This window comes from Melospiza georgiana, chromosome Z (genome assembly GCF_028018845.1).
Source record: "Melospiza georgiana isolate bMelGeo1 chromosome Z, bMelGeo1.pri, whole genome shotgun sequence".
In the NCBI taxonomy this organism is placed as follows: Eukaryota; Metazoa; Chordata; class Aves; order Passeriformes; family Passerellidae; genus Melospiza; species Melospiza georgiana.
The window spans coordinates 18,796,977-18,915,280 of NC_080465.1; the positions used below are offsets into that span (position 1 = coordinate 18,796,977).

General features: G+C 48.7%; 4 protein-coding genes and 1 long non-coding RNA gene across 6 annotated transcripts; 3 read left to right on the top strand and 2 right to left on the bottom strand.

Moving 5' to 3' along the window:
- Positions 1–15,309: 15,309 nt before the first annotated feature.
- Positions 15,310–42,419, bottom strand: B4GALT1 (beta-1,4-galactosyltransferase 1). Its single transcript, XM_058043333.1, has 6 exons — positions 42,149–42,419; positions 29,498–29,733; positions 22,339–22,526; positions 20,789–20,911; positions 19,180–19,284; positions 15,310–18,600 (listed from the first exon to the last, which is right to left on the bottom strand). Exons 1-6 carry the CDS (start codon positions 42,417–42,419, stop codon positions 18,465–18,467), a joined length of 1,059 nt encoding a protein of 352 aa, XP_057899316.1. The 3' UTR covers positions 15,310–18,464.
- A 13,180-nt stretch (positions 42,420–55,599) lies between these two features.
- SPINK4 (serine peptidase inhibitor Kazal type 4) lies at positions 55,600–58,298 on the top strand. Of its 2 annotated transcripts, XM_058043341.1 has the most exons (5): positions 55,612–55,700; positions 56,683–56,717; positions 57,025–57,137; positions 57,852–57,939; positions 58,033–58,298. In XM_058043341.1, the coding sequence occupies exons 1-4, from the start codon at positions 55,634–55,636 to the stop codon at positions 57,904–57,906; spliced, it is 270 nt and encodes an 89-aa protein (XP_057899324.1). In that variant the 5' UTR covers positions 55,612–55,633; the 3' UTR covers positions 57,907–57,939; positions 58,033–58,298. The 2 variants fall into 2 exon arrangements, with proteins under 2 accessions (XP_057899322.1, XP_057899324.1); XM_058043339.1 differs by lacking the exon at positions 58,033–58,298 and having other exon boundaries at positions 55,600–55,700; positions 57,852–58,018.
- Positions 58,299–64,904: 6,606 nt separating this feature from the next.
- Positions 64,905–69,829, top strand: HEMGN (hemogen). The gene is made up of 4 exons (XM_058043338.1): positions 64,905–65,031; positions 67,376–67,469; positions 67,882–68,162; positions 69,273–69,829. The coding sequence occupies exons 1-4, from the start codon at positions 64,950–64,952 to the stop codon at positions 69,380–69,382; spliced, it is 567 nt and encodes a 188-aa protein (XP_057899321.1). The 5' UTR covers positions 64,905–64,949; the 3' UTR covers positions 69,383–69,829.
- Positions 69,830–80,993: 11,164 nt separating this feature from the next.
- Positions 80,994–82,010, bottom strand: FOXE1 (forkhead box E1). Its single transcript, XM_058044614.1, has one exon. It carries the CDS (start codon positions 82,008–82,010, stop codon positions 81,132–81,134), a length of 879 nt encoding a protein of 292 aa, XP_057900597.1. The 3' UTR covers positions 80,994–81,131.
- Positions 82,011–82,448: 438 nt separating this feature from the next.
- Positions 82,449–117,514, top strand: LOC131096287 (uncharacterized). Its single transcript, XR_009115972.1, has 2 exons — positions 82,449–82,588; positions 117,071–117,514. It is a non-coding gene; the product is annotated as an uncharacterized LOC131096287 (long non-coding RNA).
- Positions 117,515–118,304: the final 790 nt, after the last annotated feature.

The window sequence follows — 118,304 nt, forward strand, 5'->3', positions numbered from 1 at the left end:
AGGGGATGGAAGACAGGGTTCCTTGGTATTGTAATAAGAGCCCTGGTATGAAGTTTTTTTTTCTGTTGGTAATTATTCTTAGCTCAAAAATGCCAGAATGATGAAGGTTTTTCTTCTTTGGACTCTTTTGTCTAGTGTGTTCACATTACCATAGATGGAATACTTTGGAGAAGCTATAATATTTCAGTTTAATCAGGTCCAGGCACAAATTTTGGACCAACTGCTCATACAGCAGAGCATCAGCAACATCTGTCTCCCCTCTGCTCACAGATAGAAGGGGACTCAAGAGCTACCCAGGCATGACAGGAAGATTTGCTTATACAAGAACCATCTTCCCTTTTCTCCTCTTCAGTCTTCCTCTTGTTCTCCCAAATGCAAATCGGTAACGCTGATTATTAACACCAGGTCTGAAAAACATTTCTGTGTTTAAATGTGAGGACAGATGGGTGTTTGGTTTGAGGGATATTAGCCAACCAGGAATGCATAATCAGCACAGTAATTAACTACAGTCAACACATCCAACGGCTTAGGCATCCCGGGTCAGGATTCCTAGGACTGAGAGACCTAAGAAGTAGTAGAGCGGAGGAGGAGTCAGCTTCCCGAGGGGAATGGAACTCTGGTGAGCTGGGTAGAGCGGTTTGCCCAGGGGCATGGCTGGAACTAAGGAGATGTGGCAGGAAGAAATACTCGTGGTAGCTAAGCAGGTCAGGAGGGGCTGTGCTGGGTCTCTGTCCCCGCGTGGGTCTGGTGCCTGAGCTGGACCTGTGGTGGGATACAGGCGTGGAGAGTGCTGCCCGGGGATGGCCCAGCTTGGTCACACCAACAGGAGACAACCCCAAAGTGAAGGGCCAGACTGCTCTCCTCCGACCGTCATTCTGGAAGCGAAGCAGAAAACCGCGTATGGGGGGCTTCACCCCGAGCGGCCCCTGCGCATCGCCCGTGCTTCCAGGCGGGACGCAGCGCCTCCAGGAGCCAACGGGAAGCGGCGGCAGGTGCGGGATGCGTTCAGTCTTCCCGAAAGGCTGCACCTGAGCTTAATTGTATTTGGGAAGTACCCAGGTTACTTTTTCACAGCCTCAACAATTGGAGTGATGTTTATATTTCCTTTTCTCTCTCCCTGCACCCTCACATTTGCAGATGATTCACAGGCCCCTGGCCAGAGGCAGTTAAGACTAAATCAATTAGGTGTTAATGATCTACCTGCAGGCTGGACTTTCGCAGCCGCTGTGAACTAATTCTCTTTCTTGGTCGCATCCCCAAACGGTGAAACGTTATGTCATCTGACATCAGCTGTTGTCCCTCGTTTGTCTCTCTGGGGAAGGCACCAGGCTAAATCATGAGATCCTCTCTCCTGATAAGTTTGCTGTGGCTGGTACCTTCAGCATCCACCAGAGAACAGTCACTGTGTAGGACTGTTAACCCTGCATCTTCGTAGTGTTAAAGTAGCATGAGCGATTTATGCTGGGACATCGCAGTATCATAGAATGGTTTGGGTTGGAAGCAAACTGAAAGATAAGTCCTGCCGTGGCTCTCCCCATCCCGGCCCCACCAAGGCAGGAACGTCTTCCTCTAGACCTCACTGGTCAGAGCTCCATGCAGCCTGGCACTGAACACTTCCAGAGCTGGGGTATCCAGAGCCTCTCTGAGCAACCTATTCCAATGCCTCACCACCCTCACAGTAAATAAATTATTCCTGATATCTAGCCTGAATCTGCCTTCTTTCAGTTTAAAGCCATTTCCCCTTGTCTTATCGCTATGTGCTCTTGTAAAAAGAGCAGCTCTCTCCAGCTCTCTTGTAGCCCCTTTAGGTACTGGAAGGCAGCTACAAGGTCACCTCAGAGCCTTCTCCTCTTCAGGCAGAACACCCTAACTTGCTTGGACTGTCCTCATAGCAGAAATTCTCCATCCCTCTGATCATCTTGGTGGTCTGCTCTGGACTCACTGCAGCAGTTCCATGTCCTCCCTGTGCTGGGAGCCCAGAGCTGGATGCAGGTTCCAGGTGGGCTCTCCCCAGAGCAGAGCAGAGGGGCAGAATCCCCTCCCTGCCCTGCTGCCCACGCTGCTCTGGATGCAGCCCAGGACACGTTTGGCTCTCTGGGCTGGGAGTGCCCATGGCTGGCTCATGTCCAGCCTCTCACCCACCAGCACCCCTAAGTCTTTTTCCTTGGCTTCAGTCATGGCAGAGGGAGGAAGGGTGCTGGGTCTTGTGCAAGTTACAGTTCTGAATTTAGGGAATCTTCCATGGAACATATCGTCCAGAAACTTAGACAACCAGCCAGCTCATACTAGCAGGCAGTCAGAAGAATAAACCAGAAGGGAGGACTGAAATGCTCTTAAAACATCCTCTACTCAAAGCAGGCTAACCCCAATGTCAGGTCTAGTTGTTCTGAGTCTTTTCAATTTATGTTTGTGGTATGTCCAAGACCAGAGACCCTACCAGCCCTCTGGTACTTGTCTGCATCTCTTCTGCAGGGAAGCAACTTTTTCTTGCACCCAAACAGCAGTTTCTCTGTGCCAAGTCTTTGCCCAAAGGATGGTAAAGTAAACACATGCCTTTGCCACACACATCCTCTTCCTTGGGCACACGGGGACAGCAGTGAGAAGTGAGGCCACAAGCACTGTCTGCCCACTGGGAAGGAGTCCTGGGGCAGGGAGGCGTCTGTGACTCAGAATGCATGGGGAAGCAGCAAGGAATCCCAGCACTGTAGTCTGTAGTGGGGCTGGAGCTGAAACAGAAAAGGCACTTCCTGAAGTTGAGACCAGCCTTGTTTGCCCTCCTGCTGTGCCTCTCCACCCAGGGCTGGTGGGAGAGATGGTGCAAGGACAGGGCTTTCTCACTGTCTCCCACGGGCAGCAGTGCCACAGTGAGTCTCTCCCTGCAGTTTCAGCTGCTGCCAGTGTGTTGGAGATGTGCCTTCCAGGCAGGGGTTTGGCCCATAGCTGACTTTTACACTGGGTTTTAAGGGGTTGGTTTGCAGAAGGGAGTGTGATGGCATTTCAGGCATGATGACTATGGTTTCCATAGCAGCCTGAAGGCCTGAGTCAGCATCGCCCTGCTGCTCTGACTGGAAAGATTTGTTCCAGGCGTGGCACATGAAAACACAACAGTGGAGCAGACAAGGGTAGTGTGTATAAGGTTTGAGCTACCTTGAGGGCAGGAAATATACCAAAGAGAGGACCAAATCAGTTTTTCTCACAGCTAAATATGGGGATCCCTTTTGAAGAGTGGGGGTTGCTTGTGCCCACCTGAAGGGTGAGTGCTCTCTTTAGCATGAAGCTTCTTTCAGCTTCTTCCAAGCATATCTGCTTGTGCTCTTGCCATGTGCTGGCCTGGGCTGTGCAAGTGTGCGAAATGCTGTGTCCAGATATGCACTGGCTCAAACTTCTTGGATGGCAGGAGAGCTGAAGCATGGTTCTCTCTTATCCCTCTTATCGCAAACACAGAGATAACTGTGTTTGTCTTTGCAGCTGCAATTTGAGAGCAGGAGTCACCAGTGTGAAGAAATAGCAAGAACCACTTTGAGCTCAGAGCTCTTTGTAGCCCATTGCAACTCAGGACATGCACTGAGCAGGGACCTGCAAATTATCATTACCACCAGCAGTGCAAAACTCTGCCTTCTGCATCCATGGGAGTCAGAGGGCATAAAACTCTCAGACAGTTCACCATAAGCCCTGGCCTCTGATCATCTGCTTTTAATGCGAATGTCAAGAGAAAGTCTGTCTGGAAAGGCAAGACTTCATCCGTCATGCACCCATCCATGTTGGGCCCCTGGCCAGGGTATGCCCCCTGGTGAGTATCCTCAGCACTCACTCTGCAGGGTGTAAGAAAAGATTCGGTGGCTCTGCTCAGGATGGCCAAAAGAAAGCCAATTAGAAATAGAGAGATAATTCCCCCTTCCTGGACTGGGAAAAGACATAAATAGTCATTTGAGTACTGTCAACCTTTTCTGGCATTCAAGATAAGGTTCAATCTTACATGAGCTGCAAAATATTTTTTCTTCTGATGGGGCATTCTTCTAATGAATGTGTGAACAGATTCAAATTACCAGCTCACTGTGTCCCCCTGTACAACAGACCAGTGACAAATGGCACTGCAAGGATGTGGGAAAACCCCCCAGTGTTTCTTTAAGTGCTCTATTTTGAGACCAGTAAGCGCTGAGTAAACAGTAGTGTGCTGGGAGCAAGCTGTGCTTGAAACATGAAACTCCTCTGAGAAAGGTCATTTGCTTCCTTTGGGTGCATCACAGGATTGCTAGCAGGAACCAGCTCTAACTACTCACAATGTGGAAAAACCTGTCCCATGTCGATCCCTCAGGGCTCATGTCCATCCCCAACCCGCTGCTGCCCTTTTTGGCTGTGTGTTCCCTGTCCCTCTCCACTGTAAATAAGTTGGCACCTCCTCCTAATGGACTCTTGCCTGGTTTCACACCTCCTGTGTCCAAAGGTGTGTCCGGATTTTGAACTCCTGTAACCTGTGAGCAGTCTCCTTGCCCCATCTGCCACGGAGAATGTCTGTCCAAAGCAGTAACAGAACCTGCCCTTGGGTCCAGAACAGCCCAAGCTCCACTTCTGAATACAGCCACAGCTCCCAGGACTCATCAACTGCCTCACAATGTGCTTGTTAATCTGTGTGTGCAGTGAAGTGAATTAGCATTAGTGAAGCTAATTTATTGCTTGGAGGTTGCCAAAACAAATGTTGCAACTCAGGCTTTCTCTGCCATAGGATTTTGGTGTACAGGATTGTATTGGTTCTCTTCTACACATTGACTCACAGGACTAACACTCCTATAATGGGGTTTTGACCTCCAAAACTACCCAGATTTGCCTGGACCTGTGGCACCTCCGTACCCCAGCAGTCTTATTCTTTGTCCTGTGCTCCAGTGCAAGATATCTCTGCTGCCTTTTTTATATACAAGGACCTTGCAGAAGTGGATGTATGAACAGAGACATACACAGTCCTCAGGATGGTGTTTTGCCAGGTACAATAGGCCCAGGGTAAGATACACAGAGATGTTGCTCCATACACAATGTGGACCCACAGCACAGCCCTGTGTTTGGGCAGGAGAGAGGGAGTGTGGGTATGGTCAAAGGTTTTCAGCTTCTGATCCAGCTCCATGCTACCTGGCTTTTTGGGCGCTCTGCAGGCTGTTTCCCATCTCTTTTTACTCACCCTTTTGGGTCAATCTGCAGGACAAAGGACTTGCTCTCTTGCTTTAAGGATCTTTCATGTGGATGAAGTGCCTCTTTCTGGTTGAAACAGAAATCCACTGCGAACTGGCAGCAGTAACAGCTTTGTAGCAGGTAGATTTTGGGGGTCCCCACAGCAGTGTCTCCAGGTGGTCTAACTTGCAGACATCTGCATGGTCTTTGCTGGCATCAGGTGTGCACTCACTGCGTGTGCATAGCAACAGTCCTAGCTTTCCCTCCTTCAGCCTGTCCAGGGTCTCACAGGTGAGGATGACTTCTGTGTGTGTGCTGCATCATGGCACTGTCCTGTGCATCAGCACATTCTGTACCTTCTGCTCCCCAGAAACATGTCAGATAAGCCCCTGATCTGTGGCACTGACCTGCTTTCTAATCAAGTGAGCTATTGCTGACATCAGGCTCAGGTTAAGAGCACATCTGCTCAGTTCAGTGCCAGCAGCCCTTTTCCCTACTGAGTCCTCTTTGGGTCAGGATGTTCTCTGTATGCTTGGTTTGCAGCTGTCTCTTGAGGGGACCAACCAGCATCCAGGGTTGAAAAGCATACACCTATGCCACGGTCCCTTTCCCTGCCTTGAATTTTGACTTTCCAGAGTGCAGTTTTCAGCCCAAAGACAACTCTTCCCACCAGCATACTCAAACACAGGCCAGCAGCCCCCACCCAGCCACCGGGCCATTCTCTGGAACACCTGTGCTCACAGACTCACCTGTGATTGCATGTCTCCTCTCACCCAGTACACATATGAATGCCTTAGTGGGCAAAACATGAAATACCATATGGTGACCACCAGAGAGAGCAAAACATGCCAAAGGGTTTGGCAGCATGACTGCCAGATCCCTGCTGCTGAGCTGCAGAATTTTGGCCATAGGATGTAGTTTTCCTTTGGTTTGCATAGTCCTGAAGCTAAGGCAGAGGTTGGTAGCTGGAGCAGCAGGTTTGGAAGGAATGAGCTGCTTTGCTGTGCAGCAAGGTGCTGAATCAGAGTGCCTGTAAGTGATGGGACAACAAAACCAAAAATGACATACTCAGCAGCTGCCAGACTGGGGCATTCCTTTCCCCAGGAGCTCCCATGGGTCAGGCTGGGAGGGCAGCCTGTCACACAGACCCAGGGTAAGTACAACTTCTGACACCAGACTGCTGCTGCATCCTCAAAGATTTCCAGCCTGAAACTGTTGGGGAGAGGAATTTCCAAAACAAGTATTGCTATTCAAGGAATGCAGCAGGGGGAGGGAATAATCACAACAGAGATAAGGAGAAGTTGGTTGATTTGACAACTGTGCAAGTTCCTCTGTCTCCCGGCTTGTTTAGGATGAAACTTCAGCCCACCTCCCTGTGCCCCAGGTGACACAGTGCTGCCTTAGCATCAGCTCTGCTGGTGGGGCTGGGGAGGCAGCTCTGAGGTAGTTGCAGGGAAGGTGAAATACAACTAGAGGGGTCAGGGTAGTAGAGGGGCATCTGTTCCCACTCCACTCTGCAAATGCACCAGCATAGCTCCTCTCCTTTGCAACCATCCACTGGGCTTCCTCTGGCTTTTTGGTCACCAGACTCTTCCAGTAAGAGCACGTGCAGGTTTCAGGCATTTCTGTGGAAAGCCAAGTATCTGTACTGCACTATCACAGGGATTTTGGGGCTTGTCTGCTTTTCTCCCTGTCCTGGACTGTGTTGCTCTCAGCTGCCAAGATTCCCTGTCTCACCACCAATCCCCTCAGGGTCCAGCTCTGTTTAACATTTATCTGGACATGTGGCACTCCTCTGGCGGACTGCTGAAGGCTTTGTGTAAGTGTTCTGCTGGAAAACATCTGGAATCCATGGTCTTGTTCTCTCCTCCCAGGGATAAAGAAAAAGCTGCATTGCTCTTGGCTTGGAGTTTGGGAAGAATATGTTTGCTAAAGCCAGATGTCTGCATCCACATTTGCTGACTCCACACTGGGGCTTTTGCACCTGACGCTTGCAGAGGGACTGTTCTCCCACTGACAGACAGCAAGGGATTTGTCAGAGCCGAGGTCGATATCCCGCCGTTCTTGGGGGCAGATGGGGCAAAGAGACTGTGCACATCTGTAGCTTGGAAAATAAGTGATATGAAAAAATAGGCTCAGTGGCTGGACAACCTGCAGAGGTAAAGATGGACAGACAGTGCTTGGGTAGCTGGATGCAAGGCATTCACCTGGCTGTCCCCAACACACCCGAGTGATGGGGCTCATATGTGCACACAGGAACTAAGGAAATGCCCTGAGTATTGAGACAATACTAGGAATTAATAATTTCAGCCCTTTAAGGTGAAATTATCCACTCAAAGGAATGGCTTCAGATCAGCAGTTCCATCTCGACTCAGAGGTATACTCAGTTTTGTTTGTCCACCCTGTGCCATTTGAGCATACTTCTTACACTGATCGTTTTAACTTACTGCTTTTCCAAACTTGCTCAGCACTTTTATATCTTACACTCGTAAAGATCTAAAATATAAAATGCAGTTGGCATGGAGTCATTCTTTCTGACTCCTGCCAGTGTCCAGCTCTGCAGCCTGAGCCCTGGCTTATAGTCTTGTTGCAGTGCAGAAACACAGAACTTTCCTTTAGAGTTGTCAATGCCTCTTCCCCAGAGATACACCCAGTGTGAAGGAGGAGCACAGCAGAGACTTTATTGACCTGAGGCTAGAGGGTTCTATTACAGCCTTCTCCCTTTTGCTGCTCTGTACCTCTGAATGGGGCTCAGAGACATTCTTTCCCTCTTGGATGTGCAGCACAAGGTTAATTTTTGTAGCACTCTTTGCTCATTTCTGCAGTTCTTTGAATATGCATGGGTCCTTCTTCCTCTGGAAATACAGACAGCAGCCAAGTACTTTGCCTACCAGGGCTGTGCACAGAAGCAAAAGCTGCCTGTTTCTAATGCTGTTACCCACTTTCTTACAGCTGGGGGTTGCATTATCCTTATTAACTGCAGCAAAAGAGCTCATGGTGTTACCCACAGATACACTTCAATATCTCTGCAACACTGTTTTACAAGGCAGGTCTCACATCTCACATTATTTGCCTCCAGTTATGTTTCCGTAATTTACTAAAGCTTATTTCACCAAACTGTAATTTCTTGGTTAGATCCAGAGCTTCCGGGAACAGAGACATCATTTGCTATGCCACCGTGTTTCTGCCATCTGCAAACTTCTTAAAGGTTTTGTAACAGCTACTTTTTGAAAGGTTGCCAGACCATTTTTAAACTCTTGTTTCTTTTGTATAAGGCATGGGTCTTACCAAAGCATCATGTGATATTAAGTAAAAAAATGCTTTGAGGAAATCCTATTATATAACAGAAACACCATTCCCCTTATTGGATTGAAGCAGTAATCCTGTACAGCTTGCCAGCTTGCTTTTTATTCTTTTATGTTGTTGGTGGGTTTTTTTTTTTGTTTGTTTTTTGTTTTTGTTTTTTTTTTTTAGCTTTGATTTGTTTTTTGCTTTAAGGAAGAAAAATAGAAGAAAACAAGTTTATTTGACAGTACTGTGCCTCGTGGGTGACTGTGGTAGCAATCTTCAGCCTCTTTGTTTATCCTGAGTGTCAAACCAACATTTGTATAAGGCGCCAACTGTTCCCTTACCCTTATGTCTTCTGTCTTCAATCTTCATGGAAACCCTATGCTGGTTGTTGTTATTCTGCAAGGAAAACATTGGATGGAGAGTACCTGGGTGCAGGAGCAGCCACAGGGCAGGCAGTCATGGATGGCATCTGCATTAGCTGACTACAGGTTCCAACTGCTTTCCAGACCACTCCAACCCCTGGGATGGTCTCAAATATTTGATAACCTAGGGCAGGATATACCAAAGCCATTACAAAATGCGTTTGGAAGATGAGATGTAAAGCATCCTGATAAAGAGACAAAGAGCAGTGAGTATCTCTTAGTGTTCCCAGAAGAGAAGCAGAGATGAAGAAAATGGAGAGACAAGAGACCACAGTCACCTTCAACTCCTAACAGGTACCAAAATTCAAGACTCAAAAGCAGCACACATTTCCTGAGGTAACAACACAGGAACCGTCATAAGACCTCAGTAGTGAGTGTCCCTTTAACTCTGCATCAGCATTCAGTGTCCTTGGACAAACTGCTTGCACTTTGGGGCTTTCATCCTGGACAGACCACACAGATGCTCTCAGCTTGAAAATCCTTGTGAGTAAGAGGCAACTGGCTTGGTTTCAAAATAAGTATTCCCCCTTCCCATAGGGTCCAACAGTGAGCTTTGCTGTGTTGCTGCAAGATGAGCTTTTGGTCTGAGATTTCTGATTTGGTTTTTTGCCATCTGCTGCTGTCACCTGGGGCTCCACAAGAAGGACATTGCTGCTGCTGGTAACAGTCCCAGCCTTTACACTAAAACAGTGGATGCTCAGCATACCAAGACCCTGTTGTGGCCTGTTATACATGTTGCCAGCTCCTCACGAGTGCCTGGTGTGTGAACTGGCCTGAGATGCCAGGTGTCTCTTGTTTTTAATGTGTGAAGTAAGCACGATAGCAGCAGGGGCCTTGAGAGTTTTGGAACAGGCTAGAAGCAGAGGCTGCAGGACTATAAATAACTCACTGGCACTGTGTTAGGTGTGCAGCCTCAAAAGCTGGGCAAAGCCTGTGTTAAGTGTTCCAAAGAAAAGCAGCAGCTGAGCAATGAGAAACACATCTGAGCAACAGGGTACGGCACCTGCTGCGGTCTGGGAAAGCAACACCTGCCAGTGAGCGCAGGAAAGGGGGTGGAGGACAAGGGCTGGGAACTGCCTAGAACTACTCAGACACTTGAGGAAGTGCCAGGATGCTGAATGTGATGTGATTCTGGGGGCTTCTGTGCCACAGCTGCGGGGCTGTGGACAGCCTTGCTCCATAAATCCCTGCTCTCCTGGGGACCACGTGCAGCTGAGGTTGGAAAGGAGCTTTGGAAATCATCTGGTCCAAGCCCTGAGCTGAAGCAAGGCCACAGAGAGCCAATCACCCAGGACATGTTCAGATGGCATTTGAACATCTCCAAGGATGGATAGTCTCATCGTCTGCCTGGCTGCGGAAGCCTTTTCAGCTGGCAATAGTGGGTGCATGGTGTCATGAGTGCGTCTGAGCCTGGCTTTTTGTGCCCATCTAATGCTACAGTTCTCAATGGGTTTAATACATATGTGTCAATGTGTCTAATCATTATTTTGGGCAGTATTATAATTAGCACCTGTGGGACAGAGCACTCCCTAGCAAAATGCTTCACAGGTGGGCCAGTGGCAGTGGTTAAGGCATGCTGATTTTCAACGCAGCTTATTTTGTAGAGAGCAGGCTCTCAGGCAGAGAGCCACATCAGCCAATCACAGCCTCGCTGCTTGCAGTAGCCAACACTGACTCTGATATTCAGCAGCCCTTTACATGTCAAAGGCCCTCACCACCACTGCAATCAGATGTCATCTTGTCCACCAGAAATTCTCATTGCAGTGGGATCACAACTTGGAGGGCTGCTGAGTAGATCTGAGAAATCCCAGTTTCCATTCCTGTTTCTATATTGTCTGGGAAATCAATGTCAACAACGTGTGCTGAGACCTTGTTTCTCCAGGATTCTTGCTGAGAAGTACCACAATGTTCGTGTAAGTTAGAAGTAATGAAAACACAGTCAATTGCTGACTCTGTAATTGTGTTTTCTAAGGGTATGATGGTGGTTTAGAATGATTACAGCAGGGAAAGATCTCTTGAGGACTCTTGCTCAATTCCTCCACTCAAAGCTAGTGTAAATCTAAATTCATATTTTGTCATCACTCAGGGATTTGTCCAGTCAAAGTGAAAGATATAGTCTTCGTCCTTCTATTGCTTCAGAGACATCCAACTTGTCCCCTTAGCTTTGTGCTTCTTTGTAAGACTCCTGCTTAAACCTGTGTTTGGAAAACCACAGGCAAATGTGAGGCAAATTTCTAGCAGCTGGGTGAGAAAGTAAGTTTTAGAGACACAGGCAGAAAGTCAGTGTTTTCCACCTGAGATGAGCAAGACTTGGCCATTCTGCAGAACATCAGATGTTATCTACCTGAACTTGTGCAAAGAGTTTGACACGGTCTCACATGACATCTCTCAAAACTGGAGAGACATGGATGCCCCAGTCCTGGAAGTGCTCAGAGTCAGGCCGGATGGGGCTTTGAGCAATCTGCTCTAGGGGAAGGTGTCCCTGCCCATGCCAGGGAAGTTACAACTAGATGGTCTTTAAAGGTCTCTTTCAACCCCAGCCATTCTGTGCTTCTGTGACATTCTGAGGCTGCCCCTGTGGACTTGTTTCACCAACACGCCCCACATCACCTGTGCCACTGATGTCCTACACAGCCTTTGCACTTCCTTGTGTCAAGCACATCCCCAGGCACTGATGACTGATGAGTGGATGCATTAAATTCACGAAAACTCCGGTGCCAGGGCTGACCATACCACTGCCTTCTCTGTAAGAACACATCAGCTTTGTCAGAAAGACAAAGAAATTTGGATCACAAACAGAAGAATGATCTCTTTTCCCTTCAATACAGATTTTTTCCAGTCCTGGTCTCTTCTCTGGCACATCTCACTCTTCCTTGGGTGAATGTATCTGAGAGTATTTCTGGAAATGGGGAGAACAGTTATGCTGCAGAGACATCTTCTCCCACATTGCTGGAACACATTCTGCTCTGGAGTGCTATGACCTCAGGCCCCAGACCCCTTCATCGGTGGTGATCTTCTCTATGAAGACTTGTCAACACATTTCCCTTAGAGGGGTCACTAAATCCCACGGGAGAGAGATAAGTGGCTATGATTTTTTTTTCCCATTAAAAAAAAGAATTGTTTCTGTTCCAGTTGTATTTTGGAAAGAAAACTGAGGCATTTGCTAGGTGGGGTGTTGCTGGAGGGATGGCTTTTCAAACTCTTTTTCACACAGGAATCTACCAATGTTTTGCATTTTTTGACTAAGTTGTTTCTCTCCCTCTTGAGGGAAAGTTGGAGGATGTAAAAAAACCCATGGTCAGTGAGCTCTTAATGTGACTTTTTGCGTGCCAACACTCTGCAGCACCTCCACATGCTCCCAGACATGGGCTTAACAGGTTTGCCAGCTCTGGATGAGTTGGACACAACCTTAGAAAGTTTCACAGCTCCTCCCTTTCTCTCCTGCAGCATGGCAGATGGTCACAGAGTAAACACCTTGCCAAGTTCTGATTACTAAAATATGGTGTAAAGCTGGTTTGGAAAGCACAGGCAGCCATGCAACTCCCTGCTCTTTCCTTGGAAGTGCTCTGCAGCTTCTCCAGGCTTGTTGGCGTTGTCCATGACCTTAGTGCAGTGTCCCTTCACACAGGGACGGCACTCCTGCTGCTCTGCTGGCTCTGGCTTGGAGCTCCTGAGGGCTGGTTTACTGCAGTTTGGTTTATTGCAGCTGCTGGTTTATTACAGCCCAGGGACCACTGATCAACCCTTGAAACCTCCCAAGGTGTCCCCTCGGTATGCTGTCCCAGGACTGCATCAACCTCCTTGGGAAGGGTTTTTTCAGAGTGCTCATCCTTAATAGCCCAAGCCTTCCCTTCTGCAGGAAAATTGGGAATTTCACTGGAAGTCCTGCTTGACTAAAAAGATAATTTATTTTAGCAAAATAATGAAAACAAACAAACAAACAACAAACACCAACAAAAACAACAACAAAGCAGCATGTGAGAATGGGAAATATGATAGCAAAAGAATGTAGTAAACATTGCTTGCTTGTGTACTTAGAGGTGGTATTGAGCATGGCCAAATTCCACCCACAACTCAGACTAGAAAGGATCATTAAAGGTAGTACAACACGATCCTGCAGGTGTTCTAGAAATTGGGGGAAATGCACAGCCACTGGCAGATGGAGGAAGCACTGTGGTACTGGGCAATATGGAAAAAACCACAATGATCAATGGACTTTGTACAATCTTCAGAGGTAAAGCCAGGTCCCAGATCTCTCCATTCACCAGCTTGGGTTTGGAAGTAGGTGGGAAGACCAAACGTGAGGCTTAAGGACTGCTTAAAGAATAGAATAGATGACACTAACCCACATGAGTTATCATTTCATGTCAATAAAACTGCTGTCAGCCATGGTGGAATATCATGGCAAGTGGGAAAAGGCTGAATGAAAAACCTAATATGATGCCCACCTTTAGGGAGGGCAAGGAGAAAGATACCTGAAACAACAGTAGAACCTCCATTCTTGTGTAGTAATTACAAAATGTAATTACAAAATTATTACAAGCAATATATATTTCCATCCTTGGAAAAATCATGGAACACGAATTCTTCGAAATAATTTTCATGCATGTGAGAGGCAAGAAAGTAATCAGGAAAAAGTCTACTGGTCCAACCTTTGGATTTAACTCAAACCCCTTATTTTCCCTACTCAGCTCATCATTGCAAGGTCTAGTGCAGACTTGGGAAGTCAAGTCTCCACTGATCTCTACAGAGATTTTTGTGCAGTCATCTTCCTTGCTGGTAGTTATATTTAGAGCAGTGGATCGATAAGGCAAACAGGCTCCAGGAGTGGGGTTGCTGCCTTGGGTTGACAGAAAATATAAGTGTCATATGAGTGCATTGTCCCTGAGTATGTAGACATCCTGCACATTGGATGTAGTCAAATAAGAACAGATCCAGCAATCAGCAGGGCTGTGCTAAGACAAAGCAAGAACAAAGGACAAACACGCCTACTTCAGACTCCTTCCAAGAGGGTGAAAAGGTTTAGCAAACTCCAGCTTAGAACTTTCCTTCCTTTTAACAACAGCTTCTTTTTTTGTCGTGGGTTTTGGCTCTTTTTTCCCCCTGTGGGCTGGAGAACAGTAAAGTGCAGCAGGGTAAACATGTGGGATAAATGTAAGAAACCTTTGATCCCTCATCCTGGCTCTTGGCAGGCAGGTGGAGCATGAGGTGGAGAAAGCCCTGCTAATGCAGAAAGCAAGCTCTGGAGAAAGCTCTGTGAGCAAATATGGTCTTACAGCAAGAGTCATGGGATCCTTTACCAGCCACAAGCTGATCTGGTCCAGAGAAGCCTTGGTAACTAGTGGGGAGAAGGGTGAAATCCTGGTGACACTTCTCAGCTGCTGCTTTCAGCAAGGGACAAAATTTCCACACATGGTTTCTTCCAGCCACTGAGCCTCACCCATTCAGGGTATAGACAGGAGGAATAGCTCAATAGTCTGAGGGCAGAAGAATTCTCCCCACAGAATACTCCTCCCATCTGCAGGAGGAAGTGGAAGGTTGCTCTTAGACAATTTTTCTGCCTGTAGATGCCAAACTTGGAAGCATAAAAAGGTAACACCCGTGATTCCTTGCAACACTTCAGGGTTTGAGAGTCAACAGAAGATGAAACAGGAACGACCAGGCCTGCTGCAGCACCCCAGTTTGCTGGCAAGTTCCTTGTAGTGATGGTCTGCATTGTCCCCAAAGCCCTAAAAGGCACTTGTGAAGGGACAAAGCAGGCAGAGGCAGGCACTGCTCTCTTCCAGGTCCCTCAGTCAATATGGTCTTCAGAGCATGCCTGCAAACAACTGCAGGAGCTTGGGGCTGTCCTGCCCCCTGTGCCAGCCTGGGCCCAGAGGCTGGTACTTGGCCTCAGCTGGAAACAAGCCTGCCTTTCCCTGGAGAGCACTGGGGACTCATGCCTAGCCTTAGCCACAGTCTGGCCAGAAACATCTCTTCCACAGAAAGTGTTTTTGTGAGAAATTGCCAAGGAACACAGGCAAATGTTTACTTCAGTTTCCCAGGAATTATTCTTCCATTTCCACACTCTAGCCAAACCCACAAGCACTCGGAGCAAGCAGTGGCCTGTTTGCCCACAAGCAGTCACAGCCTGAGTGAGGGTTTGCATCTTCTGCCTGGTTTCAGTATGGATTGCATGCTGTCCCCCTACCCAGATTTAGGAACCACCTTACAGTTTCCTGGTGTCATCTGGGGACTCTTAGGTCTGTGTCTCTAACAGGCAGAAAATTTGCAGCACAGAGAAATTAATTCAGGGAGTAGCCAGAGGGAGGAAAAGTTGGAGAAAGTTGGAGAAAGTTAATGCAAGGAGATTAAGGCACAGCCTAGTCTACCCCATGAGCCAGAAACCCACCAAGACAGAGGGGTAACCCAGAGCAATGCTGCCAAACATTGTAACTGAAAATATTTTTATTTGACATCAACAGTAAAGAAGGCACATTGGATTACATCCCTTGATATATAAATGATAAGAATGCAAAAGCAAAACCATCTACAGGAAACCCAAAGGCAGTCCAGTATACATGTAGCGTCCTGGGGGAAAGCAGCATATCAGGACCCTCCCTCATGCTAACAAGCAGTCAGTCATCCCAAAGAATCCAAGCATTAGCGTTTCCTTTGAAGCTGTTTTTCTGGGTTTCAACCATTAGTTACAATCAATATCACTCTGAATGTTTTCACCAGTAGGGGAGAGTTAAAAACACCACCCATGACAGGACACAGTCGGAATTGGCTTTGGTGCACAATGAGTGTTTGTAGATGTGGCCCCTGAAAATCCCCGGGAGAGAAATTTCATGGCCAGGTCGAGTCACAAGCATTTAATGAGTTTGACTGATACAGAGTTTACACAGAGACAATGAGATCTAGAAATCACAGGTCAGCACCAAAGGGCAATATAAGCTACAAAAAGTGGCATCAGTTCTTTACATGGCTTGTGGCTTTAGCAGTGGAAGAGAAACTATGCAGCAGCTTCTTGCACTACTAGAATGTCTCTGCTGAAAAGGGTTTTCAGGTTTCCTGATTTTCCAGTTTCCATTTCTTCTCTCTTTCAAGGCACATGTTGTAGAAACCTTTGATCCCAACAGCCAGAAACAAGCGCTCATCCCACCTCCATGACATTGAATAATTTCAGCATACAGCCAAACAATGTGTTGTTGCACTAACTTTTTTCTAACCATCAAAGAATCTCACTGCAAGGAATGCTGCCAGCATCTCCCCCACCCAGCTGACAGCAGATAGACATTACAGCTGAAGGTTCCAACTCTGACTTACAAAAGGCTCAGCACAAAATTGAGGTGCTCTCTGCAAAGACATGGCATTTTCAAGTGAAGCCTTGATAAATTTTTGGTTATCTGCTGCTACCTGTAGAAGTGGAGCCCTCCTTTCTAAGGCAGCTTTGAAAAAAAAATTTAAAAACAATTCTCTCCTGTGTCTCCATTACTGCTACAGACTACACCCATGCCAATGTTTTACAGGGAGGCTTTTTTCCTGATTTCTGTAAAACACATCTTCTTGTACTCTCTTGCATCTTTAAGACCTGGAGCCTGATCTGCCATAAGGACTATTGTATTGTTTGGGTTTTTTTTTTTAATATTCAATGATAAGCACAAGGGATAAGCTCTTAACCACAAGCCTCCTTCCTTGCACTTTGCTCCCGCTCCATGCAAGGCCATCTTGCCATAGCTCCCACCATGACTGGAGCAGCAAGTCTAGCCAGAAAGAGCGTTGAACCAAAGGAGGTGAACACTTCTCCAAAGTGAGACTGAAAAGGCATCTAGCAATTAAAGTCCCTCTGCGTCCTGTGAGCCACTGCTGGCCTAAGAAGAAATGCACTGTTCCCTGGCCCCTGCAGGATCCCACCCCTGCAGTGCAAGGGCTCAGCAAAACCTTCAGGTCTCAAAAAATGTGACAAAAAACCAAACTAAACCAAACAAAGGGGAAAAAAAAAAGAAAAAAAAGGCAGTGCTGAAGTTGATCCCCAATACAGCAAGAAGTGTCCCTGATTTTAACAACCTTCAGCACAGGCCAAGGAAGTGCAAATTGCAGTGGTTAGAGCTGGTGGCAAAGTGCTCACCAGAAGGAATTCAGTTCTGAGTTCTGGAAAGAGCTTTAAATCACTTAAACCAGCTCCCTGGGTGTCAGTGCTCGAGGCTTTCACACACGGTGCAGGGAAGGAGAAGCAGGGTCTGTACAGGTGGTGCCCTGGTGCACTGAGAGAAAATGGTACTGCAGAATGTGCACGCCCCTCAAGCCTGAGACAACCAGAAGGGAGGACACACGTTGCAAACAGGCTTTAGACAAAGAAAAATCATTTGGATGTCGGCCCTGCTGTGAATATCTCAGCACCGCAGGAGATTTAATAGACAAATACACAGAGCAAACAAAATACATGGCTTATACATAATGACGCACATGAAAAGCCTACTAGTCTAAAGATAAAGGAGGCTTTGAATCACATCCTATTACGCTGCACCCTACTTTAATCTGGTATTAAATATACTGCTTATGATACACAAATTGCTTTTAAAAGTCATTAAAATGTTACAACAACAAAAGTAATAAAAGATTTCAAGTTTTATGCACAACCTTGCAAGAGAAAATTTTGGTTTTCGGAAGCTTCAGACAATGTTTAAATAGCCTGGTAACTTCCCACCACTACTAACAAGTGTTAGCAAATGTTAAGGCCATAATTTATTTGTGCAATGAAATTAATCTTTATTTCATGGAAAAAAAAACCCCAAAAGACAAATCAACACCACAAACACCACTCTGAACTCCTCCACCCCCCAAAAAAATCCCAGGTGGTGTTGTGCTGAAGCAAATAATCTCTATCATATCCAGAAATAAGGTTATCTGAAGCCAGCAGATTTTAGAGAGGTCATCTGTATAGCTTCCCACCCTGTTTGCCCAAATTCTGGCAAACTGTGTCAACTCACTCAAAGCCTCCTTTGAGACTAAAAGAAATAATGACATTCACTGAATCCAGACTTGATTGTTCAACACCTGCTCTGCACATAGAGGAGATGTTTGTTTTGGTCACTCTGAGAAAAAAGTTGTATTTTGCTGTCTCCATTTAAAAAAAATCTAATGCAAAGCGTAAACTTGGACAATTTTAGCAGCATTTTATAGTCCTTCATAAAGTAAAACCAGGAATGAATTAAAAAGAATGCCTGCACACACCTCATTCAAAATACCAAATATCATGGGCAGTAACTGTTGCTATATCACAGTCATAATCAGAAAATTTTGAGTCCAGCAATTAATTCGACATCAGATTCAACATTCTATGGCAAAGTAACTATTTACAACTCGTATGTACAGCTTCTGGACTTACAAAACAACGGAGAGCTAGAAAGTTGTGTAAAGTCAAGTTTGAAATTTAAAAAAAAATTAAAAAGCACTTGTCCAACCAATTTGGAGACACTTTGGCATGCCAAAAGAGGCCTTTTTTTTTTTTTTGGTTCACTGCAACTCTTTTAAAACCAGCACATATAATGCATCAGTGAGGCCAGATATCCTGGGCAATATAGGCAAGTCTCTGTTGTGTCTCTGATGTTAGCTATTGGGGGAGCCAATATCCACTGTGATCTTTGTGTACAGAGGGTACTTGTCAGTTCTCAACACCTTGTAGGATAGTGTATTTAAGCCATCAGAATTCATGGTCTCCCGTGTGTGAGCAATTCGGTCAAACCTGCAGGAGGGGAAGAAAAAAAAGTGGGGGAGGGGATGGAGACAACAAGGAAAGAAAGGAAAAATGTTTAAACAATCTGATCTTTGCATACCTCTCAGGCAGTGTCGCAGGTGTTTCAAGAAAAACCTGAGTATCCGTGCCATAAACTCCCACATTTGGCCAGCCTGAGCAATGGGCCAATGCATTCCTATGGGGTCAAATTTTAGCTAGAAAGAAGCAGCCAAGCTTTTAAATCACACAGGTCCTTTTCCAGCTCTGCACTAGAGCAGAGGTTTATACCCCAAAGACAAGCTGGAAACAATTGCTCAAAATCTAATTTTCTGCATTTAAGAAATAAAAAAACCAGGAGAGGCCTTTGTGCCACAGTGCAATGTTGGGGAAAAGGTGTATAAACAGATAATAAACTAGGAAGGGGAAGGTGGCGGCTGACAGAGCAGGAGCAGAGAGCTCAGTCAGCAAGGAGATGGCTGCAGCCTTTCCGCACTGGACCTTTGTGCCCGGCAAAGGGAAGGCCAAGCAGCTGGAGCAGCAAGGGCAGGAGGCACCCCTAAACCTGCTGTGGGGAAGGGTGAGACACACCTCTCGGGGTTGGGTTCGTTCTTCCTGTCCCGGGAATGCCGGATCATTCTGCACTTCCCAATGACCGCATCCGGACGGGATATCCCCATGCCTTTAAACACCAGCCTGCAGAAAGCGAGTACATTAAACACCCAAAGGATGTGGGATGCTCTGCCACACCTTCCACAAACAACCACTGGTTTTACCTACTGTTTTTTGGTTTCTTTTGAGGGGGATGTTACTAATGCACTCCCAAGCTTGCTGACACAAGGAAGGAAAGCCAGTCCTTCTCCACACAGACACTATCTACCACACAGACTAGAGACCTCCCCCTGCCAACACCAAGATAGCTCACCACACCCTCGCTTACACCTCCATCTCCTCCAAACAACACTCAACACCCACATTAACCCTGGTACAGGTTGTAGACTCGAATTTGAGTGGGAGTCATCTAGTTTTTTAACCCATATGGATGGGAGCCAGAGGAGCACTCATTTCTTGTGAAAGCTGCAGTGTTGGGGGAAACCAAAGTGAATGGTGGTGACACAGCATAAAGGAGACACATGGTCAGAGTCACAGTGGCACCAGCTGGGACCTGCTGGGTGAGGGGCAGCCTGTCTTTGTTTGCATGCTCTCTACAAAGACCTGCTGAGTTTTTCCATAGATATCAGTGATGAAAAATACTTGATTTCTTGTTTGCCTCTCTCTTTTCACTTCTTTGCAGCATCTTCTGTTCCTTAAAACCTGAGTGCCCCAAAAGAAAGGACTGCCACCTTGATATGAATGCCCTACTGGAAAGCTGTCCCTTTCTTCTTTTTTTAAACAGAAGTGCAAAACCTCAGGAAGGTACAAATTTTTTTTAAACACCTTTTCTGAAGCCTAGAAGAGTTCAGAAACCCCAGAGAAAGAGTTCAGAAACCCCAGAGAAAAGATCACAGAGTGGTTTTGATACTGAGAAACATGAAGAAGGCCTCCAAATACAAGGCTGTCATGATGATTTCTCTCAGTGAATGCTGTGGATATGTGAAGCTGAGAGGCAGCACGTTCATCCTTTGCCCTGGTCTTCTCAGCCTGCCCTGTGAGAACACCTTCATCCTCTCCTGCACTTCTGAGCCTTCTCAGCCTCCTTCCAGTCAAACTCACAGCATTATACAGACAGCCTGACAAGTGGAACTCTCCTGGGAACAAGGGGATCTTCTACAAGGCTGCAGACCCAAACAAATCTTGGGTTGCATTGGGCAAGGTTGATCAAAGTCTCATCCACCTTCAGCTGCATGTCCTGAATTCCCTTCTTTGAGCCAGTACTGGGCGACCAGAAGCACACTGCCCCAGCCAGGGCACTGGTGTGGATGCTGTTGGTGAGGGCATAGGGAGAATGAGCAATGGCAGGGGGAGGGGTGTGACTTTGCCAACTAGAGCCCCTCCCCGCTGCACCTTGGGAGCTGAGAAAGGGGGTGCCAGCACCCAGCAGGAACGTGCTCTCACTGAGCCAGCAGGTTGCCCCACACATCACCTTCACCTCCTGCCTGCAGACAGCCCAGGTCCTCCCACACCCAGGTGAGACCAGCAGGGCTGTGCTCATCCCCACCCTGAACACACCCCAGGGTGCCAAGGAGGAAAAATTACTTACCTGTTATAAATGTCATCATCTTCACCACCCCAGCCCCAGTAATTGTTTGGGAACCCATTGATCTTTGTGAACTGCTCTTTGCTTAGGGCAGACACGCCTCCAAAATACTGATTGTAAGGCAACCTGGAAGCAGAGAAAAGAGCACATTAGCGGAGAAGAGGTGTTAGCCAAGGGGCAGCCTGCCTGCCTGAAAAGGGCTTGCTGCTGCCCTTCACCCAGCCCACACCCTGCAAGGCACCTTCCTGCCACAGGAAGCAGCCATGTGTTGTGGAACTCTGGACTCAGCTGAGGGAGAGGGAACTGGTGGGCTCAGTCCCAAATACACCTGAGAGGTATTCTGCAACTGGAAGTAGCTGCAGCCTTTTACCAAGCAGTACACTGTCCTCAAAGGACAGGCTGAAATGCATATCACCTCATGGAAGGTGACATGAATGCCACAGGAGTGGCAAGAGCTCAGACAGACACTGGATATGCCACAGAGCCTTCTCCTTGTGCAGCTCTACTGATCACCTTCACACCCCTCAGTGCCCCAAAACTGAGCTTGCAGCCCAAAACCGAGCTGGCAGTGTGACCTTGCACACAGAAAGCCAACCAGCTCACACCTGAAATGGGACAATTCACCAGGAGACTGGGGACAGACGAAATTCAGACCCAGAGCATAAGGAGAGGGTCCACACAGGGATCACCAGGACATAGTACAGCCTTGTCTTTGCTTTAACAAGCAGAGAAATCCCCAGGGCCATGCATTTCTGTTTTAAGCTTCACCTCTGTGCAAGAAAGAGCTGCAGCTGCTGCAGTGCCAGTGGCAGTGCTGCTTGGAGCAGGGCTTGGGTCTGGAGTGGAGACATTCACAGACCCTGCCAACACCACCACTGCCATAGCCCTTGCACTACTGGCCACCGCAGGGTCATGACCAGTCTTCACTTTATAGATGAGCTTTTAAACTCCTCCTTGAGGATTTGGGACAGGGGAAAAAAAACAAGCAACCAAAACTTAAAGGAAAAGCAAGACACGTTTTGTCCAGAACAGCTTGCTAAACCCAAATATATGCTGCAGGAAGTTTCACTCTGTGCTGCTCTCATGTACCAGGGCAGGTCTCTCAGTGGCATAAAACCAAACAGCCAAAAAATTTTTGTCTTGCTCTTAAAATAGTGTCTGATGCAGTCTTTTTAAAGCTGCACATAATTCTCAGTGTGTGAGAGTGTCTCACTTTTCAGACTGGGTGGAAACACTAGCTGTCTTCCAGCTCCTAGACTGAAACACAAGAAGGGATATGTGGGCATCTGCAAAACGAAGGCTGCTTAGCTCTTCCTCACCCTTTGTTTCACCTTCCAGAAGCTGTGAATTTTAATAAAGTGCTCAGCTGCATTTCTCCATCTTCCTCCCCTGCAGCTACCCGCTCCCTGCAGGGCCCTGCAGGTTAAGACAGCCTTTTGGGAGAGATGCTTTCCCATGCTTTCAGTGGTGGGTGGGGATGTGTAACACTGCGCCTGCCCTGCTAGGCTGGCAGTGCTATTAGGAAACAGATGCTGCTCGAAAAGGCGTCTCACCGAAATCCAAATTTATCCATGGATACGGAGAGGTGTCGTGGCTGGCTGTAGCATTTGTAGGTGTTCCTGTCATCCATTGGGATGAGGTCTACATCACTAAACACAAAGCAATCATAGTCATACTCCTTCAAGGCCTCTGCAAATCCAATATTCAGCAGTTTAGCGCGGTTAAATTCTTCTTCTCCATCCTAATTTAAAAACAAATAAAAACAGTTAAGTGACTTAAATTTGACAGTGGACATCAGCAGTTTCTTACTCGTTGCCAGATGCCAGTGTTGCTGCAGAGGGCTGACACGCCCTGATGACAGACTGAGCTTGAGCCCAAGCACTGCTCTTGCAGCACCCATGGCATGTTTGCAGCAGACCCCAAATGCTGCCTGTGGAACAGTGACACTTGGGTCAGCTGCAAACCATGAAGCAGGAAAAATGGCTGAGGAAGGGCTGGACCCAGCTCAGCTCCCATCTCTTGGCGGGAGCCCCCAAGAGGGCAGGTTTGATCCAATGGTAAGCAGTCCCTATGTTCCACTGCATGCACAGGCATTTAAGGATTGAATTTTCTTATACAGGGCAAGCAGGTGGGGCTTCCTGGAGCAGCAGAGAAAAGCAAAAAGAGGTGAGCTCCTCTGGAAGAAGGGACTCTTGCTGCAGAGAGAAAAACACGGGCAGTGCTTTAACTTACAGGCATGACAAGGACCATGGACCAAAACCCTGCTGTGGCCAGAATTTCAGCACCCTCCTCCTAAGCTCTGCCACAACATGGCTGTGAGACTGTGGCACAGCCACTGCTGAGCAACACCCCAGACCTGATTTGCAAAGCACGAGATGGCACCAGGAGCCAAGGTCTGACGCTTTGCTGCTCACCTCTGACCCTCTGCCAAGCCCTGAGCAGCCATGAAGGCAGAGGAGCAGGCTGCTCCCTGGGCAGCAGGTTTGGCACATGGCTGTGACACAGCCTTGGTTACTGCATGGCAGGCCAGCACGAGCTGCTTGCCCAAAGGGCTGCAGCTGGAGAGGAGGATGTTGCCACTGCTGCGGTGGCACATCGCCTTCCTGGGTGCTCTTCACCCCTGTTCATCTCTCCTGGGGGCTTTCACAGATGGGGAAAATGCAATCAGGAAGGTACTCGCCATGATGGGAAGAACCATCATGAAAAGAGTTGACACTACAGGGCATATTTATCCCAGGGCAAGCACAGCTAATGAAGGGACTGGCAAAAAACAGGGCAGGAAAATCTCTACTTTCCTCCCCAGGTAATGAAGCACCTGAGGAGAACCTGTCTGACCCTTTTCAGGCAAAAACATTTCAAAAGCACATGTGGATTTGAGCACAAGTACAGGCTCACAAATTGCTGAGTACTTTAGCTTTTTAGCTAAAATATCGTACCAAAAACCCAGTAATACTGGTGGTTTGAGAGTAAGAATTTCCAGCTGAAGACCCCACTCTGCAGCAGCTTCAAACCCTGTACAAGGCAACAGAGCAGGTCGAAAGAAACTCATAGGGCATCCCTCAAAGAGACTGAAGGATTTTGCCAGCCTTGAAAGCAAGACTGCCAAATCCATTCCACTTTTACTCCTCCACACTCTCTGAGCAGTGCTAAGACAAAGGACTCCCACACTGTGCAAGCTGTCCCCCTACCCTGCACTACCCACACCCAACATGGGATGCAAACCAAGGATGGATAAAATACTGTGCCCAAGGAGCAGCAGCTTGGAACACCACACTCGTTGTAACAGCTTTATCTGGTTAATAAGCAATCATTTTGGTAACCATTTAATCCAGACTAATTAACAGACTTGCTGCTGAAGACCCAATGCAGGTTCTTGAAACAGCCCCAAGTATATTCCAAATGAAGGTTTTAAAATACAAGTGTCAAACCAGTTTTCAAAAGCATTACTCACCTGCCTTGGGCATAAATGACTTCACAGGGAGGAGTAAGCTTTCATGGAAGAGGATCTGAGCAAATTCTCAGCATCCTCACCCAAAACAAAAGGGTTCACACAACAATAAGGTGGTGGGTGGACGATCATCATCATGCATAAAGCAAGAGCAGTGAAAACTCAAGAACAGAAAATGAAGGCAAGTGGAACAAAGAGGCTGGGGAGAGGAAGCAGCTGAGGTCATGAGATTGGAGGATTTTCTTTCCCCAGCAAAGGCTGCCGCCAGCCCTAGCTGCCCAGCACTCCTCAGGGCCCACGACACCAAACCCAGACTTGGCTCCAAGGTTCTGAGGGGGATTCAACCTGGTGCTGGTGCAAAGTGCAATGTGCTCACACCTCAAAGCAACTGCTGGGGCCTCATTTCATACCCTTTGGCTGCTCTTTTCCTAATGAAATTCAAGGCAAAGGGCACCAATTTTGTTACCAGCAGAGGCTTAGCTGTAATTAACCAGCGCCTTCAGGCAGCCTCTAACTCCTCTGGATGACACATGGGGATAACAGCGCTATAAGGAGCAGTATTTTTAAACCTCTCCCCAAAAAATCTCAAAGCACAGAGAGTTTTGTACCAAGAGCATGCAGGACCCTTCCTGCCACCCCACCCACGGGACCCTGACAGAGCTCACACTGGAGCCCACACTGTGCACGGAGAGGGACAGGACACAGGGCAAACACTTCATGTGGGCATTGCCACTCTCCTCCCCAATGGCCCCAAATGCAGCTTCACAGTCTGGCATCCAAAAGACTAGGAAGAAGGGAATCACAGCCTATACACGAAAACAAAGAACTCTCTCCAAGCCATGTTTTACAAACTTTACAGTGAGCATGTAGCTCATGCAGCAAACTTTGCAAGGCTGTTACCAACTGTGACTGCTTTGAGGCAGGAGGTTACTTTTCTGTCCCAGAAGGTATGTGGGGATTTAACACAGCATATTGGAATAAAAAATAGACAAGAGGTTTTGCTTTTTGCAGTAGCTCTGTTTCTTTACCTAAGGCAACGTGGAAGCACTGGCGTGCTTGCAGTATCTGAGATTCAAATATCTCTCAAAACTCATATGCATGCTTGCAATCTTTGACTGATCTGTGACATTTTGGAAAAACAACCAAACAACAAACCACAGCTGTGAAAACTTCCTTCCAGGTCAGCACAGAGCACAGTACCTGCCGGTGAGCCTTCAGAAAGCAGATAAAGCACTGCTGAAAAAACCTCCATCCCTCACCTCTGCCTAGTGGCTTGTCATCCCATGAATGCTGCTACTTGTCACAAAGAAATGGATGAGTGTGGACTTGCTTGGACAGAAGCATTATCCTGAAGAGCAAGGCAGCACACAGAGGACTGCTAGTTAGACAATGCAGTCAAGCTCTAGACATAGCCTCCATGCTCTCCTAGGCTTTCAGACAGAAAATATGTAATCCAAGCACATTTTTTCTATTTTCTTCTTCTGACAATTTTGTCCCAATGTTCTCTTGTCCTGAAATTTAACCCATGTCTGAGTTCAGTGCTGGTGCCCAGCACCTGCTTCTGGCTCCTGAATTAACTCTCTCTGTCACTCCCAGAACAAATTGCTGCCTCAGTCCTGCAAGGTCTAACACTGACTCCTGCTTGCACCTGGAGGTGAATGATCAGCCTGAGCAGAAGAACACCCAGGCTTTTTTACTTCCCATCCCTTACCTCAGCTGAATCTGGCTTGTTCACCCAGACCTGCCAAAGGAGGCAGGGTTCCTTTTTTTTCAGCGCTAAACAGAAAAAAAATTGGGGTTTTTGGAATCGTTACTCAAACTAAAGAAGTTGCAAACCAGCGAGAAGCCACATGTCCTGACTTTGCTCTGCCTCCCACATCTATGCAGGAGGCAGCTTTGTGATTCCTCCTGCAGACAGCACAGATGAAGTGTGGCTGCACCTCCCTCACCTGAATCCTCAGCTCATCAGATCTCATGGAGGTAATGGTAAGGATGTGTGTTGTATGTTTCTGCACAACGAGGAGAACCGTCACCTCCAGTGGGAGCTTGCTAGCTAATACACTGAGATAGCCTGAACCATGCCTGCCATATCCATGGGCAAGTCCTTCCTCCAGTGGACTTGACCAGGCAGAAACAAATTTCCAGAGCCACAGAGAGATATCAGGAGATATTTTGGTGTTTCTCTGTCACAGGGTGTTTTGAGGCCTCAGCACAATTACACTGGGCAGTGGGAGAGAGCAGCCACAGTCGAAACCTGCCTCCCTTGCCACTGCAAGGGCAAGCAGCAGCTGAGCACAATTCCCTCCTTTGCCCACAAACCTGACACCCCCTGCAAAGTAACACGGGTAAGAGTGATGTCCCAACCACTTCACACACACACACACACCTCTCTGGAAAACTGCTACCAAGACACTACAAATGGCACCAGGGGCCAGTGGAAAATGGTTGAACAACTGCCCAGTTTCCAGGGAATTGGCTAAGTCTTGCCTTTCTCAAACTTCAGTCTGGCTGCATGGGCATTTGCATGGGCTGAACTGCAGGGAGAAGATTAACTTCTAGAGCTGAGCATCTGTCTGGCATTGGCCGCAGGTGTGTGAGGACACGCGGATAAGGGTGGGAGTAAGCAAGGCTGAGGGAGACGCTGCAAATTAGCCACTTGTGGGGCATTGATGGGCCCTGGGCAGAGCGTGCCCAGCCATGTGTCCTCTTCTCAGATTTACCTGAAAAATGCTTCAACACACAGGGTTTGGGTTTTCTAGGGGTGGAGTGTGCAAGGTGAAACACAATACGTTATTTTCCACTGGCTCCCGTTACATACGGAACATTTTACAAACATCATCCCCCTGACTTCAGCCAAGTCCTACTCAGAGGCATTCAGGCACGCAAGAACAGCATGGAGGAAACACAATGGACTCGTGACAGAAACACATTGCGCTGAAAGGAAGAAGTTTGACATTACCAGTGCAGCAGTAGCAGGGCTCAGCGCTCCTCTTTCTTTCTATGAGATGCGGAGCACAGAAGAGCATGTAGGCAGCGTGTAAGAACCAGATCACACAGTAATTCTCCTTGCTTCAGTGATTGCTTTGATATAGACAGGATTAACAATAAAGGTAATATTTCCCCACTAGAAGGAAAAATAAAATAAAAAAAAGGAGGGCAGATGCAAAGGGAAGGACAGACAAGAAAAAGAGAAAAGCAATTGTCAAGACAGCAGAGAAATAAGACTGTTTTCCTACTGTACTTCTGGAAGAATTAATACATTTTCTGTATCTCTCTCTACTCAGTGTTCCCACTCACCCTTGGGAGATGCATCCAGTGGTTTTACTACCACTGACCACTCCACTTCTACACACGGCTTATTAGAGGCATGCAGAAGAAGATTTATTTTACAAATCAAGTAGTCTTACTTGCTAACCTACATCTACTGGATATGGCCAGGACATATATACCCTGTGTACTGCATTTCACTCTCACTCAAACTATGCCCACCCAAGAAAAAGCATTTGCTTCAGAAACTTCTGTGAGAGTTAACTGTAAAGGACACAGCCCTAGTGCTGGAGAACAGGACCACAGAAGAGGAGTAGCCAGCAACACAGGGCAATGCAAGCCAGCATGCACCATCACACAGCAGCAGGGACTCCAACCAGGCTTCAGACACTGCCTGCCCTTAGGGGCCCCAGCCCTGCTTTCCGCACGCTGGAGCACCACGCCAGCTGCACACAACGGGGTGGTTGCTCTCTCACCAGCGATGCCCCCGACCACGTGCAGGCAGCTCTCACAGCTGGCACGACTGCACCTGCCTGGGAAAGCAGCAGCCCCAGCGCAGGGCCGTGCTGGGTGCCACACCACCCTCCTGCTCCTGTGCTCGGAGCAGGGCGGCACCACCTGCACCCCTGGCCAGCAGCTCTGTGGCTCAGCCAGCCCCGCGGCACCAGAGCTCACACGGGCAAGGAAACGCAGCCCGAAGCACAGGGGCTGCCGCTGGCCCTGGGCTGCTGCACCACAGGAGCACCAGCTCTCCTTGCTTTCCACAGCATGGGTTTTCTTACAGGGCTCAATTCTAGGGCACAGCACGCCTGTCTGCATGCTGCAGAGATGCCTTGTGTTCTCAGCAGCGTGGCTGCCAGGCCACAAGCAGTCAGATGCAGACACTGAACCATCTTGGCTACTAGAACTACTTCTAATTCCCCGGAAATCCCTTTTGTCCTGATCTCTGGCACCCTGGAAATGAGCAAAGCAAGAGAAATTGTAGTAACGGAGTATCGGTTTTCTCTCTTGGGATAAGTCTCCCCCTACTTTCAAGTCTGTGATGAAATTCATCGCCTGGGTGACCATTTTAAATATTCATGGTGTTTGATATGCCCAAACACACCAGCTGACCCAAGCAGAAATTTAAGGAGTTAACACTTAAAGAAGCATGTTATTTCATCTCAGTTCTTACTGAGCTGAGAAAACAGGATAAAAATACATATCCAAGAGAGAAACTGCAGTGGAATTGTCCAGAAGGTGGTCTCTGCTGAGGCTCTCAGAATTGCATCTGCCCCTTCACCCTACAGCCTGTACAGACACCTGCACATTTTAAGCCTTTCCAAGGGTGAACAACACTCACTTATCTAAACACCATTATGCTGTAAATTAAGACAGCTTGTTGTGAGTGAAATGTGCATTTTTATGCCTTTCTTTTTTTAAAAGGCAGATTGAAGGCCCCCAGATAGCAAGAAGAAAAAGCCCCAATACCAAAAACTCCAAGAACTTCTCCATGATGGCTTGTTTCTTTTCTATTCCCCTGAAGACAGCCACTTACCTGCCCCACTGCCACAGCTTTGTTTTCTCCATCCTGACTTTGTGCAATAAAGTGAAATCCTACACACTTATGACACATCTACTACCAAACTAGGCATTAATACCAACTTGTCACCTTAAAAATCTCTGCATGCCATTCCTGCAGCAGTTGGGAAAAAAGAACATATGGAAAGAGATAATTAATTGGGTTATGTTATTAGGAATTCTTTCCTCCTCACCAAGTGGTTTCTTTAAGCAGAAACTCTTAGGAGTGAATTGCACCTAAGCAGAAGCAGGGATCTCGAGTTTTCCACCAAAGGCATTGAAGCAAAATTTTTCTTCCTTTTGTTTTTCTTTTTTTAAGCAACCTTATTCCTGCCTGCCAGCCTACTGCTTTTCAAAGAAAAGCAGCCATTCCTCTATTTCAAGGGGCACAGGCACTGTTGTGACAGCTGTGTGAAAGCTTGTCCCCAGCATCTTACCTGGTTGATAACATATACTCCATAATCTAGTTGCTGCCTCTGGAGAATTGGGTGCAGGTAATAGAGCCAGTACTTGAGGTGCTCCTCTCGGTTCCTGAACGGTATGATTATTGCTACCTTCTGAAGTGCTACGCAGTCCTTGGGAGCAAAGCGACCTCCTGCTCTGACCTGTGGGTTTATCCTTGCCACTTCTTCCAGGTTTACAGGCTGGGAGAACTCCACACGCAATGCACCAACTGGAAGAGAGTCATAGCACAAACCAAATTAACACACACAATCTATTTCTCTGAGCATACATCCTTTACACACGTTAGGGTTTTGGTTGGGTTTAGTTTCTAAGAAACAGAGCTTTTGGTCCAAACACAATCCCATCAGTGCTTGGAGGTATTGAAGCTTGAACCATCCATATCCAAAGCAACCTCACACCACCAAGTCAGAGCAAACCCACAAACAATGTGTGCTCTTGGTCACTGACACTGAGAGTGTCCTACAGTCTGTGTGGCCAACCAAGAGCTGTGCTCCCACTGGCACATGCACCACAAAACCAGCCTGAAGTGCTGCCCCCTGGGCTCCCACCTACCTCAGGCAGCCCAAGAGGCAAGCGCTTCAAAAATAGTTCTGCTCTCCTACTGACAAAATCACCTATGGATAGTCACATGCAAAGTGAATAAAATCCCCTTCCTGCTTTTTTTTTTCTTAGAGATATTTTTGGTGTTCTGTAGAAATGCCACTTATTTATTAGAAGTTCTGTAATAGAAATTATAAAAAATCCCCATATCCAGATTTGCATACATGTTGGCAATTCCTGTAGATGGTTTCAAAAGTGGCAACTTTTGAAACCATTGAAACAATGTGTCAAAACCAGGTTAAAAGCGAGAAGTCCAGGTGGCACCAGAGAAACCCTTTCAGAACAGCCAGGCCGGCCGTTCTATTTGCTTCCAGCTGCTCCAGCACCAATGGCATGACTCACCAAGGAAGCCCAAGGAAAGGCCTCTCCTGCTGCCACGTCCTGCTTCCAGCACCAGCCAGTCAACAAACTGCACTTGGCACAAGCTCTGCAGTGGGGGGGTTGCTGAGGGCCCCCTGCATAAGGCATAAATCATCAGCCATAAATACCAGCCTGAGGATCACCTCTTAAGGATTTGGCTGCTGTGCCCTCCCCTGCTCCTCCATTTGGGTGTGTTTGAGTGTCCTGCCTTGCCAGTGCTACTGCCTCACATTTGCTGCAGAGACCCCCAGGTGCCCAAGGTGGGGCACAGCGCCCTGGGGGAGCCCCTTGGCAAGGAGCACAAGTGACTTATGGAGCTCAAAAAGGCGCCGGTCATCACAATCAACCTTGTGCATTCCAAGACATGTGACTACTAAAGAAAAGCAGAAATTGTTCTCCAGACTCATGGCTCATTCCCTAGTTATTTAGAAGAAGCAACTTGGTTGTGCTGCTTCACTAACTGGTGCTCACTCACGCTGGAGAGGACAAGGAGGAGAGTGGCCAGGCTGGCAGAGGTGCTCGGTGCACCTCCAGGGGCAGCAGGGAAGCTTTGCGGCACAGCACCTACGCAGTGGCAGGATGCAAAGGGATCTCCTGATCTCTGCATTTGGCACTGGTTGAACAGGCAAGTTTCCCTCTCACACGAGGAGAAGGCAGTGATTGCTCAGACTCCAGGGGCACTGGGATCAGTCTGCCCACACTCCCAGCAATTCCCAGCTGACACCTGTGCCCAGTTCTGCACCCTCTCTGCCCCGTGATACAAGCTGGGCCCTGTGGATGCTGCCCTGCAGCTGCAGGGCCAGGGCTGAAGCCTCTCTGCTCTGAAGCCTAAATGTGGCTTGCAAGGAGAGCTCAGAAGGTGCTCTGCAGCAGGAGGAAGAGGCAAAAATTGGAGGAACTGGGGCAGGAAGGAACACGCAGTGGAATGACTGGGACTGGGGCTCAGTGGTGCCAGGATCAAGGGCCAGGCACAGCCATTCTCGTGCCTGTGGGACAGGCATCATATCAATGGGGCCAGAGGTGGCAGGAGGGGTGCTTCTGGTGAATTTGGGGGCTGCTTCCACACCACGGTGAGGAGCAGTTTTCCAAAACAGCCTCTGGCCCCAACCCACTTCCCCAGCCGTCCCTGTGCCCATGAGTGTCACCTCCATTAGGAGACTAGCACTCAGAGCTAGGATGCTAGTGCTAATGCTACACTTTCGTGATTTTAAAACAGCAGAGGGCATTGCACTGGGCATGGTTCACCTAACTCGTCACAGCCAGCAAATGGGATTTTGTTGGGCATCTGTGCCCAGGAACTTTATTTTCTCATCCTTCTTGCCCCTGGTTGCCAGGAGCAGGACCCGCTGGGATGCTGCAGGGAGCAGAGGGGCAGAAGCAGCACATCCCCTCACAGGGCCCTGCCAGCCTAGTCCACTGCCAGGCACTGGGTGTGGCTGCTGTCCCACCAAACAAGCCTCTTCCTGTTGGGACAAGCTGGGCTCTGTGTTCCCGGTTACCGGACTCTTCTCCCAGTTGCTGCTCCCAAGAAGTGACTGTGAACCCCATCAGACTGGAGAATGCTTTCTGGTTTAACAAACAAAGGTTCTTTCAACGTCTCGGACTCACTCAGAGTCAGGCAGGAGGAAATGAAAGTCTGCCATTTAGGTGAACTTACAGAGGAAATCTCCCCCTGGTGACTTGTGAGCTCCAGCTGGGCAAGGACAGCCACAAGCATTTGGAACTGCAAACAACATTTTGCTGGCTGGCATCCAGCAGCCCCCCAAGGCGAAACATAGACCACTCATCCTGCCAGCACTCACTCTTGCTTGCCTTACACAGACTGGAACATTGGCAAGGAAAAGATGGGAGCAGAAAGCATATTCACTGCAAAAAACAGCTGCAGAAGGCAGAGATTTAACAGTTTCATAGTCTTGAAAGGCATTGGTGAGAAACGATCTCTACTGCTCCAGCCTCCCGCTTAATGAATCAGTTTTGAGGGCAGCACACCTTCTCACAAATCCTGCCCTAAGGGATGCAGCCAACACCTAGGTCAGTGAGAAGTCCCCAGGCACCAGTGCCATCCATGTGTGGCAAGGCAGGCGCCTCTGAGACAGGCTGGATACAAATCACTCAAGTTAATACATTCACCAAATACAAAACCAGGAAAAAAGCTGAATAGGCTGTTTTGAAATACAGAATGACTAAAACAAACTCCACTTCGTAAAGCCATGTGGCTGACACAAAGCAGCAGCAACATACCACCCACTGCAAACTGACACTTCCATTTCACTTCCCAAGCAGGACAAGGCTAAAGCCAAATCCACAAATGCACAGGCTTTTCAACTGGTTAATAGAATCACAGTTCCAACTACTAATTTTAAATCATTTTCACTGAAATCTGACTACCTGGATAGCAGGCAGCCCTAGGGCTGTTGTTTCCCAGGGATGCTGACTCAGGATGTAATCTGCAATGCCAGGAAAACACGCAAAGTCTGCTGCAAGCGCTGTCCCACCTGTCAAAATGGTGTCCCTATCTATGTTTACTAGGTAAACTTTCCAGCTCGATTCACTCCATCTGAATATTTTCTGATTCTGTTCAAGATGACTGCCTGACACAGGTGTCACTGTATATGGAGTCCCTTCTAAGAACAGACAGGCGTGACAGTGCTGTGTGGACTCGCAACTCTGGTCACCCATGCAGCTCAGCATCTCCAGGCAAATCCTGTTGGGTTCAGCATCACAAAGCTTCAACAGAGCTTCATCAGCCTCCACTGTGTATTTTTAGCAAAAGAAAATCTCAAAAACATAAATAAGCAACTGCAGGAAGCTTGCAAAAGAACACAAAAGCACAGCATCACATCAAAACATTTCAGAGTTTGTAAAAGGAGGCTTTAGCTGGCAGTGGCAGGGTAAGAGAAAGATACACCAAAAGAAAAAGCCAATCCACTCCTGCCCCTCACCTCTGACCCTCAGAAGTATTTCTGCTCACAGGGAAGGTGCACAGGAAAAGCCAGGGGCCATCACAAACTGGAAGCAGCTTCTCACACCAAGCACAAAGTGAGGCTTGCGAAAAGCAGAGGCAGCTCAGTGCTGGAGCCCTAAGAGTCTGTCCCACAGTGCCAGTGATTTCCCCATCCCGACTTCCCAATGGCCATGCCTGCCACAACACCTAAACCTCCTGCCATCTGAGGCTGCCACCACACTGCCCTCGTGGTGCTCATCCTGCTGAGACAAAATGAGAGGATGCTCACACAAGTAGCCCAAAATCCACTCAGCCTGATGTTATAATAAATCTAGAGACTGCTCTAGCCTCCCTAGCCCAAAGGGAGTGATGTAGGGAGGCCCCAAGGAACACTTTCCCAATACTAGAAGTTTTGGGAAAACTCAGGAAGCAATGCCTCGCAGGGCCAGAAGTGTACTCGTGCATCCCTACAGGGGCTGCAAATGGGATGACACCACACTCCATCCAAGAAGGTGGGAACAGGGATACAAAACAGGGCTGCTGCCACAAAGGGCAGCCCTGGGGGACTCAGGCAGGACAGACTGGGGGAACCCTATTCTTCAGGAAGGCAGTGGGAGAAGGAAATAGGAAGGAGGTAAACTAGTCTCTTGGACAGGCCTGAAGAGTGATCCAGCCATCTGAATCACCCTCCAGAGAGCTTCACTGGGAAAACAAGCAAAATCCACCTGTATATTTTAAGCCAGGCATCAACCTCTGACATTTAGTTTAGTGAAAATGAAAGCAAAAACAGACAGCAGCAGTTGGAAAAAGGCTCTCCCCAAACAGAACCAAAAAGAACACTTCCATCACCCTGGCTGAGAGCTGGACATTGCTATCCATCCACTGAGCCATGAGCACGCCCCACTGCCACACTCAGACAATCCTCATGCAAAAGAAAAGCTGGAAAAGAGAGGAAAAAAAACAAACAACCCTCTCTTTTCAGGGCCCCGACAGAAAAGGGAAGGAAGGGCCCGTCAGCCACACCAAGCCTTGGCTGGGAAAAACAACATCAGCTCCACCCCAGACAATGTGAGAGCAAGTTCCCCCACGCCAGGCTGTGAAGCAGGGCTGGACCCCAGCCCCACACGGCAGCTCCAGGGCGGGCAGGCAGCTGCATCCCACAGCTCAGCAAAGCAGTCATTTCCTCTTAAGGTAATTAAAATAATTTCCCATCAGCTAAACTTCAGAGCTGTGGCAGCAGCTTTTCAGATGGCACCAGACAGACTCAAGTCATGGCTCAGGCCCACGACGGGGGACGGGGCAGCCCCCATGTCCCTTGCCCACCTGGGTCTCCCAGGCAGCCATGTCACTGGTCAAAGTGGTCCCTGCCTCTTGCTGCCTCCAGCCATTGCTCCCCTAGGAGAGTTTAAAGAAAAAAACTCCTTGGGTCTTCCTAGAAATATCCTAGTCACAAAAAACCCCAAAAACCTGCCCTCCCAAAGGCTGGTATACATTTCATTTGGCTGATCTACACTTGTGAAGTTGCATACCCCCACAGATGTTAACTATGCCAAGGCAAGGGAAGCCGGCTACATGGGCTCATCTCCTGTCCTGGGCAGGCTTGCACATGGTCTGGCATCTGCAACTATGGACCCCAAAGGAAAAAAGGCTGAAAAAAATGAGGATGCATCACATATGCTGGCAACATTGGGTCCGCCTGATTAACTCAGGAACTACAGCCAGAGAAAAAAATTGTTAACCCAATCCCCAGCACTGACACTGGAATGTGGCATCTTTAGAACAAAATATAAAAAAAGGGAGACAGTCTTGTTGATGGAAGGTACTTCTGGGAGAGAAGCAAAGTCCTCCTTGGTGGCTCAAATCCAGTGCACGCTCACTGAGGCGGCTTTGAACTGTCTGCCTTTGAGCCAGGCAATCTGCATGTCATTAGCTCTTCCCACCCGCCACAAAATTAAATTCCAGGCTCTCTTAACAGCAAACTACAAACAAACAAACACGGATCAGAAAAAGGCTGAGCAGCCATCAGCCACAAACCCCCCACTATGCAGCAGGATGGGATGTGTGGACAGGAGCCCTCCCAGCTCGAGCAGCATCTCGGGCACGTCTCTGCCAGGGCCAGGCCCAAATCTTCAGGCAATCTCCCTTGCCCCATCCCATCCTGCCTGTGGCATGTGCACCTGGATTCCAGCACTGCCCCAGGGCTGGGGTGCACTCCCCAGATAGGTGGGGGAGCACCGGGTGCCAGGTGGGGTGGAGGTGTGTCTGTCTGTCTGTCTGTCTGTCTGTCTGTCTGTCTGAAACTCTGCCAGCGCTTGTGCACCCCAAAAGCATGGGCTGCTGCTGGCATCAGGGAGCACAGGAGGCGAGGACAGCAGGAGGGCATTCCATGCCTGGAGAGATGGCTGCTGCTTCCTTTGCTGCCCTGGAGCACAGAGGTTTGTGGGAACCCATCCCATAAAGGCCTTTACAGGGCCACTTCCAGATTCAGCAGGACAGGTTTGCAGGTAAATTGTCTCTTTGCCCTCAAAGCAAATCCAGAGACACCCCAGGTGGAGCAGGTGACAAAAGCAAATCTCTTTCAAACATGTGCAAAGGCCTGGGGACTGCCCCGAGTTCCTGGCAGTTCAGCAGCAGCTGGAAGCCTGCTGGAAGGGCTGTGCCTGGTCATGCCCCCTGTCATGGCCACTCCTCAGTGAAATCAGCACCTGCACTGTAAATGCAATCCACCCCTGGCTCACCAGGCACCTGTCCTTGCAGGCAGGGGCTGCACAAAAGAAAACACTGATCCAGTGGGGACAGGCTGGGCAACAAGATCTTCTCCAACCCAGAGAAACGGGAGCAAGCTGGACATTGACACTGCTCCCCATCCACATGCCCCAACACCCCAAATCGTTGGTCCCTCACTGCAGTACTGCTATGGACTGGCTGGGTTTGTCCCCAAACCCAAATCCCCCTTGTGCCCTGCAGAGAAGGGTGCGCAGGAGGGAGCGCAGCAGTGGCTGGCTGGAGAGCAGTGTCCACTGGCGAGGAAAGGAGGTGAGCTGTGGAGCCCAGCACCTCCTGCTTGTGTGTGAGGCCATCAGACCTAGAGCACCTCCCTGCTGAGGACTGTGCACCTCCAGCACCCTGCCCTTCGGGGTGGGGAGGGCCCTCCAGACCGGGACAATGCTCCCTATCTGCTGCATGAAGTCAGACTAGCATGCTCCACACCAGAGGAGGAAAGTGAAAGAGCTTAACTGAATTCTGCGTCCAAGTGCAGTTTTGGAAGCTGCAAGTTATCTGTCTCTTTCCAAACACAAACTTGGCCCAATCTCCAAAGAAACTAGCTATTGCTTCAGATCAATGCTGGCAGAGAAACAAGCATGTTATAAAACACTACATGCATGAGACAGAAAACCTTCCTTTTCTCCTTTGTCTGTTGTGCTTTGTCCCTGAAACAGCTGCTCTCCAGCACAGCATAGTACCTTTTTCCAAGCCACTTTGTGAACCTAATTAACACTCCTTGACCTCCACTTCGACCAGATAATACAATGCTAGTGATATTTTCCTCACAGAAGCTGCTCCCTGCCTGCCAAGAAAGCCTGTGCTTCAGAGGTATGATGTGCTCCCTGCCACACAGATAGCTGTGGAGCTGTCGGTGGTGTTGCCAAGATCACACATCTGCTCCCTGCCAAACATCTTAAGCATATTCTTGGGAGATGTTTAACAGTTTCTCAAACCCTCTTTTGAAGCCAAGAAAGCTTAAATTTGAGCAAACTTTTCCACGTGTTATCTCCCCCTGCCCTCTCCATGCTCTTCTCTGAGTCTCTGTTTTACTTTTTCAAAAGAAGGCAGTAGAGGGACACAACACAACCCCAGCTTGTTTCTGTGAGCAATGCAATGCCTCCAGCACCCAGGCAGGCAGGAAGGAGCAGGGACCAGCTATATAAAACAGGTTTTAAAAAGGCAGGTCCAGATGAGAGAGGAAAGGGAGATGCTACATGTAAAGCAAATGTTATCTTCACTGCCTGGTATTGCAAGTGACCCCACAGATTCAGAGGCCTCCAGTCCCTGGGGCAGAAACTCCCCATGGCAAGATGAGAGCCTACGACTGCAGGTGGGCAATGTGACAGATGACCAGGCCCCAGGCATGGCACACCTACCAAATCCCTTCAGCACTGTCAGCACTAGGAGTCACCCTAAAAATTGGTGGGTTTAGCATCTCTTAGGTTTTCACCCTCTTGCCTCAATTTTGTCCTGCAAGGATTCTGACAGCAGAAACACATCTTCTACCTCTGCCTACAAAATGTCCACATATACAGGGCCTCAAACTGTATTATTTATTAATTCCATCTCAGGCAGCACATAACCTCTAAACACTTTTGTAATACAGACCATAAGCATCACTGCTGATTTTACAGGCTCAAAGCATCAGAAACCCCTCATCACTTGTCTTCAGCACCAAGAGTTTAGAGCACCTGCTTGTACTGACTACACAGGCATCAGAAGCAGTGCATTGAAGAAACAGCCTCTGTAATAGGTCCTCTCCTCCCTGAATGACAGCTATCCAAAGGAGTTTTTTCTTTCGATCCTTGTATTTTTTAAAACATGCCTCACTAACATGGAAGTGGGAAGCACCAGTTTATATCCAGAACTCTTTGACATCTTGGAGAAAGAGTTATTTTCCTTGTAAGCCCAAGATACCCAAGCAGAAGGACTTGGGGGTGCTGGTGGGTGAGAGGCTGGACGTGAGCCAGCCATGGGCACTCCCAGCCCAGAGAGCCAAACGTGTCCTGGGCTGCATCCAGAGCAGCGTGGGCAGCAGGGCAGGGAGGGGATTCTGCCCCTCTGCTCTGCTCTGGGGAGAGCCCACCTGGAACCTGCATCCAGCTCTGGGCTCCCAGCACAGGGAGGACATGGAACTGCTGCAGTGAGTCCCGATGATCAGAGGAGTGGAGTACTTTCCCTATGAAGACAGGCTGAGAGAGTTGGGATTGTTCAGCTTGGAGAGGACAAGGCTCTAGGGAGAAAACAAAGCTGGAGAGAGACTTTTGACAAGACAGGGAAAGACACGACAAGGGGCAATGGCTTTTAAGTGCAGCAGGTTTAGATTAGATGCTAGGAATAAATTCTTTACTGTGAGCGTGGTGAGGTACTGGAATGGGTTGCCCAGGGAAGCTTTGAATGCCCCATTTCTGGAAGTGTTTGTTCAAGGCCAAGTTGGATGGTCTCTGAAAGTCCTGGTCTAGGTAAAGGTGTGCATGCCCACACCAGGGGTCAGGATTAAATGATCTTTAAGGTCCTGGAAGGGACCTTAAAGATGCAATGCAATGCAATGCAATGCAATGCAATGCAATGCAATGCAATCCAATCCAATCCAATCCAATCCATGGTATCCCAGGAAAAAGCCATTTTTAAACCTTAGTGAAAATGAGTACATCTCTAGTGGTTTGTCCTTTGGACAATTCACTGGTTCATACATTAATCTACACTTTTGTTTTGTCAATATCCATTTATTACTAGTGTACAGAGTTATCAATTTTCTGATTTTATATCTGGGCATGAAAAGCTATTAAGACAGACATATGACTACAATATTTACCACACTTGGGTGAACTTTCCGAGAAGAAGCTCATGGCAAAAAGGGCAAGAGCATATCTTTTATGTTTGCCATCCCAGCCACACCTGGTGTCTAAATGGGGGTTAGAATTGGCTAAGGAGATAGCTGTTCTCCAAAATAACCTCCATAAATACTTGCACTCACCAGGGCAGGACTTGAAAATTACTTCCCTGAAATATAGGTAAGCCTGTCTATAAAATTCAGCTTTGCAGATTTCTACTGCATTAAAATGAGCTCTTTTGGAAATGGATCTTTCAGCTGAAGAATTTGACCCCTTGTGCATACCCTCCTTAAACCAGCAGGCATGTAACTACCCCAATACCAAAATACCAAAAAAACACATGGAAATGGTAGAAGAAACACATTTGACTGGTTTGAAAGTGCTTAGGCCAACACTACTTTTTGAGAGCAAATTTTTATTAAAAAAACCTCAACCAAAACCAATACCACAATACTGTTCTGCATCTCCTAAGGAATGTAACAATTTGGGGGATGGACACCTGCAGGAAATACCTGGATTTAGTTGCTTTTGGGTTTCTTAGAGAAACCAGAATTTCTCAGAATTCTTGAGATTTTATTGCAGCAAGCACATTCTGCTTCCTAATATCCCATTTAAGATACTCATTAGCATGCAACTCTAAACTGAAGCATAAATCCAAAATGCTTATATTACCTTGTATTAGAGAATTGCATAGTCTTTAAAGGCTTTCAGCTTGAAGCTGAATTATAGTATTACCCCAGTCCTGATTTGTTCTTTTCAATTATAAATAACAGCAAGTGAACCATAAAAGCACATTTAAAATTTGGCAGCTTCTGGTAAGAGATTAAACCTCATTCAGCTAATGCATTTGTTGCAGAGCCAGACAGCAGGGATTGTAAACTACTCTCTAAAGACTGCTAGGAAGAAAACTGTGGGCCTCTGAAATGAGTACCTGGCTATTTTACCATACAAAAAGCCTGAGCAGTTCAGTCACACATATCCTGTGTGAGTCATCACATGCTTCCCAACAGCGACGGGGGAGGGGCAGGCAGGAAATTAAAACCCCAGAATCATGTATGTTACAATAAATGTTGGTTTGTTGAGGAAATGGAGTTTTTGAAGCTACCTGTTGCCATCAGACCCTTTCCCCGTGCTTATGGGAGTACAGGAATCACAGGATGATTCCTGCTTTTTATGTTCATATTGATAAGTGAGTTTTGAGCTCAAAAAGGAGTATTTCTGAGTTCTGGGGGGGGAAATTGCATGTCAGAAGTGTCCACAAAGTGCACACCCTGTATTCTTCACGGCGGCCTTAGAGACACATGAGATGCTGCTCAGGGGAGACTCAGCTCTGAGCAATGTGAGAGGCATGATACAATTGTTTAACAAATGCTGTTTGCTACCAAAACCTGAAAAAAACAGAGAAAAAAAAAAAAAAAAGAACAACAAACAGTTTCTCACCTACATGCTGGCTATAAATCTCGACACCTTGACGGTGCCAGGCTGCATGTGACTGCACCACCCCACAAATACTGAAGTAACACAGCCAGAAAACATTTGCCTGCTCTATTGTAAAGAGCTACTTCTTCCGTGGCCCTGTTGCTCTCTTGACCATCTGTAACCACTGCGAGCAGCCTCATGTGGCCTTTGGCAGATTCAGTGAACGGCACTGAGGATGCTACAAAGATGATTTAAAATATCTTAAATGATCCTTCAGCAACCAACTCCAATAACACTTTGAATCTTGGGGTCACTAAGAGCATTTCTCTAAACTCCAGGCATTTCCAAAGCACATGACTCACTCCTGACAGGATCAGACTAAGTGGAGACCATTCAAAGCAAAGCCATATTCATAAAGGGTTGCCACATCCACTCTCTGAGGACAGGCTTGCACAGCCACTTTCAGCATAAGTGATGTAGGGGAAAAAAGCGAAAGATATGAATAAAAAACAAGAACACAAAACACAGGACAGTTTCTTTTAGTGACCTCAAAACCACCTTCCTAAAATAACAAAACAGTTGTTTGTAATTCAGATGCATTGATCCATAAAGAGCTGACCAGCAAGCACCAAGAGAAACTATCATTTTTTCTGTCGGTTCCGTAAACGGAAAACCACAGGTAGCTCCTCTGAAGTCTCTTCCCCCGCTGTGATCTCTGGTAACAGAGGTACCTATGCTGAAAATGGCACACTTGGCTCAAGGGCTCAAGGGCCCAAGGTGTGGCCAGGCTACTGTCAACCTGGGATGCCAGCAGGCCATGGTAACAGCCCTGCCATCTGCACAAGAGTGTCTGTTCGAGGAGCAGCAGTTACAAGCAACAAGTTGGGTGCGAGAGCCTTCTAAAGGTACCAAAAAAATCTGAAATTCCCCTTGTCCCCAGCTCTGCCTTGTGACAAATCTAGCAGATCAAAACAGCTCCAGCTCATCACATAGTAAACATGAGGCCACCAGCAGGCTGCAAACCCGCCGAGATCCTGCCAGCATGCCGGCACCCAAGCGGTCGTGGAAAAAGGCTATGGGGAGCACAGCTCCAGTGCAGATAAAACACACGCCAGGCTGCCACGTATCACGGTACTGCATCACAGGACCAAATATGTCCAGTGGAAAGCGCCGCTGGGATACATAACAACTGTGCTCATGACCCTGCCTCGGAGCTCGTTTTAAACCCGTGCCGCTCATTCAGCAGGTTCGCGGACAGAGAAAGGCTGCGAAAAGCCTGCACAGCGCAAAAAGCCCTCCTGAGCTCGCATTGCGCAAGAGCAGCATTTTGGGTAGAGTTCCGAGAGGAAATTACCCAACCCCGAGGACAACCAGAAAGAAACCTAGCCGGGCGGGGTGGGAGCGCTTCCCGAGCGCCCAGGGGCTCCGCTCGCCGCCGCCGTGCCCGGGCAGCATCCGCGCCGCGCTCCCCTGCGCACCGGCTCCCCGGGGATTCTCCCACAATCCCCCTCCGCCGCCGGCACACCCGGGAGCGGCGGCGCCACTGTCACAGCGCGCCCGCTCCCCGGGCGAGGCACCCACGGGCACCGGGAGCCGGCGGCGGCCGCCCGCGCCTCCTCCCCGCGGCCCGGGCGGCGTCGGGCACCCGCGGGCGGCGGGCCCCGCCCGTCCCCCCGCAACCCCGCCGGGACGGCACTCACCGAGCAGCGGGGAGGGCTCGGGGCAGGGGCCCGGCGGCGGCTCGGCGGGCGGGGACCGGGCCCGGGCGGCGGGCGGCGACGGGCGGGAGAGCGGCAGCGAGAGGTCGGCGGGCGGCGGGCGGCGCGGCGGCGGCTCGGGGCTGCCCGGCGGCCCCAGGGCGCTGCCCGCCAGGTAGTAGAGCAGCGTGGCCGAGAGGTGGAGGGCACAGAAGGCGACGAGGAGGCGGCAGGCCCGCTGCAGCGAGGTGCCGGGCAGCGACGGCTCCTTCATGCCGCTGCGCTGGCGGGGAGCGCCGCCCGCCCCGCGCCGCACCGCCGACGGGGACCGGGACGGGGCGGGGGCGGCGGCGGCTCCGCCCGCCGGGGGCGGCCCCGAGCCCCGCGCCCCGCCCGCCTCGGCCGGGAGCGCCGGCGGGACCCCCAGCGCCGCCCGGCTCGGGCATCCCCTCCCGCCCCGGCCTCCCGCCCCGCTCCCCGGGCCCGCTCCGGCCGGCCCCTGTGAGCGCAGCCCGCCCTGGCCGGCCCCTGTGAGCGCAGCCCGCCCTGGCTGGCCCTCCTGCACGGTGCCCGCTGTTTGCCAGCTGGACCCGTCGCTGTCGCAGCCCCCAGAAGCGCTCGCCTGTGGCAGAGGGTGTAAGCGGCAGCAGCGACCTGCTGCGGGGCAGCCAGGGCTGTGTTTGTATTCGTGCCCCTTGGAGGGCTACACGCTGTCTTCGCTTTTATCTGCAAAAACTGTAGCTTTTCTGTCAGCTCGGTGGAGCTTGTTTCAGCTCATTTCCTGCATTTAAATCATGACTAGCTTTTTGTTAAATATATCACAACATCCTAGCAGCGCCAGTGGCAGGGTCTTCTGGAGGTCTCCAGTCAAACATCCTGCTTGGAGCATGACTATTGCCGGCAACACGTGAAGTCAGCTACAGTTTTGTCCCACTGAGTCTTGAAAGCTGCCCAGCATGGAAATCTACACCTCTCTGGTGCCCTGTCCCAGAACTGATCCACTTTTCTGAGGAAAGACTTTCCTCACTTCTATCATCAAGCCAGTAGTAGTGCCTGTTGAAGCAGGTCTGGGCACTTCCCAACATCCCTCAAGGTTGGTTACACGTGTTTCTTGTAACTAGCGAGTCCTTGACCCGGGAAAGGAACTGCCTTGATTGTACGGGAAGAAACCTATCCTGTCTTGGCCAGCAGAGATGATGGGTGAGGTATTATAGTATTGTCTTACTGCAGGAGCAGGGGACACAGGGAGACAGTACTAACCTTGCTGTTCCCCATGGCACTGCAGGCATTTCACTCGCAGCTGACTGGAAAGCAATCAGTGGGACACTGGTGACTCACAGGATGACACTGACAGCTGGCCAGGCAAAATCCTGTTCGTGGTCTGGCAGACTTGCATGTACCTGGACTTCAGAGTGCTTCATGTACACCATGCAACACTCAAGTGGTTTTAAAGTGCAATAAATAACTCCTGGTAGTAGCCCTTAATGCTGCCACTCATTTGTTCTCACAAAAGCAGAGTAACTGCAGGGAGAAAGTGAATCTCATTCTTCTCATGGGTAAAAACTACTTTGTAACAACACACACACCCACACACACACCCACCCACACACACACACACCCCCACACACACAGAGCCCCCTGCACGCCTGCGCTGCTCCTGCTATCCTCAGCTCTCATGGATCTGCTGATTTCAGCAGCCTCTGGTGCTGCCTGGTGGGATGCCAGAGTGACGAGAATGAGCTATCCTGCTGCCAAAGTGCATGACCAAAGACATCTGCTTCCTCTTTTCCGTTCACTTAGAAGTTTCTCAGTTCTTCCTGAGACATTCTGCAAGTTAGTCCAGTAATCCCCTTGTGCTTTGTTTAAACCTGATGTTGAGAGCAACATGATGGCAATTCCAGGGTCCATGGTGCTATAACGACACCATCACTGATGGCACTGATATTCTCAGTCAACACTCAAACAAGCATCAGCTAATAATTGCCTTCTTCAATGAGTAAACCTATCTTTCAAAACATTCAGGCTCTTCAGACATCTTTTATGGATCAACTGGTAAAAGGCAACCCACAATGGGAGCCAGCAGAAAATCCATTTTGCAGGACTAGCAGTTCAGTCCAGAGTTTCCATGTTTCTCTACTGTCAGAAATACCTGGACTTGTTCTAGTGAAATTTGTCTTTCCCTTCTTTCAGTTTTGAACTGAGCACTTGTAGGGAAAGTGGTGCATTGTGAACCAGACCTCAGCTGTGACTCAAGGCGCAGTCAGTTCGATCTCCCATGACACTACCATATATGCCATCTTTCAAATTTGTCCAGCAACAGCAAAAGTGACAGCACAGTGTTCAGCAAAAACATCAGAGTTAGGAAATGTCTAACACAATATTCCATGGGTCCACTGTAGCTCCCCACCACGAATGCCTGCTATGTTTTATATGAATCCTATGAAAACATTGTCATTTTTTCCATGGGACCACTGTCTTGCTTGGTCTCAACACGTCTCTGGAAGTAGAGCAAGGCTTTGTGATTAAAGAAGGCCCTGTTGCTGGAAGGGATCATTCACAGTCTGCACCACTCAAGTGTGCAATGATGTGTGAATGGTAAATACAGACTTACAGATCCAAGCAGGTAACTGCACACTATTTTTTACATAGAGGTAAGGTGTCCTAATGAGCCCATGGTGAGGAAATAGAAATATCGGCCTTACAGGAGAAGTAAAAATGAGCACGTGTTTGTGCAAGGTCTGGCTGCTCACACTGCATGCCAGCCCTCTCCAGTTTTCACCATTGCAGTCTACACTCCAGCCCAACCTGTAAGGAGTCCTTGGAGACCTCACTTTTCCAGTCACACCACAGTCCACTCCAACCTCATCATATTGTGATGTTCTTTTTTGGCAAAGTTAATTCTCAGTCTTTTTCTCCCTACAAAAATTACTGCTTGACTATAATACTTTGTTACACATAAATACATCTGTCCATCCATCATGCCTAATGACTTGTAAGTCAGATTCTAATCAAACTTGGCAGTTGGAAGAGATTGTAAACATCTAGAATACCTGCTGGAACAAGCCATCAGGGTGCAACTGAGTGAAAGTTCAATGCTAATGTGGTAGTTAGGTGGTTAGGCATTTGTAGCTAGGCATCAAAGTATGAGGAGGAAGAAGGAAGTTTTATGCCCCATATTCCAGCAAGAAAAGCAAAGTTCTCAAGCAGCATGGCAGAATCCGGGAAAGGATGTGAATATTAATCAGATGGGAGGTTCTCAGTCAGACAGCCCATGTGCTGGGGTCAGTACTTTCGCCAGAGCAGTAGCACCACGTATTTCCATTGGGCAAGCTCTCCTCAGCTGAAGAGCAGTGTGTGGTCACCACCAGCCCTGCAGGGAAGTGTCCACATGAAATGCAGTGCCCCACAGCAAAACACGGCCCATCTGCACGTGTGCTCCTGCAGAGCTGCAGGTGGCTGGGACGGTGGAGGTGCAGTAGCTGTTCTAGCCCTTCTGAGTCAAACCTCACAGGACCCTTTCTGGCCAGGGAGGGCACAGCCCCCAGCAACCCTCCTGTCTGCTTATTCCAAGCTCAGCATGCGTCACGTCAGCTCCTCCAGGAAGAGTGGGAGTTGGGGCTTGTGACTCTGCTCTTCAGCATGGTTGTGGCAGCCCTCAGCATCTATGGGACAAGAGCAGGCCCCACATGTGTGAGCAGACCTGGATGGTGCTAGACTAAAGCCCACAGCCCAGGGTCACTCACAAGAACCAAAAATATGCAGTGCACAGCCCCTGGGATGAGCACGGCTTGGCCAAGAAGGAGGCAAGAGGAGAGGTCAGAAGATATTGCCAGGATTTGGGGCCTGGCTAGATAGAGAGGGGTTTTGTAGAGTGGTGGGTGGCAGCAGAGCTGTGGGTGTGTGGGGTCTGTGCCAGGGTACCCTGGGCTGAAGGTGTCCTCTGCTGGCACTGTGCTCCCGGGCACTGGCAGGGAGCGCAGGCACTGTGCAGCTCCCCAGAGAATCCAGCTCAGCTCTTTCCACAGAAATGCTGCTTCCAGGGATGCCAGCAGGACAGAAACATGCTCCCACTCCAGCAGTGTGGGCTGGGGGGACACGCCCTCGTTGACATCTTTGTTTCTTGGATTTACAGGACCTATTAAAGTGATCTGATAGCTTTCCATAAGGTATAGCTTTCCTTAGTATAAAACCGCAGTAACCCAGATTAATGATATTGGTAATTTGTTCTGTCTTTATTTATTTCAGAGTGTGCTTGCAGCCCAGAAAGCCAATTGCATCCTGAACTGCATAAACAGAATTGTGGCCAACAGGTTGAGGGAGGTGGTTCTGCTCTGCTCTGGTGAGGCTCACCTGGAGTGCTGTGTCCAGCTCTGGGGTCCCCAGAAGCAAGATGTGCACCTGCATAGAGTGTAGTCCCGAGGAGGCCATGGAGAAGATCAGAGGGCTGGAGCACCTCTCTTATGAAGACAGGCTCAGAGTGTTGGGGTTGTTCAGCCTGGAGAAGAGAAGGGTCCAGGGACCAGCCTTTCGATAGTTAAAGGGGGCTTTACAGGAGAGATGGAGGCAGATTTTTTTTTTTTTTTTTTTTTTTTAATAACAGGAAAAGGGACAAGACTATCAAATTGAGTGTAGATTTAGAGTGTTCAGTGAGGGTGGTGAGACATTGTAACAGGCTGCTCAGAGAAGTTGTGGATGCCATATTTGTGAAAGTGCTCAGCTTGTATGGCACTTAGAACAACATGGTCAAGTGAAAGTTCTTCCTCTTCATGCCAGGGGGTTGGACTAGGTAATATTCTAGAGGACCCTTTCAGCCCAAATAGTTCTATGTTTTTTCTTCTGTCGCTCTCTCTGAGGCCTGCAGAAGCCCAGGGCTGTCCCCAGTGTCTTTCCCTGTCCCACTGGCTCCGGGGCAGTGATGTGTGGATGCTGTGTGGCGGGCGGGCAGCATCCCTGCCCGGCACCCGTCAGGCTCATTCCTCTGCTGCAGAGAGAGCCCCGAGGCAGGGCATGGCTCCGGGCTGCCTGCCGGTCACCCTGCTACGGGGACATGAGCCTGAGTGTCACAGCACAGCTCCTGCTCCCGGGATCCCGCTGCTTGCTCCTGTGCGAGCCGGGGAGCTCTTCTGCCTGGGCGCTGGCTTAGAGGGAGGATTGGGAAGGGCTGACTTCATTTGGAGGGACAGGTAGCAGCAAAGGAACAAGCTAAGAGAGGCAGAAAGCTCTGGAGATGTAATTGCAACATCCAGCTGCCTTTTGCTGGGAGCGCAGAGAAGTGAAATCAGGAGCAGCACTGTCTCCATGGGAAAAAGTTTCAGGAGAAACCAGGCCACGAGCTTTGTCTACAATTTGCAATGATCATTACTTGAAATAAAGACATTTGAACAAAGAAACTTGAATCATCTTACAAACCTGGAAGTCCTTTTGCACAGTTTTGCTGCCAGCATTGAACTGTCTTTGTGGGGTGGTTTTGCCCAGTGGGAAAGATCCCAGACAGCCCTGATACAGTGAATGTGGACAAAGACCAGCTCTTAATCCTAATCTCTTTGCCTCCTGAAAGGTGCTGGCTGGTCCTGTCATGGACTGAGAGTGTCCCACAGTTGTGACAGGAAAGACACATGAGCTTGTACCTCCTTACCCAGCCCTACCAGGCTTATTCCCTCTTTCCTCTCAGTTGTATCTGCTCCTGTAAGGTCTGCATCTTAAATACATGGTGCTAAACTGTGTCCTGTGTCTCAGGCCCTATTTTGTGTGCTTGCCTCAGAAGTAAAGTGATGGTAATCTTCTGCATGAGGCATAGAGTCAGTCTTGCCAGAGCAAAAGGAGGTGCCTGCAAAGCTTTGGTTCTGTGTAGATTGAGAAGAACAAGGGACAAAAAATAGCTTCCTGTGCAGAGAAGCTCATGACCAGGCAAAAAGGTATGTTCTGTACATGCAGCTGCATTCATCTCAGTGAAGAAAAACGCTGTTTCTCAGTTACAGTCTTTGACAGCTTTTAATTTGAAAGTTTTCTTTATCTGTTTTGAGGGTTTTGTTGTCATACACAACTTTTTCTAATCACTAGAATAAGGCTAAAGCTTAATGGGCCTTGCCAAAACCTGGCTCCAAAGCCAGCTCACATTTAGTTACTGCTGCACTTTCCCAGTTCCTCGTTCATCTTCTGTTGGTTTGGGTGGTTCCTGCTGAAGTGCCTAACATACAGCCTGATTATTTGTCACAACAATTTAATAAACAAATCACACAAATCCTCTTGTTACAAGGGTACTCAGCCCTTGTGCCTATCAGCAGTGCATTTCTTTTCTATGCACTGCTTTGTCTCCCAGGACAGACAGCAGCAAGAATAACATCTGTCCAGAGGTGCTAGGAGCTGGCTGGACCCTTGGGCAGTGTATTTTCTGGAGGAGAATCTGGGATGGCAGTTGTGCTCAGGTAGGTTTTTTCTCACTGTTGACCTGATTTTACCTGACAGTTCCCAAAGGAAAAGCTTTGCATTAGCATCTGGCTACTTAAAAGTAAACTGCTTTCAGTATTTCTAGTTCTGCTCTGATCTGCCAGTACACTTCTAGATAATCACAGTGTTGCAGTAAAAAACAGAGCTTCCATGAGTTAACAGAGGATATTGCTGTCTCAATGCAAATGAGATATCTCAGAGACTACCAAGTTCTGTCTGCAGCTTTTGAGAGAAATGAAAGCAAATGTTGCAGGAATGTGTTCCAAGAAACAGGATGGCTTTCACCAAGGGTGACTGGTGCCCTTCTGCTCAGTGGTACTTGTTGTGGCTCCCTCCTGGTGTTAATTCATTTATACCCAAGTAGTGAATAGGTCATTTGGAAAAAAATTACACCTGCACAGTAGGTGGGCTCTGAAGTCAGAAGTAGCAGGCAACATCAAGGACACATTTTTGCTCTTAATGTTGATGTGCAAACCTGCATCTTCCTTCTCTGGCAACTAAACTAATGGAGAAGTGCTGAGCAGTTTGTGTGCCTGCACATTCACTGGATAAACAGAACACTAGAGAGGATTTTATTCCCTGTTTTTTCTTCAGAAGGATGCTGTGCCTGCAGATGTGTAGGACAGAGTGGAGACATATGACTGTCAACCAGAGGCATTGTGAAAAGGCATGGCTGGGTGACCCTGCTGTTGAAGATCTATGCAAATGCAGCATCACAGAACAGGATCCCTTCAAAAGGCAAGGAGAAAAAGAAAGACTTCCCCAATTCTCTTACACTAATGCATCCTTGTTGTGTCCCTTATTACATCGATTCTCTCTGGGGTATCTTCAGGGACTTCAGCAACTGGCAGGCTGGGAAGACCAGGTCTCTCTCACAGAAGTCAAGGGGCCACAGAAACTCAGCAAGGGCAGCTGTCACTTTGAAGGGGAGAGCTGGCATATGTACTACCCCTTTTTCTCCAGCATGGTGCTAAATGCAGGCTGATGACAGCATTCCGTCCCACACAAAATGGAATTAGCAACACTGTTCTTAGAAAGTATAAAAATCTGGGGCCCAGTATGGATTAATTCATTCAGAAACAAACTCTGGGGGAAAAGAGACTGAGAAATTTAATTTGGGGGTTTTTTTGGGTTTGTTGTTTTTTGGTTTTTGGTTTTTTTTTTTTTTGTTTTTTTTTTTTTTTTTTTTGTTTTGTTTTTTTTTAAATTACAGTGGGTGTGAGTTCCCAGATAAACAAATAAACAGGACTGAACATCAGTATGGTGGGGACAGCACACCTACTGCTGCTGCCAGCAACCAGGTTATGTGTGTCAGCTCAGAGCAGGAGGGGCAGCACTGCAGCAGCAAGGGAGCCCTGCCTGGCCTGCCCAGTCACACAGCCTCATCCCATCCCTGACACCAGCACTGGGGCTTGCCGGGCCTCGGGCCAAGCATTTACTGGCCAAGAAGGAAATCTGTGGCTTTCTGCTGTTTTATCTGCTGCACTTGGAATTTGGTCACTCAGCCCTCAAGTGCAAGCATGTGGAAAAATGCAGGTCAAGGCCATCCTTAAGCTGCCAAGGAGGTGCAGAGCATTTGCAGACTGTGGGTGCATTCAGAGCATGTCTTGCAGAACAGAGATTTGAACAGGCAGTGGTCAACACAAGGGAGAAGAGAAGTGGGCGCCCATGGATCAGGGCAAGTTGCAGCAACTTCTGCACAGCTATAGCTGTAAGCTGCAACAGGGGAAAAAAAGTGTGCAATGGATACTCCCTTAGGCTGTTGCACTTCTGGGGTCCACTCTAACAGCCTTGCCTGGCAGGAAGCTTTAGTCTTCTCCAGATTGATGCCAGATTTATGGTTCAAACTGCATCTGGTGAGAGTGCCAGCAGTAAGGATTGGTCTGTGTACTCTCAATCTTGTGTTTTCCCAGCTGAGAATGTCACAGGCTAATTCTTCTTTCATAAAAAAAATAATGAACACTACTGACGTACCTGCCTGACATACCACAGTATTTATTCACAGTAATAAAAAGGAAGAAGGTGGCCAAAGACGTATTCTGGATCCTGGAAGTCTGGCAAAATTGCTGGGAAGTGATGATGGCTGGTCCCTTCCCCAGTTACAGACTGAGATTTCAGGGGTCGAGTTTTGGATCCACAATATATCCAAGGGGAAACCTCTGGTGGTCACTTGCACCTCTGGTGCTAATTTTGGGTTTGGGTTTTGATTTGATTTGTTTGGGTTTTGATTGGTTGGTTGGTTTGTTTGGTGGGTTTTTTGGGGGGTTTTTGGTTTTTTTTGTTTTTTTTTTTTTTTAATTCTTTTTCATACAAAAGAGAGCAAATTGCTCCTTTTCTTTCCTACTTGTCTGGAGACCTCAGAGTGGTCAGAAGAACAGAACAGAGACTGTTATTCTCTCTATAAAAGCCCATCTAGATGCAGTGAGTGAGCTAAAGATGAAAATGAGCATGGCACTTGCCCTCCTCTTTTTGCCTTGGCCCATTGTTCAGCAGGAGGGTTGGATGGTGGGCTCTGATTTGGGCTGCACAAGCAAGGCAGCACTCTTCTCTCAGGGCACTGCAGTACTTGTGGGACCCCGCTGTCCGCCCGTATGCCAGAGCCCTGGGAGGAGCAGCAGAGCAGGAGTTAAAATATCGGTATGGGTGCAGAACGTGGGAAGGCCGAGAACAACCATGAAATCCAGGAAAGCCAACAGATAACAACAAGGAAATGGCAGGTGCGGGGTGGAGCGGTGATGACACCAAGGCCACGCGGCGATAAGGCCGCAGGCAGGTGTGGGGCAAGAGCGCTGTGACGCAATGCGGCCTGGCCGGCCGCCACCTGTGCCCACCCACGGGGAGGCTGCAAACACAGCTGCAGCCCCCTCGGAGCGCACAGGTGCGATAAGGGTTTATGGGGTGATGAGCAATCCGGGAGGAGCGCATGGATGTGGGCACCACTGGTGGGGCACAAGTGCAGAGGCAGGGGCAGCGCTGCAAGGGAGCAGGCCTAAGATTGGTTTCAGAATCAAAAGTCTCCTTGCTTGTTGCCGCTGTCTCCAGCAGAGTTTCTGCGTCTTGCTGGTGGTATCACTAGGTCTCCAGCTCCTCAGGCAAACCCAGAGCCTTCACATCTCCCCGTCATATGTCTTGAAGCCTTCCATATCACCACCTTGCTGGTGTAAATACAGGGAGAAAATGCAGAGCCAGCTGGAGCTCCACAGCCAATTCCAATGTGAGGGAAGCAGCCACCAGAAAACCTCCTGCCCCACCTGAGGAAGAATTTCCCCGCCACTTCTTCAAGGTGTAGTAGGCAGGGACTTTCATTAGGAGTTGCAAGCTTGTGCTTGGCAGAAAAGCTTGAAAGGACAAAACAGTTTGCAAGAGGTCATTTATCCTTTGTCATCTCTTAGCATATAATTTTAATCTGCTTTGTGAAGGCATTAGAATTTGAATACCACTGAGGAATGAGGTGGAGGAAGATCAAGCCTTGTATCAGCCAACTGACCTTGGTGCCTCCAGCACAGAGGGGAAGCAGACATTTCCTGTCACCCTCTATCCAAGGGGAGAGATCTGGAGCACACAACGTGTCCCAGCAGCACAGCCCCAGCCTGCTGCTCCTGTGCTGCTTCTGGCATGACCAGAGAACCAGGCCATGCTTGGAATCAGAGGCAGCGGAGATGGCACCAGAGGCATTACAATCAGCATTTGGATGTTTTTCTTGGTAGTAAAAACTTTGGAGAAGACTTTAAAGGCCCAAGATAGCCCTCACCTGGAGCCATGAAGTGTGGGTGGGTGAGCAGTTTGCAGGAGGGGGCTCTGGGTTGCCCACATTGTTGAGTGTTGGCTAGATGTGAATCTAAGGGCATACATCCATGTGTGCTGGAGACCAACAGCTGCTTGTCTCATGGACCCAACCTGCTGGTGGCAGGGTCTTTCAGGGCTCACCCAACAAACCTCGTGCACAGTGAGGCTTGGTCAGGTACCTGTTCTGCTGAGATGGACATGTCCCACGTCTCTGCTGGTTTGGCTTGTACAGCCTTTGGGGTAAGGCTTCTTTCCTGACTCCTGACCTGATCATCTCTAGGCTGCAGTTTGTGACAATTGCTTTTTATTCTGTCATCTGGCACCACCAAAAAGAGATTGGCTACATCAGCTTCCCTTCCAGCAGTTGTAGGCAGCTATCAGATCCCCCTTGGCCTCCCTTGTACTAGACTAAACAAGACTAACAGGACCCCATGTGCCTTGGGAACAACTGCTAATGCAGTTAAATATTTACTTTAGTTGAGGGATTTCCAAAGTGGAATAATAATGAAAGCCAAAGGTAATTGAACTGTGTAAACTCTGTGAAGAGGGAATATAAAACATGTGTGCAGCTGCCTTGGCAGAGTGGAGGAATGACTGTGCAGCGGGAACCCTGAGCTGGTGACGTTGCCACTTCCCAAGTCCTGGTCACAGCCCTGCTGAGTTGCACGAACAGATCTCCAGTAGAAGGATGCCAGCAGCTTCTGGCAGGGCCCATAGCTCTCTGGCCTCAAGGGATGCTCAAGCTGTCCCCTTTTGACTCAGATAGAGAGGGCCGGCAGCATCTTCCTCTGGGGAAAAAACATCCCAAGCACAGTCATAGTCAGATCCTCGGCAAGTGCAAATGTGTGTGCTCCATGCACGTGGATCTCTCCCAGCCTGCTGGTGGTTTCTGTAGGGCACCTGCCCCCTGCTCACCCCTTGCACACATGATGCATCCCATCTGCTCCCATGGGGAAGGCCACTCTCTGTCCCTTCTGGCCCAGATTTCATTTCAGCAAATCTGACCTGAAGGAGTTTTTAGTCAACATTGGTCTTGCACTGACTTTATGACCAGTTGTCCTGTTTTCCATCCTTCACCCTTCACAAACTGATTTTTTTTTTAACCTAAGGAAAGTGGGGACAGATGTAGAAAATAAAGTTTCTGAGAAAGAGAAGATAAGAATGCTCACCCTGACATAAAGCATCCAGTCTTGCAGGCAAAGCAGCTGGAATATTCTAGGGTCATGTTTCTTGTTGAAAAGACAGTGTTACTTGCCACTGAGGATCGTGTCCATCCTCCCTGTCCTCTCCCTGCTCTGTATGCCACCTCTGTGTATATAATCTGGATATCCATGCCCACTGTCCCCTTCCAACACACTGAATCTCATGATAAAGATAATTTTGTTCTGGCAATGTTGGCTCCAGCCAAGGTGGTGAGTGGAGTAAGGTTAGATTAAACCACCTCTGATTATGTGGCTCCTGAGCATAGGCAGTGACTGCAGCTGCAGCTTCCTGCCCCTAGGGAGCTGAATTTTGTACCCTCCAGACCGTCTGCACCCCCAGCCTGTCCCATCCCATCCCATCCCATCCCATCCCATCCCATCCCATCCCATCCCATCCCATCCCATCCCATCCCATCCCATCCCATCCCACCCAGTGACTGTGTGGGCTTGCTGCAGCACAGTGACAGGCCTCTCGTGTTTGGGATCCTGACCAGTGCATCAGGCAGCTGAGTATCCACCTGGCTGGGTCTCATGAGACAATGCCACAGTGCCACCACTCTAATCAGCCTGAATTTCCTGGCTTTTCTATGTCTAGTCTCACAACTCAAGGGCAGATACCTGTCCCATACGAAGAACAGCAGCTGCAAGGGTGAAGGGATGCTTTAGATGAGGTGAAATCAGAAGTAGCTGGCTGGGATAAGCAGAGAAGAGCAGCATTGCCCAACCCTGATGTGTTGGTTTTGCACGGCCTGGTTTTTGATAGTGGAGGACCACAGAGGTGGCTTCTGTGAGAAGGGCCTGGAAACTTCCATCATGTCCAGCAAAGCCAATTCCTGATGGCTCTGAGGATGGACATGCCACTGGACATTGGCCAAGGCTGGGCCAACTAGAGAGGTTGGTAATGCCTCTGTGATTACAGATTTAATAAGAAAATCAAAACAAAGTGGGGCATGCAGTGTTAATTCCAGCCAGAGAAGAAGGGAGGTGAGAACCTGTGAGGGAAGCAGCATGCAGACACCAGGGTCAGTGGAGAAGGAGGGGCAGGAGCTGCTCCAGGCACTGGAGCTGAGATTCCCGTGCAGGCCGTGGTGCAGCCCATGGTGAAGCAGCTGTGCCCCTGCAGCCCATGGGGATTCACAGGGATGCAGAGATCCACACACAGCCCATGGAGGTGCCCATGCTGGAGCAGGTGATGCCTGGAGGGGGCTGTGATCCTGTGGGAGACCCATGGAGAGAGGAGTCCTGGCCCCAGGCTGGAGCAGCCTGTCCCTGGAGGACAGCACCCTGTGGAAGAGTGACCAACGTTGCAGCAGTTTTGGGAGCACTGTCAGTCTGTGGGAGGGACTCACATTACAGCAGTTTTGGGGGGACTGCTTCTTGTGAGACTGGAGCCATGCTGGAGAAGTTCATAGAGAACTATCTTCCATGGGAAGGGACCCCACAGTCTCACAGGGGATGGGCTCCTCTCCCTGTGCAGCAGAAGACCTCAGGTGATGAACTGACCAAAACCCCTGTGCCCTGTCTCCCTCACTGTCAGTGGGAAGGAGGGAAGAGTTGTGGATAAAGAAAGGTTTTTTTAAGGGCTTATTTTACTTCTCTTTTCTTCCTGATTTTGTTAGCAATAAATTCACTTTGTACCTCTAAGGCAAGCCTCTTTTGCCCTTGAAGTGTTTTCTGCCATCCTTATTCCAACTCATGAAGCCTTCATGAAATTTTTCTCTCCTCTGGCTGCAGCAGGGAAGGGTGAGTGAGTGATTTGTGTGGCTGCCTGGCGTTGGGCCAGTGTCAAACCACAGCACCTGACTACAGTAAAAAGGGATTGTAAAGCAGCCTCCGATCCTGCCACCTGAAGCTGATGAGTAGGAAGCTTCAGGGGACAGCTTATCTTATGTTGAGAGTGCCTAAGTGATCCCTTAGGGTGTACAGTCCAGCTGCTCCCAGCAGGAACAAAACAGTGCTTTTCCCAGTGTTCCTGAGATAAGGCTGTGCCCTCCTCTATAAAGGCAGCCACGAGCAGAGCGAGGTGCGTGAGCAGGTCCTGCCTGAGCTGGCCATGTCTGGGAGAGAGCTGCTGCTGCTGCTGCTGGCGGCAGCAATGGCGACTCTGGTCGCTGCCGGAGGTAAATCTAAATCTGCTCTGCTGCTGGAGGCTGGCTCATGGGCCATGGGGTGGGAATGACAGATGGATAATGGGACGGAGGGGAATGCATGATAGGGCAGAAAGACCCAGAAATTCTGGTTTGGAGAGGAGGTGAGGTTAGGGCAAACAAACAGTGGCAGCATGGTGAGGAAGAGGGATTGGAGCGAATACGCCGTGCCTTCGTTTTTAGCAGTTTGTGTCAAGGGTTACAGGCTGGTTCATCAAATGTATTGCACTTGGGAGCGACCTGGGAGAGTCCACAGCTGCTGCAGTTCCTGCCTCCATGCAAACTGGCAAGGCTCTGCAAGAACAGTATGTGCTCAGCATATTTACGAGGGAAGCACCTGTTTATAGGCACTGGGAAGCCTTTGCTACCTATGTGCAGGTAGAGCTGGTGCTGGAGCTGCCTGTGTGTGAGCCTTCATGCTCCCAGGACATTTGTGCACTGCACAGGTGGGCTGTGAACTGTTGCTACTGCTCTGTTTGCCCACCAAAAAGGAACCCACCAAATGCTGCTCTCCCTAGAGGCGGCAGTTGTCCAGCTGTGCAATATCACCAAGCCTCATCCCTCTGAGGATACCCCATGCCACATGCTGCATTGCATGGTTTCCCATTTCCTGAGCTGTGTTGGATGCTCCTTGGAGGTTCTGACCCAGAAACTGGGAGAGAGGGCTGTTGGGAGAGGGTTTAGGGGGTGGGAACAGCCATTCACAGCTTTGTCCCAGCCAGCTCAGCTGTGGATGCAGGCAGTGTACTGTGCTGCTGTCAGGGGAGGGGTGGGAGTGGCATGCAGCAGCAAAGTGATTCTCCCTCATGAAACCCACAGAACTGATTCAGTCCTGAATGGGCTCTGCACAACACTGCCTTCCTTTTGGTTGGGATGTGATCCTCTGTCAATCTCTTGTGCTTCTGCCATCAGGCATGGGTAAATGCCACGCTCATGGGTCTCTGCTCTCTTTCAGGGGCAGAGCTGAATGAAGGGGCTGGCCTGAGAAGGGTAAGAGGCTTCTGGTTTTCTTTGTTCATGGCTTGAGCTGGGCATGCTTGGTGTGCCTGGGAGAAAGACTGTTCCCAGAGATCATCCCCAGCTTCATGGCAACTGGTGTTCCAGCATCAAACCCACACCAAAGCCCAGGCCAAGGGTCCCACTGAGGGATTCAGCAGCCGCTGCTCCTCTGTGGACACGCACTACTCTGACAGAGGGAACCAGTTTGCCAGTGGCACTTGGTCCTGCCTGAGTGTTCTGGGGGAAAGAAATGGGTGCTGCTGGCACTGAAATGTGTGCTGTGTTTTCTCCTTTCCAGCCGGTGTGTGAAGACCTGGCTAACCTGCAGGCCTGCCCCCTCTTGTACTTGCCCATCTGTGGGACCGATGGTAATACCTATGCCAATGAATGCCAGCTCTGCGTGGAAAAAATGTAAGCTCATGCCCTTGGCAGGGACCTCCTGGGTCTAATTTTGGCTGCCTGAAACTAGGTGCTTGTGAAGTACAGCCATCCAGGCTCCCCAGAGCCTGGGAAAAGCCACGGCAGGCTGCACTTGCGTGGCAAATAACAAACCGTGTGCTGGGCCGCAGGAGGAGAGGGTTGGCCAGCTCGTCAAGCAAAGCTGCAAGGAAGAGCAGAGGAGCTGTACCCAGCCAGGCTGAGGAAGGGAGTGGCTGGGGGGATCCAGCAGCAGCCTACAGTCGCAGATGGGATGGAGCCTCAGTTGTCTTGGTGCAGGCAGTAAAACAGGAGACAACAGCCACAAACAGCAGCGCCAAGAGGGTGAAAATTTGACACAGGCACCAGGTCCAATTGGTGGTGCACTACAGGGGTGTGAGGGGGGGTCTCCATTCTTGGGGATGGTGGTTGGTGCTCAGATAGAGCCATGGCCACAACAACCTCGTGCTAGGGACAGCCCTGCTGTGAGCAGGTCAAGCTGCAGATGCAGCACCAGTACCACAGGCCCTGGGAGGGCACATTCATGAGCCAGGATGTTGCAGTCATCTCAGCTCTTTAGACAGGAAAATGAGTAGGTCAATTTTGTAATAGTCAGCTCCATTCCATTTGATGGAATGCAGCCAAAGTATGACTCATGGAATGGTGTTTTATTTTGATCTCTTACTCTTTTTTCCTATATTACTCTAGGAGAACCAGGCAAGACATCCAGATTTTGAAAGACGGGCAATGTCAAGATACCTGAGCTTTCTGATAACTTTTCTGAGCCTAAAAACAGGTGATTAATTGATCCTGTGTGCTCTGTGCGAATTGCACACTTAAGCTAGCTATGGTGAATAATAAAATCACATGCACAATCTTATTTCAACAGCACTTTTTTTATGCATGGCTGGAGGAAAACAGCATAAGCCAGTTCCCACCAAGAGCTACCAAAAGTGCACAGTCTAAACAATAATTTCAAATCCACATAACAAATTGGGATGCTCTGCACAGAGTATTATCTCACCCACACTCCTGCAAGAAAGGCCATGGGGGAGAAGCAAGAAATGCAGCTGTCCTGATGAAGAAGATGCTGAACAAGCACAGTGTTTTCTCTGTAGGAGTCAATTTAGTGAAGGGAAAATAAAGTTTCTCTGGCATGGGAGAAGATGACTCCATGGCTCCCTAGTAAACTGTTTCACTGGTTCCAGAGTTGATGTAAATTGAAAATAGTAACATCTGCACTTCTCATATTAGATGTTATTCTGCTTTTTATCTAAGGCCTTTCATAGAGCATTCAGCTCAGATAATGCATGGAAGCATGGAAAGAGACTGAGCGGAGATGGTGAACACCAGGGATCCCAGACATCTGCTCCAGCACTTGAGAAAAACCCCAAACTGAAGAATTTTCAGTTGCAGGTAGCTCCTGGTGTCAGAGCTATCATCTTTGAGATTGTGGCAGGGCTCAGTCCCACCAAGGTAATAGTGTCAGTGTGAATCAGCAGGCCTTGGGGCCTCCTCTGCTCTTTCATCTCCCACTTCTAGCACATGGGCACACACAACACCTGCAACAAGGCCATACAACTTGGGCAGGCAAGGGCCCCCTTTGCTCACAGTGGCAGAGATCAGAGGGCTGATGCAGGGCTTGCCTCCTGAGGTCATTTCAGTCCCGCACAAGATGTTGTGTTTGTACAGAATTACCAGCTGAGATTTTTGACCAGCTTTGAAGAGTGCTTCAGGGTGAGTTGAAACCTTCCAAGGACAGGTCGGTGCTCACCCACAGGAGGTCTTGTTGCTCTGACTTGCTGCTATACTAGTATCCCATACAGTTCTCATTTGCAGGCATCTAATAGGAGTCTGAGGTCTACCCTGGGGTTAAGTGAGCTCCCCAAAGTCAGTGGCCATCCTTGGAGTCTGGGAGATGTGCCAGTGTCTGCTATGACTATTGTGCTTGGTCAGCTGGAATTCACCCTCTCACCCAGTTCTGCACCTTGCTGGAGCCACCAGGTGGGACACCCAAAGCACCACAACGCACAACAAAGCCATTGCTGACAGATTTAATGCTGCAGCTGGAAATAGTATTGAGGAGCATAAACCAGCTGTGCTCAGTCAGATGGATGGTATCCACTATTTTCTGTCCCAGAGGCAGCTGCTGTCATCAAAATCTTTATTCTCCTTAGAAAGTTCTCTCCCAGGCTGAAAAGTTCTAGCCTCACTAATTGTTCAGGGTTGTCCAGAGCTTTGATTTTCCCTGTTTTCCTTTCCTGAATCCTTTCTATTTCTGCAGAGGAGGGGACACGTGTCCATGGCTGGTGCTATTACCTGGTCATTTGTCCCAAGGCTCTGCAAGGCTGTTTGTCCCCTTCCAGTCCCCAAATAACATGGAAGAGGTGGTCTGGCTGTGTACTCCTCTCTGTGTTGCCAATTCTTCTCTGCAGATCTTGCTGTCTGTCCCCTCTGCACCCTAGGGAAAGGCTTTGGTAGGGCCAAAACGCATCCACAGTGAGCAGCACAAATCTATCGCTCACTTCTGTCCTGAGGTTTTCTGCTCCTGCTGCTGCCAACTCAGCCACAGGTAGGATTTATTTGGGCAACTCTATGCCAGTTTTCTGCCAGGGCTGAGGGAAGGTTATGCCCAGCTTAGCATAACTGGGGCTCATTCTCCCCTGGGGTGGGTAAGTGTTCACCAGGGTCTCAGCTCCGTGCCGTGGCTTGAGCTGCACCCGCAGAGTGGCTGCAGCCCAAGAGCATGTGTGCTGTGTATGCCCTGAGAGCCATGACTATTTATGTGCAGAGGCTAGGAAAAAACAACATAGACCATCCAGAAGCTCTTCTGAAGAGGGAAACCACATGCCTCCAGCACAAAGTGGAGTGTTTATTCAGAAATTGCAGGACTAAAGTACAGACTAATAGGCCAGACCTGCAAGGTCAGAACATGGGCAGCCACAGGATGGGGTCAGTGTTGACTCTACACACAGCAAATTCAGAGGTACTTGTCCTCCCCAGGGGCTTGTGGATTTGGCTGTTTATTTCACATGGCTCAAAAGCAAGTGGCAGACCAAGGGAAAGGTGAAGGCAGTGATTGAACACTGCCACAGACCTCAGGGCCTGTGCAAAACCAGCCTGGTGCAGAGAGCCTGACTCTAAAGCCCAACAGATCTTTGCCTGCCAAGGCCAGGTGAGACTCAGGAGGCAGCTGGTGGGCAGCAAGATGCCAGCAATGCCCTGAGCTGTGCCAGAGAGTGTGCATATGAATTTGCACTTTTGCATACACTTTTCCCATTCAATTTATCTGTCTGTTTCTCATCTTCTCATGTTTCAGTCAAGGCAGGGAAAGAAAGGGATTATCTTCTTTCACAGGCACCATAGTTTGTCACACAGATCAATGAGTAGCCCACAGTGTTCCCAGAGCAGTGTGCTGCAAACAGGCAAGTTTCCTCAAGTCAGGGAGTGAAGGAAAAGCCTGCTTCTCTGTCATTGTCCTGTGAGACAAAACTGGAAGAAGTGTCCTGACACCCTGTAAGAGTGGCAGCAGCACAGCTCCCCCAGCTGCCCATGTTGATCAGGGCTGCATCCGTGACTGCAGGGAGGGCTGTGTAGGTCTCTGGACAGTCCTTTGCAGTAGCCTTGCCAGATAGGGGGAACAGATACCCTTGAGGCTCACGAAGACCTTTGACCTACACATAGATCCAAAGCCTGGTGTGGTGTCTACGGTGAAAGAAGTCCAGCCAATGGCAGGATCCAGCCCTAGGAGTCCCTTGGACAAAACTTTCCCAGGACATTTGTGTGCTGAAAGCTGTGTGGTGGCATGGTGAGATGTACCCAGGGTTGGTGATGTTCCCCTACTGAGCAGCTCCAATGGCATTTGAGGAGTCTGTGACACTGGACATGCTCAGGTTGCTGAACACTCAGCTGATGTCTTCCAGGGGGGGCCTCAGGAACTGAGGAGGCTGGACACATCAGCGAAAATGGCCCAGGGCTAGCTGAACTGAAATGTGGAGAGAAAGGGGAGGGAAGCAGCACTTGGCACACTGTAAAGCATCTACTGCAGCAGTTCATGTAGCCAAGACTGGCCACAAAATGCAACCCACTTGCACAAATATCCCTGCAGCAAAGGGAGTGCAGCTTTGGCCACAGCTCAGCCCCTCTACTTCAGAGCACAAACAACTTGAAAGTAGGTGATGGGGCCTGTAATTTCCTCATTGCCAACCATTACCAAAGTTTTCTGTGAGATACGGAAATTGCTCCCTTGGCATTTAAAGAAATTTACACTCGAGAGACAAGTGTCTTCCAGAGATTTCCCTCCTGAGAGATGCAAGTGCCAGCTCTGTAAGATTCTGAAGTCCATCTATTCCATTAAACACCTCTGAAGAACCTTGGGGCACAGTGACTCTTTCTTTCACAAATGCTCCCTTCAAAAAATGGAGAGACAAAATGGAGGAACAGTCACCAGGACTGGCTCTGCAGTGCCTTATGGCAAAGTTTTGCTGAGTCAAGAGTCACTTATCAGCCCTCACCAGGCTTTGGGGTGACTACGTAGATGGTTGGTGTGAGAAGCAGAGTTAGCCACAGCCTGAGCACGCACCCAGCTCCTGTGGAGCACTGAAACACACAGGGATTTCCACCCTTCCTTCCATGCTTCACACCACCTGCAGGCAGCCCAGAATATAGAGTCATAGAATCATTTAAGACCATGGAATTTGACCATTAACTGCCATGTCGTGCAGGAAACCATGTCCCTGAGCACCATACCTACACATCTTTTAAATACCTCCAGGAACAGTGACTCCACCACTGCCCTGGGCAGCCTGACATCCAACCTAAACCTACCCCAGAGCAATTTGAGGTAATTTCCTCTCATCCTATTGCTTGTTACGTGGGAGAAGAGATGGACTCCAGCAATCTACAATCTCCTATCAGGAAGCTGTAGAGAACAATAAAGTGTCTCCTCAGGTTCCTTTTCTTCAAGCTCAACACCCTCAGTCACTCCTCAGAGGACTTGTTTTCTAGACTCTTTGCCAGCTTCTTTGCTCTTCTTTGAACATGCTCCAAGCACTTCAGTTTCTCCACCTGGGATGGGGCAGCCCTGGATGTGTGTATAGACTGGGGAATTAGAGGCTAGAGAGTAGCTCTGCGGAAAAGGACCGGGTCAGTGGCAAGTTGAACGTGAGCCAGCAGTGCCCTGGCAGCCAGAAGGGGTGTGCGCCTGTGCTGGGGTGCATCAGGCACAGCATCACAGCCAGGCAAGGGAGGGGATTGTCCTGCTCTGTTCTGCTCTGCTCTGGGGCAGCCTCACCTCCAGTGCTGGGGCAGTTCTTGGTGCAGTTTTGGGTATAAGAAAGACATTGAGCTCTTAGAAAGTTTCAAAGGAGGGCAACAAAGATGGTGAAAGGCCTTGAAGTGAAGCCATATGAGGAGCGGCTGAGGTCACTTGGTCTGTTCAGCCTGGAGGAGACTGAGGGGAGGCCTCACTGCAGTTACAACTTCCTCGTGAGGGGAAGAGGAGCAGCAGGCACTGACCTCTTCACTCTTGTGGCCAGGATCTGATGGAATTGCCTGAAGCTGAGTCAGGGGAGGTTTAGGCTGGATATCAGGAAAAGGTTCTTCACCCAGAGGGTGTTTGGGCACTGAAACGGGCACCCCAAGGAAGTGGTCACAGCACCAAGTGTGTCAGAGTTCAAGAAGTATTTGGACAATGCTCTCAGGCACATGGTGTGATTTTGTGGTGCTCTGAGCAGGAACAAGAGTTGTACTCAATGATCCTGCTGTGTCCTTTCCAGCTTAGCACTGTGTGGTTCTGTAATAATGTCTTTTTTGTAGTGACGGACACAAAAACAGAAACAGTGCTCAAGGCCTGATATGTTTGCCCCTCCAAAAGCAATGCCTTTGCACAGTGAAGTATCCTGCCAGGGTACAGTTCCCAGATGTCTGCATGACCAGGGTGTCTCTAGTGCTTTGCATCTTCAGACAGTGCTGGAACATGGACACCCTCACCAGCTTGGCACACCTTGTCTTCATTTGTGACTGAGCTACAAGAAACTATTCTGTGAATGACTTGGTAGCCTCACATCTCTTTATGCCATCCATGCTCCTGGCCCACCCTCCCATATCAGAGCCTTCCCATATCTCCTCTGCTGCCACCACCCTGTTGCTCCTTTTGGGGCTGTTAGACCTACCCCACCTCTCTGGAGGTACTGTGTAATCTGCAGTGGACACAGGGCACGAGCCCTAGAGTAAAGTGGTAACTCAGGGGATAAGAAGAATGGCAGCAGAGATGGCCACGGACCTCCAAGGTTAGATCTTAAGAAATCTATATGTATGAAGTTTCAAGCTCAGGAGCTTCCAGGAACCTAGAGAGAGATCCTGTTGAGAGTACAGGATGTACACTAAAAATAAAAAAGGCTGGCAAAGATTGGAGGCAGCCAGATCTGCTCATCCCTGAGGAGCTGCTTTACTCAGGGCAATTCCTCAGGCTGCTTGAGGAGGTAGGATCATCCCTGCCTTGTAAGGTAGCTGGGTCGCAGAGGACCTGGGGGTAGACACACTATCGAGTCCTTTACCAACCTTTGAACCACTTCTGAATTCATGGTGGGCAGGGAGGGAAAGGGTTAGGGGCACTAGCACCTAACCAGTGTGTAAGTGGTTGAGTGTCTCATGGAAAAAAGTGCTGATAGCAGCTGAGTGCACTAGAAACTGGCTAAAGAGGTACCTCTGCTCCATCAGAGCTGTTACACACAATATAAGCTTGAGCTTTTCTGTGCTATCCTGGCATAAGAAACTATGAAGGCAGTTTTCAGGAGAGGCCAAGATAACCCCCTCATCTCACATGCACTGATCTAGGGGCCTGGCCATTCCCGCAGAGCAAGGAACAGGTTCTCAGCACTGAAGCCATTGTACCAGGCAGCAGCCTCCCCTTTGCAGGGATGCTGGCCCTGCAGATGACCTTGCAGGAGCCTGCAGGCCAGGCGGGGCTGGGGCTGCAAGGGGCTACCAGCAGCTAAGAACAGCCACTTAAGGAAATCATCCTGTGGGGGCAAGGGAACAGCTGGGTCTTCCCACTGGTTTTACTGGGACTGCCCATTGCCATTCTTGCTTCATCAGTGAAGTGCTTTGTTCATAGTCCTGATCCACCAGGGACTGGACCAAACAATCATTAGGAAGCCCTCAACATGCACAGCCAGGCTGGCATGGATTTATTATTCTGTCTGGATCCCAGGAAGCTGGTGCAGCTCTTGGGCAGTTAACATGACTGTGACAGTCTCCATCCTTAGGGGTTTCCAAAGAATATGGCAACACAGCCATCCTGACCTTGTGAAGCTGCCAGTCCTGCTGTGAAGGGAGCTGGAGGATGTGCCTTCCTACCAGCACTGCAAGCATCCTATGCAAACACCTTCAGACAGCATGTATCCCATTTCTCAAGGGGTCCTTAAGGACTAACAACAGATCCCAGCATCTCACTCTGGAAAGCAGCACTGAGGCAGTGCCACATCCTGCCCTACCATGTCCACTACAAAGGAGAGCTTTTGAGTCACAGTTCAGCAGCAGCAAACTTCCTATCTGACGTGGAATAATTTGCAGTATAAAAGCACTAACATATTTTGCAATCCACACAGTAGATCCTGGACAGAGACTCACACACCTTTCCACTCTGATAAGGAGAATATTATTACCCTCCTAGTGGCCTGGCCAGATAAGAGGTTTGGGGCGGGCAGTCTGCATTTTTTTCAAGCTCTCATTATGCTGCACCAGTATCTCCAGATGCTGTTTCCAGGGAACTAAGCTGCTTTCTAATTAAAACTGCAAAGAACGATGGAGAGTTTAGGCAAAGACCACGCTTCTTCGGACTCTTCCCTGCCACCCTCTGCAGCCTGTGAGGAGTATGCTGTGCCAGGTAAGATGACAACATTCCTAACTTGAGTTTTTGGAGAGAGGAGAGCATGATTTTTGTTACCGAGTGTTTCTCAGAAAAGGAACTAATAATTATTAGTCTATGCTTGGGGGTAGAGGATGCACATTTAACTGCAAATGCGTGTCTTTTTACATGTTATGTTCCAGATCCCAAAGCACATATAAAGGCTTTTCAACTAAAATCCTTCAGAGAGCATCAGTAGATTGTCTCTTTGCAGACTGGCAGTACTGCCTCATTGTTTTTATAGCTTGATTTTCTTTTCTCTTTTCATTTAATTTCTGTTTCTTTGTGCCCTCTAGTAAATATTTTTTCATCAGGATGCATATGTTTTACTGTGGTCTCCCCTGCTTAGTGCTGGCAGGTGACAGCTTTGGAGCTGTTGTGGGAGTGCTTTCTTGGACCAGTTAGAAGTGAATTAGGGATGTTTTCTTAGAATGGACTGGGAAGGAGATGGAATGCAAGCAGCTAAAATTGCTTTTACAGCTCACAAGACATTTTGAAAGGAAAATAAAATTACCTTGGCTGCAGATGGGATGTGCAAGGGATTATGTACTTCAGTAGCTGAACCGAGGCCCTGTGCAGATCCTGCTACTGCAACTTGTAACCTCATCTTCCCAGGGAGTTTACTGCCTTTTTCTAAGTGGATGGCAGAGTCATCTCCTGCTGGCTGAGCCCTACTGTCTCTGTTACTGCCTCGTATCAGGGAACAACCTCCCACTTGTCTTGGAGTTATTCTCAGCTTCCCTGGACAGTGTTCTGGGCAGTCAGATGTAATTTTAATGCTGACTCTGCTTTGGTGAGGACATTGAAGCATAGACCAACATAAATACTCTCCAAGATAAATTTCTGTAAGATTATTATTAATTATCAGACGTGTCTTGTGTAAAAACCTACTTTGGGCAGAGACTGGCTCCTGCTGTCAGTTTTGCATTGTCCTGTCCTGGACTACAGGACAGGACAATGCAATGCCAGTTTTACTGGCATTTAATAAATACTTGGCATTTAATAAAAGACCTGTATTCCCAGCTCAGCCTCAGAAGTCTTTCTCACCTTGACAATTTTACCATCTGATCAAGAGAATGACAAAATGACAATTTTTCACTGATTTCACTACTTTAGTGTGAGCCAAGGCTTTTTGTTAAAGGAGCTGGATCCAATTACATCTGGAAGGAGGAGGTCATAGTATTGCTTTTCCACTTGTGTGGGTTTTGTTGAAACTATGATAATCATTTCTTTTGTGATCTCTTCAGTGTACCTTTGGGAAGAATTCCCTCTCTCTCAAGGCCTCAGGGCAGTAGTGTTGCTCCCTGTGTCTCTTGGAACTGGGGAGCATGCTGCTTGATTGGAGACAAGTTTTTACTACCACAGCTTAGAGTCTACACTAGAAATCATCAGGGATTGCTGTCTTTTAGGACAAAAAGACATGGAGAAGTGAATTTCAGACCATTTTTTAGGCTGGTCTTTGCCTCAGGAAGCCATTTGGAGCCCTTTGCAACCAGTGAAATGGACACTGCTTACCTTGGCCAAGGAAGGTGTGGTGATCTGGGATCTGGGGAGTGCTCCTCTCTGCTACTGGCTGTATGCAACCTGCATATCCTGCCCAAATGATAAGGCCAGCATTGGAGCTTTCTCAAATCAGTTGGTCTTTCTTAGGCCCTGCCATGGTCTTCCTCACAGCTGCAGACCAGCTTGGGGCTGTTTGTGCGGTGTTTGGGACAGTTTTCTCAACCCCAGCAGGGTATACTAGCCCTGCCTTGGTCTCTGGTTGCATCACCATCTCCCCACGAGGTCTCAGCCCAATGCACGGGAGCATCTGTGTGGGTAAGGCTGTGCCCTCTGGCTCATCCTTGCCCCCACAGAGCTGCTCCTGTTTTGAAGGATTGTCTGTTCTGTGGGTCAAGGCTTTCTTCTAGATTTTTAGATAAACATCTTAATTTCTGTGGTGGCCAGTTCCAGCTGTGTGGAAAAAAGTGTAACAATGGAGAAAACATGAAGAATTATCTTGCAGTCTGTACTGATGCCTGATCAAAGGCACCACGCCCCAGGTCCCTTCAGTATGGGAGTAGGTTGTATCCTGTTGGACATGGGTCCCCCAAGGAATTGTACCTGGAAATCTACAGTAATTGTCAGGCTAGGAGCCTGGGAGTTATGGGTGCGGTGTCATCAAATCCTCCCCACTGAGGCTGTGCTGGAAGTACAGTGCTCAAGGAGTTTCATATTAAGATGCCTTTGGGACAAAAAAAAGCTATGGCCTCTTGCCTCAGTGCTCTAGCGCCAGGCAGGGAGGGATCAGAACATCACGTTGGCACTCGCTTTATCCTCGTAGATGTCATCATAACCCGTCGCTTGAGAGACCGGGAGTTGCTCAGGAAAAGAAAAGCAGAAGCCCTGGAGAAAGATTCAGCTCAGTGGGTTATGAGGTAAATCTTGCTTTTTCTGTCATAGTGCTTTTGTGGTGCACTTAATCTGAGCCCAGACATGGCCCAGTCTCTCGATCTTCACCCAAGGACAGAGCCATCAGTCCTCAATGAGGAAAGGTGACATGCAGCCAGTAGCTGCTCAAGGTCTGCACAGGCACTGGGGGGAGAGATGGGTGAGGGATAGCAAGCAAACCTCAATCATAATGTGAGGCTGAGGAAGAATTTGTTGCCCAAGCTCCTGCCCACTGGTGCAGCTGCAGAAGGCTGCTGTGCAGGGCTCGGGAGGGGGACTGAAGAATTGCAGCTTCTGCAGGATGAGCTGGGTCACAATCACAACAGGGGACCCAGCAAACTGCCTTAGGCAGAAGGGAAAGTCCTTTGTTCTATTCATCCCTGTGAAATCCCCTGGCAGAGACTATAAGAACGAACAGCAAAGGAGAGCCAGAAGAGCCAAAAGAGGACGGGGCTGTCAGACAGTGGTCAAGGCTGTCCTGGAGTCAGAGCCAGCAGTGGAGCCCGATCCAGAGGAGAAGGGGGAGCCAGAGCCCTCGGAGCCAGAGCCCTCGGAGCCAGCGCTGCCTGAAGCAGGCTTTCAACAGCAGCCACCCATGCTGCCCATCCAGAACATGGTCGGTGGGCTGCCGTTGGTGGCAGTGGAAGGGGAGCTGGCAGACAGGAGCTCGGACCCTGCTGGTGAGTTGCCGCAGAGCTGTTGCCCCGTGCTGGCCTGGGGGCAGCGCAGCGCTGCCGCCTGAGGACTGTCAGCCAAGGGTGCCCGCCTTACCAACAACAACCCTGCCGCAGCCCCAGGGCATGGGTCCCACCCCACAAAACTGGGGTAGCTCAGAACGGGTGGGGGGATGGTGGGGCTGCAGGGACAGACAGCTCTCTTCGAGTCCAGGGCAGTGATGACAAGCTAGTCAGTCATTGGGATGGGGTTGTGGACCTGGTTCTTTCTAACTCCTTGTCCTAAGAACACTTCTGTGGCTCTGCCAAGAGCCATATTAGCACAGAGGGATATATTTCTGTGAAGATCTCTTCTCTGTGGAGAGAAGATGAGGGTTTTTGTGGTCAGAGCTGGTTGGGGGAGCCAAAGTCAAGACATGCTCTGTCTATCCAGTTTCAGGGATGACACTGGGATGGTGGGAGAGCAAAGTGGGCACTGGGACAAAGAGTGGGAGCCTGCAGGCAACTACATCTTTGAAACCTGCCAGGACTGAGGCATGGAGGGCACTAAGCTGGTCAGAAGGGCAGGCTGGTGTCTGGGCTCAGAAAATGCATTTACAGCTACTGCAGCAGGATTTGCTCCCAGATTTGTCATGGGAAGAGTAGAGTACATTCACTTTAGCAGTTAAGCATGCAGGTTGCTTCAAAAGCAGGAAAACTAAGGTTCTGCTTCAGAGGAGGTGACAATCCTCTGACCCTCAACTATGGTATTTCCAGCAATGTCTCTGCAGGGGGGAAGAAAAGGCCTGTTGATGCAAGGCATGTGGTGCCATCACGCCATGGAAAGCAGCTATTCTGCATCCTGGGCTCTGGGGTGGGTGTCCAGCCTCCAGCCCTGAGGTCTTGAAATGGGCAACCATCAGGGTTGTGGTTATTGCCTCTGGCTTTAAACCCACCAGTGCCTTACCTTCTCCAACTCCCCTCCACAACAGGGAGTGCCCTTGGAAAGCAGGCAATCCACCTAATGCCTTCTCTGGGCAATTGCAGGAGACTGGCCAGGGAGGCTTTAACAAGGGACAGGGGGGCAACAGGGGAGCCCCCCAGTACGAAATGATCTGTCTCTTACATGCCTTGCAGGTGAAGAGGATGTGCTGAAACCAGCAGAAGCAGATATACTAGAAGAGTTCAATACTCCTCTGGAAAACGACCACCAGGATAACGAATACATTCCGCATATTCTGTATTAACTTTCTGATTGTTTGGGGATATTTTTTATTTTTACTCTCACCTCACAAACTTGATAAGTATGGCACAGTGATTTTGAGCAGCTGCTTTCTTGGGAACCATAAAGCCCATACTCTCCTTGTCACTCTGCTTTCTATGCTTCTTCCAGGCTAGAGAGGCAGCCCCTAGGGAGTTGCCTGTGGCTTATGAGCCTCCTGCTCTCTCTGCAAACAGGCTGTTTTGCTTGGGCCCATGGAAGGCTTCACAGTGCTCTGCCACACTACACTTCAGTCGTACAGTCCAGCATCCACCTGTGTTTCTGAAAGTAATTTCTTATTTGCATAGATATGAGTGGCATTGCAAAGCTAACACTCACTGTGATTTTAGCTGGCTGGAGAAGCCCAGCTTGGGCTTTTTACTGCACCCCACAGACCCCACCACCTTTTGTGCTATTATTTTTAGTCTGAAAGTTTTTCTCATTGCCTGTTTTCATCTGCAATAAACATCTTGCTTTCCTAAGGCTGGATATGTTTTTTGGTTTTAATTTCTGGGCAGCTTCACTCTGCCTTGTAAGACAAACAAAAGAGGTTGAAAACAGCTGAGTGCATTGGGCTGGAACTTGGCTGAATTATACACTTTTGTCAGGAAAATGCCATCTGGGACAAAGACAGGAGACACTCTGCACAGTCATTGTCTCCCTGACTCCCCAGTTTCACGCAGGATTTCTCCTGAAGCCAGGAGGTAATGGGGTGCCCTGGGTATCTGCCCTTGTTTTGGGTCTTGCGATCCTTGTTCCTGTGCACAGCAAGGGAAGAGGCTCTCTTACATTCCTGTAATATCCTGACACAACGGATCCTTCTCCTCTTGAGGAGGAAGGGAGGTCATATTGCCATTGTCTGACTTCCCAAGGGCCTGTCTCCCAGAGCACAAGGCTGGCCAGACCCTGCAGGCACCCCTGATTTGGGGGATTCTCTTATGGCTCTGGACACGTTGTTGCTGCTGTCCCAGAGCCCTCGAGGCTCTGTGTCACAGCTTGTGTAAGAGTCTCCAGTGACACGATGGACACCCTTGACGTCCCATCCCTGCTTTGGTGCCAGGGACATCACATGAGGAGCAAGTGCTTGCCAGCTCTTCCACAGCCTCCCTGTGCTGAAGTTCTGACCCCCACAGTTGCACTGCCGGAAGCTCTAAAGCACCTGGTGGGTCCAGAAGCAGAAAGCATTCAGCAGCACCATACCAAAGCAAATCCAGCTCCTTTCCCCCCTCCAGGGCAGCTCCTGGAGGGATGGGTTTCCCTTGTCAGATATCCTGACACTGTTTTGTTCTCCATAGGCATATCCGCTAACTCGAGGTTTTGCTCTCCCCTTGAGCCACTGATACCAGTGGCAGCTGAACAAGATCTCTCAGCTTCTGCCATGAACTACTCAAACCTCACCCACAACCCAAAATATCTAAGGTACAACAAGAGGGCTTTGTGGAAGCCCTGCAGCATGGAAGGAACTTCTGTCTGTGAGGTTTGCTCTTAAACCAAGGCACTGGGGGAAAGCAGCTGAGGCGGCACTGGCCTGAAGTGGAGCCAGAGGCTGGAGGTCATGTTGTGGAGGAGCAACATCACAACACTTGTGCTGGGGCCCTCCTGCAAGTGTGGTGCCCACACCGTGCTGCCGAAAGGCTGGGCAGCGTCTGCTGCCAGGCAGGCCAGGAGACCCTTCCGGCTGCTGGAGCCCCACATGTGCCATGGCAGAGACCCTGTGGCCCTTCCCTGCTCTCCAGTGCCCTTCCCTGCTCTCTAACCCTCTGCAGTAGTGACAGGGAGCAGGAATCAGCCATGCTGCCCACTCCACATCTGCAGACATTTAGATTTTCCTGGCTTCCAAAGCCCTTTAGATTTTGAGGAGAAGAAACTTCTAAGGGGTTTCAGACTCATCTTACAGCTTACATCAATCAAGGAGGGCACAGCACAACCACATTCCACCTTCTCCATTGTGAAGTGGAGCTGTAGGAGGCGGTGAAGATCTGGCAGAGTGAGGTGTCCATGAACATGGGACAACATTCACTCTTGAAACACACGCGGGCAGCAGTGCTTACCCTTGCACTGGGAGGGCTGGGAGAGCTCCCTGAGAGCAGAGGTGCGCAGGAACCAGAGCAAGCACCTCTGTTCATCCCTTTGGAGATGCCTTTGGTGGCTAGGAAGTCCTGGAGTCATTCCAGGTACTGCACACTCTCTCTTAGAGCTGCTCTTACTTTGTCTTCTTTGGCAGACAGTAAAAAAGGTGTGCCTATGCAAACAAGAAAAATCTTATCACAAACTGAACAAGAGAAAGATAAAGCCCTCCTTATCAACACTTTCACTGGCCATGCATTGGTTCTTTCTCTGTTGAGAGGACAGATAACAGAGCTCTTGCTTATACAGACGGGGTTCAGGCATGAGGCTGGACTTGAGGTGGTCCATGTGCACCCCTGAGGTAGGCTCTGCCGCCTGAATGGAGCTGGGGACAGGCTGGCAAGGACAGCTGTATCTGGGACAGGGAGGCTGCTGTTTTGCAGGTGCAACAAGTCACCTTCTCCCTCTCTTCCCTCTTTCCTGAGTCCAAGACAGGTGTCTTTACCTAGGGCCTTGGCAGAGAGTCCAGTAAAGTAATTTTTCATGCTCTGGGTGAAAACTGGATGACAGCTATGGTCTGGGTCTGACATGAAGGGGAAATCATGAAGGGGGGAGGGCAGAGACCTTTAACTGACTGCAGTCTCCTTACTGGCAAAGAGAATGATATGGGTGCAGGGAAATAGCCTCTGAACCATGGGGCCAGCCCAGGGACCCAGGTAAGTGCCTGACACAGTGATCCTTGCTGTGCTGTAAACTGGCAGGGCTGCCTGAGGCTCCTCCAGGATGCTCTGACCTGTTCCTTGTGGCACACCGATGAAGGGGTGTTGTGGTACACGGTGGACACGAGCACTGTAGTTTCTCCTCGCTAGTTAGATTCAGCAGGACATTGGTTAAAGTCAACTGGGCTGCACTGAGCACGCTCCTGTGAGCTTTTCTCAGGGCTACAGGTCCTGACCCCCCTCCTGCAGAGCACGGGAGGCCATCCTGAGTGCTGACAGCCATGACACAAGTGCTAAGGAGAGGAAACCTAACATCATATCCTGGAGAACCAGACTCTCCTCTGTACATGCTGATTACCTTTCAGTATCCTTTCAGGAAATATGCTTCCAGCTCTGTGGGATAAGGGAAGTTTAGTTTGTGCATCCTGGCTTTCCACTGCTCAAATTACTCTTCATATATGGAGCCCCTCACATTTGCTGAAAGTCGGGGGTGATCTGTGGCAGGCTGTTGCTCATGGGTGATGTTTTGAACCAGAAAGATCTTCCTGTCCTTAGGAGAAGTGAAGTTGTAGCTAAGCCTCAGCAGAAAGAAGTTGGCAAGCAACTTAGAGCCAGAAGCCACCACAAGTCAGTGAAAGCCATTCCACCCCATAAGTGCCTGGTCTTACATGATAAGGAAAATTTGCTAATTAATTCACTAATATTGACTTTAAACAGTAAATCCTGGAGACAGCAAATACCCACTCCCTCTCTGGCCACCACTTCCTGCTCAGGGCTTGTTAGCTCTGCTCCTTCCCATCCTGTGTTCACTATTTAAATAAATACTTTTATAATGCTGCCAGGGCCGCCACAGACCGGAGCTGTGTGTCCAGCCAGGCTCATCAGTGCTCCACCACCTGGCCTGACTCTCCTGGTCTGCCAGGAAATCGTGTAACTGTAACTAACTCTGTCTTAGTACCCTTCAGAGAAGATCCCAGTTCCATCTTCTCTATAACCCTCTTTCAGACTGCAAGTTAGACCCCATGCTCACCTGCTCTCCCTGAGAACAATGCTGATTCCTTCAGCCTATCTCCTGTGTCCTGCTCCCTTCCTTGATGTCCTCAGCTGAGCTCCAGTAAAAGAATGACTTTCTTGCACTGGATCCAGTATTCCTGCTGTGGGCTCACATAAGGCAGGGGGAATGGCCACTTGTCCAAGCCTGAAATTCAGTGTATCCAGAGAGACTTGGCATGCAGAGCATAAGCTGTGACTGTCTCCCTCAGACAACCTGAGGTTTTCACTGACAGGACACAAAAAACATGAAGAAACCAGGATATAGCTTGCGTGGAAAACAGTGTGATCTGTGCTTTGCAGCCCTTATAATGATGCTTTTATCAACTCTCTCCGCTACGGACCTCTCCCTGGGAGCTCACGAAAGCGCTAAAATGGAGCTTGGGCGCAGTATGAACCACACGCCCGCGGGCACGGCCGCTGGCTCCGGCTCGGACGGCGGCTGCAGGGGCAGCTCTCGTGTGTGCCTCTGGGGCTGGCCCGGCCCGGCCGGTCCGCGCTGCCAGCGGCGCCCGCCCCGCGCCGAGCGCCCCGCGCGGCCGGCAGTGCCCCCTAGCGGCAGCACCGCAGAGCCGGCGTACACCAGGCCCTCAAAGGGCATCCCTTCTGCCCCCGGATTGCTCACAGACCCGTCCCGCCTGGCTCGGGGCACGCCCAGGGATGGAGCATCCACAGCTTCTCTGGGCAGCCTGTGCCTGTGCCTCACCACCTTCACAGGAATTTCTTCCAAATACCTGATCTAAATCCACTTAGATCAGGTATTTTCTTCACTTTAGTCATTGTCCTTTGTCCCAGCACATGGCTCTTGTCAAAAGTTCCTCTCCAGTTTTCCTGTAGGCCTCCTTTAGATAGTGGAAAGTGCTATGAGGTCTCCCCGAGGTCTTCCTGGATTCAAGTTCAGCTCCTGTTGTGGCAGAGAGGTACTATATCTTATATCCACTTAAGTGGGAAGGCATGAAACCATTTTCCCTGGTTGCTGCAAGAGAACTTTTCTTTTGCCTTTTCTCCAGAAGAGAATGGTGGAGAAAACCTCCATGGAAACAAAATGCAAAAGAAATTACCCAAGAAGGAAAACATTTTTTTTTAAACAAATGTTTCCTGCATAAAGGTTGAAACTCTGAATCATCCCCTGCTTCCTCCATGAAAAATCCACCAACATCAACAATAATAACCAGGCATGGCCTCTCACACCATGACAGAGTGGCACTTCTCACTTAGGCATTTATTCTGTGTGGCCTGATCTGTCTGTAACTCCAGGGCAACATCAGGGTATCAGGGTCCAAGTCTATTGCAGTGGTCAGTTACTCATTGCTGCAGAAATGCAAGCACATTTTATTCAAGTAAAGGCAATTTTTGAGAAAACAAGAAGTACAAAAAAAAAAAAAAACAAAAAACCAAAAAAACCCCAAACCACCAAAACAATTTGAGAACTACTGAAAAAGAATACACGTACAGCAATAAACTCAAGTGTACCCAAAGATGGAGAAGGAAGAAATCATCGCCATCAGTATGCACCTCCTGATGACGGGAAGGAAACCTCTGAGAACATCACGGTCTGCCCGTTGCAGACATCGCCATGCTGATACTCTGTAAGTCTTGCTCCCCCTCTATTTTTGCAGCCACAAACCTGAGAACACAGGAAGAGTGGCTTGGGAGTCACTACTTAATTGGCCAGTTCTAGGGCCAGCACTCCAGTGAGCCTGAAGACAGGCTATGTGTACAAACATACGGCTGCAGAAGTGATACGAGGCCTCAGACAACGTTTGGTAACCCCAGAAGCTGACAACCTGGATTCATGAGCACCTTTTCCCAAGTGGAAGAGGTCAACATGAGATGCAGATGGTGTCCTTGCAAGAGCCAGCCACAGGGATAATTGACTCAGAGTGGTTCATGCACCAAGCTAGCTGGGTCTCAGTGATCGGACCAGGAGCTCTGGCATTGACACTGAACAAAAAAGGTGAAAATTTTTCCTTAATCAATTAGGATCTCTTTGCATAGCTCACATCCAGACAACAGCTTTCCAAATTCTTCGATGGCTGATGAATCTTAGCTCCCTGGCATCGGAGAAGGGATAGCAGTGCACTCAGTAAGCTCTCCTGTGCACACAGTCCACAGTCAATATTCCTGCCTCCTCCCCACAGCCATTTTCAGCCAGAGCATACAGCAGCCCTGCTGACTTCCTGCCATCAGAGGAGGCTAGGATACAGCCTCTTTTCTTCTTAGCCTGTGCAGAAGAGGTGAGAGTTCAGTCTGGCAGCCCCAAGCTGGGCTTCCCTGCCCCTAAGTTTGCCCATGCAAAGAGGGGTTGGATGACTGCACCACATCCAAAAGTAACTCCCAAAAATAACACCAACTTCCAGGTGTAGCACATGCCACCATCTCCCACCTTGACTTCTTGACCTTGGACAGGAGAAGACATACATTTCAACTGGACTGAGTTAAGAAACCAGCTCTGCTGTCTAGAGAGGGCTTCCAACAAATCAGGGCTTCAAGATTACACCAAAACAAGGTTGTGAAGTTGTTCTTTGTGCCAGCATGGGGCCCTGTATTCTTGTACACCAGACTCTGTAAAGTCAGACCCCCATCAGACTTCCTATGCTCACATTAGCTCACTTCCAGGTCCCACATGAGTGGGATGCCCTCTCTGGTCACTGACATGGCAGCTCTAGGTAATGGATACAGCTAAAGTCCAACTCCACCTACACAGACTGCTCTCTAGTTACAACTCACAGAGCTCTGGACTCCCTCCAAGGTACTCCCTGCTGGCAAAATGGCAGGGGCCTCCCCTGCCTACTCTTTCTCACAGATTGGATCCACTTCTTGTCACTTTCAAAGGCAGATAAATTGTACTTGGGAATCCCAAAGCTGTTGAAGAAGACTTTCCTATCTGCTCTTTGGTAACTTGGCAGATTAAACTACCTGTTCCTATCTCAGTCATTGCCGTCCAAGCAGCCTGGGCTGTTGGCAGGGCAACAACTGCAGAATTCACTATCCCCAAACACCCTTAGGAAGCCAGTCACCGCCCTCTCAGCAGAAGGGGCAACATCTGCCATCATCTTGCCCATGTGCAAGCCAGTTCATCATCCTGGAGTGTGGAGTTGCCCCTGAAGGCCTGTTACACTCCCATTAGCCATTGAATCGCTCCCACAGATGTTGCTGTTGCACAAGGTGAGCACAGTGTCAGCCCGCGGCTGCGGGAGCTCCATCTCTGCAGCCAAAAAAAATAACTGGCCTGGGGTGCAGGAGGCAAGACCAAGCATTTCTGGCGCTGCTGCCACAGGACAGGCAACATAATGTTTCCAGCAGTAACATCTCCTCTAGCTGGCCCAGCTCCATGCTGGAGCATCAGAGAGTAATTAATGCCAGCCACAATGCCCGTGCCCATCTCTGAGCTCCTGTTCCTCTCACAGGTAGCAGCCTTCCCTGCCTGACCCTTTTTCTAGCAGAGACACAGGGCTGGGATGGAGCTTCATGCATTGATATATTGGGCATGCTTATGGCCTGACAGGACACCCTCAAAGCAGACTGGTGGCTCAAGGGGTTGTGGAGGTTTGGTACACCACCTGTGGCCTGGCCTTGCTGAGCCATCCCTCCTTTCTCTGATGTCTTCAGCAACCCAGCAGACCAAAAAAAAAACCAAGGTAAAACAGGGTAAAAAGCAATGAGCAGCACATGTCACGCATGTCTCTGTACATCTCCCAGTCTCAGGAGAACAGGGAAGGCTTGAAAGAGTAAACTCAGAGACACTTCATTGCAAACAATGCAAAGATTTATTTCCATTTCAAGTGAAGTAGAAGAGTAAATACAAAAAAAAAAAAAAACCAAAAAATCTCATATACAGAATGTTCTGCTAGGCTGTACAGTCGACTTCTTTCTCAAAGTCCACTCAGGGCCTGACTACACCAGAACTTGGGCAGAAGAGGAACTGAGAGGCTCTGTCCTTTGAGGAATGAACATTTTCAAGGCCCCTCTCTCTTCTATCAGTGCTCACACTTAAGAGTTTCCTACAGGTTTACAATCCAGATTTATTGGACTCTTCTGACAGAAATCAAAAGAGTAATTTAAAACTTAGACTAACTTTGCTAACAGGAAGGCTCTTAGATATTTACAATAAATCAAAAATTTTACAGAAATCAAATTTTTTTCTTATTCTTGGTGCTGCCTGAAAATTGCAAGCAACGTCCCAGACAAAAACACACTGAGATCCACATGTTTAACATATCCCCATGGCACAAGTATACACTGAGATCCAGCTGTCTAACACATCCCCTTGGCATATCCCCATATCCTCACAGAGAGACCCAAGCCCATGGCTCCCCAAGGACACAACAAACATATCTTCCTCTGTCAGTGGCCAGGCAGTCCCGTGTCACATGTGGGCACAGGGGCAGCACATCTCAGTGCCACAAGGCACAGCCTGGACAGACCCACGCCCTTGGCACCTGAGCCTACACGACAGCTCAGGGAGGTTGGAATAGCCACAAAACCACAGCAGTGCTGGTGGGAAGGGATTGCTGCAGTCTCCAGGCGGGAGGTTGGAGCACTGCCAGCACTAGCAAAGGCTGGCTTTGCCTAAAAAAGCTCAAAGCACAGACCCCACACAGATATAGAGTCCCCTGAATGGTCCCAGTAGCTCTTCACAGTTCTGACCAGGGTTTCTAGCTGTTTGTGACCAAAGTTTAAGCAGTTTTTGATCATGTTTCAGGTTCTTAAGGCAGCAAGTTCATCGCTGTACCTGCTGCAAAAAAAAATTACCATCTAGATATGCCCAGTTTCCCTATTTTGTAGGTGTAAAAGATCTGGAGAGCAACAAGAACAAGCATCTAGACCTTCTCTGCAAACAACACACAACTGAACCTACCCAGTCTGTGTTTTCTAAGTCATTAAGATCTGTCAGGCTTGTTCTTCAGACATTGAGTTTTGCTCCCCAAAACTGCCTACAGATGCTGAGTTCAGAAGCATCTTCATCAAAATCATAATCATTGGTGACCTTTTTTTAGACTGAACTCTAAAGTGGCATGAGGGTTGAAGCAGAGAACAAAATGAGAGGAACAAGGGCCAGAGGAGATGAAAGCTCTTCACTCTCGTGACCAATGACAAGATTCATGGAGGCATGGAGGGAGGTTTAGGTTGGATATCACCCCAGACGGTGGCTGAGCACTGAAACAGGCTCTCCAGGGAGCAAGCAACAAGCCTGACAGAGATCAAGAAGCATTTGGACAATACTCTCAGGCACGTGGTGTGGTTCTTGGGGTGTCCTGCACAGGTACAGGGGCTGGGCTTTATGATCCTGATGAGTCCCTTCCAACCCAGCACCGCTATGGTTCTATGAAAATTATCTGGTCCACATTGATAACTGCTTCTACAGGAAGGAAACAAAGGCATTAAAAGGCTGGACAGCTCTTCTCCCAGCTACCCTAAAATGAGCAAGAGGTTGGCATGGCTTGCTGTCAAAGTGACACAGTCCAGTCTTTGCAGGCAATGAAAGCAGAGCCAGCAGCTATCAAAAACGCTAGGAGCTAGCACAGCTAGGTGTACAGATCCTCTTCTAGATGGTGAAAAGAGAGTTGGGAGAGGTGTTAGCACAGCAGCTGAGGAGACCTGCCCCTGGCTGGGACAGCTCTCTCCAGGATGTGCCAGGACCAGGAAGAACAAGGAAGATACAACGTACCTCTTCAGAAAGGCAGGAAGGCAAAAATCTGACTGAGCTCGGCACACCAAAGAGTTGAGTAGTGCTTACACCTGCTGTCTGTGCTTGCCCCGCACTGGCTTCACACATGGAGCAGCCTCCCTGGGTCTGTGTATGGACAACAGCTTCCTGCACTGCCACAGACAGGTCTACACGGACACAGGGCAGTGCTCTCAGGTCACTCTCACCCTCACCACGTGCCATCCCTGGCACTCTGAACCCTTGAGTCCAAAACTCATCTCCTACCTCACAGCCCCGCGGAAGGCAGATGTACAGCTTCTCCTGCCCACCTACTGCAGAGGGCTTTACTCTTCTCCACACCAAGCTGTGCTGTGAGGACACCCAACCACCTTCCTGTTCCCCTCCATTTCTTCTCTCATGTCCCACCTGGATATGTGGACCGCAGCACCCACGGAAAGCAAGAAAGCTGCCTCTACACAGATTTCATCCTGCTGAGGACCTCATCTGAAACACGCAGAGCAGAAGATACAGGTGTCTTCATGGGATCAAAGCCTCCTGGCAGCAAAGCACAGCAGTAGGACAAGAGACAGTAAACAGGAGATGGGAGATGGGACTAGAGAAGTACTAAATGGAGGGTACAAGGAGAAACTTCTCCCCCACAAGGACAAGCGAGGTTGCCCAAAGAGACTGTGCTATCTCCATCCTTGGACGTGATGGAGACTCAACAACATAGGGCTGAGCCTACTGTCTGAGCCATAGCTGACCCTGATTTGGGTAGCAGATTGGAACAGAAATTTCCCAATATCTTTTCCAACCTGAGTTATACTATGTAGTTCTATACCCTTCTCTGGTAAGGAAGACTCCGGTCTATTCTTCCAAAACTCCTGCTGAGGTTCTGGCTGCACTTTCTCGTTTCCTCTCCCCATACAAGGCCTCACCACACTGCAGGATCTTCTCACCAGCCTCCTCCTGGCCCTGGATACACAAGTTCCCCACTCCATGGGAAAAAGAAGATGTATGAGAAGACCAGGGAGCAGGGCTGTGTCGGCTCCCTCTATACCCACAGCCCCAGACACAGCCCTGGGTACACACTCCTGCTCCAGACCCCTTTCCAGGGTGGAAGGAGCTGTTGGGAGGGGTATGCCTGAGTTTCCCCACAGATCTAGTTTCAAGCTTTTGTCTCACAGACATTCCTAATAGTTGTTCCCTCTCCATATCTTTCTTCAGACTCTTTTCCATCCCCACAAAGTTTGAAAGTGGAGCAACTGAAGATGAAAAGGCACTGTATCCTGCCTCTTGTGTTCCAGAAACAGAAGTTTTCTCCTATATATGCCAATTTCTCTAGGCTACAGACAGAGCTGGGCTGATCTTGGGAAGAAAATAATTTAGGCTGTAAGTACCTCTGCAGAGCTCAGGATCAGGTCTCCACTCAAAACAAGTATGTTGGCTATGACTTCAGAGGCAGGTCAGGCTCCATCCAATCAAGCTGGAAAGGTCTCCAAGGGCAGAGGTCCCACAGCCTCCCTGTGTCCCTCTTCCAGCAGCTGGGCATGCTCATGGTAAAATTTTTGTAGTTCCAACCCCACCCCTGCAGCCCAGAGCACAGCACCTCCAAGGATGTCACTTGATGTGTTTTTCTGCAGCCCTGGCATCCAAACCTTCTCCAGACTTGGCCACACTGCTGGTGCAAAGCCTGGGGCTAAAGCAATAGCCATCAGGGACATGCCACCCCATCAGTGCCAGTGCATTCTGCTTTTACAGCTTTGCCTGCACCAGGCCAGGGAATGATTCCTCCTGCCTCCCTCCTTCACCTCACCAACAGAGATTTAATTCTCTTTTAAAAGAATCATGAACAGCGGAGAGACTTTTAAACGTGAAATCTTCCTGGGTAGACCAGAAGGAGCCCGGTTGGGTGTGCTGGGAGGGTGGGAGCCTGGCAGCAAGCTTTGAGCACCTGCTCCAGGAAAGGCTGTAGAAAAAGAAGAGACTGCTTGCCCCATCCAAGCACTTGTCAGTCCCTAGGACTTTACTGCCTAGAGCGGACAGGGCTGGACAGGGCACCCCAAGTCCCCAGGGCTGACTGTGACACTCCTCGCCAGGAAGCCTGGGCAGATGGCAGAATACGTAGGTGCGGCCCAAGGTTCTTCAGCATCTTCCCGGGCAGCGCCGGGAGCAGCCGTGCCGGGTCACCCCCGCACTCCGCCGTCTCTCGGGCTCCGGTCCGCTCTGTCGGGCCTCTCCGGGACAGGTCAGAGCGCCGGGACGAACCTGTCGGGGCCTCCAGGGTAGGTGCCGTGCCGCGGTGCAGGCTCGGCGGCACCCAGCTGCCCTGCGGCACCGTAGGCGGGGGGCAGCGCCGGGTATGGCGCGGGGGAGCGGCGCCCGTAGAGCGGGGCCGGGCCGGGCGGAGAGGCGGGCAGCACGATGCGCCCCGACGGCGCGTACAGCGGCCCGGGGCCCGCGGGCGCGTAGGGCCCGGGAGCGGCGGGCAGCGGGCCGTAGGCGTGGGGCAGGGCGGCGGAGGCGCAGCCCTGCGCGGGGAAGGCGGCGGCGAAGGCGCAGGAGGCGGCGGCGGGTGCCGGGGCCAGGTCGGCGGGGGGCGGCGGGGCGGGCAGCGGGAGGAGGCGGCACGGAGCGGCGGGGCGCTCGGCGAGGAAGGCCGGGTAGGTGGAGAGATCGCTGCGCTTGAAACGCTTTCTGCGGCGGAGGAAGGACCCGCTCTCGAACATGTCGCGGGCGTGAGGGTCCAGCGTCCAGTAGTTGCCCTTGCCGGGGCGGCCGGGCTCCCGGGGCACCTTGACAAAGCAGTCATTGAGGGTGAGGTTGTGGCGGATGCTGTTCTGCCACTTGCGGGGGCTGTCGCGGTAGAAGGGGAAGCGCTCGGTGATGAAGCGGTAGATGCCGCCGAGCGTCAGTCGCCGCTCGGGCGCCTGCCCGATGGCCATGGCGATGAGGGCGATGTAGCTGTAGGGCGGCTTGCCCCGCTCCGCCGGACGCTTGCGGCGCCGCCGCCCGCCCCGCGCCCCCGCCGCCGCCGCCGCCGCCGCCTCTCCCGGCGGCACCGCGTCCGCCTTCAGCGGCGGGGGCGGCGGCGGGGGGCCCGGCGGCAGCCGGCTCTCGGCTGTCATGTGGCCGTCGGAGCGGCTCCGCCCCGGACCGAGCCGAGGGAGCGCAGCGCGGCACGACCGCGGCTTTTATGCGGCGGTGTCCGGCGGCTCCGCGCCCGGGCGGCCGGCACTCCCCCTGCTACGCCCCGCCGCCCGGGAGGCGCGGGCAGGGCCGGGCGTGCCGCCGCTGCCGCCGCAGGTCGGAGCAGCGCCCTGCCCGCACCCCCCTCCCGCCCCTCGCCGCTGGTCCCGGTCCCCAGCACCGTCGCGGCGCCGCGGAGCCGCCGCCGTCGGGAGCGTACAGCTCCGGAGCACCGAGCGAAGCTGGATGTCTCCGGGATCCCGGTGCGGGTGTCCGGGCACGGCATTTAACGCGCCTCTCCGCAGGGCTCGCCGCCGTCGGGGCCGGCGGGCGGGGAGAGGTGGCAGCGATGAGCGGCCGCCGCTGCCGGGAGGGAATGCTGCCGGTGCGCGCCGGACAGTCGTCCCCGGGGAACTTATCCCAGGGAATCCAACGCTTCTTTGCGGAAATCAAGCTGTCGAAACAAATTAGGCTGGAAAAAAAAACAACTGGTGACAGATCTGCGTGCGGAGAGATAGTAAGTGCGGGCTTAGGCTACGCGGTCTGCTTGCCGAGTGCTAAGTAGAATAAGGCACTCAGGTTAGAGCCCTCCTAGCTGGCACCCAGCAGCGATTTGGCCCAGGGCTAGGCTCCCGTGCCCCTGAGCTGACCTGCTTGTCCCTGAGGCTTATGCCACAGGACCAAGATCCAACCAGGAAGGATGCCAGGCTCTCCACAAGCTAGTGCTGGGACATACCTGCCAGCTCCCTCATGTTTGCTCAGATACTTGGGGCTGAGGGTCAAAGCCCAGCCGAGTGTGCCAGCTGGTGAGGAATGCTTGCCCAGGACTTGAACCCCTGTGACACATGCCCTCAGGCGTGGGGACAGCACAGCCTCCTCACCTGCTGGTGTGATGTTCCTTGCAAGCCAGAAAATAAAGGAGATGGCAGGATATCCTAAAGGTGAGAAGGAAAGTGTGTGCAGGTGTGCAGGCACCCGTGTGCATGGCAGGGTGCACGTGCATGGGTACATGGGTGTGCAAGGGCACTGGTGTGGGGGTGAGGATGTGAGTCAGAGCTTCTGGGTGTGCCACTGGTCAAGTTTGGGTCAAGTTTGTGTCAAGTTTGGGTCAAGTTTGTGACAGGTGAGTGTGTGGACAAAAAAATGCCAGGACACGCAGGTTTGTGGTTGGACCCGAGGCTTACATGTGGGCATGTAGGCAAGAAGCAGATATAGGCAGATGTGTGTGCAGAGAGGTGGATATGCACAGGTGTGCAGGTGCTGTGCACGGCTGTATACACCTGATCCTGATCATGTCTTGGTGTCTCCTGCCAGTTCTTCCAGAACCTGAGTGCCCTGCTGAACCTATCTTTGTAGGAAAAGCTTTACCAAAGCCCTCTTGGGCATTACACAAATTATTTTTAAGAGAGAAAGGGGAGGTAAGAGCTGTTTATCCTAGTGAAACGCAGCTTGCTTGGAGGTGTCCAACAGAGTTGTTGAGCTGTTTATCTGCTTGGAGAAAAATCTGGTGTGTGGTCTCTGTGTGTGTATGTGTGTGTGTGTGTGAGAGAATATCCATTTCCATGCAGCAAACAAACCCCAGCCCTACTTTCCAGCTAAATGAGAGACCTGCTTATCTCTGAAGCTTCCCAATAATCTGGGAGATAGCAAAAAGTCCTATGGAGCTAGCAGAATAAACCATGCAGTGGCATATGCTGTGGACCCACATGTGCGTGTAGCGTGTACAGTAGCTGGATGCAGACACTGGGCAGAATTTCAAATCACATGCTGCAGAGTTTGTGTCAAGAGAAAAAAAACCAACCATCCTGTACCAACACCCAAGTTCTTGAATTGCACAGCAGACGAGGGTAGTATTACCCTGTACAAACCAAAACCCATCTCCTTTGGTATGAAGCTGCCTTATCAGTAATGCTCTGCCTTCTGGCTTGTGGGAAGCTGCAGCTGGGAATAGATTTTCGTATCAGATGTTCCAAAAGGCAGCGCTGTAGTTCAGTCACCTCTGGGACTGTGTCTCTCTGTGCCATGCCAATTCCATGCCTCCAGAGGGCAAAGTCAGATCGTGCTTCGCTTTGCACTTGCAGAGGATGGGGAATGAAAGAGGTGTGTGCTGAGGACGGATGGTGTGCTGAACAGCTGCTTTTGCCCTCCCTGCTGGTGTTGAAAATCCTTTCCCAAGTAAGCACTTTCCTTGGCAGAGCCCAAAGCAAACTGAAATGGATACCCAAACAGCATGTGCTGGCTGTTGTCCCTTCTCCTTTCCACATCACACAGCTTAAACTGTCGTGCCAATATTTGGGAGTGAAGTGTTAGTTGTATAACATAGTGCCCTGGAGGCTACTCTCAGTCTGACATTATCATAAAACACTTTAAAGTTTAAAAACACTTTCAAGCCTCTACTTTGGGAGCAGGAGTATGTCTTGTGTTGACCATTGGTGTCTCTTTTGAGTACCAGTTCCCATGAGGAGGGAGCTATGGAGAACATGAAACTCCAACTAACCCTCTTGGGTCTTAGACATCAAATTTCCTCCATCTGTAAGTCAAGTGGTGCCTGTTGCTGGAGCAGAACAGTGGGTGTTGGTCTTTGTGTTTGTGAAGCATTGTTTTTTCTTTTGATTCCATCATGTTGCAGGAGGGACAAGAGTAAGTAAGATAGAAAACACCATAATGAAGTTCATAATACAATAAAAAATGCATGATATCTACATAATATTACGCATACAAAATCTATCACTTGAACTTTCGTTTTATCTCTGCGACAAAGTTTAGAGTTATCATTTTTTCTGTCTAAAGTTTTCAGCTCAGATCCTGCTGACACTAAGGTCATTGATTGTGAGACCACAGCACTGCAGAGTTGTTCCCTGCACAAGGGCTCTGTGCCTTGGCCTCTCAAGAGTGGAGTTTGTTATTACTGGTAGCTGCCAGACGTTTACCCCAACCAAAATCCCACCTGCTTGCATCTCCAAGAGCAATTTCCACCCACGGAAAAAAAATCCAGTTCACTCCCCACACAGTTGCCCTGTTACAAATCACACCTCTGAGCTCCCTCAGGGGTAGACTACAGGAACACCATGCTCTTCCTTAGTCCTATGCTCCTTCCAATTCAGCCAAACAAGGGAAGTGGACACTAAATGGTGTGGACAGCCCCTTCATGCACACTGATAGTTTTGTTTCTACATCAGAATTCCTCTCTGAGGTGAGGAAAAGTTTTGCCTCTGTGTCCCAGGACCTACAGGGCTGTATTTAATGTGCTCCAAGTTAAGGCTCTGGTAAAATCAAAATCCCAGATCATATTGGCTGAATGCCAATGAAGTGAGAGCACATACCCACGGCACAGCCTCCACCCCAAGCTCAGCTGTATCTGTCATGGAATGGCACGTTTGGGGTTTTTACTGGCTGTGTGTTTGGTGCCAGCACCTTGCAGTTGGAAGTGTTGAGAGCATCACAGCCAGTGATGACACTTTGTGACAAGGTGCTTCGCCCTACCTGCAGTTTGTGGTTAAGATCTGAGAGGGGGCTATAAACCTGAACCTTTTGGAATAAGACAGCTGATGTCATGACATCATTCATGCACTTTCAGAGCACATTCCACAAAGAAGTATCCAGAGTGACTGAGCTTAAGATACTTTGCACCTAACTGGAGTTCATGGGAGACAAGAACAAGGAGGTGATTGCATGGATTTTGGAAAGACTTTGTGGCTAGATTGTGGTGTGGGTACCAAGGTGAAACCTCTGAGGGAGAACTGATGTGCAACTGGACATGGAGTATTACCATGTGGCAGAAGAGAGGCTGGTAAACAACATTCTACAAGCGTAGGATTGACAGGGGTAGGACGGTTGGGACAGACGGAGACAAGAGATCTCTGCAGCCAGGTCGTGGAACTTGGGGTTTATTGCAGAGGGTGTGGGTGCAGGGCCCTGCTGGGAGCTGCCAGCCACAGCTCAGAGCAGGCCTGAAAGAAGAGAGGGGTAGAGAGGATGAGAGGGTAAGAGCGTAAAAGCAGAAGAGAGTAAAAGGGGTAAGAGCGTAAAAGGCAACAGCGAAGAGACAAGAGCTAAGAGAGCGAAGTTCCCGTTACAATACAATAAATCATCTTCTGTGTAAAATATTCTAATTCTCACTAACCAATCTAGTACAATATACAAATCCTACAGCATTTCCATACCACCTATAAGAATCACTACATTACCATACTGTGCTACATTTTAAACCCTAAAAATTACTCGTTGGACCCCTTCTGCCAAGCTGGCCGGGTCTGCTCGGACCCTTGGACCTGTCTGCAAGCAGAGGGTCTTGTTCCATCAAAAGGGGATTACTTCTAGCCAGCCACACCATTGTTTTCCAGTTGTTCAGTAACTAAGGGATCTCAAACCTTGCTTTCATTTCAATCTCACTTATAGTTCCTATATTCTCAAAATCTTTTGCCAGAAATCATATTTATAAGGCTTTCCTGTTTCATCTTCCCCAACATACAAGGATACTGCATATTTTCACCAGCTTTTCACTTGCCTTGTCTAGTTTCACTCTCCATCAGTGGCCTGGTTGTTTAGTGCTGTTTTTCCAAATTACTGCAGCTTCTCATCCCTTTGTTGAGTTTTCAATGGGAACTTGTGGCTGCAGGGGGGAAAGAATTTCTTGCTGAGAGAATCACATGGATATTGCCAGTGTCCTGTGGGAGACTTAAGTTAGCTGTTGAGGTCATTCTTCTGTAGACAAAACCAAAACGTCGTGGTGGCTTTAAAATAGGCCGTGTCTCAGGCCAGAAACTGGGGCAAGAGCCATGGGCAGCCTGAGTCTCCATTCCAGCATGGTTCCACTGAGGCAGGGCAGCCAGCATGCTTGCCTGACAGCCCAGCAGCTCTCCTGGCTCTTGCGGGGAAACAGGACCTGCAGCAGGTGAGCTGCCACAGGGGCAGGTGCAGGTGGGCAGGGCAGGCTCTCTCAGAGCAGAATGCCACTTCTGAGCATTCCCTCAGGATGCTGCCCCACTCAGGAATTCGGTGTGAGCAGCGTGATGGCAGGACTGGCCATAGAGCATGGGAGAAGTGCAGGATTGGTGCTCTGGGGTGATGGTGGTGCTGAACTAGAGGGAGTGGCTGACACAGGGAGAGGCAAGGCCCCAGCCTAAAGGGACTAAAGGACCCCAGCCTGAGAGGCAAGGCCCCTCACCACAAATAGAAGCACGAATGGAAAGCTTGGGAAGCCCAGCAAAGGAGAGATGCGAGTGCTGCCCTGGGGCAGCAGTGTCCTGTGTGCTGGTCCCAGACTCCGGGGAATGCTGTGCGTGGGGCTGGACACTGGCCAGGAGTGACTCTTGCAGCAAGTGAGGTGCGCTCCCGTACAGCCTGCCAGGCAAACTGAGGTCTGTGCCAGCACTCCTGAACAGTTAAACATGGAAACTTGCTGTGCACACTGGCAGCGAGAGCCTCGTTCAGCCAAGACATGGAGCCACAAAATGAAGGGATAGAAAACACCACATGTGATGTGGGCAGCAAGGAACGGTGAGGATGCAGCCTGAGCTGGATGGGCCATGACACATTAATTTGTTCTCCTGATGAAGGAGAATTTAGAGTTGGTTTCCAAGAGAATAAGCTGCCCATTCTTGCCTTTGCATCACCAAGATATCACTGGGAGTAGTGCAGATCTGTCAGATGCTTCAAAAAGGAGGAGCTGGCTTTTTTTGGAAACATGCAAAGCAGAGTCAGGCTCTTCTATAAGCTGAAAATCACTTGCTATGCTTTTTGGGTGGTGGTGGTTTTTTGGGGGGGTTGTTTTGGGTTTTTTGTGGTTTTTTTGTTTTTTTTTTGTTTTTTTTTTTTTTTGTGCGCAGATGTTAGGAAGTTTGCATGGCGCTTGCTCCCCTGAAGTCTGTGAATTTCAGCACCTCATGAAAATCATCCGGATGGGTATCTTTGAATAGCCGTCAGACACTGCTGGCATGGAAATAAGCTCTATTTTGCCTATCAAATGCCCTATTTGGGCAGTCATTCAACAGTTTTAAGAGGCTGAATCTCTGGCGGGGTGAACATCTCCTACTCAGTATTTCCCAGGTACTGTGGTGGGACCAGTCTGCTCTGCTGGCTCCCAACAGGTGTCACTGGCATCTGACAGAAAGAAGCTCCTGCTGAGGGCCCACAGGGTCAGAAAGACCCTGAGGCTTGTGCACAGGAAGTGTTACCTGATGACAAATGTTTTTAAGACAAATTACTATTAGCCAGAGTAGTAATTCAGTCCTCTTCACAACTACTAGTGAAACCTGATGCTTGATATCATTACAGCAGTTTAGAGGAAATTATTAGCTGCTTGCTTTGGAAGCTGGGAATTAATTATTTAAGTATAATTATTTAATTAATTGCCATGTTGTGAACAAAATCTATGGCAAATATCCTGCTTTACTTCAATAAGCCATGTGGAAAGAAGTATTATTTCTTTTTTTTTTTTTCTTTGTTGCAGACAGAGCCACATTGTCCTGGAAAATGGCTTTTTCTAACTCACACTTACGCATGGGATAGGGAGGGGACAGGTCATTTTGGCCAAACTGTAGAGTTAAGAGGTAAATTTCCCGGTGCAGGTGAGAGAAATTTCTCAGTGCTCTTTGTTGGCAGTGTTCTTTATGTTGTTTCACCCAAATATGGGTACTTAAAACGGTAACAAATTGCAGAGTCAATGCCCTGTAATTTACTAACCAATTCCTCATCCCAAAACATGCTCTGCGCTGTGGTTCTTGCAGAGCACTCGCTCGTGGTCACAGACCGTGCATCAGCCAAGGAGGAAGATAAAGGGCAGAAAGGCGCTGGTAGATGGGAGCAGTGGGTTAAGACTGGGAGCACATGAAGGAGGGGAAGGAGAAGTACCGTGGAAAAGCAAGGAATGTGGAGAGAAAGGGTTGGGGGTGGAGCTGGAAGGATTTGAGGAGCCTTTGACGGAACACTAGTTGGGAGGTTTGTTTTGTGGAGAGAGTCTTGTACCGGTAGATGGAAAAAAGCTCACTTACGTTTTGTCTTCTCTGGGTCTTGGGCTGGAATCAAATGCTCTCAGCATCACTTTAGTGCAAGCAAAAAAACATGAAAAGTAATGTCACATCTTTCTAGGACTGGTCTACACAGACCACGAAAAGATGCTTTTTTGTTCCTTACTTTTTTCTTTAAACTAAGGTAAATCACTGAATAACCTGTATTACTGAGCATTATTAAACAAAACACTTGTTGCCCTTCCCTGGATACGGCAGCTTTTAGCACGCTTTGCGTGACTCTACTTGATAACAAAAGTAAGCTGTTTCAGTAGGTGGGTTCAGGCACCCAGCCCTTTTGGAGACATTGTGTGCCAAGTTTGTGACTCATCTTCGGGGCTTTCTGGGGAAGCCCTTAGCGACAGAACAGGTCAGAGGCAGAGCTGGGCGGCAAAGACTTCGGGTCAGAGCCTGCAGCAGGGAGCGCAGGCAGAGACAAAGGCACAGCCACGGCGTGGCCCTGCGGCTGGAGGCAAAGCCCCCAGCTTGGAAATAGCTCCCAGTTAAAGCTGAGGAGCCTCTCTGGGCTCTTTCCTGGCCTTGGGCGCAGCCAGGGGGATGCCCAGGCTGGAGAGAGAGAGAGAGAGAGAGAGAGAGAGAGAGTGTGTGTGTGTGTGTGTGTGTGTGTGTGTGTGTGTGTGTGTGTGTGAAGCACTGATCGAGGAAAGAAAAATTGTACTTAAAAAGGCCAAAGAACTGCAGCATTGTGTGCGTGCGTGTGCCCGCGCCGTGCGGAGCGCACCGCTGGACGTGAAACCACGCCTGGCAGTGGGGCGAGCTGTGAGCGCCGCTGCTGCCACGGACGCTTTCAGCTCGCGGGGGCTGATGGCTGGGGATGGGGATCGGTAGGACTCAGTGCTACCCGGCTGTAATTCCATGCCTGAGGCATGTAAATAGTCTTTATTTAGAAAACAAAGTGTAAAGTGGGGATAGTTCGAGTTTATTGGCGCTGGCAGACAAAATCTGAATACTTCTACAAAGAGCCCCTGTTTTTTCCCCCTAGGCCCCTTTGTTCTCATTGCCACTCTCTGACCCTTCAGCAATCACCATGGTAATTACCAAGTAATGCCCTATTTACAAGTACCTTCCGAAATCTGCTGGAGTTTTGCTTGAGCCTGTAACAAAAATGTCTCTCCCCAGATAAGAAAACGGATTATTTCTCAAATTCAAGCTTTTTTTTTTTTTTTTTTTTTTTTTTTTTTTTTTTTTTTAACAAGACCGAAAAGGCGGTGAATAGCTGGCATCCTGGTGAAGTTAACAGATCCGTGGGGATTTACACTAGATGAGCATCTGCCCAGCGTTTGCCTGCGGCAATACCTCTAACCAAAAGTGCGTAGGTCGTGGTAATCTGGAGAGAAAGAAGTGTTTTTAAGTTTTGTGCTGCTAATAAAAATAGGCAAGGCACTGCATGTATTTCCGGGGACAGCAAAAAGTTTCAGAAATCTCTTTCTGACTTTGGACAGTCTGGTCTTGCTTGTTCTATGACCAGTCCGTATTTCTCTCGTGAAGCCTGTGCCACGGGACAGGTTTCCCAAAGAGATGGTGAGATCTCTGTCTGCCAGACTTTTAAAAAATTTACTCAGTCATGGCCTGAACAAGCTGATCTAACTTCGGGTATAACCATACTTGAAATTTTTGTTGGAGAAGAAGCTTTGTCATTTCTGCAGTTCTCTCTGTTCGTGTGGTAAAAACACGATTTCCAGGGGTTTCTGTCAAATCAGCTCAAATCTTATCAATGATACAGAAAAGTGCTTTGAGAACACAAGCGAAGGACTTCTCAGAATGCCAGGTGCCTGAGAGGTTTTCTTTCTTCCGGCTGGCTCTGACAATTTTGCTTAGGCAGTTTGGGTATTCATATGCAAATCACAGATTTGCCGACCGTGCTGGACCATTATCAGAAAACGGATCTTCCAAGTGATTTAACAATCACTTCCAGGATCACTTAATGTTTCGGACCTGGAAAGGGAAGCAGAGTGGGAGCATTTTGAGACTTCTGAGATTCCCTTTCCTTCACTCTGCTGTGAGACAATGCAATATTTGCTCTGTGAGCGTGGCCTGATTTTGGCTGGGATCGAGTTAATTTCTTCAATGGCGGCTAGTATGGGGCTATGTTTTGGATTTGTGCTGAAATAAGTGTTGGTAACACAGGAATGTTTTTGTTTCTGCTGAGCAGGGCCTACACAGAGCCCAAGCCTTTGCTGCTTCTCAGCCACCGGACCGGAGCGGGGGCTGGGGGTGCACACCGGGTTGGGAGGGGATGTAGCCTGGATATCTGATCCCAGCTGACCCAAGGGATATCCCGCAGCGTATGGTGTCATGCTTAGCGTAAAAAGCTGGGGGAAGAAGGAGGAGGTGGGGGAGGTTAGGAGCAATGGCGTTTGTCTGCCCAAGGCCCCGTGAGGCGCGATGGGGCCCTGCTGTCCTGGAGATGGCAACACCTGCCTGCCCGTGGGAAACGGGAATGAATTCCTTGCTTTGCTTTGCTTGTGTGTGTGGCTTTTGCTTTACCTATTAAACAGTCTCTATCTCAGTTTTCTTGGTGTTGCTCTTCCAGTCCTCCCCCCTATCCCACCGGGGGGAGTGAGTGAGCAGCTGCAGGGGACTCGGTTGCAGGCTGGGGTCAATCCACAACAGAGAGTGTCTTTATTACTTTAAAAAACAGAGAACAAGGGAGAGGTGGAAATTTAAATGTGAAAATAATTTTTTAAAATACCGTTTCTTCCTGTAAGAAGTGTTTATTTACACGTGAACACAAGAAAAGGTCTGAGGCAGGGATGGGCTAAGATCTGCTTACAGTAAGCGAGCAGAGGACTCTCTGGTGTGGGCAAGGTGCTGAACACAGAGGGGCAGCCCTGACCTCTGCAGCCAGCAGAAAGAGGGGGCCTCCGCAAGGTACCTCCCCCCTAAAGGCAGGAGATCACAGCCGGGCTCAGTGCGGCCTGCCTGAGCCCGGAGAGAAAACCAGGGCAGTGCACTTCATGGGCAGCACATGGTGCCCCATTCCTTCCTGGGGGCCCTCGCAGGTCGTTCAGGGGACACCGCCTCTGGGAAGTGGAGCAAACCAACATCCCTGCATGGACCACAGCAGCGAGGGGGAATAACCCAAAGGAGGGGGCATTGGTGCATCCCCTTGGCTGGAGCTGCCAGCCCAGTGCTGTCAGCAACGCTGTGCCATGCTGAGGGCTCAGCTCTGCTGGAGGAATGGGGTGGCTCTTGCTGGTTCAGTGCAAATAGCTGAACACTGAAGGTAATTTCTTTCATTCGCTTCTTACACATCCTGAATGGGGCGTGTCTGTTTTTTCTCCTCAGAACTAGTCTGGGCAACACTGAGAGAGGAGTTGAAAAATCGGAGCTAATCCTGCGGGAATGACTCATTCTGGCATAGGATTTGCAAAGCAAGATGAGAAGTTCAGGTAATACAAAGGGAAATGGAGGCTGTAGTAAAACTCTGTGGTTTGGAGAACGACAGTTAAACTGCTACAAAGCCAAAGTTGGAAACCCCCTCCCAACAAATTGCTGAACACAAAACCTTGGCAATGTCTACAGCAAGTCAATATTCAAGCGCACTAGTTGCAGAAACTGAGGCTCTTTCCCATGGGACCTGTAAGTTGGATTGCTAATTACCATGGGTCTGGAAAACAGTTACTATTATTTCATCATTATTTTTAATTAAACATAAATAAAGCAATGGCCATCCTTTTAAAGTTGGACTTTGAAATATTTTCTGCACTTTTTAGCCAGTATTACCCTGGCCAAGTCCAAACAGAGAAACACTGGAATTTTGACAAAGGTTTAAGGTAATTTTCAAACAGATTTCTCTGGCAAGAACACTAGAGTAGTTGGGGTGAAAGCACAAGCCTAGCCAAAATATCTGGGCCCAGGAAGGAAGCTTCGGTTTCTAGAAGGTATAATAGATATAGGAATATTTTTCTCCTGTGTCCTTTCACAAGTCTTTTAATTACATTAGCTTGCTTTTAACTACTTTAGCTTGCTTTCTTCACCTGGTATCTTTGCAGACACATCCACCAGATTGCAGACCAGTAGCTCAAGAGAGCACACCTCCAGAGCGCAGATTAGAGAAAGTAATTATTCCATTATTATTTAAAACATTTCACCTTGTAAAATAAAAACGTTGGTGTGGTTACAGCAAAAAGCTAAAGCATCAGGGAGCCACAGAGGACACTTTCCCATCCCAGCTGTAAGAATCAATCTATAACACAGCTTCTCCCACTTGTTAGTAGAGATATGACACTTGCAGGAGAAGTGCACTTAGATGAAAGTAAAGATTAAGTTTTAAAGGAAGATATTTCTGAAATGCCCAGAACATTAGCAGAAGTGTGGCAGCCTTTCAGTAGAGGGAGGTCCTGATCTACAAGCCAGGGTGGGAGAAAACCAGCTGATCTTTATGGGCAGACCAGCTGAGACCTGCTGGACCCCTGGGTGCTTATGCCTGGCAGGCAGTGAAATGCTGGAGTCCCTGTTGCAACAGCTTGTGTCTTGCTGCTCTTTAGACTTCGCTGTGGGCAGGTCTGAGCTGCAGAGGGGTCTCTGGAAGTAGCACACGGGATCTCTGGAAGCAGAAAATGGGATCTCAAGGCTTGCTGGAGCTGTCAGCCCACCCAGGGCCCGGTGGGGCTGGGCCAGGGCAGCTCAGCTGTGCCTCCTCGGCGGGGCTGGTGCAGCTTGGGGCTGCTGTGCATGCCGGCGCATTCTCCCGAGGATTAGCCCGGCAAGGAATGTGGGGCCGAAGGAATGTCCTCCCGGTGCAACCTGAAACCCTCGGTCTGGTACAGCCTGAAAAACAGGGTGGGTAATGGCAGCTCGGCAGCACCATGACCCCTTGGCTCCGCGGCTGGGGGCCGTGGGAAATAATTTCGGGTGTTAGAACCCGGACTGGAGCAGTGGCCTCGCATGCTGCATGGCTGGGGAGCAAGCAGCTCCCCCAAGAGCAAAGGACCTCAGGTGAGGGCACTGTTGGCAGGCTTGGACTCGTCTCCCAGTACATTCTGCCACTTTCTGTGGCACCTCTGCCCCTACAGAGCAAGCTAGGCAGTGGTTATGGGGAAATGGGTTTTTCTTCAACACTCTGGGCCTTGAGGGTTCTTTACTCTCCCTCTTACACCCAGCTGCTTGGCACAGCTGTCAGTGTAGATGCTGACCCAGCTCTATAGCCACCAGTGCTCTTATCAGTGTGGCATCAGGAGGTGTGTGCTGCTGTGTGCCCTTTCCTACAACACCCTTGGGCAAAGAGGGTGTAACCGGCCAGGAAAGCCATGCTAGATGATGTTACTGTTCTAAAGCCATCTGGCAAATCCAAAATAAAACTCAGTCCACAGATGATGCTCATACCAATTGATTCCTTCATAGAGCTCAGCCTCTCCCCACATTGCTTGCTTCAGAGACAGACCACAGTTGTTTTTCTGGTCCCAAGCCTTCCTCTAGTACCAGGTGTCACACAGCTTGCACAGCAGAGGTGCTGCCTCACCTCTCTGCCAAGTGAGGGGTGTTTCAGCACAGCACGAGTCTCCAGGGCCAGGGCTGGGTGTGGATGTCTCATATCTCGTGCAGCTGCTGTGCACAAAGCTGTTTTCCAATGAGCTCATGGCAGGGTCAGCGCCAGAACTGGGGCAAACGGAGCGTAAAGAGGGTTTGCACCCACATGCTGGCCCCATGCAACCTGCATTTGGAAACTGGGACTTAACTCCTGATCAAATTCCTGCCAGGTTATTGCTCAACCTCCTTGTCCAGGCAGGAGCTGTGTGCGCTAGGTGAAGGCATTTAGCCTCATGCAGCTACACAGCAATATCTCTTCTGGCAGCTGCTGCTTTGGGGTTTTTTCCCTCTCCTTATCTGGAGGGGCTGCCAGACCCTTATGTGATGACTAGGGATACTCTTCTCTTATGGGCACATTCCTGGCAGCGCCTAGCTTTTCCTGTGGCTTACTCAGCAGATAGCTTAATAGTCCTGCTGCATGAAGCAGAGACTTAGGAACTAGTTCAGCATTAAATATGCTGGGACCCTGAAGTTCAGTGCTTCCTTGTACTCCTGTTTGATGTAGCCATAGGAGATCTCTCAGCTGCCCAGCTCCTGTCTGGGAAGCTAAACCAAGGCAAAAGCCCAGCTAATAGTTTAGAGACCCTGGAGATAGAAAACTGCACTGTTGGCCCATGATTTGTGTAAGCCCACCTGCAGTCCTTTTGCACTACAAAGACCTGGGGACAGGTAAACCTGCAGAAGGAGGTAGGAAGGGATAGAAGGAAGGAAGCTCTGAGGGCTCCACAGAAAATCCACAGCAGACTCAGGAAGTGCCATTTCTGTCATGAGTAGATAGAAGTGTGGATCTCCCTTCCTTGAAATACAGACAAAAGCTGTTGCACAGGGCCCCATGTGCTCGGGGATGACCCTGCCCCTTGAGCAGTGAGGCTGGACCATGTGACCCACTGAGACTTCCAACCTGACTCTGTGACTATGGAGTACCAGCCAGCACAGGTGGCCCTGCTGGTGACAGGAGCAGCTGCACTGAGCTGCCCCCTTACATCCGTGGCCCCAGGCACCCTGAGCACTGCCAAAGAGAAGCAGAGGCTGACTCATAGTGATGAGCAGAGCAAAGCCTGATAGGGCTGGGGGCACAGCCACAGAGAGGCTGAAGCAATAGAACAGGATGGCCCCCAGAGGCCTCAGACAGGTCTTCCAGGGCAGATCATTGTTCTTTTGCTCTACCCTCATTCCTTTACTATTAAGAAAATGTTCTGCATCAAAAGCAAGGCATCACCTTCCCTTTTCACCCTATCTTCTCTCCCCTGCAAAGCAACAGAGTAGCAATGGCTGTGGGGTTGCGATGAACATTTTTCCATTTCCCGCATCTTATGTCCCAAATAGCCTGAAACCTGCAGGTTTTCACCCAAAACCCTCAGCCAGTTCCTGGCATTATCCTGAGCACATGTTCCATCTGTTCAGCTCCTGTTTCCTTTCTGTGAACCAGTGATAATGGCTTCCCTTGTCTTACCCCTGGAAGGTCTGGCACATTGGGCAGATACTAGGTAGGAAACATCTGCATCCAGACCTCACCACTGACTCATTACCACTCAGCCCCTTAAAATGTTCCCGCACCATGGACTTTTCTCCCAGAACCTTTCCCAGCCTTCTAGGCATTAAGCCTAAGATGGCACAGTGCCGGAGGAAGACACAGTACTTTCCTAAATGGTGCCTGAGGTTCTTCTCTGTTTTTTTGGTGTTCATCATATTCCATTTCTTTGATTTTTTTTTTTTCCTTAGTTTGTTTTGGAAGCCTAGAGGGCTTTCAGGAGAGGTCACTTAGGGAAAGAGGCCACAGAAAGGCAGACATTTCTCTCTGGTTTTCTTCTGAGTCAGAGTAGGAGGTTTGGAGCAGAAGTTTATGGAAGGACTTGGGATATATGTCTACTGCTCAAATAATTGTCTTGGTCCAGTGATGGAAGCACAGAAAGCTTCTCCCAGGCAGCTATACCCTGTATGATGGTACAGGGCAGGTCTTGGGCAGATGGAAAGCACATTACCACTGTGTGAAATCCTGGGGCTGAGGTGGGGAAGAGCACGTGCCCCCAGTGCTCAGAGCAAGTTCACTGGGGTGCCTGGCCCCTGCAGCCCGCAGGCGTCTCCCCCGACACCTGCAGGAACAAGGACAGGAGGACACTTGAGCTGCCAGGGCTTCTGGCCTTGTGAGTGGCTGGGACCCCACCATGGGCTGCACTGTGTGCTGCTCTGGGCCTGGAGGAGCTCCTGCCTGTTTCTGGCAGGACCTTCAGTCACAGCCGGAATAGCACCGGGCTCTGGGGGTCTCCTGTCAGCCACAGCTGCCCCTGCCAGAAGAGACCCATTGTGCCTGGCTTGCTCAAAGCACTTCTGGAGTTCTGTAAATGAAACCGCCAGTGCATGAAATATGTAAATACTCCTCTGAGCAGTGATGCTGACCCTTGGTCCCTCTTTCTGGCCCACTGATCTTTCGATAGCTTAGCCTTAAAGGAAGGGTCTGACATCACCTCCGTATGCCCTCCCACTAAGATGTAGCCTGGAGGAGCAAGTATTGCTCTGTAAAAGGGGGGGGAAGGTGGGAAAGGGTTGTCCATGGGCAAAGAAGGAGTTGGCATGGGGGGCCCAGTACATGGGGTTTGGGAGTGCTGGGTTTGGGAAGGAGAGTTTTCTCCCTTTGGGAGGCAGAGCAGGAGTACCCTGGCGAGCGGGTTGGTGTCCATGAAATTTCCACTGCAGACACGTTCCTGGAGTTCTCCATTGCCCAGCAGAAGCTGGGTCCACATGTCTGCTCACACCAGAGCCCCTCAGGCACCATGTGCCCCAGCTGCTGCCGGGGAAAATGCCTGGTTTGGGGCTGGGCTGGGCTTTGACAGGGGAATGTATGCACAGATCAGCGCCTGAGCTCCATCCCCTGTTCTCCAGGCTACATTACCAGCAAGCTGCTGAGTAACTTCTGGGTAGCGTGAAACAATATTTCCCAAACCAGCCCTGCCCATGATTCATCAGAAGAACTCTTATCTTCATCATTCAAAAGCTTTTGTCATTTAAATGAAGGAACAACTTCCTGCCGGCTGGATGGGCGATTACCCAACACGAACTGCGGATATTCAAAGGGAAGGGCCTGAGATCCATTAGTTGGCTAAAGGCTATTCTTCAGCCCAAGAGCCAGGATAATCCTAGGTGGGAACATCCACAAAGGGGTCAGCTGTTAAAGGAATTTAAGTGCCTTTACATTGGCATCCAGAGCCCTGCTGGGAAGCTGAACCCTATGGAAGACCTCCCGTGACCTTTTTCACAAGTCTTGGGGGAAGGCTTCTAAATCACTGAGGCACGTCTGAAGGCTTCGCTCTCTGTTTTCTCCATCACTGGGCTTTCAAACAATTGCATCCTTGTCACACATTTGTGAAAGAGAAAGGGGGAGATGAAGAAAGAAATTTCAATAGTCTCAGGGCTTTGCTTACGGCTGTGTTAATGCTGAATAGCACGCGGAGGTGGAAGGGATATCCTGAACAATGTCTGGTCTCCAGGCAGAATCCGTTTCCCATGACAGTGCCTTTCTGAAGCAGGAATGCCAGCATGAAGCAAAACTTGTTAAAGTAGTAAAGAAGAGATCTCTATTGTGTCCTGTGTGACAGAATAATCCTCCCTCAAGAGCAGACTGCTGTCTCTTTCCCTCCCATCTGTGAATTTTGGCTTCAATCAACTTCGTGATTTTTGCAAGGTATAAAATTAAAGTCCTACCCCTTAAAAGCAAACCAGCCAACCTTGCAGGATCTTCCCACAGACATGCCCACAACTGTGACTGTAGTTTTCCTGTACTGATTCTTAAAATGTCTGACTGCATTTACCTGAAATAAGGTTTCCTGTTAGGAGTTGCATTTGATAGGAAGAAACAAACATTTTCAATATCTCCATCCATTCCACTGGTTAAACATAATTTCCCTTTCTCAATGCTTTATTTGCAGGTTATCACTGTGTTTCTCAATTTTCTCCTTTAAATTTCTCCCAAATTTTCTCTTTAAAGCTTTCCTTTCTGAAGTACCTGTGAAAAACAGCAGACAGTTATTTAGACTTACCAAAGCTATCTTGCTCCTGTCTTTCCAGCTCCTTGTGCTTTGTGCTTGCCCCACATTTATGTTCTGTGTTTGTACCCTGGATAGTGTGTCTCATCTTACAGCTCAGCCTCTTAAGGGTTGTATTAATAATTAATCACAAATGTCATCAGTATTGTCAATATAGATATATACAGGAGTTGAATATACCAAATTAAAAGTGAAACAAGGCCTTAGTAGAGAAAGTGGGTTGTTCTTTCCCCCTGCTGTATTTCAAAAAGCTACTGATTGTCATGTCCTTTCCACTTATCTGTGATTCGGCCATCAAAGGAAAATAGGTTGGGTTTTGTGTTTGTTTTTTTTTTCAGTCTGGGAATGGAGAAAATCCTAGTAATGAGTCTGGTATTTGTATTAAACAGTCTTCAGTAGAACAGAGCATCTTTCCAGGTCCGTGACCACAAGGGAAATGATGCACATAGGGGATGCCCAGCTATTGGAATCCGTGCTCACAGCTCAACAGACTTCATAATGGATCCTGGAGACAGGGGTTTTTAATTTCATGGGCCCGAGGTGAGCACAAGCCCTGGACACCAACCATCAAAAAAATGAGTGTCAGTGACAGCCCTGGGACCTGGCTGTGCTGCTGTGCAGTCCCTGCGCAGGAACCACTGGGCAGGCGTGGGGCATGCTTCTGGTGTCCTCACACTCCTGTCTTGTGAGATGGTTAAGGGATCTGTAGCCTGGAATATTTGGAGGGAAATTAACATGTCAAACAAATGCCAGTGTTGGTGGGACCTTCACTTTGTTGGTAAGTGGTACCCAGATTTGGGTGTGGCACTTGAGGCTTAAGTGACTTGTTACAGCCTTTGCACACAAGCAAAACAATTCCTCCTAAATTTCAAAGTTACACATTTCCAAATATGATAACAGCTCTGCACTGTTTATTTAGGGATTTCCTACATTTTTGAAACAGAAGTCCGTCAGCAAGCACTCAGACTATGGATCTTAGTTCATCAGTAATTTAATTATGTAGCCTTAAGATTTGGACTGCCTCTTTTTGAGAGGTATGCTCTAGTTGAAGCAGGTGTGTTTGGTAATCCTGTACCACAGCTGAAACCAGTCCATTTAGCTCCACATAATGTGATACTCGAAACCAGCCCCCTCACTGCGCACAGGAGCACTATCATGCCAGACAAGCAGGGTCCACGCCGCTGCTGCTGGAGTTTCTAGATGCACACTTCAGACTGTAAAGGTATGCTTTGGTGGCTAACCAAATTATTTCTTGAATTTGATCCAAACTGACAAACGGTTTTAATAGAAAAGAGAGGAGTAAAAGTTCCTGAACGTGGAAACAACACATTTTGACATTTTCCAAAGAATTCCTTTGCTTTCTTGTTTCAAGAGAAGCTTTCAGTTTGAAACTGACCCTGAGCTGTTTTCTTTTTTTCTTTTTTTTCTTCTTTTTTTTAATTAGTGAAAAAACTCACAACCCTCTGAAAGGAAGAGGACGGTTTCCTTTTGGTCCAGGTGAAGTGAAATAAGTAGTCTGGCTCACTTGCTGCCCTGCACAGTCAGTAACTTGCCCTCCCTAGACATTTGCATGCTGAAAATCAGTGTTCACAGGAAGAAGAGAGTTCAGGAGAAGCAGGGTGAGATGGGTGCACCATTTCTCTGGTGGACCATTCTAAAAATTGTTCTCTAAATACTTTTTAATTGCCAGTTCCTTCAAGTGTGGAGGGATGCAGTTTCTGATCATAATCCCACCACCATTGTACTGCTGTAACAAGTGGGCTGCTCTGTCTGTAAAGAAGAGCCCACCCATGGCAATTTAGAGCTGCTCAGAGGGGAATACCCACTCCCATGGCTCGCCTGTGGGCTGAAGTGGTTTGAGTCCTTCTTATGCATTTCAGTGAGTCCCCACTCTCCAAAAATTGCTGACAGTAGTGCATCCTCCATGTGTGGGAAGTGTAGCACAACACAGTGTGTTTGCGTAGGTACCAGTCCACTTGTGCTTCCATCAGCTGTAAACTTCACCAGAAACAGCATCTTCTCCTACCTAGATCTTTGGCTACTTTACTTCAGAGCAATGCACCAAGAACAATGTCTGCTGGATCTGTGTCAGGAATAGTCAGAAAAAGAACTTTCCACAGAGTTATTTTTTTATCTGTTACTTGCTTTTTAATCCATGTGACAAGTAGATCACAGATATTCAAGGGATACTTATTAGGCACCTAAAATGAGATTAAGTGGACTGGCAAAGCCAATTGGCTGCTATAATTATCTTCCTCCTGCTTACATTGCACCTTTAGCTGAAATTTGGGCAGGACTGATGAGAAACCAGGATCACTCATGGGTGTAAGTTAGTATTAGTCATATTTCCCTGATTTCTGCGTGGCTGCCACAGATTTCAGATGGAAGCCAAGTGGAAAGGAGATTAAACTTAGTGTTGCTTCCTCCAGCCCAAGGTCTCTTGCACAGTCAAGATGTTTCAGCACTTTTGGGGAGGTCCATATGTCATTGGGGTTGTTGTAGGTGTTCATATGTGATCTCCTGGCCACCTTCACTGCACTGTCTGTGGTTCCTGCAGTTTCTTGTCAAAGGATGGGGAACCCATGCCCCTCTGAGGAGTATGCTGTGGGGGATAAGCTCAGAGAGCAGTTGCTTGGCCCAGTTTATGTGAGTAAAATGCCATGCCTTGTGATGGAAGAGATATAAAATAGAATCTTCTTAACAGAGTTAGTCCACTTTGACAATAATGTCAGGGGATGAGATGAAAAGTGTGGTACTGATACCTAGATATAGCTTACAGTTTCTTTAATGCTAAGACAGTTTTATTTGAAAGGAGATTGGGTTGCAGTGCATGGACACAGTCCCCATGCTGCTGTCCTAAGGGTGAACAGTAACGGGAGCTCTGTTTGAGAGGGGGGTCCTAAAATCAGTGGGCATATGGCACTTAGGAGAATGGCACAAGACTGGTGCCAAGCTCCACTTTGTTAGCCCTGGATTTAATAGATAGGCACAAGAGTCTTCAAAATTTGTCCAGAAAAATTTGTATTTGGAAACAGGGGCCTTGACTGGAAAAACTGAGATGTCTGACAGAGAGTATATCAGCAAGCAGAAGGGATGACTGCACATGCATGGGGGTGTGTGCATAAATTTTCCATTTACATAAGGATGGTTGGCAAAGGCTCTCTGGGCTCTAGAAGGAGAGAGGCCCAAAAGCTCAGATGACATTTGCTGGAGAGCAGAGAAAGGAGCTTGTGGGCAGGCCTCAAACACATGCAGTATATTTAGCTGGTCATCATAATTTCTGATGTGTTTTGGTTGTGAGGGGAGAAATCCTGCAGAGCGGAAGGCAGCTTGTGTTTGTGATACCAGACAAAAGTGAAAGACAGCTAATGTACTGTAGGTGGGTCATCACCTCTAAATATGCCGTGGGTGCAAACTCCCTAAATTTAAAAATCTGAAAAAGCGAAACCATCTGTTTGATACGCATTTTGCAGCAGCAAGGATTACTCTGTGTGTGTGTGCCACTGTGCCGGGAGAGCCGACAAAAAGAAACTGGCAGCAAATCTGCAGTGACCAGCCAGAGCAGCAGCCTGGGATAAGACAGCATCCAGCCTCAAGGACTCTGGGGAAACAGGTGAGGAGAGCTTGGAGTTATTACACTTCAGGAGAGCACTTGTTACTCATTGTGTCCTGTCTCTCTGTTGTCCACTTCCTTTGTCTCTTGTAGGACATGGCGCCGTAAAGACTTGAGTTTAATATCCCTGAGACTGAAGCCAACATAACATCAACAGTCCTAAAATTTTATTTTTGTCGGTGTTGTTGCAAGCAAGAGATGCCAGCTGCTGAGTGCTCCAGACTCCCTAGCAAGGCACTGGGCTAGGACAGACTCTGCTGCAAGAGAGCATGTTGTGAGCCTCCCTGGCAAGTTCTTCAGATGCCTGTTCTCCTCCAGTGTTGTATCACCTATGTCTGCTGCCCCCAGGAAACCACAAAATGATCCTCAAACTCCTTCCCTCCAGTTTCTGTCTCATGGGGCTGAGATTAGAACATGTTTCAACTTAACGTCCTGCAACTTTGCTGGCTTCTCTCCCAAGGAAAAGGTGTGGAACATTTAGAGAGGTCGAGGAAACATTCAGGCAGAGGGGGAGCAATCCATCCCTTTTTTGAGAGGGAAGTTCCTCTCAAAAATGGCAAATCCTTTGTTAAAAGGTGATAAACTTAAGGTGTGGGTTTTTTTGTTAAAACTAGTTGAGAAGTTTTGTGCAGAATTTGTTAAAAACCATTTACAGTTGTAAAACAAATGTTTAAAGACTAATTAAAATAAAAAAAGAGGTCTTCCAGTGAAGCTCAAACTCAGCCTTCCACACTCATGGAGAGCCATTCCCAGTGGACTGAGCTAGCTGCAACTAGGTACTGCCAGATGATACCCCAGTGGTGCTGTGCTCTGCAGTTTCACTGGGATGGCTCACACACAATTCTGCGTGGGGGGATCCTTGCCTGAGCTGTTCCTCCAGCTTGCTGGTGACTCACAGGCATGAAACACAAAATTGAGAAATATGCTGCCGGTGACAGCCCTCTTTATCTCCAGACCGTGTCTGTAAGGCTCCAGAGCCTACCTAGATTATCCCAGCCATGCCTGATCTCTCACTTGTCTGTTCACCTCCATCCTTCCAGAGGCGTACAGCAATGCCATCACTGGCTAAAGCCTTATCTTTTTCCCATCTGGGTTTCTCTTCCAGGAAAAAGGATTGTACCCAGTTCCTTCTTGCGGAGGCAAGGAAAGCCAGGCCCCTCTGCTAGTGTCTCTCACACCACTTAAGCCCAGGAGGAGGCCATCTCTGCTCTGAAGCAGCCTCTGGGCTCAAGGCCTTATTAAATAGTAGAGGAAGAGAAGCACACGCCGACCACAAGGTTTCATATTCAGCCAGTTAGCTTTGACAACAGCTTCTACCTGTGCTCTCTGCAGCAGAGAAAACCTGCCTAGGTTTCCTGATTTTCATTCCACATGCAGCCTGTAGTGCAGCATCCTGCTGCAAGCTCAGCGGATCATTTCCAAGTCAATGGAAACTTCCAGCTGAGCCGTGCTCGGCAACTTCACTGCTGCCTTTCCTGCTCTGCAGAAGCCCTTGTTTCTCTGTGCTCTTCATGCCTCTTCTCACCTGCACAGAACATGGAGAAATCACCAGCAGCTGAGATCTGAGACTGTTTTGGCTGCTGCATCATGGCTGTTCCTCCAAAGATCAGTGATGTGACAGGCTTTGCTATATAGAAATCAAACACCACTAGCATGCATAACAAAATTTTTTAACATTTTTAACATGAGACACCTGTGGTGAAAGGTTTAACTTTGCTTTCTGAGGCCTTTGTATCAGTCATCAGGAGGATGACAGGAAGGACAGCAAAGGAGGAGTGTGTGGCACTTCTCTTCTCTCTACCTACATCCCCACATCTCCCCAAGCCTCTTACAGGATCCTGTGCCACATATTGTTGTTGCTTGTAGGATGGAAAGATCAGCTTCAGAATTGCAGTTCCTTGAAGAATTGCAGAAGAGTTTACATCTGGTGGTCTTAAGCCCAACTACCTGATCAAAGCAGTGCTGACAAAAGCTAGGTCATGCTGCCCAGGCCTTACCCTGTCTGTCTGGGGAATCTCCAAGGACAGAGATCTCACCACCTCTCTGGTGCCTATCCCAGACCTGCACTACTCTCATAAAAAGAGAGTTTTTTTCCATATGTCCAACAAGAATTTTCTCTGTTGCAGCCAGTGCCTATGGTCTCTTGTCTTTTCCCCATGGACCTTAACAATAGTCCATGTCTCTCTCTCCCATGTAACCCTGTGGGACAGTGGACTGGGTGACAGCAGTACCCTCTTAACCTTCTCCTCTCCAGGCTGAACAAGCCCAGCACCCTTCTCTTCCATCATGGGTCACTCAAATGCAAAAAGGATTGCTTCTGACCACTTTCAACAAGAAAGTGAACCACCCTGAAGAAGCAGCCCAGACACCCAGCCAACATCCCACCATCAAGATCAATGGAAATGTGCTGCAGAGAAGTGGTAATCCCCTGAAAAAGCCCACTTAAACTCCCTGTAGATTTTTTTGGTCTCTTATTTCTGTCCTTCTCATACTCCTCTTTCTGGTGCTTAGCTCTGAAGAGACACACTGCTCTCTGTGTGAGCAGAACAGGCTGCATTACCATCCTAAGAACACTCTGTCTCCAGCAGATCCTCTCTCCAGTCTCCACTTGCGTGAGCTGTTGAGTGGTTAAGTGTGGATTCAAGCCTCCTTGTCATAGCTGGCTAGGCAGGCATTTCCCTGGCGACACCGGGTGCATCCTGCCGGAGAGGTGAAGGCTCTTGAGTTGGCTGGAGTGGGGGAGCATGCAGACCTCGGGGACTTCTGTTTCCCACTGTGCTTGACTACAAAATGTGCTGTGGCCCTAATCACACAGCTGTTGTCTGTAACACACTAGATAAAATGTAAGACACAGCCTTTCCTGAACCAGAGAAGGACTGATAAGACTGTTTATCTGCAGCTGCTTCTCCAGGATGAGCCATGAAGCATACCCTAGTTAGTGAATAGAAGGATTTAGCTGGTTTCAGTGCTTGGGAGTAACTAGTTTGTGCTGAAATCACTGGAAACTCTCACTGCCGCATGGATCAGGGCTCCAAAGGCCATGGTTCTTCACACTAAGGTACTATAACAAACTGTCCTGATGCATCCTAGCAGGCTAGACACCAGACTGCTAAAGACTGCATGCCAGGAAATTCCAGGTAGTTGCTGATACCAGTCTCATGTCCAAAAGCTGTCAGACAAATCAGTGGGAAAACCTGAGAAAGACATTTTCATGTAAAAATCTTGCCTCTCTCATAACTTTTTTATGCAGGCCACATTTTATGTTGCTTGATTGTCCAAGGAAGGAAAGGCACAGAGCATTCAGTGAGTAGATCTAATGTGAAAAATGGGATTTGGGGAGTGCCTGAATAAAATTGAATAGGGAGGCAGACATGCTCTGCAGCATGTTGTGGATGTCAGAGGCAGTTGCTGCAGGTTTCTTGCACATGCTGCAGAGAAGGTAATGCAGGACTACAATGCATTACAGAGGGACAAAGCTCTTTTGGCTTCTCTGTGTCCTAGGCTCCATCATCTTTTTTGTGGTTTTTTTTCATTTTGTAACTGCAGGAAAGAAACTTCCTTTGAGAAGGTCTTTTAAACTCAGAAACATGGATCTTTCTAAACTTTCCTGTTAAATATTTACTGTCCCAGACAGAAAATGCTTCATTCATCGTCTGAATGCCCCTACCTGGAAAAGAGTTACAGAGCCTCAGAGATCTTTCAGCAAACAAATTCCTTCTCATTACTGGCTCTGTGGGCATGACTGCTCTCGGAAAACTTGAAAGTCAAGCTGCTCTGGAGTGCTGCCCATACATGTTTACCTTGTACTCCAGCTTCCCTCTTCAGACTAAATCAGGTACTTTTTGTCTGGTTTGCCTAAACAAGTACAGCCGAGGAACAAATGCTGGAGCATTCCTCGGGGTTCAGCCAGGCTAGTTCTGGGTTTCTGACATTCATTTCTGTATGATTCCTATAAACTCCAGGTTAACCAGCAATACCTGCATACTCCTCAGCACCACACAGAGATATCAGAAATGCTTGTATATTTTTTATGTGCACTTGACCTTACTTGCTTACACCTTGCTTCAGGCTTGTTCTCTCACATGAAGTACAGCTGACATCTGCAAAAAACTACTTTTTAACCCAAGGTCAGACTGTGGGCTGCCCTGCCTAGGGAAGCAGGCATTTTAGATCTTGAACTTGAGCTGCCAGTCTCTGAGAGGCCATGGGGCTAAGCTGGAAGTTGCAAAGGTGACCATGAAGGGCAAGCCATTTCCACTGCAGCCTGGACTGCTCCTGTCAGAGCTTCACAGGAAGGAGCACAACCCCACAGTGTTCCACAGAAGTCTGGTCACCACCCCCCAGGCTGAAAGACACTGCATTCAGCAGGAATAAATAACTTTGTATTGTGTTGGGTGGAGGACATGACTGCAGTGTGATGAGAATATTTAAAATATTGCATGCACCTGAAATCAGTGCAATAGGCTAATACCACCCACACCACAACCAGTGAACCTGTGAGCAGTGACCATGCTGTGTTAACAGTTTCAGTGAAATTTCAAAAACTGAAATCCAACTGTTTCTCTCTCAGCAATTCAGTGTATTTCATTCCTCAGATATTAAGTTATACTGACATATTTCAGAGCATCACAGAGAGAGCCCGTGTATACTTCTGGAGTAGTCCTTGGGAAAGATCTGGCCTACAGATTTTGCAGCATTGCTCAACAGTTAACGTCTGCATCTTGTACCTATATTGGAAAGCAAATGGCAACACTGCAAGCAAATAGTCATTTGCCTAAGCCAGACAGGTTTCTGTGCAGCTGATCAGTACTCGGAGCCACAGCGTCATGACTTCCATGGTCAATGCCTATTGAAGAAATCCATGCAAGAGCATTTTGTCAGAAAAAGAAAATAAAGGATGGGGGTGGAGAGAGATGAAGCCAAACTAATAAAGGAGAGAATGGGACCTGCAACAGAGAAGTAGCATGCTTTATTTACACATTTGTTCAGTGCTGACGGGGAGGGGGGTGCTGCCAAAGTGCCAGGATGAAATCCTGCCTCCAAGTATCATTCTCTAACCTGTCCAGAGTCCAGACGTCCATCACTAGTGTCCACCACAAGGTGCTGGACTGCCCACACTCCTGCTGCTTAATGCCTTGCATGGCAAACAGCACCTGCTTCCCGTGTGGGCCCCTGCTGTTCCCTCTTTCACGTGAGAGAGGACATGAGCCATCATTGCAGGCACCAATTCTAGTCTGTATGAACACACCAGTGCATACAGCCATAGAAGCATTAGAGTATCTTCAGAAAAACCTTTGGTTCTCAGGGTGGCCACAATTCCTGTGTACACATCAGGGGTGAGAGCAGACATCATTTGTTGGCAGACTGAAGAGAGATCAGTGCAAGGCCACGGATATGGTGGGTAGGTCTGGTGCACCTGGTGGAGAGGAAGGATGGAAGGAATCAGGCTTTGTTGGCATGGAGAAGGGATGTCAAAGGGAAGCCTTAACTGCAGATGTCCAGTGACTTACAGACAGCTACCAACCTTCTCTCGGAAGTTCACAGGGATGTCTTGTTTTAAAAAGTCTTGTTTTCACCTTTGTCATAAAGGACAAAAGGGGACACACTGCAGCATAGGAAATTCTGTTTGCACATAAGGAGTGAAACAACAGTGGTGCAGCCCTGGGACAGGGCCAAAAGAGGTGGTGGGATGTCCACAGCTGGACATGTTCAAAATTTAGCTGGTCAAGGTGCTGACCAAGCTGACTTTGTTTTGAAGGCAGTTGAGCTTAGAAAGGGGAATGGGAATAAAGACCTTCAGATGTGCCTCCCCACCTGAATGTTTCCATGATCCTATGTGCACAGCCTGCAGCTCCCAGTCATGTGTTAATCATGCCTTAAAAAATAATTTCTGAGTAATCTTGAGGATTATTTACGTGACCCTGGGGCTCACTTATGTGAGTACCAAGTGCAGGACTGGCTCTTAATTGAAGAGCTAAATATACATCAGCAGCCCAACGGGATTACTGAGTCTGCAGCGGTGTCTGTCAAATTGGCATGTGGGCTTTCCATTCATTCCTTTCAGAAGTTGCTCTGATACAGCATTTTCTGCAACATATTGCATACCTACCTAGAAGAATTTTCCATGTGTTCCTGGTAGGAAGGAAGGTCAGGTCTACTTTCCATGTGTGTTTCAGGTTTGTTTCATGTCAGGTTAGAGAAGTGCTACAATCTGATTTTACATCATTGATTCAATGTTGATCTCTGTTATCAAAATGTTTGTATGCACAAATCCCTAGGTACATTTATTGGTGCTTAGTGATTTCTTGTGACTGGGTGTCCTCAGCACATCTGCAACCATCTTATCTGTCTCAGCTTTTACGGACCAGGAAAGCCACTTTAATTTTAAGCAAGCTAGTTTTCTCATTCTTATGCATTCACAGATTTTCCCTTACCCACTCTCACACAGGTGTTCACAGGCACGGAGAGCTCTATGCCCAAGAAATCTGTTCAGGATCACTGGGGATGGCACAGTGGATGAGGGACACCAGGTATGAAGTTTTTCATTAGATTCCTGGAGCCCCCTTTTGGAGGCACCTCTTGCTAAGTTGGTTTTTAAGCAGGTCTCGTGTACTCTCTAGGATGCAGGTGTTGCTACAGAGGGACAGTCTTGCCTCAGCACTCTGTTTTCTTTCATCATCATTTCTCCTGTGTTTTGGTCTCGTGAAGTATCAGAAAGAGACAGGACAGAAGTGTGTTCTGGGCCCTGGTTGCCACTCTCCTGTTGTGAGAGCTCTTGTGTGTAAGTCACCACCTCATCTCAGCAGAGGCCTCCTGGGCATGGCACAAGAAACTGCATTCAGTCAAAAGAAAGTCTCCATTTCAACTTTAGGCCAGCTAAAGAGTCCTGTGAAACACAATTAAAGGAACTCAGTAAAGTTCAGATTGGAAGCCGTCTTTGGAGGTCCCTGTTCTAACAATCTGCTCCAAGCATGGCTGGCCACAAAGCTAAATCAGGTTATCTCCAGTGATGGAGATCCCACCATCTCTCTGGATGATGCCCAAGAACTGGACGATGATGTGTGATGATTTCATCTCTGTTTTCTCAAAAACTCTCTTGGATTGAATCTAATTTGGGATGCTGCCTGATCAGAGCCATCAAGCCGTGGACGGCTCCACTGGCTTCCTGGACCACCCAGGCCCTGCCCAGCCCAAGTTCACAGCTGACATGCCTTGCTCTCCACCAGGACTGCAGCCCTTCTGTCCGGACTGAGGGCCTCATTCACTGCTGGGCTTCTCAGAGCCATGGGCAGGACACCTCCTTTGCTCAGGCTGTGCTCCAGGGGCTTCCTGGCACCCCATTTCTGCAGCCTGTTGAGGCCCCTCTGAAGGGCTGTGTTCCTCTCCCAGTGTGAAACAACCCCCAGTGCCCTCCATCCCCTCTTCCATGTTGCTCCTCAAGATGTTAAAAATATTGGCCTGGTATTAAACCCTGAGAACTTGTATATGTAGCTGTCTCCCAGCTACTCTTACTGATAGACCCCTGTCCTTTAACTGACAGCCCATCCAGCTTTTCACTCATTTTACAGTTCACCTATGAAATCCATAATTTCATCTGTTTAACTTCTAAAGTAGCGATCAAAAATTCCAAAAGAACTTTTGCTAGAAGATTTCCGTTCCTAAAACATCATCATGTGCAGACAGAAACTTTGTTTTTGACAGTTTGATCCTTTGGTGCAGGCCCAGCCTAGGGATCAGCACATTGGTTTTGTGTCCACCATCTGAACACCCTATTATTGTGATAAACTACACCCACTCATCATTTAATACTGGCACCAGCAAAAGGAGTTTTTCATATGTGAAAATTAACAGGGAAATCCATCTTTTGTAAACTCCTAGAGTTAGAAAGTTCATGTATTATTGATCAGACAATAAAATAGGTATCATGAAGAAAAGAGACTGACAGTGCCCTGTAAACACAGTTTTACTAATTAGGAAAAAAAGCAGCATTGATGCTTTTATTATCTTGGGACAAAAAGTGAGCTACTGGAAGGAGTTACAGGCAACAAAGGAACATGGCTTTATCTGCAGGTTGGGTGTGCTTTAATCTGACATCCTAACAATGCTGTATGGTGAGTAATACCTAGAGTATGTCTGCCAAAGCTCTAGTGCCAAAGCACAGAGTCTACCTGTCACTCAGAAAAGGCCCAAATGAATAGCAGGACGCTAATCCCTCGGGCACCACATCGCCTGTGCATCTGTTTGCTACAGCAGGGAGGAGGTGATGCTTCCTTTCAGATTACCACAGGTGTGGAGCTCCCACACACAGCGAAAAACGCACCACTGCTAAAGCTCTCTGGTATTGGAACATGCTTAAACTCCCAGAACACTTGCAATTCACTGTTTCAGAACTAAAACTTTTCTCAGGATGACCCCACACCTCCATGCATTTCGAAGTTTGCTTTGCTATGATGAATTATTACGTGAGAAGCTTAGACATTGTTTCTTTGCATGCTTCCCTAAAACCTCACCTGTTTTTGTAGAAAAAACCCCCCCACATTTTACTGACAAATCCTATGAATACTGTGAATAGCTCACATAGCTAGTGAACACTATTCTGAACTGATGTGAACCAATAAACCCCTTTTACAAACTGTATATATGAAAAATTTTACTTTTACTTTCCAGGAAATATATCTGGAATTGTTTTTACACCACAATAAAAGCTGAATAAAAGAGAAGACGATACCTCTGTATTTGGCCTTTTCTGTAAATCATTATTGTGTTCGTTCTGGTGCTTACTGAGCAGGAAGCAATACTTATCCTCTCAATCAGTATTTCAAAGGATCCTTTACAGAAGTTTCTGAAAACACCCATCATCACCTTCCCCCTGAAGGGGGTCGCTCAGCTAGGCTTTTTCTATCAGCTTCTCACTTCAATCACCTTTATTTCCTTAACTAGCTGTGAGCACTGTGTGATATCTGCCTGAATAGCTTCGAATCTCTGCTAGTAAATCTCTGCTGTGGGTTTCACCTATTTAAAAAAGACAAACACATGTAATTGTATCTAGAATTACTCCATTGCAAACTAAACAACAAAAACAAGAACTTTTCTTTGAGAACTTTCTTAGTTATGTCACCTTAGACACAGTATCCTACCAGTTTTGCAGCTGAGAAAGGAAGCAGATTTTTGTAAAAGTGTTCACAGGTTAATTACATTAAACAATTGGCTCAGTCACTGCATGGGTACAATAGATTTCAAACCCATTAGATAGCAAAAGGGAAGTTTTTTTCTACAATTGTTCTCAGAAGAGAAAAAAAAAAGTAATGTTAGTGCAGGATCAACTTTTGATTTCTGCTTCTTCCACTGCTTGGAATGGCAGGACCTGGATTTATTTTGCTCATTTACTTACTGGTTTGTGTAGGAGAGACGGAAAGAGGTGGCTTTCCAGAGTGTTCAGGCCCATATTTTAAACTGAGTCCTTTTTAGCTAGCAAATCAATCAAGTGTATATGCTATCACAGTGCAGAACATTTCGGTGAAAAGGATGAGGCAGGAACACTGCACCTTGGCTCACAATGAGCCTCCCTGACTTGCTTTCCTCCCTCCTCTCAGGAGTACATGAGGAGTACATGAGTACTCCTCTCAGGAGTAAAAATTTTGAATTCTGCTTTTGGGGTCACAGATTTGAGTTCTGCTGGTTCAGCTGCAATGAGGTGAGAGAGGTGCAAAGCTGAGGGTCATCAGCAGACACATCTTGAGTGGCATACCCCTACTAAACCAAAAGACCTCTCTGTTGAATACTTATTTAGTAGATCAGTGACAACAGGGTACAGAGGCTTTACTGATCAGAAGCCACCTTTGGAACTCCACCCTGAAACCAGAAGCATGCCATTTGCATGCGGAAAATACCCAGCTTAGCACGGAGCTGCCATATCCTGCCCCAGCTTCAGCTTTCGGGGCGATTTAAGGTGGAGCTCCTGTGGAGTGGCTGTGATGCTGCATCTCCCGGTGATAACTGCCCTGCTGATGAAAAGCAGCGTCTGCATGTAAAAGCTGTGGCGGCAGTCTGCTGGGCAGTAGGAAGAAAAAAAGAATCCCTGCTACTCAACGCTACTTAGCCCTTCAGGAATAAGAAACACAGCTCCTTTGCCTGGAGAGAGCCGCAGCTGCAAATGCAGCTCTCAGCTGCAAAGCAGAGAGGGTTTATCCCTGCCTTCCAGGAACGGACCAACATCCCGTGTATCACACCTGGGTTAAGCTTTTACTTTTTCTCCGTTCTGGCCCCCAAGCTCATCCCTGTGCCTGTGTTTGGCAACTGCAGCAGAGCTTGGCACTGCTGGCAGTACCTGGAGACAGCGCTGAGCCATGCAAAGGGAGAAGTGGGAGGGTAAACGGGGAGAAGCAGTGGCTGCTTCAGCAAGACTCCCTGCAAGCTCCCTCTAACAGGGACACCATTCTCCTGGCCAAGGAGGGATGTAGCGACTCGTTCAGTTATTGGCCTCGCAGATCTGCATCTGCACGTGGACTTTGATAACTTTTGGGGTTACATTAAATTTATCACATGCAACAGGCTTAATTGTTGCACTGGAAATATGTCTTCTGCTTATCTCTGGAAGCATGCCTCCTCCTCTCGCCCCACCCTCCCCTTAATTTTGAAGACCTAAGTTTCAAGTGCACATCTATTCGTACAGAAAAATAGCAGGACATGCCCTATCCTGTCCTGGACACTCTGAGCCAAAAAATTAGGGAGCTGCGCCCTTTCCCCCTCATTTAGATTCTTTTATGCGCACTTAAAATGTTCACATAAAGCTTTATCACGCCCAAAGATTTCCGAAGCAATGAGCAGTCACATTTACTATTAGAATTTTGAAGGACTGTAATTCCAGGGTAATTTTACCACTCCCTCTGACAGTCTTTTGTATTTCTGATACTATATGTGTCTCATAAACAAAACAGTCCAGAACATATCAATCACATTATCAGCACAGAGAGGATTACTTAGAAAGGCACTTAGAATTTGCTCTGCACTCCTGGCAAGTCCAACGTAGCAGGTAGCCAACCCATCTTTCTGTGTAACAGGATTAACACTGATGGAAAAAGTGTTAGTACCTTTCTGGTGTTCATATAAACCAATCCTCCCATAAAGCTAAAAATGCATAAAATAACAGATACCTTAGTCGGATATGTATTTAAAAAAACTCACAACATTACCTTAGAGTACCTAAACCCACCCATTCTTTATGTAAATTTCAAAATTCAAGCTGAAATGGTATTTTCCCTTGACCATCTTCAGGACAGTATGCTGGTCTGGTTTGTGAGCCCAGAAGTTTTACTATTCCATGGTTTTTTTCTGCCAGAGTAATGTTTTATTTCGGTGTATGGCAGACCATTACTTACAATGGCTTCAGAGCTTTGAGGCTGAGCACTTCTGGAAAGCCTGTTTGGGGTACATACACACTGAGGATCTCAAGCACCAGGGAATTCACTCCTTTCTCAGTTTTGTAACCACAATGCAAAACAGCCAGTTGGGCTTTAACTCCAGGAGGTAAAGAGTTGCAACCAAACACCTGGAATTTGGGTTTTGCCTGCCTAGTTATCTCCTCAGGCATGTAAATGTGAGCATTTTCACAACAATGAAATTAGGCTGAGATGCAAAAAGTCATAAAGACTGGTGTGATTGGTGTGATTATGGAATTATTAAAGTCGGGAGATAGGCATTACCTTCCTCTCTATATAAAGGCAAATTTTAATTCAAAACCCATGGGAAATATTTTCTTAGAACATGCCAATAATATTGCTAGACCAGAGACAGAGGCACATTCTTGGATTGAGAAGTTATCTTCAGGTCCTGAAGAGCCCACAAGGTCCATCTAATTATCATCAGGTTATTATCATAATACAAGTATGGCAAAAAGGCATGACAAAAGATATTTCTTCGCTGTGTAGCCAACATAATCTTCGGGAAAAATCCTTACAGATTTTTGATGTTGATCTGGAAAGTCCATCCAAACAGCAGTAAAGTTTTCCTTGATGCACAGAATCCAATATGCAAAAGTCAGAGCAAGAAGTACCAAAGGACAGTTCGTGATTTTGCAGCAAGAGATCAGGGTTGCAGGTCAGCCCCTTTCTGCTGGACACTTGTGAACCTTTTGCACTGGGTTATCATCAGTGCATTTCCACTCTCTCCCCAGTGGGATGTCTGCACCTCAGGAAGGACAGGGATGACCTTGATGGTTACACCTGGAGCCTGACTGCAGTCAGGATCACTTGAAAAGCATGCTTTCCCACATGTTCCCCTGCTGATGCTGGTGCACATCTCACGAGCTGAGTAACTCTCAGTGGGGCTTGATCCAATTAGGCATCCATAAACCAAGATGTGCTCCAGTGTTGTGGAAGCCAGCACATGCAGGGTGTGCTGCCATGAGCTCTGATGGATTTCTTGGGGTCTTATAGTGCTCTATACTTTTCTAAAAGCCATGGTTCCATGGACATAGGAATACATAAGGATTTCAGCTTTCAACTTGTGGTAGAGAAAACATGATATTTGAACCCAAAGATTTGGAGGAAAATGAATTTAAACTTCAGGTCCTGTCTTGAACACCTGGTGGCATTCCATGATAGAGTGATTCCATTGACTCTGTCAGTGGACAAGGGAAGGGCAATAGATAACATTTATCAGGACTTCTATAAAATCTTTGACATGGTTCTCCACAACATCTTTATCTTTAAATTGGAGAGAGATGGTTTTAATGGGTGGACTGCTAGACAGTTAAGAAAGTGGTTAGACCATCACATCCAGAGAACATTGGCCAAGACCTCAGAGTCCCAATGGAATTCAGGGTGACAGGCGGTGTCCTCAAGAGTCTGTATTGGGAAGTGTTATTTAATACCTTCATTAATGACACAGACAAAGGGGTCGAGTGCGCCCTCATCAAGTCTGCAGATGACACCAAGCTGTGTGGTGCAGCTGACATTCCTAAAGGACAGGATGCTGTCCAGAGGGATCTGCACAAGCTCAAGAAGGAGCCCACAGGAATCCCATCAGGATCAACAAGGCCAAGTTCACAGTGCTGCACCTGGGCCAGGACAACCCCCAGTATCAGGGGACAGGCTGGGCATGAGCAGATGGAGAGCAGCCCTGTGAGAAGGACTTGGGGGTGCTGGTGGGTGAGAGGCTGGACATGAGCCAGCCATGGGCACTCCCAGCCCAGAGAGCCAAACGTGTCCTGGGCTGCATCCAGAGCAGCGTGGGCAGCAGGGCAGGGAGGGGATTCTGCCCCTCTGCTCTGCTCTGCTCTGGGGAGAGCCCACCTGGAACCTGCATCCAGCTCTGGGCTCCCAGCACAGGGAGGACATGGAACTGCTGGAGTGGGTCCAGAGGAGGGACACCAAGATGATCAGCTGAAGCACCTCTCCTATGGGGAATGACTGAGAGAATAGAGTTTATTCAGTCTAGAAAAGAAAAGACTTTGCAGTGACCTCATTGCAGCCTTCCAGTACCTGAGGAGCCTATGTGAGAGCTGGAGAGGGACTTTTTACAAGGACATCTAGTGACAGGACAAGGGATAATGGCTTCAAACTGAGAGAGAGATTTAGATTAGTTTTTAGTGAGAAATCCTTTGCTCTGATGGTGGTGAGGCAACAGGTTACCCACAGAAGTTACGGGTGCCTCTTCCCTAGAAGTGTTCAAGACCAGGTTGCAAGAAGCTCTGAGCAACTTGGTTTAGTGGAAGGTGTTCTTGACCATGACAGGGGGATTAAAACTAGATGATCTTTAAAGTCCCTTCCAACCTAAACCATTCTATGATTCTGTGATTATTTATTAAAAATTCACTATTACAAGATAATACCTTGCCTTTCAATTTGCTACTGTTTCACAGAAGGAAATATGGGGCATAATGTCACAATCAGATATGGCTGTGCATGTATTACATTACAAAGGGAAGACACCCATCTAATTTAACTACAAGCAATTACATGTAAGTGCTCACTCTTCTGGGAAGCTGCATTTTTGTGGAGTTCACCCTAGATGCCTTTTCTTTATTTGTGAAGCCTGCTTATACAAGAATGAACTACCCCAAACACACAAACACAGCTTGACATGACCATCTTCAGGGCATCTAATGTATTCCTGGCATTCAGAGATATAAGGTGCTGCCAAAGAACAAGGAAGAAAAAGAATCAACTTGTTACAAATGTTCAGTAGATAAGGTCCTGGGATTTCAGCCATTCCTGAAAATCTATTTAGTGAGAATTGATGGGTGATCTCCTATTCTGACTACTCAAAAGCTTGAAAATAACCAAGTAAGTGATTTCCAAAAGGTTAAAATAAAGCTGCTCTTAAACTCTGCCTCCTTTGTGCAATCCTGAAAAAAACTTGGATGCAAGAAAAGATGCATCAATACTAAAGAACTCAGCAAGATCACTTCCAATCACCTTTGGGAAAATGCAAGCTTGCTTTGCAGTGTACAGAACTTAGTCAGATAGCAGCTTACAGGAGCACTTTCTGGTTTTAGAGTGATGAGTCAAATCTCTTTGTTATTTCTGTTAGAAAAGAAATTCTTTTCTGCATTAAAGAAAAAAAAATCTTATGGTAGATGGAGAGAAGCAAGGAATTTGATCCTTTTTGGGTTTATTTTTTATTTTACTCATGGTAAGAAGATCTTGCTTCTCAGAGACAGATGAATCTTCTGGAACCTTGTGTCTTCCATGCCAGATACCACTGCATAAACAGGCAACAGGTGAACTATTGTATATATAAAGATAAATGTATAAAGCTGCATATATATATTTTTTTTTTTTCAGGTGAACTGAAAGCTGTATAAGAAGGCAAGTCTCTCATCTGAACGCTGTTTTAACCTCCTCCAACAACCTGGCTGTCACAATGGAATGAAGCAAGAAAACCATCTTTCCTGCACATAAGTTGAAGAGGCACCTATGCTGGTGTAAAACCTGTGCCATAAACAAAATCCCTGACTCTGGTATAGCACCTGTTGTTTAAACAGAGGGCCGACTACACCACTGCTCCTGCTGCTCCTCACGCCAGCCGCCTCAAGCTGTATTTCTCTGAGGAAGACCGACTGAAAGCTGGGAGCAGACTCCAGTGTGTTCCTGTGCCTATTAAGAGTCAGTCAAATTTAATAAACCAATAAAACCAGTGGGAAACAGAAAAATGTAGGTGCAGTTGTTTGTTCCCCACAACCTTTCCTAAACAGGTCTAAAAATGTCTATAAGGCGAGCCCTGCCTCATCTTTCTGAAACCAGTCACTAAATGTGCTTGTTAAAAGTACTTGTGTTCTGTTCTGTAAATAAATGCCAGTTAGCAAATGCAAAAACATAGAGTGAAACAATGTACACATCAAACAATACAAAGTCTTTAAGAAATGTTTCTAAACACAGAGAGAATGGCAGTATGTCAGGCATATTGGACTTGCACAGAGGATTTCTAAAAAACAGTATTAGTTCGTGTATGAGTGTAAGACAGAATATATGAATTGCGCAAGAAACATAGCCTAGTGCAGCTAGACATTCATAGAGAACTCTCAAAATTCATAGAGCAAACAACAAGAGCTCTGAGGCAGTGTCCTGCCACCGTATAGGAGCATGCTCCAGTGCTCCTGTGTGCCCTAGACAGCTCTCAGCAGCAGAAGGCATGCGCTGCGAACACGTGCCATCACCTCCCGCACAGCTCCCAGACCCAGCAGCCAAAGACGACATCAGCACACGCCTTAGAGACTGCCTAGCACAAAGCACACCCAAACCCTGCACAGAGGGGCTGTGCCCCTCTGCTCAGCGCATCTGGAATTTCAAAGAAAAGTTTTGGGTTCCCCAAGAAATGGGAGATATTGATAAACTGAGGAGTTCGAACACAGGATCACACAGATGTCCCAGGGATGGGAGTGCAGGACATTATGGGGAGAAGTGGAGGAAACTATCTTCCACCTGAGGAAAAGGCTACAGTGGGCTACAATTTTTAGTCAGCCATTGAGCAAGAGTCAGCCACTTGAGCAAGAGGCACCTCTTCTCTGAAGTGCATGAG

Bases quoted from the DNA above. Each gene is read 5' to 3' on its own strand.
- B4GALT1 (XM_058043333.1), bottom strand. From the start codon at position 42,419: ATGAAGGAGCCGTCGCTGCCCGGCACCTCGCTGCAGCGGGCCTGCCGC. The intron at 29,734-42,148 runs GTGAGTGCCGTC...ACTCTCTTCCAG, and splicing joins CGAGCCCTCCCCGCTGCTCG to TTGGTGCATTGCGTGTGGAG. The intron at 18,601-19,179 runs GTGTGTCTCACC...CCCCTCCTGCAG, and splicing joins AACGAACCCAACCCCGAGAG to GTTTGACCGAATTGCTCACA.
- SPINK4 (XM_058043339.1), top strand. From the start codon at position 55,634: ATGTCTGGGAGAGAGCTGCTGCTGCTGCTGCTGGCGGCAGCAATGGCG. The intron at 55,701-56,682 runs GTAAATCTAAAT...GCTCTCTTTCAG, and splicing joins GACTCTGGTCGCTGCCGGAG to GGGCAGAGCTGAATGAAGGG. The intron at 56,718-57,024 runs GTAAGAGGCTTC...TCTCCTTTCCAG, and splicing joins AAGGGGCTGGCCTGAGAAGG to CCGGTGTGTGAAGACCTGGC.
- HEMGN (XM_058043338.1), top strand. From the start codon at position 64,950: ATGGAGAGTTTAGGCAAAGACCACGCTTCTTCGGACTCTTCCCTGCCA. The intron at 67,470-67,881 runs GTAAATCTTGCT...ATCCCCTGGCAG, and splicing joins TCAGCTCAGTGGGTTATGAG to AGACTATAAGAACGAACAGC. The intron at 68,163-69,272 runs GTGAGTTGCCGC...CATGCCTTGCAG, and splicing joins CAGGAGCTCGGACCCTGCTG to GTGAAGAGGATGTGCTGAAA.
- FOXE1 (XM_058044614.1), bottom strand. From the start codon at position 82,010: ATGACAGCCGAGAGCCGGCTGCCGCCGGGCCCCCCGCCGCCGCCCCCG.